The 119,860-nt window shown below is 37.5% G+C and overlaps 9 protein-coding genes and 5 long non-coding RNA genes across 16 annotated transcripts; 9 read left to right on the forward strand and 5 right to left on the reverse strand.

Annotated features, from left to right (window-relative positions):
• Positions 1-299: 299 nt before the first annotated feature.
• LOC123867397 lies at positions 300-30,336 on the forward strand. The gene is made up of 41 exons (XM_045909400.1): positions 300-481; positions 588-843; positions 1,502-1,621; positions 2,104-2,219; positions 2,818-2,972; positions 3,552-3,726; positions 4,026-4,190; positions 4,804-4,950; positions 5,573-5,800; positions 5,890-5,948; positions 6,039-6,171; positions 7,015-7,152; positions 7,475-7,604; positions 8,181-8,326; positions 9,088-9,224; positions 9,889-10,019; positions 10,212-10,347; positions 11,190-11,307; positions 16,200-16,316; positions 17,172-17,303; positions 17,763-17,841; positions 18,242-18,372; positions 18,788-18,945; positions 19,652-19,834; positions 20,297-20,454; positions 20,742-20,865; positions 21,223-21,389; positions 21,587-21,733; positions 21,960-22,101; positions 22,323-22,458; positions 22,732-22,928; positions 23,165-23,330; positions 23,620-23,948; positions 24,030-24,156; positions 24,732-24,912; positions 25,503-25,612; positions 26,155-26,286; positions 28,107-28,280; positions 28,858-28,936; positions 29,060-29,187; positions 29,284-30,336. The coding sequence occupies exons 1-41, from the start codon at positions 368-370 to the stop codon at positions 30,334-30,336; spliced, it is 6,954 nt and encodes a 2,317-aa protein (XP_045765356.1). The 5' UTR covers positions 300-367.
• A 624-nt stretch (positions 30,337-30,960) lies between these two features.
• On the reverse strand, positions 30,961-37,326 carry LOC123865039. 2 transcript variants are annotated; one of them, XR_006795883.1, is made up of 2 exons: positions 36,857-37,326; positions 30,961-31,430 (listed from the first exon to the last, which is right to left on the reverse strand). It is a non-coding gene; the product is annotated as an uncharacterized LOC123865039 (long non-coding RNA). The 2 variants fall into 2 exon arrangements; XR_006795882.1 differs by having other exon boundaries at positions 36,848-37,326.
• Positions 37,327-39,107: 1,781 nt separating this feature from the next.
• LOC123865093 lies at positions 39,108-53,431 on the reverse strand. Its single transcript, XR_006795895.1, has 3 exons — positions 53,348-53,431; positions 50,933-50,938; positions 39,108-39,118 (listed from the first exon to the last, which is right to left on the reverse strand). It is a non-coding gene; the product is annotated as an uncharacterized LOC123865093 (long non-coding RNA).
• LOC123865033 (succinate--hydroxymethylglutarate CoA-transferase-like) lies at positions 44,872-52,430 on the forward strand. Its single transcript, XM_045905854.1, has 7 exons — positions 44,872-45,158; positions 45,238-45,624; positions 45,975-46,152; positions 46,642-47,413; positions 49,472-49,589; positions 50,698-50,844; positions 51,328-52,430. Exons 1-7 carry the CDS (start codon positions 45,074-45,076, stop codon positions 51,453-51,455), a joined length of 1,815 nt encoding a protein of 604 aa, XP_045761810.1. The 5' UTR covers positions 44,872-45,073; the 3' UTR covers positions 51,456-52,430.
• A 422-nt stretch (positions 53,432-53,853) lies between the features above and the next one.
• On the forward strand, positions 53,854-55,427 carry LOC123865134. Its single transcript, XR_006795918.1, has 3 exons — positions 53,854-53,926; positions 54,939-54,948; positions 55,417-55,427. It is a non-coding gene; the product is annotated as an uncharacterized LOC123865134 (long non-coding RNA).
• A 3,619-nt stretch (positions 55,428-59,046) lies between these two features.
• Positions 59,047-72,735, reverse strand: LOC123864624 (homeobox protein 2-like). 2 transcript variants are annotated; one of them, XM_045905216.1, is made up of 12 exons: positions 72,448-72,735; positions 66,272-66,569; positions 65,119-65,196; positions 64,467-64,571; positions 64,019-64,073; positions 63,290-63,346; positions 63,126-63,186; positions 62,783-62,875; positions 62,096-62,268; positions 61,211-61,591; positions 60,512-61,072; positions 59,047-59,131 (listed from the first exon to the last, which is right to left on the reverse strand). In XM_045905216.1, exons 1-12 carry the CDS (start codon positions 72,592-72,594, stop codon positions 59,116-59,118), a joined length of 2,025 nt encoding a protein of 674 aa, XP_045761172.1. In that variant the 5' UTR covers positions 72,595-72,735; the 3' UTR covers positions 59,047-59,115. The 2 variants fall into 2 exon arrangements, with proteins under 2 accessions (XP_045761172.1, XP_045761176.1); XM_045905220.1 differs by lacking the exons at positions 62,783-62,875; positions 63,290-63,346 and having other exon boundaries at positions 62,096-62,262.
• Positions 59,094-69,186, forward strand: LOC123865128. Its single transcript, XR_006795913.1, has 3 exons — positions 59,094-59,230; positions 64,112-64,114; positions 69,175-69,186. It is a non-coding gene; the product is annotated as an uncharacterized LOC123865128 (long non-coding RNA).
• A 460-nt stretch (positions 72,736-73,195) lies between the features above and the next one.
• LOC123864916 (probable H/ACA ribonucleoprotein complex subunit 1) lies at positions 73,196-74,596 on the forward strand. The gene has a single exon (XM_045905667.1). It carries the CDS (start codon positions 73,307-73,309, stop codon positions 74,018-74,020), a length of 714 nt encoding a protein of 237 aa, XP_045761623.1. The 5' UTR covers positions 73,196-73,306; the 3' UTR covers positions 74,021-74,596.
• A 251-nt stretch (positions 74,597-74,847) lies between these two features.
• Positions 74,848-76,296, reverse strand: LOC123865008 (ER membrane protein complex subunit 5). The gene is made up of 3 exons (XM_045905820.1): positions 76,095-76,296; positions 75,922-75,974; positions 74,848-75,142 (listed from the first exon to the last, which is right to left on the reverse strand). Exons 1-3 carry the CDS (start codon positions 76,171-76,173, stop codon positions 74,921-74,923), a joined length of 354 nt encoding a protein of 117 aa, XP_045761776.1. The 5' UTR covers positions 76,174-76,296; the 3' UTR covers positions 74,848-74,920.
• A 144-nt stretch (positions 76,297-76,440) lies between these two features.
• Positions 76,441-87,021, forward strand: LOC123865068. The gene is made up of 3 exons (XR_006795890.1): positions 76,441-76,454; positions 85,364-85,368; positions 85,753-87,021. It is a non-coding gene; the product is annotated as an uncharacterized LOC123865068 (long non-coding RNA).
• LOC123864808 (sodium/potassium-transporting ATPase subunit beta-2-like) lies at positions 76,936-84,769 on the forward strand. Its single transcript, XM_045905509.1, has 6 exons — positions 76,936-77,189; positions 80,770-81,027; positions 81,778-81,958; positions 82,706-82,811; positions 83,476-83,644; positions 83,965-84,769. The coding sequence occupies exons 1-6, from the start codon at positions 77,057-77,059 to the stop codon at positions 84,066-84,068; spliced, it is 951 nt and encodes a 316-aa protein (XP_045761465.1). The 5' UTR covers positions 76,936-77,056; the 3' UTR covers positions 84,069-84,769.
• A 609-nt stretch (positions 87,022-87,630) lies between the features above and the next one.
• Positions 87,631-100,013, forward strand: LOC123864833 (sodium/potassium-transporting ATPase subunit beta-1-like). The gene is made up of 7 exons (XM_045905542.1): positions 87,631-87,926; positions 95,836-95,964; positions 97,123-97,224; positions 97,681-97,781; positions 98,113-98,211; positions 98,996-99,146; positions 99,754-100,013. Exons 1-7 carry the CDS (start codon positions 87,782-87,784, stop codon positions 99,897-99,899), a joined length of 873 nt encoding a protein of 290 aa, XP_045761498.1. The 5' UTR covers positions 87,631-87,781; the 3' UTR covers positions 99,900-100,013.
• Positions 100,014-104,466: 4,453 nt separating this feature from the next.
• On the forward strand, positions 104,467-112,998 carry LOC123864804 (sodium/potassium-transporting ATPase subunit beta-2-like). The gene is made up of 7 exons (XM_045905496.1): positions 104,467-104,633; positions 109,134-109,262; positions 109,880-110,002; positions 110,938-111,116; positions 111,390-111,494; positions 111,896-112,064; positions 112,281-112,998. Exons 1-7 carry the CDS (start codon positions 104,498-104,500, stop codon positions 112,388-112,390), a joined length of 951 nt encoding a protein of 316 aa, XP_045761452.1. The 5' UTR covers positions 104,467-104,497; the 3' UTR covers positions 112,391-112,998.
• Positions 112,999-113,624: 626 nt separating this feature from the next.
• LOC123864769 (sodium/potassium-transporting ATPase subunit beta-2-like) lies at positions 113,625-119,646 on the reverse strand. Its single transcript, XM_045905437.1, has 6 exons — positions 119,537-119,646; positions 118,645-118,838; positions 116,609-116,863; positions 115,467-115,759; positions 114,366-114,534; positions 113,625-113,810 (listed from the first exon to the last, which is right to left on the reverse strand). Exons 2-6 carry the CDS (start codon positions 118,802-118,804, stop codon positions 113,707-113,709), a joined length of 981 nt encoding a protein of 326 aa, XP_045761393.1. The 5' UTR covers positions 118,805-118,838; positions 119,537-119,646; the 3' UTR covers positions 113,625-113,706.
• Positions 119,647-119,860: the final 214 nt, after the last annotated feature.

A 119,860-nucleotide genomic window follows, 5' to 3' on the forward strand; every position in this document is an offset into this window, starting at 1 on the left:
ATTTTTTTGGATTATAGCTAAGAACAGTCTCGATCAAGCCACCTTTCAAACAAAAAAAACTAAATTAAAATCGGTTCATTCGTTTAGGCGCTACGATGCCACAGACAGATACACAGATACACAGATACACAGACACACAGATACACACGTCAAACTTATAACACCCCTCTTTTTGGGTCGGGGGTTAAAAAGAGCCACCCCTAATAACCATAGTCTACCATAGTTCTACTTTGATACTTCTGGTAAATCGATGGTCATGCCAGTTCGTGACAGCTGTAATAAAAATCATTTTATTAAACGCATAGAGATATTTTGTCTTAGATTAAACGAGTTTTCTTGGCAAAGACGTTAGGATTATTCCAATAAAATGTCCGGATTTAGGAATTTCTTGACTAATGTGAGGAACAGCATTGCAAAAAACAAACGCGCCCGCTTGGCGCCCAGGGATGTTGAGTTGCAACCTTTGAACCAGCCCCTTGAGGTACATGTCTTTTTTTCTTCATTGAAAAGCAACACGGATGTTTTTTTCATATTCCATACCCGCACCCGTTCAGTGTATCCATAGTCCATACCCGTCATTTTCGCAGGAGAGATACAGTTCACGTTGGAGTGTGTGCCATTTCCACGATTGCATACTGGCTTTACCAGACAACCTAATCTGGAACTCTTGCATTTGCGCATCTGTGCTCATCGGCATCATCGTGGTGGCTCTGGACCTGGACGCTCACGAACTGCTGGACATCTTCGACAGCACGTATAATATATTATACGGTTTCCATGTGGTAGCCCTGGCATATTGCTTCATGTCAGATCCTATGGCGAGTTTGGACCTGTGGACATCATGTTAGTATAAACTTTTTCTTTCTGCCTCGTTGCTCTATTGGCTATGGACCATGACGTCTTGGATAGTGGCGTGTAGATCATAGATGCATAAAAACACTACTTAGCCAGATTAAATTGCTCATGCTCATTTTTGAGTCCAAAGGAAAAAAGGAACCTTTAAAACATCACTTCGTTGTCTGTCTGTCAAGACAGTCAAGGGAATCAAAAAACCAAATTATTATGCAAGAAAAAACCTGCCAAGTGCGAGTCAGACTCGCGCAACAAGGGTTCCGTACTCGGTACGGTATTTTTCCGACATTTTGCACGATAAATCAAAAAGTATTATGGATAAAAATAAATAAAAATTTGCTTTAGAATATACAGGCGAAGTTCTTTCATATGATACCCCACTTAGTGTAGTTATCTTACTACTAGAAAAGTGATCCTATAAGGGTTCCGTTTTTCCTTTTAAGGCACGGAACCCTAAAAAGAATCAATAAAAATTCAAAATTCAAAATATTTTTATTCAATTAAACTTTTACAAGTGCTTTTGAATCGTCAAAATAATCTACCACTGGTTCGGAATGCCGTTCCTACCGAGAAGAACCAGCAAGAAACTCGGCGGTTGCTCTTTTCAAGTATTCTATTTACTTTGTTTATAATATTTATTTTGTTTTAGTGGGCTTCCTTATCGACGTATTAACGTTTACGCACTACATCGTGGACACTAGCTACACGGCGAACCTCTACAAGCTCTTGTGTTACTATTTACGGCTGCACAGAGCGTTTAGGTATTTCTGTGAGTACTCAATCTCTCTGGGTGTCAAGTATCTATCGAAAATTGCTGAGGGTACTGAGTCATGATATCCTTCCATTAATCCTGTAATGGTAGAGGGCTTTAGTCTAATAATGTGGTGGCCTCCCAGATTTTACCATTCATCATCATCATATTCAACCCATTGCCAGCTCACTACAGAGCACGGATCTCAAATCAGAATGAGAAGGGGTTTGGCCATGTGGCCATAGTGGACCAAGAGCGGATTGGCAGACTTGAGAACGATATGGCGAACTCTGAGGTGTGCAGGACCTCCGATCAGGAGGCAGACGTCTTAACCACTAGCCTATGACAGCTTATTAAGATTTTACCATTAAGACTTGGTAAATCTTAGGTTTTACTGGATAATCTTAAAATTTACCTTAGTTCGGGCTATCACAGTAGCTTAAAGATGAAATGAAAATCAGGATAGATGGTACTAAAGTGTTCTAAATGTTGTTAATCAGGGATGTTAAACAACTATACTCTGAAGGGAAGCGTGTTGGGCACAACCCTGAAGTATTGCTACTTGTTCCTCGTGCTGCGAGTCACTTTCGTGCTGTGCTGGCTTTACATAGATGAGGTACTTCATTCTTCTTCCTTCTAGAATATTTGACGACCTCTCTAGCAAAGTGATGAGCGCTGGGTCTTTGTGAGGTCCAGGGTTCAATTTCCTGGCAGAAAAAATTTGGAAATTTATAATTTCTAAATATGACGTGCTGGGCCTATCTGGTGGGAGACTTCGGCTGTGGCAAGTTCCACCGTACCGGTATAGACATGCCACCAAGTGATGTAGCGTTCCGGTATTATACCACGTAGAAACTAATTAGATGTTAAATTTGATTTATTTATTTTATACTCGTAGAAACATACAGTATAATACTTGATTTTGTGGGTTTATCAAAAATTGCCACGACAAATTAGTCTGCATCCAACTTAGATCATCAAAATGGACCAAATCTTACCACCTAAAGGTGATCAAAACTTATTTTTGTGTCTAAAAATAAATAAGCAAAAAATAATAGTCTGAGTATTAAGCCAGAATCAGCTAAATTCATTTTATCGAGCTGAGCTACCTGGTTTGTATGAAAACGTATAAATGATTTCCTATATGATTTCGCGTCGCGTCCTTTGGTCTTTAGCTCATTTTGGGTGCCTTAATATATCGCATATATCACCAGTTACAAACCCAACACACTGAAGTCTCCTCGGACGCGGCGTCTGAAGTGAAGCAGAAGCGTCCTGAGGATTCGGCAGCCATGAGATCCCAGGATCAGGTCCCCTATGATTTCCTCTACGCACTTTACATCGTCAACAAGATATTTATTCCAATTGGGTAACGCCGATTTTATTATACTCGAGGCATAGGTAACATTGATCTTCCTTTATTCTTAGCAGACATATTCTGCATCTCATGCTATGAGGATATGCTTGGTTGTAAGTACGGCGCAAAGTATCTCAACTCCTAATAGAGCTGGAAAGTTCTAGGGTGGAGAAGACGAACAAGTAAACGGAGTGTGGGCCATCTTTTAGCGAGGAGAACCGACTATAGGTGGCTAGAAGTAGGCTGGATGAGAAAGGCTATTTGGGAAAGTTCAGCAAAGGACATCAACATGATGAAATGATGTTAAACTTTGGTGCCCTACTGATATAACGTCAATAGAACTTTTCCGCAACGGATACAATACTTAACGCAATAAATAATATGTATTGGGCATTTGGCTTAGTTTAGGGTTTTGGATTTTTCTCCCGATGTTTTCCTTGATGAGCCGGATGCTAAATAATTACTAAATATCCATTTTAGACATATTAAATGGATCTTATTATAATAGTAACTGATCAGGCTTGGTTACCTCTTAGACCGTCGTAGGTAAACGGCAAGTCGATACATTAGATAGCTACTAATGGGATACAGACCTTCAATGCCACCTACAAACGACTCCGAGCGCATCGCATTCCTCGTGGTGATGATAACCGGATGCCTGGTGGTGACGGGCGCCGCGGTGGCGTCCCTGTCGCTGGTCATCAGCGTCTACCTGCGGCCCGAGGAGACCTTCCGCACCAGATACAGGCTCATTATGAAGAAGATGGTAAAGTTCTCACTAAAATATATATTGGCGATTGGCCAGTAGGTACTTACTAAGAATAATATTGTGCAAAAGTTATAATTGTGGTAGAGTACTCTTTTCAATCGCCTTATCTTAAACAGAGACATGCTCTTGATATCAGTAGGCTACAGATATTGTCAGTTGATTTAAAAAGCATCTCATTTTAAGGAATTTGAACAAAAAAGACTGCCATTTCTTGGTGGAGGAGGTCTCTTCGAATTGTTGTGCTGACTATTAAGTATTTTGAGTAGGTTGAGCTTGTGAAAATTTTTCTTGAATAGGAATCGTCGAACGTGCCTCCAAGCTTGCGTGCTAAAGTGGAGACGTTCTACAAGATGTACTGGCACAAGCAGCGTGCTGTGTCCGCTACGCAGTTGCTCCCAATCTTCCCGCATTCACTCTCGTCCACCATTTACACTGATATCTACTTCAAGGCCACGCAGAGGGTAAATTAACAACGATTTTTTAAATATCATTATTCAAATCATTGCCAGCCCTCTACTTTCAAAATAAGAAGGGTTTAGAGCCACAGACAACCACGCTGTGACTGAGTGCGGATTGGCAGACTTCAAATAACTTTGAGAACGATATGTAGAACTCGCAGATATGGTGGTTTCCTCCCGATGTTAAGTTTGAGTTACTTCTCGATAGCAAGTTGTAGTTAGTTTAAAGTTAAAACACACATAATTCCCAAAGTTAGAGGTGCATGCTTGGGATCGAACCTGGGATCCCCCGAATATAAAGCTGACTTCTAAATCTATGTTACAAGTTTTTTCAATGTGGATCTACAGATTTTGGGATAGGTCGGTCGTCGCTGTCATCGTCAACCGCTAAACAGCCACTGCTGGACATAGGTCTCTTGCAGGGTCTCAGCCTAGTGGCGTTTGTATGATGATTGTTTGATGTCATCTGTCCACCTAATACAGGGCTTGCCAACGTTATGCATTCCGGTGTAAGGTCGCCATTTCAGCACATAGAGACGCCAGCGTCTGTCAGTTCTTTGAACTACTTAGATTAGTTACTTAGTGTTGAAAAATTTGAACAGCCATATTTTTATAGAGTCTAATGCTACGAGATCTCTCCTACGAATTTCTATCCGAGCTGGCTAAGAAGATGGAAACAATTCATTATATTCCCGGAGATGCCATTATAAAGCGGAATGACAAGAAATCTTCTATTATTTACATCACGTCTGGTGATATTGAAGTGAGTATAGTAAGCAAATAAGATTCTTATGGCTTCCAAAATCATCAAACGATGGACGTCCACACCTGGATACCTATTGGCCTCTTGTAAGTCTCTCGTAGCTTTAGTTTTAAGGTACGTAATTAATTATCACAACTATATCGTACAAATATAACAATTTCGACCATCAAAAGGAGTACAATAGTAGGTACCTATTTTGAATAAATGATTTTGACTTTTGACTAAGGACTTCCACACGCCATGCTCTTGCGTCGCCTGAATCCAGCGGTCCTCTGTGACTCGTTTGATGTCGTCTGTCCACCTAGTCACCTAGTGGGGACTCTTCCAACGCTGCACTTTTCGGTCACATTCTAGCACCTTGAGACGCCAACATCTATCTGGTTTTTCAAACTATGCGTCTTGCCCATTGCCACGTTGAGGTATATCGATTATTCTGGTTCTTCTACGGATCTCTTAATTTCTGATTTGATCACGTAAAGAAATCCTAGGCATTGCTATCTCCATCACCCACTGATTGAGTCGAGAGTTAAGTTTCGGATCCATTATGTCTTCAATGGCAACACGCATTTTTGGAAAAATTCATAAATCTTTTTAAATTTTCCTTCTGTCTATCATCCGGTAGATGTTAACAGCAGAAGATGACAGCACAGCAATGCTGCGTATGATCCGTGGAACCGTTCTATCTCCTTGTGGTGGAAGTCCTATAGCAGGGTGTAGCAGAGCCTACGTGGAGATCAGAGCCGCCACCTTCTGCACAGCTCATGTATTACGTTGTTCAGATTTGTGGAAGACTGTCAATAAGTACGGTAAAGAAAACGGACAGGGCGCTACTGTTTTGGGATATTTCTATGTAAGATATCGACATTGAAGTGCTGCATTGTAATATGCTTTGCTAGTTTTTGTCAGGATTGTTTTAATGTAATTTTTTTCACCATTTAGGAACATTTTGAAAAAATCAAGAGACATTACTTCAGAAGACGCTTCCCTGAAGAGGCAAAGTAAATATACATTCCAGTAGACAAAAAATTAAAATTCGATTATAATAAATATTTACAACATAAATAACGTCGCTGTATATTTGGTTTTAGGTATAAGAGTAGTATTCTGCATTTCAAGCGGAATTTAATGAACATCAAGGAGTCGAAGGACGCTGCAGGGAATCAGCAGCTGGCTGAAACTGACGTCATGATAGAAATAGCTGGTTGCTACATTATGCGGAACGTTAGTAAAAAAAAATGGGTTCGGTTAAATAATTTGTACTCTACCAAGTCAATGTGGTAATTTTTTTCAAATTTATTCTGTACTAACAAATATGAAAACGAAGATGATAGATGAACAAGGAAATACTTAATTTCTATAGGAGACGTCTACAGGTGATTTTTTTCCGAGGGAGAAGTTATAAGAGAAGAAGATTTTACCAATACAGTTAAAAAGTGGGGTTTAAGAAAATGTTTCGTTAACGTACGTAAATATGTATCTAGTAACAGCTAACAAAGCAGACATATTCGTACTAATATTATAAGTTCCAAAGTATTTCTGTCCGTCTGTTAGATGTCTTTGTTGCTGCTGTACCGATCATGACTGAAAGTGCAGAGATAGTTTGCTTGCACCCTGAATTGATGGTAGACGATATTTTTTATAATGAAAAAATTGGTTGTCTGTAAAGTCGGTTTACTGACGATAGTTGAACGTGACAACAAAGGCCGATCGCGGCGTTACCTCGCGTTACGTCGCCCGCGGCGAGGTAACGTCGCATCGAGGTAACGCCGCATGAGTCATGTTTTTTCGTGCGTGCAGCCGGCTGTATCGAATTTTAAGACGTTGTCACGTCAAAACCTACTCGACGCGGGTTTTCAGGTATACTCAAGGCATAATAGCAGACAGTGTCTCTGTACAGTTTACTAAGCACGTAACACAGAGAACATTTCTCGTTGATGAATGAAGCGGATGCAATCTGGTTGCGCCATATGTTCTCCCGCATCTTGTAGCCCAAGTCGTCGCTGCTAATTGCCTTGAACACCTTTCTTTCTCATTCTCATTAATGGTACTTACACTATGACATAGAGAGCAGACTCCTCGTTGACTGATGAAGCGGACGCCATCTGCCTGCGCCCCACGCTCCCCTGCATCTTGCAGCCCAACTCCTCGCTGCAAGTTGTCTGGAATACCTTTGTCACTTGCCTCATCCTTACTGTTTGTATCGTAAGTGTAAACCTTTGCATTGGCATTTTTCTTTGGCACTTTAGTACTAAAACTAATTTTTATATTTGAGCATGGGACATTACTGTCATCAGAAGAGGGATAAGCAGGGGATGATTTAAGACTCATTTAATCATCAGAAGAGAGAAAAGTAAGGGTATAGTTTAAGATTCATTAAATCGTTTAAGGACTATATTAAGAAGGGCTATTAAGATCTGGATTATGAGATGATGGAGTTAACAAAAAACATATTATGATATAATAATTATTTGAGGGCTTTATATTATATTTTTGAGTATTTCTCGTTCGAAATACAATATTTCAGACTCATCCGTATTACTTGGTTTACAAGAAACACGTTCCAGTGGAGTTCAGATTCTACGATTACGTCGTAACAGTCATTTATATCCTGGACCTGATAGTGCATCTGTCCACTGGCGCCAACGTGGAAGATGGTAAACAGTCCAAAAATAACCACTTTTAACCTGTTGATGTAAGTTAAGATTTTCGATTGAACACAGGGTGATAAATATTCTGCAGTGAATTTATATTTTATAGTCGTAATTGTATGGAAGCTGTTGGTTTGAATAAAAAAAATTGTATAGAAGCACAGGCGTTACTTTGTGGAAGTCCATGATATACAAAGAATCAAAGCTTAATTTGTTATAATCCGCAAAAACGGCAAATCTGTATGGTACAACATGCAGCATGCGACATACACCATCCGCCCTCCCACTGCTAAGTATGCAGGAAAAGCCAGCCACCAAGCAAGCCCCAAGTACCACGCAACACCACACAGATCCACCAAAACACACTCTTTGCACGTTTCGCTCCGACACCGGAGCATCCTCAGGAGATGTAGACTTTACAATGCACAATTGCAAAGTGAATTAACAATTGTGAACCAGAACGGACTGAAGACAATGTAAAAATTATAGATTCCCAAATTGCCGTAGCTGGAAATCGAACCCAACTTATAAGACCTCACCACTATGCCAGGGAGCTCCTCAAAGTTCTTGTTTGTTCTACAGGAGTGCCCATAACGCTGGCTCAGACGTCATCTCAACAAGCTCGCAGCAAATGGTTCGTACTGGACGTGCTGGGCACGCTGCCCATCTTTGAGTTCATTCACGACGGACACTTCGCTGGCCTCAATAAACTGTTGAGACTGCCAAAGGTAAGAAATCACTTAGGTTTACTTCGTTTAAGATGTATGAACATCCAAGACGTATAAAAACTAAACCTCCGACATAAGTATATATGTATTTACGGAGCTTTAGTTTGCTTTGAAACTAATATAAATTTTTTCACGTTTTTTATTTTAAACTAGCCGATGCTCGCGGCTTCGCCCGCGTGGATTTAAGTTTTTCGAAATCCCGTGGGAACTCTTTGATTTTCCGGGATAAAAAGTAGCCTATCTCAATAAATAGTTTATTTGGATAAGGATTAGTATTTGACGATAATATGATCAATAAACATAGGCTAATAATTTTAATTACTTTTATTCTATGGAAAAGTGGTTATAATGGCTAAAATATAAATGTTTGGTTTATACTATCGCGGACTTTTTTGTAGGCATTATTGAGTTCTACAACTTTTCTATAGAAGTCAACCATACATCTCTAACCATTTAGGCAGCGTTCGCGAGAATCGTTAACGTACGGCAGTTTTTTCGACGCCTTACTCCACAATTTTCACTACCACGAAAAATCCTATCTATTTTCCGGGATAAAATATAGCCTATACGGATTCGGAAGAATCCCTCTAAGTAATAGTAAAAGAAATTTTGAATTCGGTCCAGTAGTTTTTGAGCCTATTCAATACAAACATACAAAAATACAAAAATACAAAGGTTTCCTCTTTATAATATTAGTATAGATGAAGACAATATAGGTAACTACTAAAAATTATTTGGGTTTGTGATCTAATTACTTTTAGGTGTTTCGTATGCTTAAAATGGTAGAAGACGATTGCGTGTACTACAGCAACGTTCTGCGATTCTTCTCTTATTCTCTGCTTTTTCTGATGTCTTGCTATCTTTTGGCTGCAGTGCAACAGGGCTTCATGTGTTTTCAGTGAGTCCTACTTATTTTTAATATTTTTTTGTATTAAAAATAATTAATACTTAATTCGAGAAGTAATAATATCTAGGTTGGAGAGCGCTTGTCTAAAGATATAATATCATCATCAGCCTGTGGACATCCATTGCTGGACATAGACCTTCCCTAAAGAGCGCCACCACACCCGGTCCTCATGCCTTTCTCATCCAGTCACTTCCCGCCAGCCTCTTTATATCATCAGTCCATCGTGCTGGAGGGCATACCACACTACGCACATACAATAAAATATAGATATTTACGATACAATTTTTTTATTTTGCGGAAACATACTTTAATTTAGTCTATTACAAGATGCCTATTCATTTTTGCCTTGAAGGCTTTATAGGTTATGTACCTACTCGAAATATTATGCCGGTAGAGCATTCCAAATCTTATCAGAAGCGTTGAGAAAAACCGTTTCGTTCGAGTGTATTGGATGTCAACCAATTCTGTCATAGAATGGTGAAATATCATTAAACTGTGCTAATAAAATGACTATTTTGCCATTGATTTGCCATTGTACCTAGTCAGAAAAATAGTACATACATGTTGCAGTGTAATAATGTACTTATTATATACAAGATGGTGGTCATCATAAAATAAAGCCAGTTGTGGTTTCATTACACATATTTAATTTCAGATTTGGCTACTGCCTTGTTTCAAATTTTACTCATTCGCCGTTTTGGGAGAAGGAGGGATTAGACGAGGAGACTATCGAGAGTAGAGTTACTTTTGGGCTGTATTGGGCGCTATCCATGCTCACTTTTACATGTAAGTCAGGTGACAATAATTTTGTTAGTAGCAGGCGACCATTTTCCGCATTGGCTGAATTTATGGTATTCTTGTTGCAACAATGCATTGTAGATTGCAGCCAATAGTAATCGAGCGCCAACCAATCAGAGGTGGTTGCGATCGTGAGCTGTCGTTCTACCGCTGAATTGAGCAACAGTTTCAATATTTCAGCACACATAGAAACGTGGGCCGCTAGAGACTGGAACTACGTCCTGTACACGATATTCGTTCTGGAGATATGCACTGTGTTGTACATTTTCATTCAGGCCGTCTACTCCGCAACCATTATGGTGACAACTGCTCTCAGGTGATTCTTTTTTTTCTTTTCTTTAAATCTGGCTTTACTCTGATTAGCCAATGTCAAGTTTGTGATATTTTCAAGTTATTGAATTTATACAAGTATGGACTCCGTCTGCGCCGGCGCCCGCCGACATACGCTCGGCGCTCCTTTAGAGCGCTTCCCAGTCAGTTCCACCACCAAAAAACACCAACTAACACAAAAACCAGCCACTCTTAACAAAAAAAAACACTCCAAACAAGCACAGCACGCGCGCCAGCAAACGCCATCACAGACGAAGTCAGGTGATTCTTTACATATTATTTTAGGGTTCCGTACCTCAAAAGAAAAAAAAAGCAATCCTTATAGGATCACTTCGTTGTCTGTCTGCCCCTCTGTCTGTCTGTCGTGTCTGTTAAGAAAACCTATAGGGTACTTCCCGTTGACCAATCATGAAATTTGGCAGGTAGGTAGCTCGTAGCACAAGTAAAGAGAATAATCCGAAAACCATGAATTTATGGTTACTTCACAAGAAAAACCAGTCAAGTGCGAGTCGGACTTGCATACGAATGGTTCCGTACCATCATACAAGAAATTTTAACATTTTTATAATAAGTTAATATATAGTTGCACATAAAAATGTTAAAAAAACAGCGCTATCTATAAAGTGATTTAGTAAATTAATTTTTTCGTGAACACATTTTAATTTTTTTTTCATTCACATTAATTTCATTTTTCAGACCACAAAATTCAAGTCACTAGTATAAATGACTTGAATTTTGTGGTTTTGGTTTACTCTACTTTATTTTTACATGATTTGATTTTTTCTGAAATATTCCTTGATGATTTTATATATTTTTCTTTGGATTCAGAGAGGATTTCGATTCTTGCATGGACAATGTGACCAAGTTTCTGGTCAGAAACGACGTGGACCCAGTACTGAGGGACCGATTCAAAGAATATTTGCAACTCTGCTGGTATACTGACAAGGTTCTTCATAACTTTTTCTGTAGCTAAGGAAAAATATTTTGATCACTATTATTAGTTGTACATTATTTTCTTATTTGGCTTAGCAGGACTGTGTATTATGGACATGTAAGTTTTAACTGAAAGGTAATTATCAAGACACGCGACAGCGTGTCTCGCCAAGTTCGATTCTAATAAGAACGGCGGCACGCTGACAAGTGTATATTACACGAACCATTTCGAGCTACTTTTGACCCCCCCATAACTCAAAAACTATTAAACCTACACATTTACAATTTTGCATATCTATTAAGGTCTATTTGATCGCTTAGAAACCCAAATTTCATGAAAAAATCTTTTGCAGTTCTCAAGTTATTAACGTCTGAAAAGTGCCATTTTTAACACTCACTCACTCACTCACTCATCAAAAACCTAACCTACTTCCAGGTGAGTTAGAGACTTGAAATTTGGTATAGTGATAGGTAATTAGGTGTATACAAAGGAAAAAATCAGAAAATAGCAAATTATGTTTTAATATGTCATATATTATAGGACAAAGTTATTGGGGCGCCTTGTAGAGAACAGCAAGTATGGATCGAGGCACACATTTTAAGTTTGTAACACTGTGTAATTACCTACCTACTTTCACAATTAATAATAGTGCATTTGTTTATATACTCATCTTTAGGGATCCTTGACCTGTGATCAAAGCCATAAATAAGTGGTCGCCGGTTCGAATTCAGAAATTATGAACGAATAGGTATGAAGGCAAAGTTATTTCATATTATACCTACCTACTTGAAAACAAACAATAATGAACCCTATTACAGGTATGTGTTGTCTAATATACTAGTTGATGCCCGCGAATTCGTCCACGTGGACCTTGTCCTTCGTTTCAAAAACTGTGATTTTTTAAAAATAGCTTATGTCACTCTCTAGGTACAAGTATACTCACGGAAAAAATTACGTTGATCCGTTGCTCCAATGCGACGTGATTGAAGGACAAATCAACAAAGAAATTTCGCTTTTTAATATGGATTGTGATGGGTCATTAACTTCCAAAGCAAGTAACATAACATTATAACTACATATTAATGTATGCTAGTGACCTGCCTCGGTTTTGCTCGGCTTTGCACGGGCATGTAGTATGATATTAGGTCCTTACATATGAAATTGGCGTTTTGTAAGGGAAGAACAAAAAGTCGATTTTTTTAAATATAATATATTTATTTAATCAAAGTATATACCATTGCTGTCTATGCACTTTTGCCATGTCATAAAACCATTCGGAAGGGAATCAATAAAATCTCTGAAGGCGCTTTGGACTGCCCCATCGGAGTTGAATTTTTTCCATATATAAGAAGTTATCAAACGTTCTAAAAAAAATGGTAATCTATTGGAGCAAGGTCCGGGGAGTAGGTACGGTGGATATCTTAGACATTCCATTTGAAGCTCCTCTAATTGGGTAGCCGTCTGTTGTGTGGTCTAGCGTTGTCTTGAAGCAGCAGTGGCCTAGAGCGATTGACCAGCCTCAGTTGTGTGGCAGCTAGCTTTTCCATCATGGTTTGCAGTTGCTGACAATAGTCCTCCACCGTAATCGTCTGGCCAGTTTAAGAAAGCTGTAGTAAACGACACCGGTACTAGTCCACCAAACCCTTCAATTCTTCATTATCAACTTTGGTCTCCGGTCGTCACCGGGGCTTATTCTGCAGGTCAAAATTTCCAGATCAAAAACGTTGGAATCAAAAACGCACTATGTTTTTCTTTGCGAAACCACCGCCATACACATCATTAATCCTTCGAGCCGTTTCAGCAGCACTGGTGCCACGAAGCAACTCGTACTCGTAAATAACGTGATATTTCAAGTTTTCCACTTGTTGTTAGTGACCTTTTTATAAATCACATGGTTTGTTGATGGACAGCGAAACGTTAAAAATTAAAAACAGGTATAGTCGTACCGGCCGGTTAAGAGCTATTTTTTTTTTCTTCTCTCGTCTGGCTTTGCACTGATTAGCCAATGTCAAGTGTGTAGTTATTTAAACAAGTTAGGAAAACTATATGTATAAGTATGGACTTCGTCTGTGCTGGCGCCCGCCGACATACACGCGGCGCCCCTTTAGAGCGCTTCCCAGTCAGTTCCTCGGTCAGTTCCACCACCAATAAACACCAGCGGGACACAAAAACCGGCCACTTCTAACAAAAAAAACACTCCAAAAAGTCATAACACGCGCGCCAACAAACGCCATCACAGACAAAGTCCGGTTAAGAGCTAATAGCAATAAAACTTTTTAACAATAGTGTTTTATATTATGAACGGTCATAAGCCCTAATGCGGTCGAGTAAAACTCAACCTAACGACTACTTGTTAAAGCTAAAAATTTATTACCTTTCCCGCAAACAAAGAAATTCTACGACTGCATAGGGTTGTCAAATAGATGTATTTTTCAAATTGCCACTATCATAACTGCACATAAGGCACATTACTTATAATAATAATGAAACAGATAACAAGATAAACATAATAATTTTTAATTGAAGTTTAGGTAGGAGTAAAAAGGTGGTTATTTTATCACTTCTAAAGAAGGACTGATCGGGATTTCCGGACTTTGGAGTTCCGTCTCTTGTTGCAACCCTGTTGTAAAATATTAAGTAAATCTGTTGTAATTATTCATGACGGCATTTGACTTTAAACCTTAGCGTAAACAGTTAAGTCAGCGTTTGGAATGGGTATATACCGACTTATGATCTTTTGGAATATTTTACCTAATTAGTTAACTTTTATGGCTTTTAACTCCGAACCGGCCGGTACTACTATACCATACCTAGTTTTGAAACAATATCGCACCACTTCTCGTTCAGAAATTACAAATTAGGCACCATTATTCTGTATCGAAAACAAAGATCTTCAATGGGGCAAAACGATGAAAAAAAGCAGGTAGCTTAGAAACAATAGTGCACATGGGCCACCCTCTTGCAGCATGGTGGTATGTCAGCTGACTCGACACCAAAATATTTGCAATATTATGTTGTTTTAATAATAAAAATTGTATCCCATGACCTTCAAAAACATTTACTGATTAGTACTTAGGTAGGTACTGTACACATTATTGTTTTAATTTTAATAAATAAATATTAACTAACTTTACAAAGTGGTAGTAGTGGTTGAGATGTCGGCCTGCTCTTTAGGTCTGGGGTCCAGGGTTTGTTTCCGGACACGCACCTCTAACTTTCCGAAGTTATGCGTATTTTAAGCAATTAAATATCGCTCTCTTTAACGGTGAAGAGAATCAACTTCTAATGTATAACTAGTAAGTGGACACATGTGTTGAAAAACAGTTTATGTAAACTACTTTCATGTATTTTACATTCTAAGTGGTCAAAAAGTTTTACCTGATATGCAAAGTTGTACGTGTTTAGGTTTAAGTATTTCTGTGTTATCAGGGGGTTGAACATAGCTTTAAATGATTCGTATAGTGATATATTAAGTATACACATTACGCATTACCATGCCAATACATCGCCTTATTAGAATTTGGCTGAATAGTGAATACTAATATGTATTACTCGGATAGTAGATACTAACCGGTTTTATTATTCTAACTAGCTGATGCCCGCAGCTTCGCCCGCGTGGATTGGTCAGATCCCCTGCAGCATCAGGATTGAAGAGTTGGACTCCAAATTTTTTATGAAACAATGTCGCAAAGTTCCTCTATCGATTAAAAAAGAAATGACGCAAATCGGTTCAGAAATCTCGGAGATTTCGGTGTACATAGGTAGAAAAACACAACTCCCTTTTTGAAAGTCGGTTAAAAAAGTAGCCTATTTTACGCCCTGGTCAATCCTCTACTTGCCTGTGAAAGTCCCGTCAAAATCGGTTCAGCCGTTCCAAAGATTAGCCTTTTCAAACAGACAGACAGACAGACAGACAGACAGACAGACAAAAATTTTAAAAACGTGTGATTCAGTTATGGTATCGTTCAAATAACCATATGAGCTTAATATGAGGTAGTTATTTCGAAATTACAGACAGACACTCCAATTTTATTTATTAGTATAGATAAGAAAACTAGAAAAGAGTCGCTAATCTTCAAACGGCTGAACACATTTTCTTAGATTATAGCTATGAACACTCTTGATAATTGACTAAGCGAAGTTGCATAGCTGCAAGCTTTTTCAATCACGCAAAAATTTACAGGTATAGGATAATCCTAATAAATGAAGAGAAATTAACTTAACAAAAATTGATGATATCCCATCAAAAACATAAATGTGAAAAAGTGCCAAGTTCGATAGAGAAAATGAGAGATTGTAAGCTTTGCCGATAAAAGGTAAGCTTCGCCGACAAAAGCATTGATATCTAAATAGGTGCCAAGTTCTTATAGGTCTTTATATCATTCCTACAAGAATGTACAAGAAACTTTGATCGTTTTAAAATATTATTTTATTATTGAGTACATATAACTTGGCAAGTTTTAATAGTCGGTTAATTACATTTAATGTTTAATATAAAATAAAGTACACTTAGCAAGTTTTGATATTTGCCAATACATTCCTAAACTTAAACTAAATTTTATGTTAAACGTAAAATGTGATTTACTGACTTTTAAAACTTGCCAAGTTATATGTACTCAATAACAAAATAATATTTTAAAACGATCAAAGTTTCTTGTACATTCTTGTAGGAATGATATAAAGACCTATAAGAACTTGGCACCTATTTAGATATCAATGCTTTTGTCGGCGAAGCTTACCTTTTATCGGCAAAGCTTACAATCTCTCATTTTCTCTATCGAACTTGGCACTTTTTCACATTTATGTTTTTGATGGGTTTACTTTATGGAATCCAATGCCCTCGGGGGACAAAATATGACTTTGTTCTCTTGTAACGCAAATTACTATTGTCGTTTTGTCTACAGGGCTATTCGATGACAAACAAACGCAGATCGATATTCTATGATCTTCCACCTCACGTGTATCAAGATATTGTTGCGAGAAAGAGAAGCAAATTCATACTGTGTGTGCCTTTTATGAAGGTAATTTTTGTTTAGTTAAATTGAAATTCCCCTAGATCTCCTACAACTGAGTGTTGTGAAGTAGAGCGACAGAGATGCTGTTTTAACTTACGCTCTTTCGAATTTCAGTCTACCTCCTAAAATATACATCTATAACCTTCCATTTTGTTAATGATGCACTCTGGACATTGTACTTAGTTCAGTTATAGGTAAACTATGTATCTCTAAAGAAAAATGGCAGGTCTCGTTGTATTGCTATTCCTTTAACAATGCCCCCTACGTAATATTGACATAGCACTATTGTTCATAGCCATATAGTTTAAAGCCATAGCTGAGCCATAGCAATATGGTTTAGAAAATCTAATTGCTTCTGGATTATACCTACCTATCCTAACGTATCTTCCGTGCCAGGTGTGGCAAAATTCAAAATTCAAAATTCAAAATATTTTTATTCAATTAGACTTTTACAAGTTCTTTTGAATCGTCAAAAGCATTTACCACTGGTTCGGAATGCCTTTCCTACCGAGAAGAACCAGCAAGAAACTCGGCGGTTGCTCTTTTCAAAGATTTGATATACAATATTATGCCAAGTATAAAAGCAATTGAAGTCCTGCGCTTTGCTGGAGCGAATTGTAGGTCAAATCCACGCTTTTTTATCATTTACATAATCTTCGATAGTATAATATGCTTTTCTCAGGAGCATATTTTTAATAGATTTTTTGAACCTGTGTAAAGGCAAGTCCAAGAAGGCAGTGGTCTAAGTTACATTTTTAATGTCATGTTCTGGTTCTATCAAGCATCTTAAGATCTTTTCTCTTCAACCTGATTGTCAGGTCACAAACGTTACTGTAACATTGGTTATATTTTCTGTTTCAGTTGCTTCATAAAGAAGACTTAAAAAATATATCGTCAAAGGCAATACTGTTCTGTACGTCACCAAATGAAATTCTGTTGAATACAGGCGACATGTGCAACGAGATTTACATCATCAAACGTGGAATATGTGAGGTTAGATGCATCGCTTGCATCCACCTATGTGTCCTATACTTACTATCTACTTTCACTTCCACTTCCAACGTCTACCGTGTTTTTGAGTTGTTCATCCTGCCCAATTGCCACTTTAGCTTCCCAACCCGTTTAAACGGGTTGGGAAGCTAAAGTGGCAATTGGGCAGGATGAATAGCTGTCGGTCACTCCTGTGGTGTGTGGTGTGGTGGATCTCCTACGGATCTCCTCATTTCTTACTTCATCACGCAAAAAAACTCTGAGCACCGCCCGCTGAGTGAATGTGAGCTTTCTTGTGAGGCTCATAGTAATAATGATACAGTAAAGTGATAAAATAAAACTGTGGTATCGAGAGTCTAACAACCAAAAAAGGAGCCATTTCCAGAAAAAAATTAGTTCAAATTCTGCTGGTCTGGTAAATTTGATAATATGTTTAAAAAAAAGTTATTTTTTATGTTCCAGATTTTAAGTCCAGAGACAAGAGATGTGGTCGATGAATTGAGTGTAAGGAGCCATTTTGGAGTTCTCGAATGTCTCTTGCGTAAGTATAAGGTTTCACTCTCTTTTTAACCGACTTCCAAAAAAGGAGGAGGTTCTCAATTCGTCGGGATCTTTTTTCTTTTTATTATTATTTTTTATGGATGTTCCCCGATTACTCAAAGACCCCTGGACCGTTTTGGAATTTTTTATTTTATTTGAAAGGGTATTCTCCTCCTCCATACAATAGTGTATTGTGATACACGCGATGCGCGCATGCAACAATATGTGCGATGGGCGCACAAAATGATGCCCGCGACTTAGTCCGGTGAATTTGAGGTTTTAAAAGTTCTGTAGGAATTCTTTGATGATCCGGGACTAAAAGTAGCCTCTGTCCTTACCCCGGGTCTAAAGTCATAAACCAAAATCAGAAGAAAAAAAATTCTCTTCCCATTTTATTATAGGAATACCGACATATTACACGGTGCGAGCCGTGACTCATGTAGAGATATTTACTATTTCGAGAAAACACCTGGTGAATCTTATCAATATTCCACAAATCAAGGAGGCCCTTGACTACTGTAAAGAACAACCGGTGAGTTCCTTGTTTCAGATAATTTGAATAATTTTGATGTTGAGATGATGGGTATGCTTTAAATATGTAGCTAAAGTAAACTTAGAGTCCTTAGTCGAGAGTATGACCTAACTCATGTTATTTTAATACCACAGTCACTCCTTACTCTGTATCCTAATGTTCTAGGGACGACACAAATTATTTGATGGATCATTTAGCAGTTTTAAAATGATATATTGTACAACTTCATGCTCGCATTTATTTGTGTGTAGAGTCTTCTAGTCTATTAATTCAATATCTAAGTAAAATAATGTGACCGAATTAGTTACGATAGTCAGAAAAATGTGTTCCGAAAAATTTTGATTACTTAGTATTTAGGATTTTTTTCCGTGTAGCTAAAGATTTTCATAAAAGTAAAAGCTGTTTTCCTTTGAAGCAATACGCGCGTTTTCAAATACGTCGGGAGCCATTCGTTGCGTACCACCCCGTTAAGCCCGCGCCCAATATGGAGAAGTTCCACTATCCACGGAAATATGAACAGGACAACGCTTTCTTACAGCCGTTTTATAGGCTGGGCATTTTTTCCGTGCTAAGGTATCAATCCATTTATTAAAGTATGCTTCTACAGCTGGAAAAAAAGCCTTTTCGAAAACGCGCCTTCACACATTCTTCCGACTTTCTCATCTACCCGCTTTTCGAACGCTACCATCTTGAAATCGTAGGTCTATCGGTCCTGCACTTCATCATCTCAACAAATTGCTCTCTATTGAGCACGGATCTCCTCTCAGTATAACAAGTGTAAATTAAAAATTTATAAAACCCCCGACAAGTGAAGGTTACAGTAACTAGAAAAAAGCTGATAACTTTCAAACAGCTGAACCGATTTTCTTGGATGATAGCTAAGAATACTCTCGATCAAGCCACCTTTCAAACAAAAAAAACTAAATTAAAATCGGTTCATTCGTATAGGCGCTACGATGCCACAGACAGATACACAAATGCACAGATACACACGTCAAACTTATAACACCCCTCTTTTTGGGTCGGGGGTTAAAAAGGGTTTAGGTCGTAGTCCAGCATCCATGCCAAGTGCAGATTGATAGACTACACACACCTTTGAGAGCATTATGGGAACAGGCATGTAGGTTTCTTCTCGATGTTTTTCTTCACCGTTAAAGCATAACTGAAAAGTTAGAGGTGCGTGTCTTAGATCGAACCCTGGATGTCCCAAATAGAAGGCTGCAGTCTTAACCTATCACGGCTGATATATATTTTTATTTTTACTTGATGATTTTTCTAGATACATCTTCCCCCGTTTCACCATACGGCCCGACGGTCAGTACTTGGTCCGCATGGAGTGGTTCCGAGCAAGCTGTGCCTTTATGTCCGCTATGGTGTATCCCGGGTACACTTACCTGGTGCTCCAGTGGCCTTTGCTATACTTTTTCACGTGCCTTCTGGATTTAACTGCGTACTTCGATATGTAAGTCCTGACTCCTCAGTGATTAATTCAGTTTCTTCAATTTCGATTTTATTATCTGCTTCTGGAGGGTAGGCTTTAAATGACATATTAAACTGAGAGGCATCATCGTCATTATTTGACCCTTTGGAGTTCGGACTTCACTACTGAACCTTTATTAATGAGGCCTTTCTAGTGAGCAACACGACATGACCACACTACTCCTGGTTGTCATCCATTCTCATCTAGCCATTTCTCACCACCACCCTCTTTGGATGCATTATGCTGAAAACCCACACTACGCTAACTTGTATGCGGTCTTCACTCTGGTACTTTCCAGCTTAAACGGTCTTTGTTCCTAAGACAAGCAAGCTCTGCATACTAAAACCACTATATTTAAATGGCACAGCTTACTAAAATAATGACAAACCTGTAATTATAAATGTTACCATTTTTGGGACACTAAATTAGCTAGCTTATGTACAGATTACAGCGAATGCTAGTGGGCTACTACGATGAGCAAAGTATCCTGGTGTACCATCCTGCAAGCACGGCTGCGCATTATCTGAGAGGAGCCTTTTTAGTGGACCTGTTCGGTTGTTTGCCTTTAGAGAAACTTGAATCATCTTGGAAGGAGACATATCGTAATTATACATAGTACTTATTACTTCATCGTCAGATATTTCAAACAAAATAAAGGCAGAATCTGATGAAAACTGGTGATGCTAAAGTAATGAATCGGGGAGATGAGTAAGTTATAAACAATTACAAAGTCTTCGTTCATAATCTGAGAATCCTCACTTACGGATTAGGTAGTTTCCCCACACACGCAAGGATCCTCAATTTTCTGATATCGATTTCAGAAATTTTCGAGGATCATGCTCCAGCCTTTTACAATTTTGGTATCTTTAAACAAAATTACAAATTTCAGATGGAGCATATCGAGAGGCTCCAACAAAACAATTTTTAATGCTAAATCGTCTCATACAACTGTACCGGATGCCGAGCGCCCTACTTGGTCTGAACGGACTAGTGCGCCGGGACATTTTGCTCGTGTAAGATGAGTATGAGTATACTATAGGTACCAGATCATCTTAAGTTTATGGGATCAAGCATCCCACCTGCTTTTAATTGTAATGATACTCGATTATCAAAAATATGTAAAATATGCAGGGTTTCTCATTTCGACAGTCCACAACTATTGAAGTTACCTTCGATTCATGAAAAATGTAGTGTCGTCTAACAGCTGGTAACAGTTCTCAGTGTACTTATTATTTCAATCCATTAGCTTGGGTGGATCACAGCTGGACACAGATCTTTTCAAGAGTGCGCCACTAAACTTGATTCTCTACCTTCTTTTTCATCCACGATATTACTGCTTGTTTCAAAGTTGGGAACAATTTTTTTTCTAGTATACGAGCTTGCCCGATATTCCTGGCCCTGCTGAACGTCCTTACCTGCTTCGTGGTGTATTCTTCCGTACAAATATTCTTCACGACTAACGGTGAAAATGGCTCATGGTTCATTGTGCCTACTGACGACAAGGGAGGCTCTTGGATAAAACACTTCCACAAAGCTTGTGAGTTAATTTCCTCATTTCATCTGACTTAAAAAAATTAACTTGGCTGAAAGTTTTTGGGGGCTATGGTATACGCAGACCACTCATAAGACTACTAAGCTGTGCTGGTAGAAGTTATTATAGACTCATTCATGTTATTTTTAGATTATCCAGCAATTTCTTTTGTAAGCAACTCGATTGTCGCGATTCGATTTCAGATCGTTTCAATATAACAGAAACCCCATGGAACCTCCATTTGGGGTCATTGTTCTGGGTAGTGTATGAAACCACCACGACTGGGTATAACACCTTCAAGCCAACTAACTTCAACCTAATGCGCGTGCTCATTATTGGGATGATTATTGGTACGTTTAAAATCCATATTAATAGTACTTTGTGCGAATTCTATTATAGCAATTAGCCTTGCTTTGAGGAATTTGGACCCATAGAAAGAACAGCATACTTATTTTTGCTACAAGCTATCTCAAAAGTTTAAATACGTTTGGTTACCATTGGCATATATGTATAGGAAGTAAGCAGGGTGCATCATATTGATTGAAGCTTGCTTTATTATTACCTGATAATTTCCAGGAGCAATCATCACCACATATTTTTCGGTAAGAATCATCAGCACCCGATCCAATGTGAACCAAGTTCTTGCTTCATTCCAAGATAACTTGAAGGATATATCAGTGTTCATGAAGAGGGAAAACCTTGATACACAATTGCAAAAGTAACAAATATTTTAATAAGTTTCCCGCGTACAAATTTGAAACAAAGGACTCGTTGAGCAAATCACGTCGTTCTATTGGCAAAACAAAATCATATTCTCAAGTACCATATAACTGGAATCTCAAAGAATATATTTTGCACAAATATTTTTATTAATTAATTAAATGTTTTTATTAATATGTATTATGAAGTTGGTTAAATTACAGTTTCTGTTTTATACAGGCAAGTGAATGAATATTACGAATTTAACTGGGACAGAATGGGTGGCATAGATTTCAGAAATGTTTTTAAAATGTGCTCACAGATCACATTGCGAACTGATGCAATCCTTCATATTTATGGGCCTACTTTTACGAAGGTAATTCAATTATTGAGATGGATTTCTTTATGATTTTTATGTGCTCTACGTTTATCCCCATGCGACAATTTTTTTGTTGCTAGGAGTTATCTCCCTTACCAATAGTAATAAAAGGCCTTTTAATAGTATAAAAAGTGCTGAGATAAAGTGTGCCTTTGAGTAAAAATACAAACAAAATCTGACAGGAACAGCGATATAAATATAAATCCATCTCTTTGGACAGAAAAGTCTCACTTCGGCTTTATTATAGAGGTCTAATATTTTGGTGTCTAGTGTCCAATCCTCAATCAGAGTGACGTATCACTTCTGCGTATAATCGGTCGAGCAGTCGAAAGCTTCTACTTCCTCAAAGATACTACAATCATAGAACAGGATGATGTTGTTGCGGATATCTATTTCGTTGCCCGAGGCACTGTTGAAATAAAGCAGAATGAGGATGAAGACGGCCGTGTTACACTCATCAAGGGCAGGTGTGCGAAACTATGTTGTAAATTATTAAACCAAAAGTTCAAAGAGAAGAAAAATAGAATATGGTAGACAATTTTCTTTCCCTCCAAAGTTTTGACAAATGATGAAATTTCAACAATTTGAAGTTCATCGGCATTTCTGAACTATATATAATTTTTAAGAAACCATTGTGTCTAAATTCTCTTAAAAAGAAACTAAGAGTATGGAGAAAATCTTCTTGACAGAGTCGTTTTTTCAGCATATTTGGAAATTTGGAGGAATCATCGACTATCCGGAGTCCTATGTCCATAAAAACCACCAGTCAAGCACATTTGCTGCAGATAAATTCACGGGATTTCTTCAGTATCATCAGCGAATTTCCCTCTGTGCTGAAGCTCTTGCATTCTTATCGGCCATCTAAGGAGGTGCATAAGTGAAACATTTTTTTGTTTTAAGCATAGATGATAGAACATCGTTTGTTGTCGATCTAAGTTTCTCTACTGTAGAGTATTTTATATTTTGCTATTAGATCCAGTTTATCATATTTCCTTTTTGTTCTGCTGTAAGGCCATGCGTCACAGTCAAAACTCAATGTTTGACTTCCTATCGACAAAAACTCTCACACAAACACTAACTGTTCCGATTATATTTCTTTACAGTTTGAAGCTTGACTTTTAACTCTGTTAAAATAACAATTTTTAATTTATTGTCTAGAAATATATACAAGGCATAGCGTCTTTTGTGCCACTGAGCATCAAAGAGCGTTCCACTACATCTCCATTGTTATTTCGCTCTAAAAGAGTCATGAACTCCGTAAATGTCAAGCAATGGCTCATCAGAATCTACTTGATCATTATAAGTCTATCAGTCATCTATGCGGACGTCTTTAACGCCGGTTTTCAAGATAATAGACCTATGTTCATCATGTACTTGTACTTCTTGGATTTCTGCTTCCTGTGGAAATTCTTCTTTCAGTACAAGACGCCACCCATTGTTGGATTTGACGAAGATGTTTATAAGACTTTGATAAAGAATCGAAAAAGGTAGTACAAATTCAATTTTTTTTTTTTTTTATAAAACAAAAGCCTTAGTAGATTTTGTTTTTGGTATTTTTAATGTTACAGTTACATGAAAGGAGAATTCAAATATGACCTAATTTCTTGTTTACCCATCGAAGTTCTTTGTTTCATTGGTAAAAGTAATCAAGGAATGGCATTCTCTTGGCTTCGATTGAATAGAATGTTTAGAATCGTAAGTATTTTGAATATACATGATTGGAAACATTGTCCTTTCAATATCATTCCAAAAAAAAATTCAGTGGGGCAGCACAGTTGTGTTTTTAGGGTTCCGTACCTCAAAAGGAAAAACGGAACCCTTATAGGATCACTTTGTTGTCTGTCTGTCTGTCTGTCAAGAAACCTATAGGGTACTTCCCGTTGACCTAGAATCATGAAATTTGGTGGGTAGATAGGTCTTATAGCACAAGTACAGGAATAAATCTGAAATCCGCGAATTTGTGGTTACATCATTTAAAAAAATAATTAAAATGTGTTTCAATTTTCAAAATAAGATAACTATACCAAGTGGGATATCATATGAAAGGGCTTTTCCTGTACATCCTAAAACAGATTTTTATTTATTTTTATGTAAGTATAATAGTTTTTGATTTATCGTGCTAAATGTTGGAAAAAATACCCGAGTACGGAACCCTCAGTGCGCGAGTCTGACTCGCACTTGGCTGGTTTTTTAATTATTAAATTATTTTAGTGTTAAGTGTAGATAAATTTATCAACGGCCAAAATTAAAGCAAAGGTATTGCTTGATAGGTGACGATATATAAGTGCATACAACAACAAACCAAGAGTATCTCAATCAATCTGACTGTCACTACCATTGTGACGGTCCTCATCTGGTTTTCTCTCTTCGTGCACGTCTGCGCCTGCCTCTGGTACTTCATCGCCATTTGCGAGGATGCAAGCCAGCCCAGGACTTCCTGGATTTATAACAGTAACTTCACAAAAAAACTCTCATTTTTTTGCAATACTAATTACAATCATATTATTAAAAAAAAATGAATACAAAAATAAAGTAACAGAAACATTTCTGAAATTCCACGGTTCTCTATTCCTTTTTTTAACGCTGGGGAATGCATTTACACATCTACCTTAAATTCCTCTACCTACCTACTTTCTTTATAATATTGTCATTTATTGTTTTGTTATAATCACACTAATATTATAAAGGAGAAAGTTTGTGTGTGTGTGTGTGTGTGTGTGTGTGTGTGTGTGTGTGTGTGTGTGTGTGTGTGTGTGTGTGTGTGTGTGTGTGTGTGTGTGTGTATGTTTGTTACTCCTTCACGCAAAAAGTACTGGACGGATTGGGCTGAAATTTAGAATGGAGATAGATTATACCCTGGATTAGCACATAGGCTACTTTTTATTCCGGAAAATCAAAGAGTTCCCACGGGAATTTTAAAAAAACCTACATCCACGCGAACGAAGTCGCGGGCATCAGCTAGTCATCATTATTTACTTCACCATCTTCAAGATTCTTACTTTATTTCTTTCTTTGAATACACTTATCAGAGTTATTTATAGATGCTGGTCAACCTTGGTGTGAGAGCTGCTATGTTTCGTCGATGTATTTTGTCCTGACCACATTCACTCAGGATGGAGTTGGAGATATTATGCCAAAAAAGCAAGCTGAGGTAATCCATTTAGTACATACAACATTACATTATCCAAGAGTATGATCAATAAATTTTCCAAACATAACCTTACTAGTACTACTGTTAAGCCTACAGTTAATAATTTAAGCCTTAGCCTTAGCTTTAGCTTAGCTCATTTATTCAAAGTAGGTACAATTGTACTCCTTTTGATGGTTGAAATTGTTAAACTTGTACGATATAGTGGTGATAATTAATTACGTTACTTAAAACTACAGCTACGAGGGTTCCAACCAATTCTTAATAGCAACTCGAAATTAGGAAGTTGGTGGAGTTGGCGGCGTAGTTGGACCGTCTTAAGCTGTTGGTCCTACGCCTGATAACTCTCCAGTTGTGTCAGATGGCCGTGCCGCCGACTAGAAGAGGAAAGGAATAGAGAATACACATATTTTGTTTGCATATACACTTATATTTTTTCTTCTTCAGTTGAACTGTAAGTAGGATTTTTATTGGTGCGTGAGCCGTAAGAGTACCTAATTAAAAATGATAAAGGCTATAAAACATCCAAATGTTATATGTTTCAGGTAGCATTCGTGTCAGTTCTTCAATTAGTCTCTGTCATGATGTATATGATATACGTGGGGGAACTTTCCAATATCATACAGTATAAATCCTTTCGTGCCTTCAAATTCTACTCTAAACATCTGGAATTACAGGTACAATCCATTTTATGATAGTTTTTTCGTAACTGTTAAAAGGTAAAGAAATGGTAGAAATCTTGGAGTAACAACAATAAGAATAGGTATATAATATGTAAATTAGTTTTTTTCAAATATATACATGTACTTTCGAATCGTCAAGTGAATTTACCAATAGTCCAAAATGCATACACTGCATAACTTATTCTATAAAAATGAGAATCGCTTTGACTGTTATTGGTATTGGCCTTAGAAGGCCTACTAAATTTTAACATGCCCCCTCAGGTACACTCTTATATTATCTGTCCAATATTCATTAAGTACAGCTGCCAACTAGAACCAAGAACAATCACGGGCCTACTTGGCAACGGCTAGCTTTAGAACTCATAGTAAGTGCTCGTTCATAGAGTTACGAGATGAAACAAAAGTAATTAAACCGCTTCCTGCACTTCACTTTCATTGATATAAATAACTTCTGATGGGCTTCTCTTCGCATTATACAATAAAAAGAAAACTCCTGACTCACCAATGCCTTGCCTTTGGATCTAGAGAGCTGTATACAGTTTTCCTTTATACTTAAATGTAGACAAGGAATAAGGTCGGATTTTTTGAAATACCCAAGGGAGCGTAACCGTGGGTTGGGGCAGTCACTAGTTCTTCAATAAATATCCCATAAAATGGTCGCAGTAATTATCACAATTATGTAACTTGTAGTAAGTGCCTATAAGGCAATAAATAATTTTAACGTGGCTCATGTCTTGGTTATTAATTATATTTTTTAGGGTTGGCTTGACGGGCGGGAATTTTTCGGGACCTACTTACCGTTGAATAGTGAATAGAAATTTTCTAGTCAGGCGCAACAGTTTTTTTTTTTACTTCAAAATTGAAGCCTAAGTTAACAGTAAATAAAGTCAGCGAAGTAACTTGATTCATACAATAGTTAGATACAGGCGAGTGGAGACTCTAGAACCAAGTTTTCGGACAAACACGTCACATTAGAGATGCTGATGAGATTATCCAAAAAATATAAACCTGAAAAACAATATGACAAACCATGTGACGGGCATAACGTAATTTGGCTTATGAAATCAAAAGTAATAGATTTGTTAAACATAATAAATGTTTATCACATTAGCCATTTGTCAAAACTAAAATACCGAGCCCGGACGTAGCCGGTGTCCAAATCAAACACATCAATCATGAGCGACGGGCTAATGAACAAACGGATTATTTGGATTGCTATTAAATCAGTCGGATCCAATCTGCTCTACACCAATACAGAAGTTCTATTTATACTCTGCTGCTTTCATAACTCGGTTATCTTTATGATATTCAATATTGAGCTTGGTATTTGTTAAAATTCCATTAGGTACAAAAATAAAAGAGCGCTTCGGCTTTTAATAAGTTCCACGGAATTCATGGCAGTACATTATTTTCTGTAGTTACTTTAGCGACTTTAGCATCATTTGATTTGAATTTTTAAAAACGGAACAGTGTAAACTGGGATTTAATGTAATCTAATTATTTTGACGAGCAAGGTACCAAAGACAGATTAATGTATTTTGATGATAATATGTACCTTCGGAATGCTTAACTGATCGGCAATGTAACAAAAAATACTAGCAACTTATTCCTGTAGCTATATACAAAACTAAATTGATACGACAAACTGACTGTTGTGCTTGCTTGCAGAAGATGACGTACCTAAGTGAGGAAGATAGGTACACATGTACTTAGTTTCTATTTTTACTCCTTTTATATGCCTGCAAAATCTGCAGTAATCTAACAAATCTCAACATAAGATTTATATTGTCAATAGAATGAGATAAAATTTACAGGAATTTCTGAAAAACAACCGCGTGTCAAAGAACTTAGTCGCAGTGGTGAACAAATATTCTCTGCACCTTTGGCGGAATTCTCGAGGGTTGCAGCTCCCTCACTTCCTAGTCACAGCTCCTAACTGCCTCAAACTGAAGATCATGTCTGCAGCTTATCAGCATCACCTCACTAATGTAAGGGCTTTGCGAATTCAAATTATTTCACGTAGTCCAACATGTGGCTCTAATGATTAATCAAGACTGAACCATCGGTTCAGAAAGCAAATATTACTAAATAGAGCCGGCAAAATACTCAGTAGTTATCTGTTTACTCTTTTCAAAACGCAAAATATTACCATATGTAGATTTATCAATGAAAGAAGTTATTACCGATTTTACTGATTGCTTCCTCTAGAATTAGTCTTTCAACTGTTGTTAAAGCTTCTTGGAAAGAGGGAAGTCTTTCAAGTCTAACCGATTTACAAAGGAAAGCAAATGGAGTGTCAGAATAATTGCAAACATAATATTAATTGAGCGGTCTTTAGATAGTTAAAGACTACTTAGTTAATATTATGTCAAGGAGCTAAACCACTTAAGCGTTTGTCCGAGTATCTTTTTCGGAAAGGGAAAACCTGACAAGCTGCAAAAGTCATTCAGTTACGATAGGTTCGGAACTTCTGAAGAATAATTTTCTTTTCTGACACATTTCACCTTAGAAGCATTTTTAATTCAGAACATTTTCTTATGTTATTTAATTCCTACATTGTTTCAGAATATCTTATTCAAAGACTGCGAGCCTGCATTTCTTCGTCAGCTAGTTGGATTCATGAAGCTTTACACCTATACTGAACGTAAGTGATGAATTAAATAAAGTCTAAACGTTGATTTGTGAACGCCCACAATTTGTTCAGAACCTTATCTACTTAATCATTTGATTATTCTGATTATTATTAATAACAGTCAAATATTTTTAGACATGTTCGTGGTTAAGGAAAGGGAAATTACTGACTCTATGTACATAATACATACAGGACGAGTAAGAGAAATATGTAAAAACTGTAATAAATCAAGGTCCTACCATGGTGGAGAAATTTTTGGACAAGTAACTACCTACCCTTAAAGAACATTGACATTCTAATTTATAGCACCTGTTAAAATCATGTTTGTTCAGTTAAGAATTATTGTTTCTTTTTTTCAGTTACAAGGCCTCTTACACGACTTACCGTACACGCATTCTTATGTAACCACCACAAAGTCACAAGTACTTACTCTAAACTTGAAGGATTGGGCAGATCTATTGAAACATTTTCCAATAAGCAGAAATGCTATTTACAAACATATAGAATCTTATGGGGATGAGGATTTTTATGGAGACGATAAAAAAGGCCCTAAAGGCTATCCGTTCAGGAGCGATGATCAGCCATCCTCAAGTCCTACGACAGAACCGTCGCCTAGTCGTTCGTCTCCTAGTCCTTCAGTTCAGATGGACAGTGTACGAAAAGAGAGGTCTGGGGTATTTTTACCACCTCCAGGAACAAGTCAGACATTCATAAGATCACAGTCAATTGATAAATCATACTTGTGGCCAACTCATACAAGGCACTCGAATATCAATTTGAATAGTGCAAGTATAACCAGTGAACCCTTACGAAAAAATAATATTGAAACTTCAAAGGATGAGAACGAAATGACTCAAAAGTTAACTGATACAAAATATACTCAATCTATAATCTCTGCAAAAAGAAAATTATCATCTGAAAGTGTGGCACCTAGTACATCAAAAAAAGCAACGGTAACCGAAAATGTTAGTGAACATATAATATCGGACGAATCGTTCACATTAGAGAAACAAGATAAGAAACACGAAGAAGAACAACAAAGGCAGAAATCACCAAGTGAATTAAAAAGTGTTGAAGATTATATTGAAGAGCAGAAGCGTAGAGGAGCTCAAAGTTGGCTAGATAATAAAATCTCATCTAAAAGTTCAACTCAACGATTTAAGGGAATCACACCCTCTATAACTTTCAAAAAACGTAAGGCCCACGTGCGATATGACGAACCTAAACCTGTAACACCCCCAGTAGAAACCCATGAATTGAAACCAATAAGGGATTTGACTGCAGAAGAAAGAAATCTTAGATCACTTGACAGTGATATGCCACCGAGTCCAAAACCTGAAGAAAAGGTCACAAAAATACCATCAACAGAATCATCAAGTGAAAGTGATTCGTCTGTTAAACGAGATAAATAAAGATTTTTACTGTTCGAAATTCCACTGTTATTTTTTATCAATAATAGTACTTAGCAGTGACCTTATTTGATTTTCCGCTTTAATTGTCTAGTGTAGTAGCACACTTACAGCGAAATATGAAGAGACGTGCTATTCCAAACTAAATTTAAAATTAAAAAATTATAAAATTTTGGTGCGTCTCCTACTTAGATTGTATCGAACAGGATTTACTTAGTTATAATTACGGGATCTATAAACATCGAAATCTATGTCCTTTATTTGCAATCAATATGTCATCGAAATTTAATGGATGTTCATTCACCGTTGCGTTGAAATGAACCGGGTTTATGAATTACTGAATGTTTATTTGGACAGAAGCCAACACAGAGCTCTATTTCGGCGTAGCGTTAACATTCATTTGGCCATCCACCGGAGTCCAGTTTTATAGGGAACTATTCTAGTTTTCCACAATAATTTCAATCACATGAGCTTCACATTTTTCACAATGATACATTTTAAATGCTGTTTTTATGTATAGCGGGAATCGTTAAAACATTCTTTGATTATCGTCTAATTTAGAGCTATTTGTTTTCTTTCTCGGTGATTTAAACGTAATAAAAATGCAAGAAACAAAAATCGAAAAGGTTTTCTTAAAAAATTTATTACAAAATTTACTTAGTTCTTAACAACAATAAGTAATAACATTCTAAAATAGTCGAACTGCACCGAATAACAAAAAATGTTACCATTTAACATAATTTCACTGGATGTTAATTTGACGATTTAAATAGTTGTCTTTCACGTTTTATGTAAATACATTTTTAGTTTTTAATTAACTTGGAATGCCCAGCACTGTACAGTGTTCCTTTGGTGTTCTGCTTGCTTATAATTACAATCCCGTTTCTTGTACTCTTTATGTTTGAGTAACATTGAGCTTCGTTCAGCTGATGATCCGAGTTCGTGTCATATAAATGCTTGGGTGTATACAACATTATTCTTAAAGTAGAGTTAACTTAACACTAAAATTACGGTTTCTTAAAATTAAATTGGTTTTACAGCGATCGTCTATCCGCCATCTTATATTGGTCTCTAATTTTGTCTTGTCCCGACCACATCTGAAACAAAGATAATGTTATTTTAATATTTGTGCTTTACTACCCAATTCTACTGTTTATTTATGGTTAGACACCAGATTGATCTTCGACCACGTCATTTTTTTTTCTGTGAGGAATAATAACATACATACATCATAATCATTCTGATTATACAAGTATATCATGATCATCATGATCAACCCATCGCCGGCTCACTACTAAGAACAGGTTTCCTCTCGGAATGAGAAAGGTTTTGGCCACAGTCCATCACGCTGGCCAAGTATGGATTGGCAAACTTCACACACAGATCTTTGAGAAGATTATGGAGAATTCTCAAGCATGTAGGTTTTCTGACGATGTTTTACTTAGCACACATAACTCCGAAAAGTTAGAGGTGCTTGCCTGGAATTGAACCCTGGCCCCCCGACTGGAAAGCCGATGTTTTTAAGCACTAGGCTATCATCGCTTATAATATTACCACATAGAACTAATATTTTATCAATATTTAAAATACCAAAGCACATATGTTTATAAATACCAATCAATTTGTGTTACAAAAATACGGAGAGAAGAATTTTATTGGCGGTATGAATGTCGCTATAACATGTTATTTATGAATAGAATGGCCAGAACTATTTGCGTTGCCAGCGAACTCGTGACGAAGATTGGATATGACGCGAGCACAAATATTTGGAAGCTCTGTTTCCGATTGCTAGGTTACAATGTACAAGAATAATAGCTTCTTTCTAGTTATCTCCCTATCGGCAAAGCCATAGCAGTGCTGCCAAGCGATTAAGCGTTTCGGTACGATATCGTGTAGAAGAAACCAATAAAAGGTAGTGAGTTAAGTAGAACTGCCATACGCCTTCCAAGTTAGTCCGCTTTCATCTTAGACTGCATCATCTTTTACTACCAGGTCAGACTGTAGTAATGGGTTAACTTATTTTTTAATCATAGTTTCAGCATCAATGTTCTATCAGCTTATAAGTTGTTAGTATTTGCACGGTGTTAATCACTTAGTTAAAGCTGATTTTTGTACGTTTTATTGCTAGTACAGACACTTGGTATTCTGTAAATTCCTTAGCAATTTTCGATTTTGCGAATCATAATTCATGGCCCATTTGGCTTTCAAAAAGGAACATATCTTGTTCATGCATAATAATTATGTCAACAGGTAGAATAATTGATCATCATTTATACTTTATAGTACTTTCGCTTCCACATTCATGTAGAATTATACTGGTAGGTCTCTTGCAGGGCACTCCTCTGTACCCTTATTTTTACCCAGAATATAAAAATAAACCTCGGAAAATAACAATTTATTTTTCTATTTCGACATAAATCCAGTTAAGTAACTCTTATATTTTTTTTTCACGGTCAGTTTGGTGTTATTTAAGGGCGAGGACGTTATCTTCAAATCCAATTAAAATAGAACGCTATTTTAATTTTGGTTCAGCATCATTTAAAAAAATTGACAATCTGTCGAAATAGAAAGCATGATTAATTGCAAAAAGTGCCGTCAAACACTTGCACATTTTTTAGTTTTTTACAGAAGTAGACGGGTGTAATTGATGTGTTCTGCCATTTGAGTATTTTCTGAGAGTTTTTAAAGATTTTAAGATTATTCAAAGAGATTAGCGACGTTCTTTGATCATTTTTTACTGTCTGTTTTTTTTTAATCAGATTCTGGCTAGAGGTCAAATGATTCTGGGCCAAACATCATTAGAATAAGAACCACGAGTCTGGTTTTCTTTTTAGAATAATGTGGCTTGTAAACATATTTTTAAAACCAAATAAGTTATTCAAATTCGGTTTCATTGTCGATATACCTTTTGGTTGTCAAATTGAGGAATTATAAGATTAAAATGTGTTGGTGATAATCAAATAATTATTACGAGAACTAATTAAGTTAAAACTAAAGCTACTACGCTAAATTCTTGTGAGTACTGCTTGTATTAACTTCAAAGAACTTAAGTACGTAACTTTAAACGTAATCTTGAATTATCTGAATTAATAAACTTGTTAACTTTAAAAAAAAATGAATTAAAAAAATGTTCTTGCTTCTCTACACTATTATGGTCATCGAGGGTATATAAAACTATAAACTTTATAAATCTCTTATTTAAACGTTGTCTTTGTCTTTTATACATTACAATAAGTACAATAAACAATTTTCCAATTAGTACTGAAATTTGGAGTTTTTAATAAATAGTCCATTTGTTTTCATATTCAATCTTTCTTTCCTTCTTGTTATGGATATTTCTTCAGATTTAATCACGAAATTCTTACTGAGATCTTCTGCGCTCATATCTCTAAAGATAGAAATTAACCATGGCTATATTGCTTCTAAGATCTACAACCACGGCATTCTTGGAATGCCTGATGACTGCCAGACATGCCGTATCAATAATTAAGAAAGTTTCAATCGTTTAATGGATAATATATAACGCTTTAGTGATCTTAGACATAGTATTCAAGATTAACAGAGACAAATTAGTACTAGACAACACAACAGATTTATTATTCACTCATTTGTCTCCGTTTAATTATCAGTCGCTTGACGTGCCACGCGTCCATTAATCTTAAATCTTAGATCGTTTAAAGGGTTTTTGGCTACCTAGTATCTAGCTTACGTATAACAAAGCTTAAAATTTGTCGTGTAGAATGTAACATGGGAAAATTTTATTAATTAAGAAAAAACAAAATTTTATTGATCACAAATTACAAAGTACTTATACCTATAATAAAATTGGCGTTGTAATACTTCCTGGCCTATCAAAATTCAAAATACAATTTTTTAGATTGCGACTGAAATTCACGAAGAAGATGATCTGCTTTTTGTTTTTCCATTATAAGTTAGCCCTTTCCTATGATTTTACTTAGTGGTAAGTGATGATATAGTCTAAGATAGAACTGGATTAACTTGAAAAGAGGTATGATACTCGAAAAGTCTAATGTATGCATGTATTTATGTGTTTAGGGAAATTATTTATTTTTATTCATATCTAAAAATTGTGAGCAAACGAGCAGGCAGGTTAACCTGATGTTAAGTGATTACCGCCACAGTTAGCAGGTGCATGGAAAAAGATCTGGTAGGTAAAACGGGCGCTCGAAGTGCAATTCAAAGAAAATGGTTTACAGATTTGTCAGGGTCAGAATGGTGGAAGAGAAACTCTGCACTTTCATTTACTTAGTACGAAGTAAATTTTATTTCTCTTATTTCTTTAAACGAAAACACGTCTTAAGTTTTGAAGGAGAGAATTTTTTATTTCGTAGACTTTTACTCTCAGAGATTAGGCATTTCGCTTGATCCGGTGAGAGCAAAATCGTATTATTTCTGGCGATAGCATGTTTACAACAGTCTTGAAGCGTAATGTTTTGATACGAGTACTATTAGAGTTTTGGCAGATGTACAATCGGCAGAAAAACTATGTTTTATTGCGAGTGTGGATGCTGTAGGTACTGGACACGCACCGTTCGCAGTTTCGGCGGAATTATGTAGAATGTAGATAATTTTAGACAGGGGAATGTTATGTTTTCTCGAGAAGACGCAGGCAACGAACATTTATAGCCGATGTAATAGTGGGTACCGAGTCTGACTAAGGTTTCTGTGTCATCTGGTGGAATGAAATCATCTACGTTATGTAGAATTAAATTGTGCGTTCTATTCTGAAAATTGCGAGAAAGCTCTTCACGTTTCCTTAACACTACGTATTTAAGACTAGCTCATTCGACTTCATTCGCGTGGGCTACACGTATTTCAAATCCCTATTTTACCCCCTTAGGGGTAAATTTCAATAATTCATCCTAAGCTGATGGCTGCGTCATAATAGCTATCTGCATGACGAATTTCAGCGTGACCCGTCAAATCAGTCATTCAATCAGTCTGTCACCTTTTCCTTTTGTATATTTAGACTAGCTTATGCCTGTAACTTTGTCCGCCGAACCCCTATTTTACCCCCTTACTTAGTGGTTGAATTTTCTGTATACCTTTCAACCAGATCCGTCTAGAAATTTGAGCTGTGCGTTGATAGATCAGTTAGCCAGTCACCTTTTCCTTTTGTATATATTTAGACGGAGTATCATGATCATTAAAAAGTTTATTACTTTCTTAAATTAAGAGAGAAACGTAGCTAAATGTTAAGAAACATGAAAATTCTATTTTTCAAGTTTACATCAAAATCTCGAAAGTTGTTTAATTTTAACGGTTTTGATGGTTGGCTGTGGATGTTCAGTATTTTTGTTTTATTTTGATTTATTGTTTCTTTAAATGATTTAAGTATACCGCTTTAATTGATTTCTTCTTTCCTACTTACACCTCAACCTTTGCACCTCACTCATTATTGTCACAAACTAGGTAGGTATGGTAGTTTTTATAAACGAACATTTTTATAGAGATGTGAATCGAACACTTTGAAATTACAATTTTACTGTAGAATAAACGAAACGATTTATTATATATATAGTATTCTTAGTAAATTCATCTTCAATTTTATTGTAAGTGTAAAATGATGACGGCTCCAAATTGCTATTTTAAATGTGGTTTATATTTTATTAATATTACATTAGATTGTTGCCAAGAATCGAGTGTTTTATGATTAAAGGAACTGGTCGCATGTTTTATTACTGATCGACTACGGGATGTGATAAAAGCTAAAACTTTAGAATATTGATCTTCATAAGATGCAATAACTATTTTACGATTCAATTAATTGGTTGGAAATACTGATTACCTAATGTACCTACTTAGTTTTAGTATCATGGTGTATTATTGATTTAGATAGCACTACTACGGTAAGTATTAGTAAATTAAAACGAAATACATAGTAATAAGTTATTTATTAGGTTATTATTTAATTGGCTAATCAACGCTCTGAATACGAATTTATGCGAAAGATGATTAGAAAATGCTATAGATTTTAGAGTGAAGTAAAATATGAACTTACTTATAATGAACTAGGTATCACGATCATTTTAAGGTAGCTAACGAATCGCAAAAAAGGGAAGAAACATTTCTAAAGATTGTATGTCTACAGTTATATTGATATTAAATAACTAGGTAATTGCACCACAAATCTGTGCTTCTAGATCCGTCCTAGATCTTGTCATAAGATTATTTTAGCGAAAAATAAAGTTAAAGGTAACCGATCAAAATTCTAATTAAGTAGATAATAATGGCACCGATGTACATAAATGCACCGAATATCCACACAGATCTTGGCTGAGGGTCTCTGACCATCACATCGGAAGAAATAACAAAATAAATGCATTCACAACATCTTAAGATCACAGGTGTCAAGAAAATACAAAGAACCTTAACCTTATGTTAAATTCCTCACTTTTGTTACGCTTTTAAAGAAAAAAAAAAAACTGTAATCCAAAATCCAACTAAGTAGACTCCACCCTCACTTTTGTCGCTCTTAAACAAAAAAAATCACCTTGTGCACCTCAGAACATTCCAGAGTAGAGTAGCCAGAGGCTGGCGAGGAGCAGCACCAGGATGAGGTAGGTGGCGATGAGGCTCGTGGTCTCGTGCTGCGGCATGGTGGACGCGTGGACTGGACAAACGGCTCCAGAAAACTGGCTCGTGACACGAAATTGTCTCCACTCCGGGGCGCCTACGCGCCACGCCCAATCTCCAGATTTATAAATATGAGTGTAATTATAGATCTGTCGTTGACAGCAGCCTGTCGTGGATATCGACCGGTGATAAGTGATAACAATGAAAACAAACAATGCTAACTATAGAACCTATAAATTCTCTATTGGGGCTATTCCTGTGATAACCTTTTTTCGGGAGGTCGAGGTTTCTTTTCGGAGTTATTTGCGTTTTAATGAGCAACTAAATATCACTTGCTTTAACGGTGAAGGAAAACTCCGCGAAGAAACCTGCATGCCTGTGTGAGTTCTTCGTAATGTTTTCTTTGTGTGAAGTCTGCCAACCCACACTGGACCAGCGTGGCAGACTATGGCCTAAACCTTTCTCATTCTGAGAGGAGACACTATCACTAGGGAGGCGGTGATGGGTTGATCATGATGATGGGGCCATTCCGATTACCAATACTTTTTCTGCTTAGCTGCTCCTAAAATAATTATCGCTATGATTACAAAACAATCTGAGATAGAAAGGAACTCTCCGATTTTGAAAAAAAAACGGTTGAGTGACAAAATGAACACATCAATTTGAAACAAATAGGCTTAATTTGGTATGTGAAAATATACCTAAATCCAAATGCTGAAAAAAATTTTAACCTAATGAAACAACTACAAGTCATTTCTCACGAAAAACAACATTTTTGTGAAGCGTTATAATACCAAACCTATATTACGAAAAAACTTGAATAACTGAATTCTGAAAACAAAACAAATCAAATAAACAGAAAAAGCTAAATCAAATCAGAAATCCTTAAATGGCATTTAATCATTAGGTACAAATACACAAACGAAATTATTTAAACAACGTGAGAAAAAACCTAAACATTTCAATATTGATCCTAAAATGATGCACCCAATGTTTCTAGTAGGTAGTAAATTAGTCCGCTGGTATTAAAAATTGTAATAAAAACTAACCAACAGACAGACAAGGAAACAAGATAATGTTAAGTTGTTATCCACATCCAACTACGAGTAGATATGTTTAAAAGCTCATCGGGAATTAGATTTAAAATCGATTGCGAAATTTGTGCCGACAAACAGACAAACAAGCAAACCGACAAGAAAGCGAGTAGAAAAGGAAGAAACTAATACGAAAAAAATAGGCGCAATATCTGTAATACCTGAAAAAATACCCGATTACGAGTAAGTCATATTCAAATTCTATATCACAATCACATATCACTTAGAAAGACAGCATAGCTATTAGGAAAGAAAAACCACATCTAAAATGCGTCTCAATTAGCTCAACGGTTGAAAAGCGGACCGAAAGGTCGGTGGTTCAAATCCCACCCATTGCACTATTGTCGTCCTACTCCTAGCACAAGCTTTTTGCTCAATTGGAAGGGTAAGGGGAATATTGCTCATGAATAGCATGACAATATTCTTTAAAAAAACCCAAAGACCTGAATCCAATAAAAAGTGAGCTAGATCTTTCAAAATCCATATAAACGATGTCACAATCACTCATCACTCGTCACTTTAGTCATTCGTCTTTACATTGTTGTGCGCTAGAAGACCGCGGACCACAGCCAGAAAAGCGATTGATCCTCGTGAATCAGGATTCACGAGGATCAAGTAGGTGGATGGTGGCGAGTTTCATCGTCTCGGCGTTGATTGGCATGCATGCGATGTGGAAAAAATGAAGAAAATAGACGCTAATACTAGACTAGAGTAGACAGAACCCTTTATAAAAATCCAAGCCCTGCAAAATTATGATAAAACCACAAGGCACCTTCGTTTCATAAAATAAAGAAAAAAACAGAACAGCATCGATAGTTAAAGAAAAACTCCAGCTATTACGCGATAAACATGAATTCTGAACATAAATTAAATGTAATCTAGATATTTATCCAGCTTCCTATTTCTCCAAATGCTGCAATCCTGGAATTATGACACAATCACAAGTTTTGTTTCATGAAACGTAAAAAAATGAAGATACTTCTTATTACAAAAAAGAACCACGCTATCTATTATGAACATATCATGAAAGAAAAACCGAAAAACTTAAAAATCCATTTAAAATACCTGAAGACCCAAATCCAATAAACTGAAATCTAAGTCCTGCAAAACATCACTCATCACTTAGGTCACTCTCCCTTACATTGATGTGCACTAGAAGACCGCGGAGTAGAGCAGCCACAGGAAGAACAGCAGGATCACGAGGATCATGTAGGTGGCGGCGAGGTTCACCGTCTCGGCGTTGATCGCCATGCTTGCGATGTGGAGCAGAACTGATCCATGCTGATCCTCGGCCTGGCGGCATGCGTCGGCGGCCAGGGACGGACTTGTGCTTAAGGACGTTTTATTATATTTGGGATGAATTCCCTTCATCATTATAGGAATTACCCACAATCTAGTAAAATGGCTTGCTTTTTTATTCATTATAGGCAAACGCTTCATCGCAATCATGTCCGATGGAAAGTGATGAAGTGACCTACGATGGGACGCTTTTACCCAGAAGATACCTATTCACTCTTGTTTTAACCCCCGAATTGTAGTTGATAGGAAACACAGATCCCTGAAAAGTATTCCAAAGCTTAGCCAAGCGTATAAGGAATAACTTACGCTTGCCTGTTAGGGTCAAGAGCTGGAAATAGAAGGCATTGCTTTACAGACTACTTCCATTAGGTGAGGTTCCTCACTCTTGATTCTTAACCACCAGCAGCCAGGGTCTTACCTTGCTGTTAAAAGATGTAGCATTGATGTGATTTTCTAAGTATTTTTTAAATATTCTGTAAAAAAAAAAAATTGAGACGACGACGTGAAGAGCGATACGAATATGTTGATGAGTGTAGCAATGTGTTAAAAAATGCTTGAAAATAAAATCGGATTTGCATCAAAAATAAAATAAAGTATAGCTGTTTATTCTCGGTTCTCCTCTCCGATAACTCTTAGATTTATTAATAATAATTTTATTTTAAACTCAACGAAACTAAAGACATCTTTAACTTTACTACCATTTGGTTAAACTATTTTTATGACAATATTTTCGGTATGGTAACGTTTACATGATTAAACTAATTTGCAATTGTTGCATAACAATATCCTGACTCTTCCACAGCATCACAAAAACTCATTACGTAATAATGACCACTTATTTTTCCAAACATAACAGTCATATTTCTTCGACATTTTAAAAGTTTCATTTATATTCCATTTCATAAAACAAAATAGCGATTACGTTAAGATTAATTTCATGACTCTCCGTCACAGACTTTGTATAACACCTCTTGATTTGCTACATTACAGAAAAAAATCATTGGAGGTTTATTTTTGAACAAAATTTACTCACAATTTAGATTTAAAATGCCGAGTAGAGAAGCCATAGGGAGATCAGCAGCATCAGTAGGATGCAGTATGTAGCAACCAGGTTGAGGCCTTCGGATCCCGGTTTCATTTTGAACCTATTAATTAGACACTAGTTGCTCGAGCAAGAGAATAGTCTCTATACTAAAGGACAGCGCACGACTAACGAACTTCGGGAAAACAAAGAATGTTTTTAACTAGTTATTTAGAAATAAATATAAAATCTACATTTTCGCTTTTGGCACACAGAGATTAATTATTTGTCACAGCGGTATTTTCTTGCGGGAGTGACCCAATATATTTGTTGTGTTTATATTTAACTTTGTTTTCGTCGTTTTTTCGCCGAATCAGTCGGCGCCAAGTCATTGCCTTCTGGTGTTTTTCACATTTCAAGAGTCTACCTTTTATCATTCACAGGAATATCTTTGTGACAAAATGTTAACTTCCGTAATATTAATCGGAAGTGATAATGGCGATAGATGGAACCCGTTAACCTGTTTATAGACACAGTGTGGTAGGATATTGCAAATTACCATTTGACTTAACCAAGACCAAGGATCTTGGCTTTCCGATCACCGATAATCCAACATATTTATTGCAAAATGTTATATCTAGATCAGACCTGTAGAACAAACTGATAAAGAATGCTATAAGTTTAAGTTATCACGAAATTATGTTCCAATGATTAGTTTTAACTTCTGGTATTTTTTTTCGCTTTCGTAAAAAAATTATACAAAATAATTCGTCGATTTCTCCAGTAAATTCGACAGATCTGAGTCCGGCCCTGTGCGCGATTCAATTCTGGAGAATGATAAGATTGTTTATATTCGCGCTGGAGCGTAGGCCGCTGAATTTTTACTCCATGCCTACCACCTCTACAGTGCGCAATCTACCTATCTCCCATATAAAAAAAGTACAATGATTTTTTTACTAATTTTTTTTTAATAGCTACCTACTTATATATGTTATAATACCTACAAACTCAAACCACAGCTCAAACTATGAATTGTGGTCAAACCCAAAACTAAAACCATTTGAGAGAATAACATCATATCGCTTTTTCAAGCGATCTCTATTCGAAATGCATAGCAACTTATACCTATAGTAGCTTATGCTCGCGACTTCGTCCGAGTGGACCATACTTTCAAACCCCTATTGGTTTTGGTATCGACACCTCAGACATTATCTATATAACCCAGATACAATTCGTAGGTTTACCTACCTCACTGATCCGATGTGTTCGAAACTAGTCGGACTTACATCGACTAAATACCTGAGTATAGCCGTAACTTATTTATTTATTTAACTACCTATACTTATATCATCACACGAATATTATAAAGGCGAAAGTTTGTATGTGTGTGTGTGTGTGTATGTTTGTTACTCCTTCACGCAAAAACTACTGGATGAATTTGGCTGAAATTTGGAATGGAGATAGATACTATCCTGGATTAGCACATAGGCTACTTTTTATCTCGGATAGTTAAAGAGTTCCCACGGGATTTTTAAAAACCTGATTCCACGCGGACGAAGTCGCAGGCATCGGCTAGTGTATAATAAATCAGTCACCATAAAAGAGTCCTAGTAAATCAAGATTTAAATATTTTTTCAGTTTTTGTGAATAATACGTAAGCAAGTAAGTATTTTTGGGAGCAGCGAGGTGCCGGGACGGTCATACAGGTCGACTACCTTCAGATCGTCAACCTTTCAAAACTAATTATTTTGGTACTTTTCTTCATTCGCATAAATAAAATAAACTGTTTCGATTCGCAAAAATAAATGAAATTGATTATTCTACCTGTATAGGTATGTAAGTCGTCAATATTATAGTCGGTTCAATATAACTGAGCACGGGCCTCCTTTCAAGTAAAAATCTTTACTTGATCTTTCAAGTATCTATCAATTAATTCTAGTATCGACTATTCTCACAAATTAGTCAATACTAGAATTAATTTCGTAAACTGGACCCTTTCAAGTAAAGATTTTTAAGTAAACCTGTGAGAATACCATAAGCCTACGTTGTCGTATTAGTTACAAATTGCGAAAAACCAAATTAAATTTGAATTTCGCGGGCAGGCCCGCAGATGTACTATCTCTATGGAGATAACATGATTACTTATTATTCGAAAATTGAAACTATAGACCGTTCATTTTAGAATGAACAGTCTGTAAGACATTACCATGAATTTCTTAGTTTCAAATATTTTAAAGCACTATTAGCGTCAATGAGTTGATACCCATAAATCCCGTGTAACGGCCGAGTGGTTATCATCAAATAACGTGAAAAACAGCTGAGCTTCTAACAGGCAACCATAAATATTATCTCTTGAAGAGTATTATGAAAAATTATTTCGGTGTATCCGCGATCGTCAACGGCAGGCAGAAGCCATTAATCGAAGTAACTCGGACCATTGCGCTCAATCAAAGATACCCGTCCTTGTGGGGAGGAGACAGCAACATTCATATCTGCCAAAGCTTCAGACCAATCAGTGGTAACAGCTATGGTGCACGGTGTGTCGCGTGCATGTAAGTCCAGCACTTAGGGCGCAACTCTCGACGCCTCCAAAGGATACCTGCCGCTCGCGGCCACCGAAATCCTTGCCTTATTATTAGGAGTTCTGTGCTCGCGGCGCTCTCTCTTATATTTTGAATAAACGACAAAATTGTGCTTCTTTCCTTCCTAAAAATTATATTTTACTCGTCTATGTCATATCCTTACTCTGTGCCTGAAGTTCTCTACTCATTCGCTTAGTAGACGCAATAGACTCTCAGAATGAGGATGTACGCTTGGAAAGTTTGTGTATTGCGGGAACAAAGAGGCGACCGATCAACCAATCGCGAAGTACCATACAGTAGAACTCCTCTTGTGCTCACTTCGATGCGCCATATTTTTGCCTAGTCCTACACTCTGTCTATCTCTGTCAATCGTTGTCTATCTGAAAACATGCAAAAGTGTGCAGAGTGATAGCGCACACGGTTCTATAAGCACATAATTTAAATGTATCGGAAACCCTTGCACTTTGGCATAAATTATAAATTGAATATTTATTTGAAAAGAATAACCGCAGAGTTTCTTGCTGCTTTTTCTCGGCAGGAAGAACATCCTGAACTAGCGGTAGATTCACTTGAAGATTCAAAAGCGCTTTTAAAAGTTTATTTGAATAAAAAAAATCTATTCTTATTTCTATTTAGTCTATGAAACTGCCCGTGTTGCTCAATGACACTCAGTACCTAATATTCTATGTTATTTTTAAATTCTAAGTAGATTTTGTGAGGAAATGCGCGGCTGGAATTATTCCAATACATTTTTGTGGGCTTGGGACGCTTTTGTATAGTTTACGAGGGAATGAGGGAATGTTGCTTTGCGGATGTGGGGACTATAACGAACTATGGAGCTCTCTCTCTAAATAAATCGATGTAAAGCGTAATTTTTATAGGTATAATATTTATTACTAGGCGATTCTGAGAGGAGACCCGTGTGGGTCCAAGGGCCGGGTGGGTTGGGTTGGTCATGATCATTGACGTGTAAATTGAATTGCTAATTTTAATTGACGCAGAAGGAAATCCCGCGGAAATGGGAATCAGAATCAGATTATTTCTGATTCACGCTTTCACTTTGTAATTTGTATTATAGTGACTAATCCCAGAAGAATTTTTTGGAAAGCACCCAAGAATATTATTATTATGACGACGAAAACAATAAAATATGCTTTTTATGTGGTCCTACGATAATTTTTAAATCGACTAGGTAGATAGATACCATTACCAAGATGCAGATAAACTTCTAATAAGTTTTAAGACGTAATACGAAATCGTGATAATAAAAAGTACAGAAACCCAGAAAAGTACAGAAAGTTTTGGGCTTCTTTTCAGACCAGGACACGTTTTGAACCATTATTGTTTTAGTTTTACGTTACTAAAGTAATTATTCAATTATGGACATCCCAAGGGCATCTAAGAAAGCTTAGTCTAAGCGGGGAAAGCCAAAAAAAAATTGCTGATGGTTTTTACATCTGCATGTTGCAACGCAGTTGAACTGGTGGGAACGAGCACATTTTTTGACTCATGGTTGACTCATACGTTGTTCTAAAGTTACCCGCATCAAAATGAGTGTCAATGTAGATAAAAACTGTCAATGCCAATGTCATTCATTGCCTTTAACATGACATTACTAATGGGACTTCGTCTGTGGTGGCGTTTGCTGGCGCGCGTGCGGTGCTTATTTGGAGTGTTTTTTTGTGAGAAGTGGCCGGTTTTTGTGTTCTGCTGGTGTTTATTGGTAGTGGAACTGGCTGGGAAGCGCTCTAAATGGCGTCGCGAGTATGTTAGCGGGCGCCGGCACCGACGGAGTCCATACTTATACATATAGTTTCCATAACTTGTGAATAACTACAAACTTGACATCGGCTAATCAGTGTAAAGCCAGACGAGAGAAAAAAAAACATTACTAATGTCATATTGACGTTCATAATTAATGACAACTGACAAGTGACAAGTGAAATCTGCGATTCTCGAAGGAATTTGTGTTTGTGATTTTTTGTTGTTTGCTAATTTAAAAAAGGCTGTTGATAACAGATAAGTAGCTGAATAATCGACGTCACTATTTATATAAGCTATTTAACTTACATGAGCGTATAATTTTTTTTTTATATGTGTGAATTATAATGTGAATACGAGAGATCCAATTTATTTGGTGTGATTTAATGGGCGATCGGCAGCGTTTACGCACTGAAGAGATGGCTACGACGAGCACAGCGGTGACTGTTCCACCTCAAATACAAGAGGCAAGTAGCGAGGTAACTTATCAAACCGGGTATTTAATAATGTATACGCATAGAAACACTATTTCGTCACGATAACCTAACAGTCGAATTGCCTCTTTCACTGTCGCATATCGTAAAATTCGTCATGGGGATCGTCGATCGTGTTACAATACGTCTTCTAAAGGCTCCAATAAACGTGTTTTTATCACCGAAATCCGTTTTAAGCGTTCAAAGTTCGCGATATTCGACAAAAAGTGATGGTTTGCTTAGCGATATAAATGTGTTGGATATTACGCGGGTGATTGCTGGTCCCGTGTGTACTATGACCTTGGGGGATTTAGGGGCGAATGTCATAAAAGTTGAGAGCCACGGTGGGGATGATACAAGGAGGTGGGGGCCTCCGTTCTTCAAGGACTCCAAAGAGGCTTATTATAATTTATGTGTGAACAGGAGTAAAAAGAGTATCTGTATTGATTTTAAAAGTATAGAAGGTAAGCATTTATTTAAGCGTTTTTTTACTAGTTTTGTATCAATTTCTGTAATAATCATCATGAAAATTTGTTGAGAGATGTGGCTAACAGTATCATCTATCTTATGTAAGGAGTCTATCTTATCTCTACACTTTCAGAGCTTATCCTATTCTAAAATAAATGAACAGAATTCTGTTGTTACCAAATATTAGTCAGTTCATTTTGTGTAATTATCAATTTTATTACTGACTCTACTTGAGTCTCTTACTTTTTCCCAGGCCTTAAAAGGGTCAGATGGTAGCTTTGTTGGTAACCAGACGGAGTGGCAGAAACCAGCAGATTTTGAAAATGTTGTACTTTAAATATTTCAGGGAAGAATATAATTTATGACTTGGCAAGGAAGTGTGATGTGGTAGTGGAGAACTATTTGCCGGGGAAGTTGGATCAGCTGGACGTGGGCTACAACAAGCTGAAGCAGATCAACAAAAGAATCATATACTGTGCCATCACTGGTTTTGGACCCATAGGGCCTTATCGCAAAAAACCAGGGTAAGAAAAACTAAATGAAGTAGTTTCTAGGGTTCAGTACCCAAAAGGAGCCAACAGGAACCTTTTACCATCGCTGTCCATCTCTCTGTATGTCCGTCTGTCTGTCTGTCAGCAGTATTTTATGTCTCAAGTCTTTATCTCATGAATTTAAAGTGTAAATGCATGCGTCTGTGTAAGTACTGAAATGTATATTATAGTAATCTTAATGTAAGTGAACAGTATGTTCTTTTTGAGAATAAATTCTTTAAACCGAACCGATATGTTGGCAGTGAGTCGCAATTTTCACTGATTGTGTATTTCTATTGCTGCTGTAACAAGTAACAAGAAATAATAAAAGTTTCAAAATGGCTGTCATGCAAATGCAAAAAAAAACAACGAAAAAGTATGTTATATCTAATCTAAGTAGTGTTATATCTTGTATGATGGTATGGAATCCTTTGTGTCTGTTCGACTTGCACTCGTTATTTATTTAAATATGTTACTTTTTAGATATGATGTCATCGCTGCAGCTATGGGTGGCTTGCTAAATTCAACTGGCGAGAGAAATGGAGACCCAGTTAAACCTGCAGTAGCTGTCACTGATATCACTACCGGCCTACATGCCTTCGGCGCAATTATGACCGCATTGTACTACAGAACTAAAACTGGAAAAGGACAAAAAATAGACTGTAACCTGCTCTCCACCCAAATATCCAGTATGACCAATATTGCAAATAATTACTTAAACTGTGGCATTGAAGGAGAGAAATGGGGCATGGCACACTCTAACATAGTCCCATACCAAGGGTTTAAAACTAAAGATGGACACATAGTACTCGGAACAGGCTCTGAAGCACAGTTTGCTGATTTCTGCAAACTTATAAACAAAGAGGAACTAATAACAGACGAAAGGTTCAAAGATAACGAAGCCAGAATTAAAAACCGTGAAGAAATCACTAGAATTTTAAGTGAAGTTATTATAACGAAGACAAGGAAAGAATGGATGGAAATATTCAAAGATGCAACCTTTCCTAACGGGCCTGTTAATAGTATGAAAGAGGTTTTCGAGGATGAACATGTTAAGGAGATAGGTTTGGTTAAGGAGTTACCACATCCTCTTATAGGTACAGTGAAGGTTGTTGCTCCTCCTACGGTGTACTCTGAGGGAGGGAACAAGGCAAGAATGGCTCCACCTTTATTGGGGCAGCATACGAAGGACATTTTGTCCAATTTCTTAGGTTACCATGATGCTAAAATTGACGGCCTTTTTAAAAATAAGGTGGTAAAATAAACTTTTATTTCTAATCATTTCCTTATATAGTCTGCACAAAATGACTTCTCGCGCGCCATTTTGATTCGATGGGTCAAATGTCATGTCAAAAATACGCTTCACCTTTAAAATAAGGACTAAAATGTACTTTTGACATGATATTTGACACATAAAGTTAAAATGGCGCGTGAATTTCTAACGCATTATACTGTAAAACATTTTTTAATTTTTTTTTATTAATATAATGTACAAATTGCTTCAATCTTTCTATCCATCACTATATCTTGATAGATTCAGCTCCTATGCTCTGTTAAAGTTAATAATATTTAGGTATTCATTAACTCATATTTTTCTGTAAAAAGCTATTCGACTATTCTCTTCTTATCTTTATTTAGCTCACTAGTTTCTGTATTAGCTCGAGTTTCTTTTCAGAAAGTCACACAAACCTTGTAATTTCTAAAAAGTAGTTGTATGTATTATTGGCGTCACTCAGAAAAGCAGGTATTATTTAAATATTTTTATCGAATTATTGGAATGTCCTCTCCATAACCAACACAAAAAAAACACAAGTTTAATGTGTAAGGTTATCCGAGAGTTTTAATCTAAACAAACTAATGCCAAAATAAATAATTTAATTAGAGCGTGATTGCTATCACAACATCTAATTATTCAGTTCACAATCGAAATACCGAAAATATGCGATATCGCTCCGAATCTCGGAAGGAGACTGAACTAAAACCTTCGAAACACCCGTATTTATGCAAGTTCGATCTTGTTGGCCTCCTAGCAACAGATTGTATGACATCGAATGAGCCAAATATCGATTTTATCAAACTACCTGCATTAGGTAAATTAATAATTTTATATTATTTTTGACAACTCAAATCAATTTTTAAAAATAACCTTACAGTTTAATGTGGGTAATATAAGACTGTTGTAAAGATTTTTTGATATGCATTTATTTCTGTAAATTGCATAAACAAGCAATGCCTTATCAAATGATCATTATCAAATATGTACCTAGGTATTTAAAATCTATGCTTACATAAAGTCAAGTAAACAATATACCTACCGTAATCAGGTCTAGTTTTTTTAACTTTATATTTATAAATCTGAAGCCTTAGGACGATTATGCACTGCATCATCCGATCTGAATCCGTGAAAATACGTGAAGTAGTCATAGAACTATATGGTAGCTTACGCACTAGCTCCGACTTCCGTCATTCGAGTTCTCTCTGTCATCTGTGAGAATATCTCAGATGTGCCTCAGATTTAAATCGGACGTAAGTCTAGGATATTTCAAAGATGTCCACTGAATAGCTTGGATTTGGATCAGAGATCGAATAAGTGCGTAAGCAATATCCGAATTAGGTCCGTATTTTGTATACCCATATTTTCACGGATTCGGATGAGTGCGTATCGCTTTTAGTACAATATATTAACATTACCAATGTTGATAGAATTCAAGTTACTCTAATTCAAGTACCTGCTGAATTATTGGCTTTATATCAAGGAGCTTTGGATTCATTTTTCTTTCATTTGACATTGTTTTGACGCTCAAATCGTATATACATTGATGAGATGTAAAATCTCATACTAACCACACTGATATGGTATATGTGATAGTAAAAGTTTCATTGTTAATCACAAGATATAAATAAAGTAAATAAATGATAAGAAACATAATGTTGGTGTTTTCTTTTTATGAATGACTAGCTGATACCCGCGACTTCGTTCGCGTGGATGTAGATTTTTAAAATTCCCGTGGGAACTCTTTGATTTTCCGGGATAAAAAGTAGCTTATGTGCTAATCCAGGGTATAATCTATTGCAATTCTAAATTTCAGCCCAATCCATCCAGTAGTTTTTGCGTGAAGGAGTAACAAACATTCACACACACACACACATACAAACTTTCTCCTTTATAATATTAGTGTGATAGTGTGATTAGAGTACCTGATAAAATAAACGGTTAATACCGAAAATTGAGGTTGGTTCCAACTCACAGGAACTGGGTTTAAAGGGCGAGCCATAAATCCTAATAATAAACAGCCGTGTATTGGGTCAGGAGTCGGTGGAGCGAGTGGCTGTGATAACGCTGCGGCCGACGCGCGCGTCGTCGCGCAAGAAGGTGGTGTGGACCGAGGACACCGTCGACAACGAGAACATGAACAAGAAGAAGTCCAAGTGTTAGTACCATTCCATTCAACAGCGGTCAGTTCTGCGACAGACCGGATTTTGCTCACAGACTATAGACAACCCTTTAAGGGTTCCGTACCTCAAAAGGAAAAACAGAACCCTTATAGGATCACTTTGTTGTCTGTCCGTCCGTCCGTCGTGTCTGTCGACAAACTTATAGGGTACTTCACGTAGAATCACGAAATTTGGCGGGTAGGTAGGTCTTATGGCACAAGTACAGGAATAAATCTGAAAACCGCGAATTTGTGGTTATATCATTTAAAAAAATTATGTTTCAATTTTCAAAGTAATATAACTATACCAAGTGGGGTATCATGTGAAAGGGCTTTACTTGTACATTCTAAAACAGATTTTTATGTATAGTTTTTGATTTATCGTACAAAATGTTGGAAAAAAGACCCCATTACGGAACCCTCAGTGCGCGAGTCTGACTCGCACTTGGCTGGTTTTTGAGCCATGACTTCGGCCTCGTGGAACTCAGGTCCAATTGTAGTTCAAGATTAGCGAAGCAATTAGGATTGGAATCATAGTAGTCTTGTTTTCGAACTGAAAAGTTTCTTCTCAATTTGACGGCCTCCCTGGCGCAGTGATCTTATTAGGGGGAGGTACCGGGTTCGATTCTCGGCAGGAGTTTGGAATTTTATAATGTCAAAATTTCTGGTCTGGTCTGGTGGGAGGCTTCGGCCGTGGCTAGTTACCACCCTACCGGCAAAGCCGTGCCGCCAAGCAATTTAGCGTTTTGGTACGTTTCTGTGTAGAAACCAAAAGAGTATGGGTTTAATGAAAACTCCCATACCTTTTCCAAGTTAGCCCGCTTCCATCTTAGACTGCATCATCACTTACCACCAGGTGATATTGCAGTCAGGGCTTACTAGTATCTGAATAACAAAAGAAAATCATTAGCTTTTGATATTTTGAGTGATATCTTGCACAACAGCAGTCAGGTAAACTCCAGATAAGGTATACTTTAGTATTTTAAAAAATGAAGACCAATTTTCACGCTTGTGTTCTTGAAAACATGGCGGCCCACAGAAACATGGCTGCGGAAACAGTCTATAGAAGTTATTGCTTGAAACACAATTTCATGTTGTTTTCCAGGTTGTTGTATATATGAGAAGCCTCGTCGCTTCGACGAATCCGATTCGGAGACGAGCGACGACGAATGTGAGCACTGCTTTGGCCACGTGGAGCATCGACGCAAGAAGCAACAGACACAAACCACCATCACCACCACTGAAACGCAGGTCTGTACGATCTTTGCCTTTAAATTAACATCAATAAAAAAGTTTTCTTTCTTTCTTTCAATATATCTATGATAATATATCAAAACAACTATTTGCTTTATAATTGTAGTTTTAGTGATTTAGTATTTTTTAAAGACCCAATATATAGCGTGCAAAACTCGGGGTTAATGTCCCGCCTATGACGCGACATTGACCCCCGGCACATATCTACGCAATGCCCGTTCTATTTTCAGTCAAATGTTTTATTTTCAAGTGCACATTGACCTAGAATCATGAAATTTGGCACGTAGGTTCTTATAGCACAAGTAAAGGAAAAAATCCGAAAACCATGAATTGTGGTTACAGCACAAAAAAAAATTTAAATGTGTTCCAAAAAAAAAATGGTTATTGGTTTCGGATTGTGTTTAGTTGGTATAACAATAGAGCTAAGGTTTTGCTATCGTTCTACACCCTGTATAAATACGTTTACCATTTGGGTGTCCACAGGCGGCGGAGCAGACCGCATCGATAACGCTGCAGCCGGCCGAGCCCGCGCCCAGCCCGCCCGACAAGTCGCCCGCCGAGCCCGCGCCCAGCCCGCCCGACAAGCCGCCCGCCGACACCGACAGCTAAACACGCATACTGTATTCTATATAGATGCAGGCGTTACTTTACGGAAGTCCATGATATACAAAGGATCAAAAGCTTTATTTACTACCAGAGGATGCCCGCCACTTCGTCCGCGTGTATTTTGGCTTTAAAAATCCCGTGGAAACTCTTTGATTTTCCGGAATGAATAGTAGCCTATGTCCGTCCCCGGGATATACGCTAACTCTGTACCAAATTTCGTCAGAATCTGTTATTGTTGGGTCAATTTGTCGAAAAGATAGCAGACAGACAGACACACTTTCGCATTTATAATATAGGTATGGATAATCCGCTAAAAAGGCAAATGCACAACATGCAGCATGCGATATGCACCACCCGCCTTCCCAGGAGTTTGCAATTGAAAGGACTACATCTCCTGAGGATGCTCCGTGTTCTGGTGGATTTGTGTGGTGTTGCGTGGTGGCTTTGGGCTTGCTTGTTTGCTGGCTTTTCCTGCATGCTTAGCAGTGGGAGGGCGGGTGGTGCATGTCGCGTGCTGACTGTTGTACCGTACAGATTTTCCTTTTTCTGCGGATTATAGCAAATTAAGCTTTTGATTCTTTGTATAAACGCGCATAATACATTTACCTACAACTTATTACTTAATGTAAAGTACAATAATCTTACCACTGACCAAACTTTGCATCCATTCTGAACTCTGCCACTCAAACATAAAATAATTATCACGTTATCCATCCAAATCTATCCTAGATAAAAGCTGACTGACTGACTGACTGATCTATCAACGCATAGCTCAAGCTCACCTACTGGACGGATCGGGCTGAGTCATGCATAAGAACGTAGACATCAGCTAAGAATAGAATAGAATAAGATTTATTTGCTGATCCAACACATATTACAATAAACATTTACTAAAATTTTCCCGAATTCAGCTAAATGGTGTGGATACCCAATGTAACCACACTGAAAGGATTTTTAAAAATTCAACCCCTAAGGAGACAAAAATATAGGGGTTTGAAAGTGTAGTCCACGCGGACAAAGTCGCCGGCATAGTTCATCAATAATAAATCTGCTTGGCCATCTCCGCTTCTGTGGACGGGCACCCTTATTATCCTGAATTAATTAGACTGGTAGTAAAGTTTGGTACAACATACACTTTCCTAATTAATTGTATTCCATTAATATGAATAATTTTAATACCTACTAATTGAAGTGTAAAAGACCCTATATGCCACAAGTATGATTTGTAAGCGGGTGGTGGTGAGCTCTAACGCTGCGCCATATATGAGCCATTAAGGTCATAGCACACATATCAACGCGGAGGTGGATCAAATTCAAATTCAAATTCAAAATGTTTTTATTCAATTAGACTTTTACAAGTTCTTTCGAATCGTCAAAAGCATCTACCACTGGTTCGGAATGCCTTTCCTACCGAGAAGAACCAGCAAGAAACTCGGCGGTTGCTCTTTTCAAAGATTTGATATACAATATTATGCCATGTATAAAAGCAATTGAAGTCCTGCGCATTGCTGGAGCGAATCGAAGTTCAAATCCACGCTTTTTTATCATTTCATCATCGTATCAACTCGGGCCATCACGTATTCTTGTTGTTTTTTTTTTTAAAGAATATTAGCCATGCTAATCATGACTAATACTCCCCTTTCCCCTCCAATTAAGCGTAAAGCTTGTGCCAGGAGTGGGTACGATAATAGTGCAACGGGTCGGCTTTGAACCGCCGACCTTTCGAAATTCAGTCCGCTCCTCAACCGTTGGGCTATCGAGACTAACATTTACATTAGGTTCTTTTTTACATTAGGTTGACGTATGGTTGACGGCGAGGCGATACAATGAGGATGTCTTTCTGAGTTGAGTGTGCTGTCACCTTTAAACAAGTCTGTGTATAGCCCGCACTAAACTCTGTAAATAATGTATGAATGCGTATATCCGCTCATTTAATTAGGGTCCCATATTCATACAGTATTATTAGGTACAATCTATTTAACATCAGCCGACTTAAGTGTCGTAAACTGAGGTAAACGTACAAGCGACGCGCTACGGTGCATAGGACGTTTTTGACGTGACAACGTCTTATAATTCGATAGAGCCGGCTGCACGCACGAAAAACATGACTCATGCGGCGTTACCTCGCTCTGAGGCGTTCCATGTAAGGCTTGAAGTGCAAGCGAGAGCGCGGAACGAACGACAAAGAAGCACAATCGGCCTTTGTTGTCACGTTCAACTATCGTCAGTAAACGGACTTTACTGACAACCAATTTTTTTTTACCCCGAACAAAAAGCTGTTTAGTGATGAAACAACAATAGGTATGCAACAATGCGACATGTTACAAATGGAAACAATAATTTTGCGGTTTGGTTACACTTCTAACTATCAAGTGAGTTATAAAAATTGTGTGCCTACGTAACAGCATAGAATTTTGTTAAGTTGAATGTAATTGGATGGTGCTCCCCACTCGGCATTTATATTGTTAAATAACGTTCTATTCAATATGTTTTATTATATAACTAAAAATACATTATTGCAAAATGTTGTCCTTGAGGGAACAAGTATGATATTTCAAACATGAAACACTGTAATATTTGGCAAAGAATGTTATATGTAATAATATATATGTACATGTAAAAGCCATAACATAATTAGTTACTAAGCCAACCTAACTATAATAAAATTGAAAAAAATATTTTACTGTCTAATTTTAATGGTTCATATTTAATTGTTCGAAAAAACTTAATTATTTGTTAAGTCAAAATATTTAATAAAGCATAAAATGTTAACTTTCTTTTATTTTGTTACTCCTGTAAGTACAGTCGACTATACAGGTGTTTGGTACAAGGTTTGGCCCATATATGTTTATGGATTTTGATTGAAGCCAGGTGAAAAGTTCTCGAAGACATTGGAGGGCGTCTCCTCAAGTCTTGTACACTTCTGCGCCAGAAGCGATAGACCAAGTCGATCTCCCTGGCACAGTAGGTAACCAACGCTATGGTGTCTACGCTATAGTGAAAGGTCTCAGGTTCGATTTTGAGAATTTTCTAATTTTAAATTGTCGCTGGTCTGGTCTGATGGGAGGCTACGGCCTTAGCTAGTTGCCATCCTTCGGCAAAGCCTGTGCTGCCAAGCGATTTAGCGTTCCGGTGAACCTACAAAAAACCTTGAACCCACGCGAATAGTCTTAAATAAATAAAATCCTCTATATATTCAATTCTGTTATAGTTATATTAGTTCATACATTTTAAGAACATATTCGCTCTCTTTAGCCAATATGACGACTGCGTTCTCGAAATGTATGCATTACAGTTCGATTAATCTAACAATCGGGAAAAAAGTCCGTTATGTTCGACTGCTCGGTCTAACTGATCAGAATTAGTCTAGTTATTGAGTTATAGGCTGTTAAAGGACAGAAATACAAACACATTTTGTAATTAATAAATAACTATAATTGGTAAGATAAAATATATATAAACAATACTAATAATACATTATGAGAGGTATTTTAATGTAGATGTAGATTCTAGTATAATAATTGTATTAACCTAACTGCTACTAAGGCAACTAACAAAATCAATATTATTATAAATAATTAATAACTCAAAATTAACACAGGCTACGCCAAACTTATCGTTTTTGATCACATAATTGAAAATACATAGTTAAAAAAATCTAAATATATAAAAGGAAAAGCTGAGGATCACAGTGTTTCGACAATCCAATTCTATCAATTTTAATGAGATGTAACATAGCATACTGATAGCATTTTTATCATAATTCATTCAGACCAGATAAAGTTTGGCGCAACCTTTACAAGGCGTTAAATTTTTTTAAATCATTCAGTCTTAAATCCAGTCAATGTTCCTGTTTTATTACAACTCGGGTTGTTCTGAAATATGTTAGCTGCAGAATAAATAGCTCTTTTTTCTAGAAACTATTTTGAATTGGCTCTAAATGCAGTTGGTATGGGGACCTAAGTTACTAAAGGTGAAACGTCACAAACGTGGTGATGAAACGCACCTTATTGGTTGGACATCCATATGATTGTCTCACTCTTGTATTCAAGAGTGAGAAAATGCAAGACGCAGCGCATTTTACATACAAAGCTTGTTTTCATGTAAGTTTTGTCATAGGTCTACCTGCCAACCAGGTGGGGAATGGCAGACTTCACATACCTTTAAGAACATTATGGAAAGAACTCTTAGGGCCGGCGCACATATGGCGGAGCGCAGCGCAGAGCATTCAAATTTCACAGTCAAAATATTATTGACATTGTTCTCATTGAAATAATATCTAAATCAATTGTGCATCCGTGCGGATACTCGCGCATCCGTGCGGATACTCGCGCATCCGTGCGGATACTCGCGCAGTCCCGCGCGTGCTCGCGCATTCTCTGGTACAAATTCACGCGATTAGAAAACTTCGCGGGCATGCTCTGCACTGCGCTCCGCCATATATGCGCCGGCCCTTAGGCATGCATGGTTTCCTAACGATGTTTTTCTTCATCGTTAAAGCAAGTGATATTTAATGAATAAATAAATAGTTTACTTTTGAATATACTAATACTTTTGAGTTTTGAATAGATATCGATAATTCAAATTGAAATTAATTAAATAATCCTAAGGCACTAGGTTAAATAAAATAGGCATTAGTTTAAATATTTTTACACCTATTAAGCGTTGTTAAATGCCATCTTCAATCTTCATATTTAGAACAATATTTAGTATTTACACATAATAAATAATACTAAATCAAGCCTAGCGTTCATATGCTGAAGAAGCTGGCGACCAAAATGCTGTGACAGTACTACCACTTTTATAAGTCGCATCAGAAAAGTTCGATTGCGCAGAAAAGCGCAACCTAACGCCGCACGGTGGGGCAGTTCCGGGAATTAGCTGGCCATAAATCGATTTCTCAAAAATGGCCATTGACAAACAAAACTTACTACCTGAGGTAATTAAGTAGACACCAAACATAATGCCACCTCTCCATTCCTCTAATTAGGGGTGTTCACCATTTTGTGTCAGTCTAAACCTGAGCGTCACTCTAAGTGTTCATATTGCGTTAACTGATTCAATTAAAACGACTTTTTAAAAAGGGATTTTTATATGTTAGTGAGTTATTTTTGAAAAAAATCTTAATGGATTCTATTATAACAGGTAAGCGCCCATATATTACATTTATAAAAAAGTTTGAATAACGATAAAATAGATATTTTATGGCACTTGCAAAATAATGCTTCTGTAGCGGTCGAAAAATCATCTTTTAGATACTCAAAAAGGTTTTACTTTAACTTCCCACCAAGGCCCATCGGTTTTATTCATTGTAAATAAGAGCTGACAATTATCCCTAATTGAATACATCGAGATTAGCTGCGGTCTCCCGCGGAATCCATATTTTGAAGGCTATGAAGTACATAGCGGAAAATCGCCGTATTTCACAAATTTCTTTTTTTCGGTTTAAACCGGTTTTTATTTGCTTCCAGAATAGGAAGGCACTTTAGGGACTCGCACCGTAACACGTGGATTTCTTTTTACTAAAATGCAATAACAAGACTTGCCCGATTTTGATGCAAAATTGATTTATCTTGAGAGATATATTCTATCACAAGATGAATATTGTGATGAACAAAAGAAGGAAATTAAAGATAATTTCTCATGTCTAAAGTCACAATTTAAAAAAAAATGGATCGAGTCACATAAAAAGGCCCATACTTTCATTCAAAAGAATGATGAATGGTTAAAAGGAACATACGAAATACCGAGACCTAAAAAGCCTTCTTCTGGTAGACGATCAAAGTCGTTTGAAGATTCAAGTGAGAGAAGTAAACGCAGAAAAACACTCAAAATGCGTAGCACTATAGAAACAGACCACAAAACTTTATATTGAGTTGTATCCCTGGCACCCTATGTCTCCAACAATGCATAAAATATACATGATGCAACTGTAATGGATCATGCACTTCTGCCTATTGGATTACTACCTGAAGAAGCAGCAGAGGCACGAAACAAACATTTTCGCCAGTATCGGTAAAATTTCGCAAGGAAATGCTCAAGGGAGCAATGCAATTATGACTGCCTTAATAGGTTGTTGCTAAGTTCGGATCCATTAATATCGAGCATAAAGCCAAAACGTAAAAGAAAAAATGTGCCTCATAGCAAAGAAGCGTTGGAAATGCTTATTTCCGCTGAACTCAACACAGCAGAATGTCCTCATGAGGAATCTGAACCGGACCAATTTGACAAGGATGAATTGAGCTCTAGCTGTGGTGAAGACACTTGGGATTGATCTGAATCACACTATGTTTATTTTTGTATTTTTTTATTTACCATTGCATCTTTATTTTCTTAGTTTTGTTTTTATATTTTCTTAATTTATCATAATCACGATTTTAATTTACTATTATAGTTTTAGTGTTTTTAGTTTTTTACTATGTTTTATATAGAAATAAAATCTGTTTTGGCACTTTATGGAATTATTTGTTTTTCGCGTCAAAAAACGTTTGTTTCTCCTTCGCGGTAAAACTACTGAACCGATTTGGCTGATATTTCGAATGAATATAGATTATGCCCTGGGTTAGCACATAGGTTACTTCTTATCTCAGAAAATCCATGGTTTCCACATGATTTAAATCAGAATTTCGACAAACTGGATTTAAAACCAAAATATACGCAAGCGGGGCCGCGGGCATCAGTTAGTTTTAAAAAATAAGTTCCCAAAATACTAAAAAATATAATTTAACCTATTTACAACACATATATGGGAGAAAATAATATTGGCCGCCTAATTCCTGGATCTGCCCCACTGTGCGCCGACTAAAAGCGAATGCACACCAATGAAATAAAGGCCTTATTCCTTGACGTTAAGATTCTAAACACCAAAAAAAAAGACACGTGCTAACTGCTATCTCGCTCATAATTCGTGCGTACAAAACACGTCGCATAGGCAACAATCAAGCGACGGGCGCGCGCTATGATTGGCTGAGATATTTTCGCGCCATTTCAAAATAAGATTTCTGCGCAACGGCATATAACTTATAAAAATGGTAATAATGTTACATTTCAAGATACTTTTTTAGAGTTCCGTATCCAAAGTCTCCGCTGTCCGTCCGTCCATCCGTCTGTCTGTCAGTGGGCTGTATCTTGTGAATCGTAATAGGTAGAGAATTCAAATTTTCATGAAATGTGTAATTCTATTGCCGCTATAACAACAAACAATAAACATACGTTGTATGATGGTACGGAACCCTTCGTGTGCGAGTCCGAGTCGCACTTGACCGATTTTTTTCTTAATCCGGAAATTTTTGGCCCACTGAAGACAAATCTGATTACTTACATCAAATTGTCCAAACTAGGAAAATCAATTAATGGCTTTTTAACCGACTTCGAAAAAAGGAGGAGGTTCTCAATTCGTCGGAATCTTTTTTTGTACGTAAAAAGTAAAGCAAAACTTAAACTTGTTAGATAATAATAATAGTTTCTTATTGCAATTCACGATTACATGTTGTAAATTAAATCGCCTTCGCTTTGAGTCCACTTTAATCCCAAGTGAGGCAATCTTACAATTACCCTAACAGGGAATCGAAGCAGAGACTTTAAGGCTTCGGGGCAGTTTATAATAATATCATTTATTTTCTATCATTATTATAAAATTCCATTTATTACACTACAGGCTCCATCATCTTCTTAGTTTCCTGGAATCAAAACTAAAGTTACATTTTTTGAAAGCATGCAGTTTATTAATCACAGGTATGATCATGATTACTGTCATCAAAAGTGGTGGACAATCATGAGTCATGACTAATGCGATCAAAAGTGATTAACTATTTGTTAACATCAATGACTGATCACTATGATTAAAATTATTATTGACGGCTCATGATTACTTCGAATCATTACAGCGATCAAAAATGGTGACTGATCATAATTATTGTTACAAAAATGGTCCCTGATCCTAATTACTGCAATCAAAAGTGGTGGACAATCATGAGTCATGAATAATGCGATCAAAAGTAATCATTTGTTAACCTTGATCATAATCACTATGATTAAACTTATTGACGGATCATGATTACTTCGAATCATTACAGCGATCAAAAATGGTGACTGATCATAATGATTGGGACAAAAATGGTCCCTGATCATAATTACTGCAATCAAAAGTGGTGGACAATCATGAGTCATGACTAATGCGATCAAAAGTAATCATTTGTTAACCTTGATCATAATCACTATGATTAAAATTATTGACAGATCATGATTACTTCAAATCATTACAGCGATCAAAAATGGTGACTGATCATAATTATTGGGACAAAAATGGTCTCTGATCATAATTACTGCAATCAAAAGTGGTAGACAATCATGAGTCATGACTAATGCGATCAAAAGTAATCATTTGTTAACCTTGATCATAATCACTATGATTAAAATTATTGATGGATCATGATTACTTCAAATCATTACAGCAATCAAAAATGGTGACTGATCATAATTATTAGGACAAAAATGGTCCCTGATCATGATTACTGTAATCGGAAATGGTCATCGATTAAGAATGTTGTTGAATGATGTTGCAAATTAAGCATTATGATTTTAATAACATCTTCAACAACATCTTTCGACGACATTCCTCTAGAAAAAAAAGTGAATGGATGATCATTTCTGTAATTTTGTTCGTGTCGTGTGCATATGGAATGAAAACAAAATGAACCAATCACTCTAGTGAACATTCACCCCAATGAACAAAGTTCAGAGTAACGCACAACAGACGGAAACGTTTAAGTGCGGAAACCAGCCCAGAGAGAAGAAGAAAGTTCAGAGTAATAATAAAGTTTGTAAGGGATAGCAATTCTTTGCGGAATCACAGCCCATATTATAGTGTGAAAGTGTGTCTGTCTGTTGGTTTATCGGTCTGTCTTTCAATCACTTAACGGAGCAATGGATTGACGAGATTTTTTGCATGGGGTTTTAAAGACCTGGAGAGTAGCATAGGCTATTTTTTATACCGGAAAATCAGAGTTCCCAGGGGATTTTTGAAAACCTAAACGTAATTCGTAAGGAAACACTTATACCTGTTAAGTGGTTTTTCTTTATACACGACAGCCTTCCTCGGCCTCCGCGTGCGTCCTTCGCTGACCGCGTCACTGTTGCTGCTGTCACTCCCGTTGCCATTGTGACTGTTAAGGCGACTCCTGAGCGAACTACTATTGCGATTGTCGCTAACGTAGCTACACGTGTCATGATTTGTACTGGTCATGTTGGCCGTGCGATTGTTGTGGTCATAGCTGCTGTGAATGCCGTTACTGTGATTATTTTGACTGGTGTGATTGTCGTGATTGTTGGCTCGGTTATGATTGCTGTGATTGTCACGGGTGCTGGCGGGATGATTCTCGTGATTATTTTTGCTATGATCACCAGTGTGATTCGGTTGATTATTTCGGGTTTTGGCTAGGCGATTGTCATGGCTGGTGGGATTGTGATTGCTGTTGGTGGGATGATTGTCATGACTACTGTTGCTGTGATTGCCGTGGTTACTGTGATTCTGTTGATTCTCTCTGCTGTTGGTTCGGCTGAGCGTCCGCTCTCGCGATACGCCTGAACAACATGGTTCGAGTTGGTCATTACTGGTTTCTCTGGAAAATAATGTTTTTTTAAATCTATGCTTTTTTACAAGTGCTTTTGAATCGTCAAAATAATTTGAATAGGGTTAATATCTTTATACCTATCTAGATCTAGTTAAGTCCAAGAAAAATTCAAAAAATAATACTTACAATACTATTACACAAGCGTCCGTGGAACCATTAGGGCTTGGCGCATCGAATCGCATCAACCTTTGCGACGGAGTCAAATCCCTTAAATGCACTTGGCATATCGGCGACCCGTCCGATGAGTGTCGCTTTGTAGAGCTTTCCCGTCGTATCGGACTCTCTGGGGATCTTCTTTGTAATATTTTCTGCGGTTTCGGCTGCATTTCGCCGAATTTTGGCCTTTTCGGTGGTATCTCGGTTTTGTTCGGCTTTTGTTCGTTGCGATTAGGTCTTTTTGTAGTGATTTGGTCGAGATTCGGACTTTTTGGCGGAGAAGAGTCGGAGTCTTCGTCATCGGAGAGGCGCATCTTGGCCACCATCACTTTGAGGATGGGAGCGTTGGTACTGGAAATATGGCATACACAATTAGAAAAAATAAATCATGCGGACCACTTTGGATTCTCTTGATGACCTATCCAGTCCAGAAAGCAGATTCTATGATTGATATGATTGCCGTGACTGTTGGCTCGGTTATTGTGATGGTTGATGGTCGTGATTACTTTTGCTATGATAGTCAGTGTGATACGGACAATTCCTCTCAGTTTGTGGCTCGGCGATTGCCATGTGATTGTGATTGCTGTTGGCGGGATGATTGTGATTACTGTTGCTATGATTACCATGGTTACTGTTAGTGTGAATCCTACCAAAGAAATGTCTTGTTCACTAAACGCCGTATAAAGTGTCTGAGATCTACAGAGCGCACTTTGACTTTGCTCACACTTAAGACACTGTTAAAACGGGACAGCGTTATACCGCTGGCATAAATCTGCCTCGTTTGAACTGAAAATAAAATCTAAGCAAAGTCAAAGTGCGACCTATAGATTTGAACCTCAGTGCAGATGGGACTACCTGTTCCGCCTCGCGGGTCGCGGGGAGAAGTGCGGCGAGAGCGAGACGCGCGGTGAGGCAACAAGCGGCGTGATGACGCGCGGCCCGGCGGCGCGCCGCGGCGACGCGCGTCTGCGGCGCCGCACCGTGGGCGTGAACTCGCACGCTACCGTCACCGACACCGGCCCCTCCACCTAATGAACATTGTAAGTTTGCGCTCACTGCACTTTGATTCGTTTTTAGGGTTCTGTACTTCAAAAGGAAAAATGGAACCCTTATATGATCACTTTGGTGTCTGTCTGTCTGTCCAGCTATTATGTTTGTCAAGAAAATCGAAAGGATACTTCCTGTTGGCCTAGAATCATGAAATTTGGCAGGTAGGTAGGTCTTTTAGTACAAGTAAAGGAATAAATCTCAAAACCATGAATCTTCTTCATCTTCCATCATCCATATCATCTTAGGCTGCATCATCATTTTCCAGCAAGTCTGATTGCAGCCAAGCGCTAGTCTATGAATTTTAAAAGAAACTTTGCTAAATGTTTTATTATTTTTGCTATATCCATGCTAAAAATTATGTTAATCCGTTGTTCATTGAGGCGTGAACGATAGCTCAGCGTGATTTTTGCATGGTTCGTTGAGGCGTGATGGAAGAGCAAAATTACTGTGAGAAATCTTGGGCATGATAATATTATAGTTCAGTATAAATACCTCAAGATGGTTTCGACTGGGCCCAGGGCTAGCATTTGCGTGCAACTGGGTGGTAGAATCAGGCTCCGATGTCGTTTGATTTTTAGATTTTCTCTGTAAAATCATTTTTTAGAATGAATTATAAAAATACAAGTTTAGACTTCATCATCCGATAGACGCCCACAGCTGGACATCGTCTCTTGTAGGGGCTTCCACACGCCACGGTTTTGCACCGCCTGAATCAAGCGGCTCTCTGCGACTCGTTTGATGTGGTAACAAAACACCCTTAAACCCGTGTGAAGCCAGGATGAATCATTAGTTTGGTTTAATTGAAAATTTGACTAATATAGTAAATTCAAGTAACCTTATTGTTGTGTGCAGGTACATCCAAGAGCCAGCTTGGTCCTTCCAGAGGGTCTATAGGTCTGTCCAAACAAGAAAGCGTTCATTCATACAATTCTGTTAGCTACCTTTATTTAAATATTATATCTACTGAATTAATAATCATATCTATTAATTAATATTAACCTTTGTGCAGTCTCATCTTCGAATTCCATTTCTTCTACCACAGTCTCTAGCCTTTGTCTGTAACAATTGTATTATCCATATGCATACTAATATTGTAAATGCAATAGTGTGTCTGTCTGTCTGTTACCTTTCCACGGCCCATCTGCCGTTGTTTAGGGTTCCGTACCACAAAAAGAAAAAGGAACCCTAATAGGATCACTTCGCTGTCTGTCACGAAATCCTATAGGGTACTTCTCATTGAGCTAGAATCATAAAATTTGGCAGATAGGCAGGTCTTATAGAACACATAACGGGAAAAATCCAAAAACTGTGAATTTGTGATTACATCACAAAAAAAAATATAAATGTGGTTATGGACAAATAATTTGGTATTTTCAACTTTCAAAGTAAGATTACTATACCAAGTGTAGATTGACAGACTTTACACACGTTTGAGAACATTAAGAACTCTCAGGCATGCAGGTTCCCATACGATTTTATCTTTTATTATTAAAGCAAGATATTTTTAAAGTACACATTTTAAAAATAATATTTCAGATAAGTTTTTGTTCTAAAATAGTTTAAGAACTTTGATATTAAATAAATGATAATCTGAGAAGTTCTAGATGTGTGTCTAGATTGAACCCTAGACTCCCCAAATAGCAGGCTGAAGTCTTAACCTAGCTTGTTACTGCTTTGATGAAATTAAGTAATAGGATTGGATAGATATGTATTGCTTGTATAACTTACGACTCTTCAAAATCATCCCGACCTGACACCGGCTCATCCATTCTTTCACTGCTGTCTGTAACAATCACACTAATATTATTATAATGATGAAAGATTGTGTGTGTTTATTTATGTGTGTGTGTGTTTGGGTGTGTGTATGTGTGTGTATGTACCACTGCAAGGATTTCGCTGAAATTTTGAATGGAGATAGCTTAGACACTCTGGCTTAACACATAGGTTGATTTTTAATCCAGAAATCAAAAAATTCCTGCAGGATTTAAAAACCAATAACCACGCGGACGAAGTCATCTGTGTTACTTATAATTTTTTTAGCATATATGGTTAGCAAACTTATAATTTATAATAATTACTAAAAAACATTTTATTTTTGAAGTTGGCACCATCCCCATTGACTACATAATATTATTTAAAAGCATAATTCTTAAACATGCAGTCAGAAATACCTTACCATCAGATGCCAGGTCGTTGGTGCTATCGTTAGCTTCCTCCGGGTTTACGTCCCCATTGCTGATGGGAATCTCTGCATCAATGCGAGTCAATGGGATGAACACATCTGTAAAACATTTAAATTCAGTATTTGACAACTAGTCATATCAGTATCTCTTAATCAAACGTCAAAACACGCGCTTAGTATGCGAGCTTCTATGAAATATTGGCGTGTGAGGCCACAATGATTGGACTTGCTTTTTGATTTAATTGATAATAATTTACAATGGTTGTTACACATAAAACTAACAAAGGACGTGGATTTTACGTATTTTGGAAGACCCTCTATTTAATCATAACCAAGATTTTTTTTTTTGAAACACCCAACAGCCAATGGTGTCTTGCAGCGCTGTCAGACATTATAACCCTGGAATTCATAGTCAAGATATGGGTTTCTTTAGGGGATCATTCGGATAACTTGTGTCATATTAAACCTTTATGCAATGCATTAGAGTTGAATATGACACAAATAGGAAGTTTATTTCTGAGTGACTAGTTAGGATCCTTTAATAATTCACTTTCCTAAATCTTATATGATTCTTAAAATAATAGTGTATGCCTAGGTTATACAGATCTGTAAACGAAATTAACAGTTCTAAACATGGTCATCTTACCTTGCAACATATGCATGGGCACAGCTCGGGCAGACACACTCCTGTTGATCTGATTAGGACTTCTGTTAGACATGATACCTGGAATTGATATAACTGAAATAACATTTGCCACAAACACATTACAGTTTATATACATGTAAAATATGATTGATATATTTTTGGTGAACACAATTTTTAACCCCCGACCCAAAAAGAGGGGTGTTATAAGTTTGACGTATGTATCTGTGTATCTGTGTATCTGTCTGTGGCATCGTAGCGCCTAAACGAATGAACCGATTTTAATTTAGTTTTTTTTGTTTGAAAGGTGGCTTGATCGAGAGTGTTCTTAGCTATAATCTAAAAAAATTGGTTCAGCCGTTTAAGAGTTATCAGCTCTTTTCTAGTTTTCTTGTAGAAAAGAAGGTTAGATAACCGTTAGGTTCATAATATTCATCGATGTTAATATTATGTCAATGGACAAATGTCAAGCTGTCAAGATGGACGTTGCCTAAATACATAATTATTTATTTGAAAATGATGTTTTGGAAAACTCAAATACTTTGGATTGTTGGGGATGTTATAAATTTTTAATTTACACTTGTACAAGTGGATTTTACAATTTTACATACAGCAATGCAAAAGCCTGTAAATAAAAGATTTTGAAAAATGTTGTAGGTTGTAACAGACATAATGTAATTATTATTTGCTACTTATGACCATATCAAAATTTAAAAAAGATTTTTGGTAAAATTTGACTTGTAAAGGACTCAAACATTTTTTAAGGCACATTGCAACATATAAATAAGACAGTTATAAAGGCTTTCAACCCTCCATAAAAGTATAGTAAAGTATCCTAAATTTTCATTACTTTTATCACTTATTACGTAGAGTTTTTCTACAACTCTTTTTTTTATAGGAGATATGGAAATTTCAAATCAACAGTATGATAGAAAAAAAATCCAATGATGTATAAAGTGTACTTACAACAATATGTTCCTTAAAACATTTTAAATTTCCACTGTCATTACATATTTTTTCACGAGCATTAATTAACCTCTTTTTAGTTTATGTAAACCATCAATCTATATCTTCTATCTATCTACCTGTCTATAAAAAGACTACTAGAGAGAGATATATATTGACTTGATTGCAGATATAATAAGAACAAACTTACGAGAATTAGTGGGCTGCAGTGTCCTACTGAGGGAAACCACCGGCTGAATATGCCTTCCACCGATCAGCAGTGGGGGCACTCTGTTAACTTTCTCTTTAGTCGGGGTATTGCTCAAACTGCTCCACCGAGGCAATGCAGACTCAAGTTCCCGTTTCCCTTGAATATACGACTTGACAAGTTCCAACATTCTTGCAACTGCACTCGAGGCGTTAACGAGGTGCGACAGGGCTTCTTCACTTGCCGATTGCAGTTCTGCATTAAGTTTTCTAGTGTGTGTTGATTCTGCATTTCGGAGTCTCTAAAAAATGAGAAAACTCATATCGTCATATTAGTCTGTGGTGTTTACGTTCCAGGGTGGAAAAAGGACTCCGTCATCATTGGTATATCTATGCAGAAGGATATTTAAGTATCTGGGAGTCCACCATATTAAATTACATGACATCATAAAATTACATTATTAAATAACTTGACCGTAACTGGAAGCTTTATATAGAGAGTAGCATTTCCGTTTCCGTCGATTTCATGCCAGTTTTCGTACTTTTATTGATGTCATATCCGGTTTTGTGGCGCCACCTGGCGGGGTCGCGCTCAAAGTTTTCGTAAATTGCTCAGCGCGGCCATGGCTTCATTGGCGTTTTGTTTGCCGTCGAAGCAACTTGCAATCAGTCAACACGAAACGTTGCAAGATATTTTATTTTATTGTGTGGTACTTTATAAAGTGAATTTGGTGAATAATTCGCAGTAAGTACTTATTTTTAATTTATATTACATTATGTAAAATGTAAAATATAATAATATGTACGTGATCAATATTTTTAACGGTTTGTCCGTTCGGATCACAGTACTTTATATTTATTTGCCAGAAGGTAGTTATTAAAAACTTTTCGTACTTGAGACGATGTAACAATTAGAAACCGATTATTAGAAATGAATTTCAAATATTTGAAATTAATATTATTTAGCTAAAATTTACCTTTTAAGTCTGTTACAATATGCTCATTTTATTTAGAGGGTACATGACGATAGTTATGACCCCGATTGCATTTTGAAATGAATCCTCTCGGATTTATACGAGAAATTCTTTTAAGATTATGATATGTCTTTTCTAGTTATTGTTATTGTTAATTCAAATTGTTACATCGAATAGTAATGAAATTACAGGAAACTTTTATAAAAATAAAAATATCACACCTGACGATCATCAGGATGAAATCGAATAACAAAGTTCGTGTTTAGATTTTACTTTCAACAGGTTCTAACCTTTAATTAACCAGGTTCCAGGTTTTTCAGGTTTAGCTAGCGCATCTTGGTTTTTACGTGTACCTACACAGTACATTAAAAAGTCTTTGATAAAACTCAAGGTTCATAGACCTAGAAACAAACAAAGAGGTAAAAAAGTATGATACCTTGCAATTTCTAGCAGATAAAGCTTATGCAGCTATCACATACTGCATAAACAAAAATAAGCCTGGGTTTTCCTAAAAATTGTGCTTTCTTGACTTTATTTTAATTCGTATATAAATTAACTGAAAATCAATATTAACTTAAATAATAATATTAAATTAACTAAAATATTGACTGAAATCAATAGTCAGACTTCGTCGGGTCTTTCCACAATTAGTGGGTAGCTACAGCATAGAAGGTATTGCGATGCGCTGCGAAATTATCACGAGCCAGGTGGGTCTTTTGGTTACATCCATATGGGAAAAATCGAGTGGAGTTTGTTAATATTTTTTGGGTCGTGGTTTTTACTATGGTAAATTATTTTGACGATTCAAAAGCAATTGCAAAAGTGTATTTGAATAAAGATAAGATAAATTTATTTGACCCAGCAATAAATAGAAAACACATTGAACGCGTTCGCCGCTTCACAAGCACAGAAAATTATAATTGTTGCCGTTCCATCGCGTGGAACTACTCGACATGCACATTGCTTTTCTGAAAAATGGTCACCCGCCCCTCGTAGGGGCCATGCATTTCAAATGTTACCATTTCAATACATAGAGCTGCCATGACTACCTTTGCCGTGCATTGAGGCTATTCAATGATCAATATTATCCACTCTCGTGGGTTGGATACCAGTATGATCAATATCATTCAACCTTCGCAGGGTTGATCCTAACATGAGCAATATTATAACACCCTCGCGGGGTGGATACCAGTATGCTCAATATCATCCACCCTCGCGGGGTGGATGCTAGTTTGAGCAATCTCATACACCCTCACGGTGTGAATACCAGTATGATCAATATCATCCACCCTCGCGGGGTGGATGCCAACATGATCTATATCATACACCCTCGCGGGGTGGAAACGAACATACCGGTAATATCTACAAAGGTCATCTAAAAAGTTCTTATCGTTCCTCAATCAGGACTGGAGGTCCAAAAAGGTAAGTAAGCCACAGCATGATTATTTGCACCCGAATTCTCCAAGACAAATCAGAGAAACTAAACCGACCTCGTTCCGAGCAGGTTATTTAGTGCACTGTCTTTCGCAAGGAAAGAAAATAGAGGCACCAGAGGTTATACAAAGGTTATTTCAATGGTATCGCATACCAACATTTAAAAAGCCACCTATTGTTTTTCCCAAGGAACTGTACGCAATAGTGCGTAAAATGAATCATGAAGCTTGCACCGCACGCCAAGCTTCCTTTTCACCTTGTTTCTGGTACCGAACTCCGAAGTGTCATCCCGACCAAGATCACATCTTAGAGTACGAAACAACTATGTATGTTATGGCAGAACATTTCATTTTGATAAACATGCAAAGTCTGTTTTCATGTAGTGAAACAGTCTTGTGTCAGTGCTTCTTATTGAGGCCATACGGGAAAGTTAGATAGATTAGATGATAACCTACCTGCCGTTCGGACTAACCACGGTGTCTATGGGTGATATTAAGAGAATGGTGAAATATGAGTCCTATTTTACTTATCAACTTGTCATAGCAAGTTAAGGCAAGTAACTACATGCTAAATGTACAAGAGACTTAATACATGTACATTTTTTACATGCATTAAGTTAATATCTACTACAGTCGAACTGTTTTTGGTATATAAAATTTGAGAATTGGTTCTTGACCACGAAAGAGTGAGTCTAACTATTTAGAAATACTATGGAGACCCTAGAAAATGCCTCCAAAGAGGGCTGATGGATGTAAGAACAGTTAGAAACGCTAGTTAACAAACCAACGACCGCTGGATAATCCAAGATCTATCCAATACTGGTAGATCACTATTATCATTCGTTAGACGTCCACGCTGGACATAGGTCTCATAAAGAGACTACCACATGCCACGTAATTACACTGCATGGATCCCTGCGACTCGTTAAATGTCGTCTATCCATCAAGCGATCTCCACGCTGCACTCCAAGCTGGCAGATGCGATAAATAAATTATAAGGGCTAAAGGAGAAATATTAGCTATCTCCACTAGTTCATGTTCTAGTAACGGATGCTTTGGATCAGGCTTGGGATCATTAATAAACAATCTTCATCTATCATGCTCTTTGACATGAAAGGAACAAATGCTTTACTCTTATCAAAATGATAGTCTAATTTACCCTTCAGAAGCTTCAAGAAGGCTCACTTCTTACGCCTTAGTTCAAGTCTCATTCAAAGTAACAACGAGACGTTACTCTCTCATTTACTAAGAAAAAGAGGAATGATGTTCATTCTTTCATTCATTCATTTGTTAATAAAGCATATTTACAAGGTTTAAGGATGTTGTTATCCTTATTGAATAAAACATTCCAGATACTGGAATTATGGCTTGACAAATACGCCATAGCTTACAATATTATATCCGGTATGTATAGTAATCATGTAAATAATTTGTATCTAATGTCATAGCCAACCTCCCAGAGTGGCAATACGAGCTTGCGTGGAAATAATATTTGCAAAGTGGGTAATCCTGGAGGTCGATCTATTCACCTCGGAGAAAGCATTCGAAGTACACAACTATGCACTCTTAGATTTGATGGACCATCAAGTCCTGTTTCACGATGCTGTATCTCATGAAAGTTTCCATTGGCATAGTTGGTTTACGCCATTATTTTCAATTCTTCGTCTTGACTCTTGACCCATCTCAATTGGTCAAAAGGAATATTTTTTGAATAGTTGATTTAGTTTATATAATTTACTCCGATCGAAAGTGTTTGGCGGGCCTCGACCGTTTATATAAAACACAGCCTCATTGACTCGCAATGGGTCTGTCATTGTCTTAAGAAGTCTAGAAATAATGAGTGGTCCTATACATTAGACACATAAAACCTAAGCAGTAAATCACTGCTTAATTTCAAGCGGAAATCTATCTTGAAACTATTGAATAAGCTTGAAAACGTTGATCATCATGGTCTTTAAAGAAAAATATTGATACGAACCTAAAGTATCACAATTAGCACCAATTTTGGCACATAATATAAATGACATAATTTAGAATTTTCATTCCTCTTACACGAATCTGTAATTGGATCTGTTATTGGATGTATGAAATAAAAGTCAAGTAATGTTTGTTAATGCGCGTGTTTTATATGTGCTATATTAATGAATAAAAGCAAATTCACTCAATTATGTATTCATGTCCAAGCATGTTTTAAAATCGATTTCTTCAGAGAGATTTGAAATCCACCCGTTTGGGGTGCTAATAATAACTTATTACTTAACTAATCATTTGTAATATCTGCGTTTTTATTACTGCTTACTATTCAGATAACTTCATATTGCATCAAAATCGTACCTTAGAACGAATGATGTGTAATAAATTTTGATGTTTAATAAAATTTGATGATTATAAAATTAAAATCTGATATTTGCCCTAAATTCGGCTCAAAATCTGAAATAGACAACCAATCAGAAATTGCTTGTAATAGGAATAGTCATAACGGGTATCTTTACCCTCTTTTTGGATTTATATGTGTAATTGGTAATTAATTATTGAACGACAGAGTATGATATGCTACAAAATATAATGCTCTATATTTTATAATGGTTAACGGATTAAACGTGCCTCTCGTACAGTAGGTATAGCAGACTGGGTAAAAACCTTTTTGAAAGAAGCAAGCATATCTGCTACTTCTCGTAGCATACACTCAACTCAGGGAAAATCATTCTTATGATGAGATGGCCCATGAAAATTAGCAATCAGCTAATACAATTCAAAATTTTTCTAAATGCAAAGTGATTGAAGGCAATGTACTTAGTCCAGGTGGTATCGCTCAACTAACTATTCTTCAGTTCTATGACTGATAGTTAAAATTCTTTTCTTTATTGATTTTGTATTCAAATAAACAAAATTTTGTTTATGAAAAAGAACATAATATCATATAAGTACTCATTATGGTACAAATGTTATCACATTGGCGTAGAATTCTAATACCTATTATGTGGCGTCACCAGGCGAAAACAAACAGGGTCTCAATATAAAGCTTCCAGTTACGGTCAAGTTATTTAATAGTAGCGTTTTACCTGAAAATAAAACGCATATTAAAATACTTACCTCACTGGAAGCTTTCAGTAATTCCTGCCTGGTGATATTGAGCCAATGAAGCCATGGCCGCGCTGAGCAATTTACGAAAACTTTGAGCGCGACCCCGCCAGGTGGCGCCACAAAACCGGATATGACATCAATAAAAGTACGAAAACTGGCATGAAATCGACGGAAACGGAAATGCTACTCTCTATATAAAGCTTCCAGTGAGGTAAGTATTTTAATATGCGTTTTATTTTCAGGTAAAACGCTACTATTATTAAATTACATCATACAATAAATTTATTTTTTTGTGCTAATATGATTAATCTTAATTAAGTGGGTATTATTGTAAAGTCTTGTAGCCAAGGGAGACGAATTGGGTGACTGTAATGTCTCCCCGGGTGTGTTTTTGATCAATAAAAATTAAAGGATAATATTATCCCAAGAAAATGCATGTAAAAAAGAAATTTGTATCTGCAATTAGAATTATTGTAAAATAGATAAAAACAGCAATCTGCTACGTTTGTTAATTTGACTATCGGTATTTTAATACGGTTTAAACAACGATGGGTTTACACCATTATTTAGGATGTTTCATAAAAAGATTTTATGTATCAGATACATAATACATACACATTCCACGTGGATGAAATCATGGGCAACTGCTAGTCATGCAATAAGAACATTGGAGGTTGTTGCACACTTACAGAAAGCTTGAGCCTCAACTCATTGACCTCCTTCATAAGTTCCAGTTTTTCATTTTCTCTTAGAGCGGCCGTCATTTTCCAATGCTGCATTGCTTTAACCATCTCATTATTTCTATCCCGAGGATCATGATTCTCTGAATTCTCCATTATAACTCAAATAAACTACAAAGAATGTACTTAGATAAAACAATTAAATTATAATAAAATGCAAAATTTCACATCCTAAGCAATTCCGTTTTTCAAAACAATTTTAACAATATGATCATAAGCATAACAGCCAGCGATGAATCCTACTCTATGGCTGCAGCTCCAATATGACTGTATGCTTGCTAATGCTGTATGTCTATGTATAGACAAAAACCGGCCAAGTGCGAGTCAGACGCGCGCACTGAGGTTCCGTACTCGGGTAATTTTCCGACATTTTGCACAATAAATCAAAAACTATCATGCATAAAAATAAATAAAAATCTGTTTAGAATATACAGCTAAAAGCCCTTTCATATGATACTCCACTTGGTTTAGTTAACTATGTATCTTACTTTGAAAATTTAAACACAATTTAATTTTTTATGACGTATTAAAAAAAAACTACCTACTCTAGATCTCGTTCAAACCAATTTTCGGTGGAAGTTTGCATGGTAATGTACATGATCTTTTTTTAGTTATCGCAATCAAATCGGGTGCAATGCACAATCACTCTAGCCCTTTTAATAGTCTATGGAAAAACGTCAGTTCAATGTCAATGTCAACAGTCAAACTACTTGTCAGTTGTCAATTATTGTCAAACACGCGTGTTGTCGAAAACATTGTTTTTGAGGTTATAATCTTATAAATTTATTCATAAGTTGTGGTATTAATAATGTCGTTTCGTGGAAGAGGAGGCGGTGGTGGTCGCGGAGGATTCGGAGGTCGAGGAGGTGGCGGCGGAGGGAGAGGCTTCGGCGGCGGTCGAGGGCGAGGTGGCGGCGGACGAGGCGGTGGCGGCGGCGGCTTCAACAGATACCAAGACCAAGGCCCTCCGGAGTCAGTCATCCCTCTCGGCCACTACGGCTGGACCGTGCAGGACGACCTTGTGTGCAAAGTTGACATTGAAGACGTTCCCTACTTCAACGCACCTATATTCCTAGAAAACAAGGAACAGATTGGTAAAATCGACGAGATATTCGGCAATTTACGCGACTATTACGTGTCGGTGAAACTTGGCGAGAATATTAAGGCGAAGAGTTTTAAGGATGGGCAACAGTTTTTCATTGATCCCGCAAAGTTATTACCTTTGAAGAGGTTTTTGCCGCAGCCTCCAGGGGCTAAGCGTGGCGGAGGAAGAGGCGGCGGTCGTGGAGGTCGAGGTGGTGGGGGTGGGTTTAACAGAGGCGGACGTGGCGGAGGTGGTTTCGGCCGAGGTGGTGGTGGTGGTGGTGGCTTTGGCCGTGGTGGTGGCGGTGGTGGCTTCGGGCGAGGTGGAGGTGGCGGCTTCGGTCGAGGCGGCGGCGGAGGTGGATTCGGTAGAGGCGGTGGTGGTGGCTTCGGTCGCGGCGGCGGCGGACGAGGCGGTGGCTTTAGAGGCGGCCGATGATAGTAGTAATATAATGTGGATTGTCAATGTTCCATGCGTTATAGTGACTTTGAGGAGACGAGAGATTATTGTCACATGTTTTTTATGAAGTGTATAAATGTGGATGAAGTGAAAAATTAATAATATGTTTATATTAACAATGGATGTTGGAAATTCTATGGTACATAATTAAACTGTTCAGTTTACAATGTTCAAGTTTTGTTTTAAACATCCTAACATCAGTATAATGTTTATTTTTAATAATTCCATCATCTTGCTGGGGATGTATATTATTTCTTTTATATTTTTTGAGTTTATGATTCAATAGCACTTGTATGAGTAAAAAAATGTTTTTATTTCCATGAAGATGATTGTGACAATATATGTATAATTGCTCTTACATAAAATTGCTCTTAGGTTGATATCTAGCATACTTTGATTTAGCTCAGACCTGAGTTGACACAAAGTTAAAACAAGACTTTATGTTCACATATAAATATGTCTCATTTTAAGTTTTTGTTTTAAGTCTAAACAAACTCAAAGATGCTACGTAGTTCTCAGCCTAAGGCAATTGGCACTCTTAATATTTTTATGATAATGTGACTTTCCCAGTAGTAAAAAACCAGCTAAGTGCGAGTCAGACTTGCACTTGGGTATTTTTTCCGACATTTTGCTCGATAAATCAAAAACTATTATGCTACAAAAAATGATTCATGCAAGGCATGGACAATCTGGATTCAAAAAAGCGCCCTCGCCGTAAAAATATTATTTAGCTCCCTTATTATACAATCTACTATTTCATGATGGTTTTTTTACTTAGGTAGGGTGTGGAAGAGCTTTAAAAAACCTTAAATGTTCAAATAATTTATATTCATAACTTATATCCATCATAATATACACAAATACTTAAATATTAGCGCATTATTCTAAATTCTCCAACTCTCCTTTATTGGGTGTAGGTGTGAAGTCGAAAGCTAAGGCTCTCCCTCTATGGTTGAATGTGTAGAATGAAGGTAGATTGCGTTGAGTCTCCCATTTTATATTATTCAGCTCGTTTGCTGCCGGGATCTCTCGGAGCTTTCCAGAAACATTTATGACTCCCCAAATAACTGCAAATAAGCTTACTACAGCTTGAATGATGATCTGTAACAGATGTTTACCATTATCATTACATTCAATTGCTCAGTATGTTCTGCAATCAGTTTTGAGGACAGCAAGGTCATTAGTTGAAGGTGTCATCATTCATCATGATCAACCCATTGCCGGCTCACTACCGAGCATGGGTCTCCTCTCAGAATGAGAATGATATGGCCATAGTCTGCTATTCCAATCTGCACATTGCCAGGTTTCACATACCTTTGAGTACATTTTGGAGTACTCAGATATACAGGTTTGCTCACAATGTTTTCCTTCACGGGCTAAAGCAAAATTATATTTAATTTCTTAATAGGGACATAACTTTGAAACTTAGAGGTGCACCCAGGATCAAACCCCCAACCTCCTGCATATCCGGAGTCGGATGTCTTAACCAATAGGTGACTAAAGTAAAGTGAGTGAGTAAAATGGCTAAAAGTGCACTGCCACAACATGGCTAAAGGTGGTCCACAAACAGCCAGACCTGTGTTAAATTTTAGTGTATGATCTGTGCAATCCACAATGTTGCAACTTCAGATTGGAGTACTTGTTTTGTACACACTATACAATGTTGTGTGGGCTATATAGCTGTGTAGAAACCAGCACTCGTATTGAACTGTCTATCAGGTAGAGGTTAAGGATGTTTCTATTTATTATTATAATGATATTGAAAACAAAAAGATCTAGACTCTTATACAATTGAGGTTTTTCAAATCATGATCTGACTTGCTCCAGAAACTGGCTTTATGGCTTCAGGGGGTGAAACATGTTAACAAAACTCTACTTACATCTAGAGGTAACGCTGTAAATTCTTGCGATGTTATTCGAAGGTATGAACGGTCTGGAACAGATTTCAAATTTTTGGTTTAACGACGTCGTTTAGTAGGTGGTTTAATTACATTGGATTATTATTTGTATTCTGTGTTTTGCACTATTTAATTAAATTTAATTAAATACATACGTTGTGCAGCAGAAAATGCTGAGTGGAACAATGATATGAACCCTACAATTATAATAATTCTGTTAATTGAGGATGCCATTATTTTGTAAGTGTGTAGAAATTCTGTAAATTTGAACAGAATTTTATAATTTATAAAAAATGAAAATACAATTTAATAAAATAATTCCTTTGCCGTTTTTTTATTTTTGACACTGACGTTGACAGTCGAGACCACAAGATACAGACCAATACAGACTATAGGTACATAGTACAGCTAATAAACTCAAGTCTACCATGTCTATGCTAATAATCATCACTTTACACAACTGCTAGTGCTGTACATTAGTTTGCACATACATATATGCTACATAATATAATATAGTCATTCCATGCATTTCAGTATTTTTTAGTTTTAGTTACATACTTCAAAAGGAAAAAAATAACCCTTATAGGATCATTTCGTTGTGTGCCTGTCTGCCGCGTCTGTTTAGAAACTATTGTAGGGTAGCTACTTCCCATTTACGTAGAATCATTAAAATTTGACAGGTAGGTAGGTAGATCTTATAGCACTCGCAAGGGAAAAACGAAAACCGTGATTTTGTGGTTACGTCATCACAAAAAAATTAAAATAATTACTTTACTAGGTACTTTCAAATACCCAAGTGGGGTATCATATTATGAAAGGGTTTCTGTATCTGTGGATTCTCAACGGATCTCTGTTTATTTATACGCTTAATGTCGAAAATATACGATTATAGTACGGAGCCCTAGGTGTGCCACTCTGACTTACTTGGCCGGTTTATTTGGTTTGGAAGCAGTTGGCAGCACTGACTGGTCATTTTAATGTCAAAATTCAAATGTCAATTCAAATGAATAAATGTATGTTTGGCTTGGAGGCGGTTGCTTGTCGATTTTAACTTTACTCTAACGAATTAGATTTGTGTTTTAGTGAATTAAAAGTTAATAATTTATTGATAACTAAGATGCCAAGTCATAGGATGGAAGAGTTTGAAATCGACAGGAAGCCTACCAGGAAGCCTGCGAAACAGAAGTTCTACGACTTTCTTTATAATGATGAAACGGGAGCTATATTGGGAAGAACGCCCGAAAGTTGGGGTATGTATTCCTAATTCTTTCTTTCTTGTGGAATATTCTTAAAAACTCAACTATTTATCCGAATATCAATAATAACACCGACAGTGGAACTAAAGATAGAAGAAGGAAAGTTGTGTTTTGTAGAGGGCGTGGCTTTGTCCTAAACTTTTAAACAAGCTTAAACCTATTAGCTTTTACGAGATTAACCTTTATTAATTGGGAGAAATAATCCATATCCATACTAATATTATAAACACGAAAGTGTGTCAGTCTGTTTGCTACTTTTCGACCTATCTGATAAACCGATTTTGACGCAATTCGGAACAAACACGCTTGCGTCTTGGAGATGGCCATATTATTATATTATAATTCCAGGCTTTTAAAATAGGGTTCTGGAAGCATTTTTAGATTTGCCATTTGTACATGTTAACAATGGGTATAAAAAGGCACACCTAATAAGTGGTAGCTAGTATACAATTCGATGAATCACTTAAATACAATAAATATTGCTGTGATAATTTAAAAAATGTTGTTTTTTCTAGTCAATGTTTAAACTGTGATAATTTTACTTGCACTGATCACTTATTTTTAATAGACAGTTATTATGATAAAATTGTAAATATTTTAAGAAGAGCTGCTATCTTAAGTTTCGATTCGCACTCCGATGCTAATAGGAAACGGAAACATGTGGTGGGTTGGAACTACCACGTTAGTCAAAGTCACAAAATAGCTCGACTATATTACTCATGTTGGTTGGAAAATGGCAGGCCGACAACCGGTCCAGTCTACAATGATATGGTAACTAGTCGTAGGAAATTCAAGAGTAAACTTAAATGGTGTCAGAACAATGAAGACCAGATTAGAATGAACATTTTAGCTGCACATAGGAATGATAAAAACTTTCCAAAGTTCTGGCAAGCAACAAAGAGACTACAAAGTAAACCCCGGTTGCCACATAGTGTTGAAAATATAGTCGAACAGAGGGGAATTTCCGAATTATTTGCTAGTCATTTTAAGGTGCAACCACTTTATGTCGAAGGAGTGGAGCATAGCACGGATGACATTTCCCCGTCGGACCCGCTGACTGAGACCCTACAATTCTCACCTAAGGATATTGTTGACGTGATAAGAAAAATGACACGTGGGAAGTCTCCAGGTCACGATGGATTAAGTATTGAACATATGCTCTATGCTAGTGAGGATATTAGTCGAGTTCTGTGTACGCTGTTCAATTTATGTATCAAGTTTAATTACTTACCCAAGAATCTTATGAAGACCGTGGTGGTTCCAATCCCCAAAAACAAAACTGGAGATTTGTCGAAATTGAACAATTATAGGCCCATATCACTGGGTACTATAATTGGTAAAATATTTGAAAGACTTTTACATCCGTTTCTTAAAAATGTTAGTATCAACGATGCGCAATTTGGTTTTCGTGCCGGTGTCTCAACTGATTCTGCTATTTTCAGTCTGAAAAACACTATCAAATACTATACTAACAGAGACACTAGTGTATATGCCTGTTTTTTGGACCTAAGCCGAGCTTTTGACCTAGTAAACTATAATTTGCTATGGTCGAAACTCAATAAGCATAAAGTACCATCTAATGTTATAAATCTTTTGAGATATTGGTACGAAAATCAAAGCAACAAGGTAAAATGGGGCGATACACTTTCTAACGATTATAGGTTAGAATGCGGCGTACGCCAGGGTGGATTGACATCGCCGGACCTTTTCAACATTTATGTGAACGATCTGATAGAGGAGCTGAGAAGCACCAAAATCGGTTGTCATGTCGGCGGAGTTTGTATTAACAATTTAAGTTACGCTGATGATATGGTGCTACTCAGTCCCTCTATCAAGGGGCTACGGAAGCTGTTAGATATTTGTGAAAAATACGCTTTAAGTCATGGACTTAAATATAACGTTTCCAAAACGGAGATGATGGTATTTAGGTGTGGAAAGGGTCCGGACATTGTCCCTCCAGTGTATATGAATGGTGTGGAAATTCGGAGGGTGGCGACATTCAAGTATCTCGGTCACATCCTGACGGAGAACCTCAGTGACAATAAAGATATCGAGCGTGAGAGGAGGGCGCTTGCCGTAAGATGCAACATGATCGCGCGTAGATTTTTCCGCTGCAATGAACAAGTAAAGAACACTCTTTTCAGAGCATTTTGTCAAAACCTTTACACTTGCCAGCTATGGTTTAACTACACAAGACGCTCGTATAGTGCCATCAGGGTGCAGTACAATGATGCCTACCGCATCCTGATGAAACTACCGCGATTTTGTAGTGCATCGAACATGTTCGCATCGGCAAGAATGCCAGACTTCTTCGCGATTATACGTTCCCGAATAGCTTCCTTTTTGGAGCGATTAAGTCACTCAAATAATGAGATTCTACGGACGATGTATGAGCACTTGGATGTCGCCATTTTCCGATATTGGTTGACGCAGCATCGCAGTGCGAATCGAAAATAAAGATATAAATATAAGACGGTAATACATTATTGTACCTACTTATTTTTGTCTTTATTTTATTTAGATCTAAGCTTTTATATATTTTATATTCGACTTTTATAACTTTGTAATAATATGGGTACATTTTTACCTGAAATAAAGAATTATTATTATTATTATTATTAAAACAAAGTTGTATGGAAGCAACCAGCTGAGTTTTCAGTTGCCCAGAGCTAGTGCAGCAAATTATTACACTGATAATTTTGTAACTTTTTATGATTAGAAAAGGGTTTGTTGCTGAGTTTCTTGTCTTGAGACTCTTCTCAGTAGAATTTTCTTTCTGGACCGGTGGTAGCAGGTGGTAAGAGACACTAGGTTGTCCTACATGTCCTAAATAAATTAATTTTGAATTTGAAATCTGTATAGTAACAGTATGTGACCTCTAATCCATTAAGAGGAAGCCTCATCAGTAATTTTAATTCAAGCGTGTCAGTGTTAGATATAAAATTGCCTTCCGTAATCTGGAAACCACACAAGTTGTATAACAGCTTACCGTGGAATGTAGTTCGGCTTTAATTAAGCTGTGGGTGAAAGGTGTTAGTAAAACAATTATGTTAAACTGTGATAATGAATGTGACCTGCGTTGGTGTACTTATCTTAACCTGTACTTTATTTTGGAGATTCCTACCTGATTAGTAAATCCATATTTACTAATATTCATCATCATCATCCTGCGGTACCTAGATGATGTCAGGGCCCACAGAGGGTGGTGCCCTTTGTGGGTATGTTGTGGGCTCTTGGACTCTCAGACCTGGGCATGTTCGGAACCCTTGTAGCTTTAGTTTTAAGTTTATATAATTAATTATCACCATTACATAATAATCTTACAAACTCCACAATGACAATCAAAAAGTGTAAAATGGTGCCCCATTTAAATGAATGATTTGATTTGATTTAGTCCTGCGATCTTCCACAGCCTCCTTCCAATTGCAATCTTATAGACACTCTCTTCAATTGCAATCTAAAAGATTGCAAAGAGTCTGTTCAAAAGTCTGCTCTAGTATGTTTATTTACCCAGACTCTTATAGATTTTCTTCTATGCTGTTTATTCTTTTCTTATACTCTTGTTTTTCTCTAGGTAAAATCCTGATATTCTACGCAATATTCTATGCGGTCCTGATCTCTCTATTCGCAATCTGCATGGCGACGTTCCTGCAGCACTTCATCAACCCGCGCGTGCCGCGGCTGCAGCAGGACGGCGGGCTGATCGGTGCCAGCCCGGGGCTCGGCTTCCGTCCCCTGCCGGCCGATGTGCGCAGCACGCTCATATGGTACAAGGGCACGGGCTACGACAGCTACAAGTACTGGGAGGACCAGCTCATAGAATTCCTCTCTGGTAATCTATGTATATATAACAAAAAGGAAAAGCTGACTGACTGACTGATCGATCAATGCACATCTCAAACTACTGGACACAGCTGAAATTTGGCATACAGATAGCTATTAACATCCACTAAGAAAGGATTTTCGAAAATTCAATCCCAAAAGGGGTAAAACAGGGGTTCGAAATTTGTGTAGTCCATGCAGATGAATTCTCAGGAATAAACTACTAAATACATATAAATACATATAATATATGTAAAAACATATACAAATGATCTAATATGCAGCCTAAACCACTGGGTTAGAAACTTGAAATTGTGACTTCGCTCAGTAGGTCGATTCTGGTAAAGCTGTATAAATCATTATACAATCACAATAGTTGTGATTCTTGTTGCAATGCATATAAGACAAGAAGGAGCCAATTTAATAAGTTGTCTAAAAAGAATATTGAAAATGTGAAAAAAAAACCATGAAAAAATATAGAAAATTAATATATCCATTATCCATACTAATATTATAAATGTGAAAGTGTCTCTGTCTGTCTGTCTGTCTGCTACCTTTTCACGGCCCAACAATGTAACCAATTCTGACAAAATTTGGTACAGGGTTAGCTTATATCCCGGGACAGACTTAGGCTACTTTTTATCCCGGAAAATCAAACAGTTTCCACTGGATCTTTAAAAACCTAAATCCACGCAGACGAAGTCGCGGGCATCCTCTAGTCAAAATATAAATATTTACTCAAAACTGCGTTTTCTTCTAGAGTACAAGAAGAAAGGTCAAACAGCTGGCGCAGGTCAGAATATTCACAACTGCAATTTTGGCAGCCTGCCACCGCCCGGCAAAATCTGTGATGTTGACATCCAAGGCTGGAAGCCCTGTATAGAGGAGGACCACTTCTCCTTCCACAAGTCCTCACCTTGCATCTTCCTCAAGCTGAACAGGTAGTAATACAAAACCCATGATCTCTTTTCAAATCTCCAGGTTTAACAACCCAGTTAAGCAACGTTTTGTATGTCAGTCAGTCATTTATAGTGCAGTTTTACATGTGTTAAAGTATAAAGCTGAAATGCCAGCGTATTGTGATTGGTCTAGACTCTAGATAGTCCTTAGGAATGCCTAGAGCGCTGAGTTTGTACATAGGGAGTAATTTTCAGAACTAATGATTTGATTCAGCTACATACATAGCTACATATACTTTATTTATTTATTTAAACATCTTTATTGCTTAACTAGATGATGCCCGCAGCTTCACCCATACATAGGTAGTAAAACACAACTCCATTTTTCAAAGTCGGTTAAAAAAGTAGCCTTTGTTACTCCTTGGTTAATCCTCTACTTGTCTGTGAAAGTCCCGTCAAAATAGGTTCAGCTATTCCGAAGATTAGCCCGTTTAAACAAACAGACACATCAATTTTATTTATTAGAATAGATACTATGACAAAGAATAAATTTCAGGATAGACTTAAAAACAAATGGCGACCTTATCACTACAGTGATCTCTTCCAGGCAAAGAACTTATAGAACTGTAAGATAGCGAATTGCAATGCAACTGTACAATACAATTCCTAAAATATGTACAGTTCCAGTGTATCACGCAGGCAAAGTCGCGGGCAAAAGCTAGTAACACGCTAAACTTGCTAAAGGATGGCTGGATGATATCTGTTTTGAAACTGCAACTTTGATTCCAGGATCTATGGTTGGCGACCTCAGTTTTACGAGGGAGGTCTGCCACAGGACATGCCCAAGGACCTGCAGGCCCACATCCAGAACCTCAGAACAACCAATTCTTCATATGTAAGTGCCTGTTCAAAAACTTTTTGACTGAATTAAAAAAAGAGGTTATGCAATCGACCTGTACGTGTGTAATACTAGATGATGCTCGCGACTTCGTCTGCGTGAATTTAGATTTTTAAAGATTCCGTGGGAACTCCTTGATTTTTCGGGATGATAAGTTGCCTGTGTCAATGACAGGGATGCGAGCTACCTCTGTACCAACTTTCATATAAACCGGTTAAAGAAAGAAAATTTAAAAAGTTTATCCTGGAAAATTAAAGAGTTCCTACTGGTTCTTTTTCTTACTTTTTCTTACTGGTCTTAAAAACCCATCAGGGCCTTTAAAACCAGTAAGAAAAAGTTAAGAAAATTTATTTATTAAATTAGTTAAAATTAGATACATCAATCAGTTACCTTTTCTTTTTACAGTATAGGTATTTAGATTATCGAGCATAGACTCCAGTTCTTGCTACATTGGTGAGATGTAATCTCATATAGAAGGAATCAAAAGCTTCATTTGCTACAATCCGCTAAAAAAAAAAAAAGTGAATTATAGCAAATGAACTTTTTGATTCTTTGTATATGATAGACTTCCGCAAAGTAACGCCTGCTTCTATACAATACGTAATCTCATATTACCTACTGTATCCTTCAATATTAACGTGTGGTCTATAATGTCGATTAGGCCAACATGGTGTGGGTGTCCTGCCAAGGCGAGACCCCCGCGGACAAGGAGAACATCGGGCCCATCCAGTACATCCCCCACCAGGGCTTCCCGGGGTACTACTACCCCTACAACAACGCCGAGGGTTACCTGAGCCCCCTGGTGGCGGTGCATTTGGTGAGGCCGAGAAGTGAGTACTGTTCTCTCTCTCTCTCTCTCTCTCTCTCTCTCTCTCTCTCTCTCTCTGTATCAAAATTACGTCCAATCCATTTTACAATCCAAGATGGCTGATGCGTTTTTGAGGAAATTGGTATTAGTGTCGTTTTCGGGCTTCTGATGACAAAAATTATGTCCATTTCGAAATTCAAAATAGTCGTCATATTTTTAGAAGAAATCGTGATTGTTATAATTCCCGAGGTTTCTCGAGGTGCGATTACGGAAATGACGTCCATTTTTGAATACAAGTAGGCTGGTTTCTTTAATATCTAAGTAATTTCTGTATATTTTCAGCCGGTATCATCATCAACATAGAGTGCCGCGCGTGGGCGAGTAACATCGCGTACAGTAGAAAAGATCGAGTAGGAGTGGTGCATTTTGAGCTTATGATAGAGTAGACCAGACCAGCCCGAAGTAGACCACAGAAGAAGACTGGAATAGACCAGACAATCGTTATCAATAAGGTACGCGTGGGTCAAAAATGACCCGAAAATAACTATAGCTTTAGCTGCCGACAACGTAATTTATAGTGGGATGTTCTTAGACCTCGAAAATGACCTTGTTAGAATAAAATGATATTTTATTTAATTATTTCTGACAAATAATATTTAACTCAGAAAAAACTGACGTTTAGACAGTTTTTCCAGTAGTAGTAGTACTTGTAGTAGTAGTATAAAACTATTTTATTGAAACAGAGAACATAATCATAGTGCATACAAACAAGATGAAAGACATTTTAATGTTTAAACTATCGTGAATTATTTCGATTTTAAGTATACAATGTACCAGCTACACTCACGTATTTAGCGAACCGAGTCCCTACGAAAAAGGACACCGGATGGGTTCGAAACTAGTCAGGGCTTACATCGACTAAATACCTGAGTATAGCTGGTACATCGTATACTTAAGAAGAAAGACAATCATTATTGTACTATGGAGTACTGGAAATTCTGTCAAAATAACAAAATTCGTCAGCAAAAGTCTATTAGCAACATTATTTGTTTTATTTATTTGGCAATCTTTATGGCACACACATAAAACAATGCAAGTAACGGAAGAAACTATATTAAAGGGTGCAAAAGCGGCCATTAAATATAATAGAAAAAAAAAAACCATTCCTTACATTAATAAATATTAATTAAACGGTATTCATTTAAAACAAATAACTCTTATTAAGAATTTGTTTTTAATTTAAAATATAACAATTACCGCCAAAATCATGTGTAGTCAATGCAAAAACAGAAGAATATAATAATAATATTATTGTGGTTATATTTTTAAATATGTTGTTTTAGAGTTTTGAAAGTAACTTCATCCGGGTCACTTTTGACCCACATGTACCAGTTAAAGGTTAACACCTGATAGTTACTTTGGTCTATCCAAAGACCAAAGTTTTTTTAATGACTCTTAATGATATAAGTACCTATTTTAATTTGTATAGTTATTATTTTAATGGAGTAGGTAAGCAATCTCAATAGACCCCAGTGAGATCGGAAAGTTCTAGATTCATAGGTTAATTTTTTTGGGTTCCGTACTCGAAGGCTGCCAACGAATTCTATTACTAAGCCTCCGCTGCCCGTCCGTCCATCCGTCCGTCCGCCCGTCCGTCCGTCCGTCCGCCTGTCCGCCCGTCCGTCCGTTTGTTGGCTGTATCTTGGGAACCGTAATAGGTAGACAGTTGAAATTTTCACAGAATATGTATTTCTATTGCCGCTATAACATCAAATAAAATAAACATTTCAAAATGGCGCCATGAAAATTAAAAAAAAAACCGACTCGCACTTAACCGTTTTTTTAAGTAAATTGGTAAGACTATAAGACAAAATTATTGATTTGTATACATCTTGTCTTTTCAGACAAGGCGAAATATTTTTAAGGTATATTTTTATTTTATAACATACGAGTAGAATCTCATGCAACCTCTAGGTATATTATAATGAATTTTGTGCCTCTATTATACAGAAAAGAACCTGAAGAAAATTATATTTTGTTCATATTTATACATTTTTAACACCTTAATCCTTTTATTGGGTTTGAGTTGTACAGGCAGTTTCTGCTTTTATTGATATAGCTATAACATAGTATGTATGTATGTATTTTATTTAGAATAAGTATGAATAAAAGACTTAATTGTACTATTATTCCGTCCAGTCCAAGAGCTGTATCCATTGCCTTCCCTAAGAGGTAAGATATCTTGCAAAATTCTGTCGAAATCGTTTGAGCGGTTTTGGTAACAAACAGACAGAGTTACTTTCAATTGCATTCAAGTTATCATGCAACTGGATTTCAGCCTTTAGTAGGCAGGTTTAGTTTAAACTTAATATAACTATTTTTATATAATATTGTACCTAATAGAAATTTTTGTAACCCACCTCGGAATAACATTAGCGACAAGGTTGCCAAATTATATAATTTGTTATGTTTACGTGTTTGCGTTCGGCGTACTGATTTGTGTACATATATTTTTTAAATAACGAGCAAACGAGCAGGCGTGTCACATGATGTTAAATGATTACTGCCGTCCATGAACATTTGTAGCACTAGAGGAACCGCCGATGCGTTGCCGGCCAATATTTCAATAAAGGTCGTAGCTCACTTACACGATACAGCTCCCGCACGATAAAAGAATAAACATTCAAATATGGGCTTAAAGTCGTACTCTGTACAGTGAAAACATAGAGTTGCAAATAACGTGCAGCACGCGAGCTTGCCGTAATCTAGCCATTCGATGGTTGACGTTTCGCTTACCGTGCGCTTCAAGCGAGTGCCGCACGCTGTAGCCGCGTGCGGGCCACTCGAGCAAGTTGTAACGTGCGCAGTAAGGAGACACCGTACTACTAGCTGTCATCGCGTGGACAGCAAGCTTTCTGCTAGCTGTCGGCGCGTGGACAACTAGCGTTACCTTCGATTTGAGGCGGAGCCGTGCGTGTGGTGTGTGGGAGCGGTGTCGTGTAAATGAGCTACCGCCTTTATTTATTCATTTACACGAATGACAGCTGATTTCTGTAAGTTTTATAGCTAGTAGACAATAGACACTTAGCATTATACATAAAATGCCTTTGCATATATTATATCCCAGTTCTCATATAGGTACTTAGATTTTTTGGTTACTATTACCAACCATAGGGACGCAAGCTTTGTGCATTTATTTGTATAAAAATAAGAGTATAATAATTTAATATATTGTGTATTTTAATGAATCTCTAGTGACATAGTGTAATGAATTTTAATATTTGTATGACAATGATTATTTATCCGTCCATTTTACATTGAATACTTATTGTATGTTTATTACCGACCATTCCGACGTGTGCCTCGAATACTTAGCAATAAAGTGTGGATTTTTTATGACGCTTTGATTTTTATTATATGGAATATTACCTATACCTTTTTCTTTCGGATTAACCTCGTAGGTAGGTATATCAAAACGATCTAATCAGGGCGGCGTTGATCAACTTTCTGACCCGTCTATCCAATAGTCCCTGGCGCTAGGACTTCGAGGTCGCGAGTGGTTGGAGTGTGGCTCTAGCCGGCGACCCTGATAGGTCGGCAGCTTGCTGTGGCACAAGCTACATACATGCAGGTGCACGAGGGCAGGGTGACCCTCCAGGAGATGACCAATGGTTCGAAAGTGCCTTTCTTACCGCGAAGGTCCAGCAAGAAACTCAGCGGTTGCTCTTTTCAAAGATTTGATATACTATTTATACAGATATCATTACGAAACAAATTTCAAAAAATATATGTAAAGCTAACATAACTGTAAAATAAGTACCGTCACAAACGATTTGATAAAATAAGCAGGTAGGTAAACTAATATGCTTGACAGCATTGATTAATACTTTACGCTTATTCGTTAATACATCGGCATGGACAAAACTACAAAACCTCAGTTTGTGTATAATAATTATTATTATGAAATCGGATCGCTCACTGCACACATGTTATTCAACATCTTGCACGTGTGTACTGTGTACCATGCGCACGCGCATGCCGCCGCAGTCGGATCCACAACGTCTCGCGTGACGGTTGATCGCGCTCTGGCGTAATAAACTAAACTTACACTATTTAAATAATCGGACTTATTCCATTTTTGAATTTTTGATTTTTAATAATGGCCAGTAAAGCGAAATCGAACGGCTTGGAGTCGTCTTGGGCCCGCGCGCCGCCGCCCAGCAGACCCTTTTGTGAAAGGGCGTTAAGAGCTATCTACGATCCGGAAGACAAAACATTTTTGGGGAGGACGCCAAAGCGATGGGGTGAGTTTTGTTTTTTGTAAGAGCACAGCGAATTAGGTCAAAGGTTAACGTTCATATTTTAGATTACTCATACTTGCCTAGATGAAAATAATCGCCGTTTGTAGGTATTTATGATAATTTACACCATTGAAAAACTGAATGATGAAAAAAGGCAGAGCGCGAATTGTCGAATTTTATTTTAACCTTTTCACAGTTTTTCAGTTATTTTATCTGGTGTTTCGTTTACAATTTTGAAAAATAATTAAGGGTGCGTTTGCAATGTTTCCAAATATTATGTTACAAATATCAGAGTTTTTCGGTATCTTCTGTGGCTAAAATATACTAAATAAAACGTGTAGGTACATATCGTAAATGTCAACCTTTTTACGATAATATGTATAAACGTATACATTTCGTATAACAGTATCGTCAGAGTGAACTAATCGCTTTCCATCGCGCGTTAATTACAACAGTGTGTCTGCACCTTAACACTAGGTACTCGGTAGCAACGTGTTTATTGTTTACATAATTGCCCTATTAATATTTGATTATTTATATTTTATACCTACCCGTTGAAATGCCACAGCGACTGGTCGGAAGGTTATGGTAATATATGTTTGCCTTCATTTGTACCTACCCAACTGTAGGTAAACATAGGCAATGTACCTAACGATGTTTGGCACGAGCATTGCTTGAAACGTCCAACGAAGATTATTTTGCTGTCGGTCGTTGATAGGTAGGACTTAGGTATCTACTTATTTCATGACTAGATGATGTCCGCGTGGAATTAGGTTTTAATAATCCTGCAGAAACTTTGATTTCCGAGGTAAAAAGCGGCTTATGTCAATTTCCGGGACGCAAGCTACCTCTGTACCAAATTTCATATAAATCGGTTCCATCAGTTAAACAGATTGGCCTTTAAGAATCCCGTGGGAACTCTTTGATTTTCCGGGATAAAAAGTAGCTTATGTCCTTCCCCGGGATGTAAGCTAAAACTGTACCTTTCAACGAAATCAGTTAAACTGTTGGGCCGTGATAATTATCAGACAGACAGACAGACACACTTTTGCATTTATAATAAGTATGGATATGGATTTTGCGAAAAATTCCCATACAGTAATCAGTTCCCATATGAAAATAATAGCTGTAGCATTGACCTAACTAGGTACTAGGTATAGCTATTCAGTATCAAGTATTCAGTAGGAGTGGATCAGAATACAATGATAAAGATCGATGAATGGCCACCGATCGAGCCTTGGACGCAAATCAACATGCAATCGATACAAATTGACTACACGAACACAATACCAAACTACTGTTGCCACCGCAGAATTCAGAATAGGTATCTATAGAAGTACCTAGTAGAAGTTGTCGCCGCAAAGATGATTAGTAAAGGATCTGTGCGATAGACGATAGACAAAACTACTATCTTATTTACCTACCCAGCGCTAGTCACTGTCGGTTTTACCTATATATTGCAAGGCAAGGTGTGCAGTGCACATGGGTGCAAGGTCTTTAGGGGCCGAGTGCCGCCCGCAATACCCTTGGAAGAGTTTGCGTTGGCAATGCCCTCGGAAGAGCATGCGGTCGCTCTTTAACTTAAATATTTTTGAATTAACGACAAAGTTGAGCTTTTTAGGGTTCCGTACCTCAAAAGGAAAAACGGAACCGTTATAGGATCACTTTGTTGTCTGTCTGTCTGTCCGTCGTGTCTGTCAAAAAAACCTATAGGGTTTCCCGTTGACCTCGAATCATGAAATTTGGCAGGTAGGTAGATCTTTTAGCCCAAGAGGAATCATTCTGAAAACTGTGAATTTGTGGTTACATAATAAATAAAAAAATTCAAATGTGTTTAAATTTTCAAAGTAACACAACTATACCAAATGGGGTATCATATGAAAGGGCTTTACTTGTACATTCTAAAACAGATCTTTATTTATTTTTATGCATAATAGTTTTTGATTTATCGTACAAATGTGACAAAAAAATTCCCGAGTACGGAACCCTCGGTGCGCGAGTCCGACTCGCTCTTGGCCGGTTTTCTTTTTTTATAATAAGTGCGAGGTAGAGACAGCGTGGCATGTTTCGGCATCTATCAAAGACAGCGATAGTTGTTAGGTATTCTTCCATTTCTATTATTCATAAATCTGTGGTCGCAATAAAGAACCGCATACTCGTGGTTAGAAACTTCTACTGTGATACTGATTCCTACGTAGGTAGTTATTACAAATTCAGCTTAGGTATTTCATAAATAATTAAAAGATCAATGTAGTTATCGGGAATTGAACCCGGTCTACTGTCGCCAATGCGCCAAAGATTTCATTTTTCCTTTTGAGGTACGGAACTTTAAAAAAATTTCAAAAAATAAACAAAACCGACTTCAAAAACCACATCTTTCACAATTTTTAGTGGTCTCACTGTACTATAAATATGCTATGCCCAGTTAAAACCCTACTGTTTACTAAGCTACTACACTGATCGCGAGCAATTTTCTCTTATCCATTCAGGAGTTCTGTTCTCCATCTCCGAAGATATTCATCAGATCTTCACCAAATTTATATGGGACCACCTGCACAGTATACCCTTTCAAACAAAAAAGGGGTCTTTGAGTAATCGAAGATTCCGACGAATTGAGAACCTCCTCCTTTTTTTGAAGTCGGTTAAAAAGTATCGCCAGTCCTATTTACTGGCGTGCGAAGTCACAGGAAAAAGCTAGTGTTTGTAGGAAAATAATTATGACCGTGCATAATGCTATATTTATGTAGGTAGGAGATGCAATGTAATAAGCGCGTTAATCTTGAATAGATTTACTTTTATTAGTTTAGCATATCTACTCGGTTTAGCCTCTGTTTAGTTGTTTTAGAATCAATTGAAACAGTACGTTCTTTAGGTATACAGTACAGTGACTTGAAAAGTTTAGATGTTGCTTGTTAGGTAAAATAATATGTCCGATATTCCGTGACCGTGATAGCCTAGTGGTTAAGCCGTCCGTTTCCTAATTGGGCTAGGTCATAGGTTCAATCCCGGGCACGCACTTCTGTTTTATTTTATTATTTATTTGGGACAGTAAACAATTACATATTATATATATTCTAACGTTCTTTGTGCGTTTAAGTAATTAAATAAGTAGATATTTATAAGTTATCAGAGGCAACCTGCATGCCTGAGAGTTTTCCCTTATGTTCCCAAAGGTGTGTGAAGTCTGCCAATCTATACAGGGCCAGTATGGCAGACTATGGCCTAATCCCTTCTTAGAGGAGACCCGTTCTTAGTAGTGTGATGGCGATGGGTTGATCATGATGATGATACCCGCTCTTCACTGGCTAGTCGCGGAAAGTCCGTCAACTGTAAGCATCTCATGAACGGAATATGAATTCACCATCCACACTGTTGTTTAAGAGTGCTCTCCATAAGGGTTAGATTCTTCCCATATCAGTGTTTCCAAGCAATACAATTATTTTTAGGAGTTTATTTCCGCGATCAGCTGTTTGCAGCGTTGTTACATTGGAGTTTTAAACAAATTCTTTAAGTCCTCATAATTTTTTTGGTAAGTAGGTACATCTAGGAATACATCGGTGATAATCTTAACTCCTAACCTCAACTTGCCAGGTAAATGGTCAATTGGTCAATCTATGCTTTAACCATTTTGTCTTCAATTAAACTCAAGCAGAACCCTATGAGTTAGACAAGGTCTTGGACCGCAATATCGGAGGGCCCTTAAGACTTATACTAATAAGAAAACTAGAAAAGAGCTGATAACTCAGCCGGGTGAACCGATTTTCTTGGATTATAGCTAAGAACACTCTCGATCAAGCCACCTTTCAACCAAAAAAAACTAAACTTGATGTTACGGATATTTTTTAACACCTTGTAGGTAATCTGTTTTCCTAAGTCGAACATAATATTTTTATTATCTGATGCAAGTTAGCAGGTACACTTTAATAAGTATGTGTTTGAACAATAGTGGTGATGTCACTTTAGTTTAGCTTTAGACACCAAGAACATGTTACTAAGAACTTACGTTAAACACTAGATACCTACCTACCTCTTAATGGATTGACCGAGAAGGAATAAGATAGACCCCAACTACCTACAGTGGATTTTAATTAAGAAGGTTTCCAAGTTACAACTTCCCAACTTTACTAAGCCCGGTTGTCGGCATTATCCTCTGATAGCAATCTGGTGACGTCAAAGTCAAAGTCAAAATCATTTATTCAAAGTAGGTACAATTGTACTCCTTTTGATGGTCGAAATTGTTAAACTTGTACGATAAAGTGGTGATAATTAATTACGTTACTTAAAACTAAAGCTACGAGGGTTCCAAACGCGCCCAAGTCTGAGAAGAGCCCACAACAAACTCAGCCGGGTATTCTTTTTTTTTATTATCACCACTTTACAAAATCACATAAACTTATTAGAACTATCAAAGCTGACTGGCAACTCAATCCCAAGCTTTCGTATCATTTAAATAATCCTTTACATTATAATAGGATTTTCCAATCAGTTTACGTTTTACGAAAACTTTGAACTTATTGAATGTTTTAAAAAAGTCCTTAGGGGTCAAATAAACAAACAAAGATTAAAAAAAATATTAACATAAAAAATCCATTCAAAATTATAAAAGTTCACTAAATTATGAGTTTTTTAATTGAATTTATAGACTAGCGCTTGGCTGCAATCAGACTTGCTGGCAAGTGATGATGCATCCTAAGATAGAGCGCGCTTGCCTAGAAGATGCCTATTCACTCTTGACTTGAAGGTACCCAGATTAAAATTAAAGAGGAAACCTCTGGTGGAAGGGTGTTATCCTAGCAGTTCGAATTAGAAATGATGAGGTTTTCTTCGTCGAGTCCGTGGAATTTGAAAAGCATGATAAAAGGTCACTGACTTGATTTAAATGAAATCAAACGAAAACAAAATAACACGGTGGGAAACAAGTACCTACTTAGGTAGGTGTAAAAAGTACTTACTGAAATTAACAGGGCTCTCTCCGTCACATACTCCATACAATCGTAGTTCCAATTTCATTTGAATAATAAACAACCAAAGTCCATGAAATTTTGCAGACATATTAAACCGATTATTTTAACAGAAATCTGGAAAACCACAGGCATAGATATTAGTTTCTAGATTTGTCTGCAAAATTTCATGTTTGGATGCTTAATATTCAAATGAAATTGGAACTACGTTTGTATGGAGCGGGTGACGGAGAGACCCCTCTTAAGATAATTATTTGACGAAAGTCTCCAATAAAAATATTTATCGGAATGCACTCTTGACTTACTTATCTCGGCCACAATTTGTTTTTGCCTCAAAAATCTAACTACTTAACTTATCTATATTCTATACCTACTTATAATAAAAGTGTAACTGGACGATTTCTGTAAGTACATTCAATATGTTTTGAAAATTTTAATCGGAGGAAACATTATTAAGTATCGATATAACTAGACCCTAAAACAATTTTTTTTTGGATTTTTGTCTGTCTCTCTGTACGCGCATCACACGAAAACTACTGATCGGATTTGAATGTTTGGTACAGTGGTAGCCGATACTCCAGGTTAGCATAAATAGGGTAGTTTTTATCCCGAAAAAAAATAGGGGTTCTGCAGGATACAGTATCAAATTTTTTCTCGATTTTACTCCATATATTCCAAACGGAAAAAAACTCCTTAAAATGAACTCCGTAAAAAATTCCAAGTGCTACCTATCAGAAAATATTATTATTATTTAAGTCTACGTGTTTTCTGCAGTTGCCAGGCCAGAATCCAGATTTGCATTGTGGCTGGTCGGATTTGTATAGCTTCTGAATGGTTTCAATTTGAATGGCGCTGTCAGCCCCTCCTTTGACCTTGCCTTTGTTGCTTCCCAGCTCCTTCCTACAGTATTGGCGAACCCGTTTAGTAAAATTTAAGTATGTAGTCCATTATAATACCTTGTATTATAATAGCTTTTATGTATTGTAATAGTTTGTATTGGGACCATTGGACCGTAATATTCTATACAAGTGTAAATTAAAAATTTATAAAACCCCCAACAAGTGAAGGTTACAGTAACTAGAAAAGAGCTGATAACTTTCTAACGGCTGAACCGATTTTCTTGGATTATAGCTAAGAACACTCTCGATCAAGCCACCTTTCAAACAAAAAATAACTAAATTAAAATCGGTCCATTAGTTTAGGAGCTACGATGCCACAGACAGATACACAGTTACACACGTTAAACTTATAACACCCCTCTTTTTGGGTCGGGGGTTAAAAATACTAGCTTGTGCCCGCGATTTCGAAGAACAAAAACCAATTTATGATCTGAAAAAAAAAACAGAATTAACTTTCACATAATATTGAAAGTTGAAACATGATAGCAGCTAGGCATGTTCTAAACATTTCCTCAAAGGGCTTGGGAGATGCGTGCGTCATCACTATCAGTAATCACTCATCGAACAGGAAACTACTACCTATAACCTACCTACTAGGTACTTTACTGTTACCTACCTACTATATCTTCGCATGCAAAATCCGCTACGTATTTTTTTAGTTTTTTTTAGGGTTCCGTATCTCAAGGAAAAACGGAACCCTTATGGGATCACTTCGTTGTCTGTCTGTCTGTCCGTCCGTCGTGTCTGTCAAGAAAACCTATAGGGCACTTCCCGTTGACCTAGAATCATGAAAGGCAGATAGGTAGGTCTTATAGCACAAGTAAAGGAATAAATCAGAAAACCGTTTTGTGGTTACATAATATTTAAAAAAAAAATTAATATGTGTTTAAATTTTCAAAGTAAGATAACTATATCAAGTGGGGTATCATTTGAATGGATACGGACGGACGGACAGACAGACAGACACACAGACAGACAACAAAGTGATCCTGTTCCGTAAGGGTTCCGTTTTTCCTTTTAAGGTACGGAACCCTAAAAACGATCATAAAACAGACCAATTCAGTAGCAGATGGTATGAGATGAGTAATGGTAAAGCATATAATCTGTATTACGAAAGAGACAAACTATAACTAACGCTCGGTTCAGACGTCAGCGCGTCTAAAACTGTAGGGACGGAAATAGCCGACGGACGCATTCTACGTCCTTAGTAAATACGTCGGGCCCACAGAGACTGACCTTTTGTTTGGGACACTGAATATGAGTAATGGTCGAAACATTGACAAAAATTGTCAAGTCTAGTCTAGACACAAAACTAGGCAGGGCTGGAGGCTAATGCAGAAGTTGTGAAGGTGGTAATGCAATGATTGCATTGAATTTATAGTACATATTCCTGTAACAAACCGAGCTATTAGTGGTTTGTGTATTCCTGCAATAATTACTATGCATTTAATAAGACATTGCATTTTTTCGGTTATGTACGTTTTAAGCAATTAAATATCACTTGCTTTAACGGTGAAGGAAAACATCGTGAGGAAACCTGCATGCCTGAGAGTTCTCCATGTTCTCACAGGTGTGTGAAGCCTGCCAATCCGCATTGGGCCAGCGTGGCAGACTATGGCCTAAACCCTTTTCATTCTGAGAGGAGACCCGTACTCAGTAGTGGGGCGGAAATGGGTTAATCATGATTTAATGAGACAATCAGTCTCCTATTCCAAGATACGGGGCTCGCAGGCACGCACCTCTATGTTTTCAGAGTTATGCGCGGTGAGGAAATCTGCATGCCTGAGAGTTCTCCATGATTTTCACAAAGGTGTGAGAACTCTGCCAACCCGCACTCAGCCAGTAGGCGTTGGGGATTATGTTCTCATTCTGAGAGTATATTACAATATGTCATTGTACTTAAAAGTATCTACTTACAAAGCTAAAGTAACAAAAGTAACTATAGGTACTTGCTTCGTGACCATACGATACCCAACCTAAATTTTCCAGCCATTTTCCAGCATGTTAATATATTTGAACCAGTATAATACTCTACCATGTGCATTGTTCCAGGCATAGTGTTCGCGTTCTACGCGGTGTTCTACGCGGTGCTGGCGCTGATGTTCGCGCTGTGCATGGCGGGGCTGTTCTCCGTCATCGATGACAAAAAACCCACCTTCATCCTGGAGAGCTCTTTGATCGGTAACTGTGTTTGTAACCTGGGAAAACAGTAATTCCTCTTTCGCCAAAATTGACGACGGGCTCTCTGTTTTTAACCCCCGACCCAAAAAGAGGGGTGTTATAAGTGTGTATCTGTGTATCTGTGTATCTATCTGTCCGTGGCATCGTAGCTCCTAAGCGAATGAACCGATTTTAATTTAGTTTTTTTTTTTTGTTTTAAAGGTGGCTTGATCGACAGTGTTCTTAGCAATAATTGAAGAAAATCGTTTCAGCCGTTTGAAAGTTATCAGCTCTTTTCTAGTTTTTTATAGTGGTTTTTGTTTCGGGGGTTTTTTAAATTTTGAGTTATAGAAGCTTGACAATTTTATCAGAGCCACCTTTGAACGATTCATATTTTGGTTTCTAATTAAATGAGGTAAATTGGGTTTATTGGTTTATTTTCTCGCTATTACGCTCTTCTCTTCTACAAAACTATACTCACATTTCTTTTCACTCACAGTATTTTCTCACAAACGCAGTCATTTTCAGTCGAATGGGCTTCATGCATTTGTTCGGCGTGTCGTGTACTGTCTCCACTATCGAAAAAAAAATTGACAGGCCCCCAAGTAGTACTAGCCAGAGCCCCACAAGGTTCGACCCTATCTGCATGAAGTATAGACCCTTAGATCGCATTCAGCCGAAACTTGCCATCGATCACCTATATAGTTATGCGTGAGTAAAAAAAAATTGAATTGTAGTTAATGAATGTGTACCCGCAATACGTCATGGTCATGGGAAACTGGTAATTATAAGCGGTAGTTATAATTACCGCGACCGAACAAACATTCCAGGTGTTTTAATTAATTATTCCGATATTAAACGGTGTGCAATGCGTTTAGCTTTAAACTGGGTCAAAGGTCAAATTTTGATGAACTGGACTACTAGGTGCCTATTTATGGCAAATAGAGTAAAAACATATATTTTCTTTTTTAATTCAGGTACAGGTTTACCTACCTTAGACTGCAATGTCACCTGGTGGTGAGTGATGATGCAGTCTAAGATGGAAGCGGGCCAAACTGGAAGGGGTATGGCAGTTTTTTATTAAACCCATACCCCTTTGGTTTCTACACGGTATAGTACCGGAACCGTGATGGAATGGACCTACAGACAGGGCTAGTAATCATGACTACTTTATTGCAGGTGCAAACCCAGGAGTGGCATCTAGACCTCGGGCTATACTGCTGAATACACAAAACTCATCATTTCAAAGTTACATTGATGAGCTAGAAGAATTTTTGAAACGTAAGTATCTACACATCCCTACCCCTATATTCTTAGATAGATAGACAGATTATTGAACACAAAACATGAAGTAATCAACACAAAAGGAACAAACAGAAAAAACTAGAAACAAATATATAATTGTTCTACAGTTGTTCTTTGCATACGCAAAGGCGGCCTTATTGCTCAGAGCAATCTCCACCAGGCAACCTTTGGTGAAAGGAGAAACTAAAATATATATCTTAATCCTTACAACACTGAAATACCCACTTAGCTTACTACCTACAAGCATAACGCATAACCACAGTTTTACCATCTAACTCTCTAATCTAAGTTAGAGGTGCGTGCCCGGGATCGAACCCCCGACCTCCGGATAGGAGGCGGACATCTTTACTACTAAGCCTCTAGTTACTACGGCTAACTGCAGCTACTAAACTTTATTTACCGTAAATAATTTGAATTCTTCCTTCATTGCAGCTTTCGAAAATGAAACATGGGTCTCGTCTAAGGAGAAGTGCACAAAAGAAGATAACTATGGATTCCCAGAATCTCCATGTATTTTTGTCAAATTAAATAAGGTAAGTACATTTAATTTATACAGTTTTTTTTTTTAATAAAATAGCAAGCAAACGAGCAGGCGGGTCACCCGATATTAAGTGATTACCGCCGCTCATGAACATCTGCTAATTGAAACATAGCTTTTTCTAATTGAATTTCGAATGTATTTTGAAAACATGTTTGTGATTGGTTGGTGACTCAAAATAGTTAACGCCCAATGAGATTTTTGCCTCTATCATTTGTATGGGAGCGCTTTACTAACTTCTTCCGCGGACAGGTTATAGGAGATTTCACATAGCTTTGACTCCAGGTCTACCTATTTATTAATTTTTCCTATCTGCTGTCTTCCAGATCTACGGCTGGAAGCCTGATTTTTTCTCTGCATCTGAACTACCGGCAGATATGACTGAAGATTTAAAGGAGTACATCAATGATCTAGCTGAAATCGAGGTATGCCCAATGGTTCAATTCAACAGAATAAGTTTATAAAAGTTGGATATTAAGCAAAATGCTAAGCGGAATGCGTTGCCGCCAGGTAATCCAATATCATAACATCTTTTTTTGGGTTGATCAGTGGTCAAATACATACACACCCTCCCCACACACAGACACCCTTCCCCCACGCACAGACACCCTTTCCCCACGCACAGACCCCCTCCCCCCACGCACAGACACTCCCCCTCCCATAAACACACACACACAATCATTGAATATTCTAGCAGTGCGGACCTTAGAACGGAGGCACAAGTGGCTTAGGAATCGATGGTGTTCACGCTCCAAATTCTTATAAAACGGATACTATCGAGCAAAGAGCGTTTCAACGGCATAGCCAAATGACTAAAGCTAAAGAGATGAGAAAAGAAGGGAAAAGAGGAAAAGAAGAAGACAGAGAAAGAACTAGAGGATCAGCACGAAGTAATGCTATGCAGTTTCACCTAACCTGGAAAATACAGGGTAGGTTTTTTAGTGCGTAAAGTCGCACACACACACTATTCCAGCAGGAGATTATTCACACAATAATTGGTTCAATAAGCCGCTGGACCAATTTACCTAACTAAGAATCAATAATTTCTAAATTAGCTCACATCGGTCGGTTAAAGACAGTACGGTTTCAACCAAAAAAACCAGGTGTGAGGGCAGCTACTTGCCCCAAGCCTTGCCCCCCCCCCTCTCACCTATACCCCCGGGATTTAAGTGTTTTGCCTTCCTACTCTACGCATTTTTTTTATTCCAGCGTCAACAAGTCTGGATATCCTGTTGGGACGAGCGCAACAATACTCAGATCGAGTACCCCTGGGGGCGCGGCTTGCCGGGCAGGTTCTACCCTTTCCTGAACCAAGAGGACTACATCAGCCCTCTCCTGCCTATCAAAGTTACACCACCAAGTAAGGACTTGCCTGCTTGTTCAACACCCTGAGACTACATTGAATATAAAAAAATGTTCATTAATTTTCTCTACAAAAGAGTATTTCGGTCCACTAAAGCTAGTCACCCATCCAGTTATAAACTTGTATCAACGTTGCTTAACTTTGGATTAGATATTAGCTTGGATTTGCACCAGAGATCGGATTAGGGGGTAAGCAATATCCGAGTTCGGTCCGAGTTTTTTATATCCGTATTTTGACGGACTCGGATCGGATGAGTGTGTAATCGCTTTCAGTAGGAAGCAATAAGTTGATCTCCGCCTGATCATTATCTTTTATTTAACCCCCAAGCCAACTAGACTTAGAGGGGTGTTATAAGTTTGAAGTGTGTATATCTGTCTGTGGCATCGTAGCACCTAAACTAATGAACTGATTTTAATTTAGTTTTTTTTTGTTTGAAAGGTGGCTTGATCGAGAGTGTTCTTAGCTATAATCCAAGAAAATCGGTTCAGTCGTTTGAAAGTTATCAGCTCTTTTGTAGTAGTCACTGTAACCTTCACTTGTCGGGGGTGTTATACATTTTTAATTTGCACTTGTTTCTTTATGATCACTATGATTGTTTTCGCAGCGAACACAATAGTCGCGGTTCGATGCCGGGCGTGGGCGAGGAACATAGTGTACAACAAAAGCCTCAAGGAACCGTCCGGATACGTCCGTATCCTCATGCAGATCACAGACACCACCGCCGCTAACTCCACGGACACTGTTGAATGACAGGGCTCTCTCTCTCTTGTCTGGCTTTACAAAGATTAGCCAATGTCAAGTTTGTAGTTATTTGTAACAAATTAGTTAAACTATACAAGTATGGACCCCGTCTGTGCCGGCGCTCACCGACACACGCACGGCACCCCCTTAGAGCGCTTTCCAGTCAGTTTTAACAAAAAAACACTCCAAAAAGGCAGAGCACGCCCGCCAGCTAACACCAACACAGACGAAGTCCAATGACAGGGCTTGACAGCAGATTAATAAATAAATCCCTACATTAGGCCCTAGATAATAATATTATGTTTCTAGAATCCCGCCGAGAAGAATCACTTAAAAGTTTCTAATTTAAAATTATACACTTGAAGTCACTAGGATTTTTTCGGACGGAACTAACGTTCGCGTAGCTACCATTCGTATTCGAAATGGCCGCCAAACAGAACAGCCGTTTTGAGGCTGCCATCTTTTATCAAAGTGTTGTAAAGTGTCTAGGTAAGTAGTCAGTGCCATAGATTAAAAGCTTTACGATTTATTTATTACCTACATGATATTCATGATAAAAACCTTTTACAGACTCTTTTTAACCCCCGACCCAAAAAGAGGGGTGTTATAAGTTTGACGTGTGTATCTGTGTATCTGTGTGTCTGTGTATCTGTGTATCTGTGTATCTGTGTATCTGTGTATCTGTCTGTGGCATCGTAGCGCCTAAACGAATGAACCGATTTTAATTTAGTTTTTTTTGTTTGAAAGGTGGCTTGATCGAGAGTGTTCTTAGCTATAATCCAAAAAAATTGGTTCAGCCGTTTAAGAGTTATGAGCTCTTTTCTAGTTTTCTTGTAGAAAAGAAGGTTACATAACCGCTAGGTTTATAATATTATGTCAATTGACAAATGTCAAGCTGTCAAGATGGACGTTGCCTAAATACATAATTATTTATTTGAAAATGATGTTTTGGAAAACTCAGATACTTTAGATCGTAGGCGCGGAATAGTCCAAGAAAATCAGTTCAGCCGCCGTTTGAAAGTTATCAGGTATTATCGGTTTTTTCTAGTTACTGTAACCTTCACTTGTCGGGGGTGTTATAAATTTTTAATTTACCTACACTTGTTCAAAATGGAATCTCGCGCGCGTTTAATTGTTATACAGTATACTTAGTTCAACTGCGGGGGAAGGTTCAAAATATGCAAATTAATGATTTATATTTGTATTTTTATGCACACATAGAATGGTGTGAAGTGTGAGCCAAAGGTTTTTAATATAAGAATATATGATAATTTCCTTGTAACTTTTCCTTGATTGTACAGGTATTTCCCAGAATTACTATTAAGTATTACTATACTACTTAGTAATAATGAATATATTTATTTTCCTAGTTTAACTAGGTAATTATTACTGACTACTGCATAGTTATTTAAAATATTTGTATTAGTAGTATGTTGTATTGTACGTAGTGTGTTGTTTGTAGTAAAACTGCTACAGAATTTGTTATGATATCAGAAAAACCTTTAAATCTCTTAGCTTATATAGATATAAGTAGTAGTATTATGTAGATATATCGCGTATGTGTAGTAACTAGTACCTTAGATCTACCAGGTCTACAGGACATTCTAAACTAACTTTTCTCCGTGGATAGGTTACTTACCTATAATCGCAGTAGTAAGTAATTCTGGGAAATGCGCGCCTGTACCGACCCACACTACTTACGTCTATTCATTCCTATATTATCCACAATTGGAATATTTATTATTAATTAAATAATTACACGAGTAGATAGAGATTAAGGGACCTTATTTAAGCCGGAATAACACTTAGTCGTTTGCGATTGCATATGATATCAAAATGCGGGTAAACGATGAAATGTAATTTCGCGATTAGGTTACTTTAAGAATTTTAATTTATTGACCTGGGCAGCAAGGTAGTAATATATTAAACAAATAAATAAAAAAACGTTAAAAAATAGAATGAACTTAAAAATAAAATAAAAAGCTTGTACTTATAATATAAATTATAATGTTCACAAAATACTAAGTATGTAGAAATAAACTATTCAAAGTTCGAAAAGCTGAAATTGTTTAATATAAAATTGTTAGCTTGGTAATTTGTTTTCTTGTAAAATATCTTCGTTTAGTTTTTAGGGTTTAAAAAACTTAATTTTTCATGTTTTAGATTTTAATAGACGAATTTTTATTATAATAATTTATTTATTACCTATCCAGTGTATAACAAGGGGAAAAGTATTAAAATTAAAAACACGTCTACAGTATCCTGCCAGAAAAAAAATTACATTTGAAAATGGCGCCATATAACCGCCATATTGATTTTTTTGAAGTTACTGTCCTCGGGATAATATTGCAAGGATTCACGATTAGAAGATAAGATGGAATTAAGGAACTAATATACAAACATAGGTACATGAATCCTAAAAACTCCTTTTTTTGGGCATTCGTGTAAAATTCATGGTAGTTTCGTAAAATTAAGTATTGTAGATAATATACTTAGTTGTAAAATAAAGCGTTAACCTGTAACCAGTGCAAAAATTTGTATTGTGTCGTAATTTGAATTTATTTAACAGAAATAATTTACCTAATGTAATTTAAACGTTTTATATTAGTTATCTATATTGCACATAATATCAATAACTAATATAAATATTTATGTGTTATTTATAACTACCTACTACACGAGTTTTAAAATTGAATAAAATCTTTTTTATCAAATTACATCTATTGATTTTATTTTATTTAATGATCCTTAAGGTTTGGACAAATAGCTGCGCATTGGTCGAAGGTAACGTATTCTATACAATACCTACTTCAAAGGGTACAAAGGTTATCAAAGGTCAAATTTTAAACCTAGATAATATTAAATCCAATAAATCCCATAGATAAAACCCGGAAGATTTATCTATGGGATTGCCATCTCCATCTGTCGCATACTATGGATTTGACACTAGGTAGCATGGTAGCCAATGAATCGCCTATATTTTTCAGTTTTTTTTTTATTTCACGTCACCCATAGCCTAAAATTTGATATATCATCGATTCAGGGTCAAACCGAGAGTTCTTCCCTCACTCTACTTCACTCTATGAACTTTTACTTAGACTAATCACTTGATAGTTTGGGCTGGGTAACATAAACAAAGGTTGTTATGACAGGTTTGATATCGACTATACTTGATGGTAAGTGATGATGTAACGGGAACCAGCTTATCCGGAAAAAAAGTGGTGATAACCTATTGCTTAAGACGTCGGCCTCTAACGCGGAAGGTCGGGGGTTCGATTCCGGGGACGCACCTCTAACTTTTCGGAGCTATGTACGTTTTAAGCAATTTAAATATAACTTGCTTTAACGGTCAAAAAAAACATCGTGAGGAAACCTGCGTGCGCGAGAGACGAGAGTTCTCCATAACGTTCTCCAAGGTGAGTCAAGTCTGACTTGAGGAGCGTGTTGGACTATGGTTAAACCATTCTTAGCTGGTTCCTGCAACTGTGAACTTAGGTGTTTAAAAATCCTGCGAGCCTCTGCCTATCTCCTCTATCTGCTACTCTTCAACTATATCCATGCAAAAAATCACAATAACAATTGAAAGACAAGTCTACAAACAAACACACAGTCGCATTTTCATATATTTATTTCATTGTATATATTTTGATTTGTTTTATTAACCCCCGACCCAAAAAGAGATAACTTTGACGTGTGTATCTGTGTGTCTGTACATCTGTCTGTGGCATCGTATCTCATAAACTAATGAGCTGATTTTAATTTTTTTTTTGTTTGAAAGGTGGCTTGATCGAGGGTGTTCTTAGCTATAATCTATATAGCTTTAATAAAATTTCTAAGCACGATAGAAATTCTTTTCTTTGATTTATAGGATGGGGTATGAAATAAATCTGTTCCCGAAATAAATTTCACTAGGCTTCAGTCAACTAATCATCCCTAGGACAAGGTGAGAAGTTAATTTGTAGGGCGGGCGGCGACTACGCCAGTTCGGGGCAGATTTGGGCGGATCTGCGGCGGATGGCAAAGATTATTCCATCAGACGGTGCTATTTCTGAACTCGAGAATTGTGCCTAATGTTGAAACTACATTCTCTTTGTCTAGATTGTGAGTTGGATGTTTTAAAGCGCAAGTTTTCAATCACAGGTGTAAAAAGTTCGTAGAAGAATTCTAAGACGAAAAATTAAAACTGTAGTATTCGATTCGATTCATTTAGAGTTGTTTCAGTAAGAAATACGCGCTTACAAGCTCGTATGACGTGCGAGCCGTTTTTTCTTGTTAGCCGTAAATAGGTAGTATGGGCGCGCACGCATGTTCAATTTATTGAAGTGTGAAATGTAACGCGCGTGTAAGCGTGTATATCATAAGTCATACTCATAACAAGCTTAAAGAGTGCATAAAAATGCTATTTTGAAAAAGAAAGTGTATCTTCATTAAACAATATACCTACTTGTTACTAAAAAATATCTTGTGATCTATCTTTAAACTTTGTCTTCTCAGAGACACAAAACCTTTAGGCATAAATAACCAACAAAATAACAACTTTGTAGCATCTACTATATTCGTCACTGTCGGTTCTTCGGGCGTTCAGTTCATTTAGTGGTGAGTCCAGAATGGGAGCGGACAAGCCCAATGGAGTGGTGAACTACTGCCGGAGACCTCCTCAGCGGCCCTTCCTCCAGAGGATCCAATACGCGATCTGGAACCCTGAGGAGAGGACCTTTCTCGGACGGACTGGGAAGAGATGGGGTAAGACTACTTTTTTATATTTGAAAGTTAAGTAGGTACTTACTAACTTTCATAAGTTAAACACTTTGAACTCATAGGTGTACTGAATTAAATTAACTATCTATTTTTTCATTAGGAAAAACAAAATATTTTTCTTCCATACCCCGTCCTATATTTTTTAGTTGGGTAAGTAATAATATTTAAAAGTATTTTCGGAGTTATTTGCGTTTTTAGAAATTAAATATCACATGCTTTCATGGTAAAGGACACCATGTACTGCTGTGCATGGTGGCTGAGAGAGCTCCATAATGTCCGCCAATTCGCACTTGGCCAGTGTGGTGGAGGGGGTTTTAAAAATAAAATTAAAGTTAGGAGTTTTTAAAACATTTTCGTTCAAATCACCATTTCAAATGCATTAAAGCTTGCTAGATTTTATATCCAGATCTAAAAATATCTGTTGCAAAAAAATTATGATCTTGAAATTACAAACAAATATATTGGTACAAAAAATGATCTTTCGCAAAGTTGATAGGTATATGTACTTGCCACGTAAACGACACGATATTATTAATGGTTTCAATGCAAACTATTTCGAACTAAGTATCAGTTACGGGTTTGAAAGTGGTTACAATTGCTAAGTTGCCTTGCTCTTCTTCTAGTGCTATCTCCTATCAGAGATTGGCAATCATATGGATTTTAGACACAGCTGTCCTTAACAGTAACCTTGTACTTATGTTTAACCACTGGAATTTTTTAAGCCTGGATGTTCATCTACGGCCATGTCTACGTTTGCCTTTTATCTTTTACTAGCCGATGCCCGCGACTTCGCCCGCGTGGATTATGTTTTTCAAAATCCCGTGGGAACTCTTTGATTTTCCGAGATAAAAAGTAGCCTACGTGCTAATCCAGGATATTATCTATCTCCATTCTGAATTTCAGCCAAATCCGTCCAGTGGTTTTTGCGTGAAGGAGTGACAAACACACACACACACACACACACACACACAAACACACACGAACACACACACACACACACGCACACACACACACACACGCGCACACACACATACAAACTTTCGCCTTTATAATATTAGTGTGATCTAGAAACTGCAGCTGGTTATATCTTGAGTTGCGCATTATATTCGATCCTAGATATTCGAATTTTCTCTTTCTGCCATAGTCCGAAATTTTTATTACCTATTTGTTTTTATAGCGCCAATAGAAATTTTAATTCTGTGAAAATTTCAACTCTCTACCTATTGTGGTTCACGAGATAGAGCCGCTGACAGAGACGGATGAACGGAATGACGGATGGACGGACAGCGGAGGTATACTGTGATGGCACTTGGCACACTTCGGGTACAAATCCCTAAAAAACCATTGAGAAAGTTCGTTGGGAGTTACTATGCCACATATAGATAGACTGATAGTCATCACAGAAATACTTGAAAGACCATTTGCGTCAAGGGGTTAAAATCTAAATTCGCTAGAAGCTATAAAATATGATGGATAAATGTAAACGCACTGCATATTTCATGGTCTTGTTTAATAAAATATTTTGATGATCCTTCGTACTTACGTCATGTTAAATAAAAAGATCTGAGAATAACTGCTCACTATAACTGCTGTTGATTTGCTGCATTTCTCCTTCTTAGACCAGACCCGTTCTCAGTAGTGAGCTGGCAATGTGATGACGATGATGACAATGTTGATAGGTATAGTCAGGAAGTTCTGCGTTGGCACAGATAAACACACAGAAACACACACCCCTTTTCTACGGGGCGCGAAGGTTACTTATTTCCCCGACGGAAAGTAAGTACAGAGAAACTTTCCATTCGTATATTAGTTTTCTTTAATTAATTGGCAACATAGAGCCTCTCCCATCGAGACGCGTCAGACTAAGGTGGGGCGGACACTCACCCCTGGCTTCAGTATTGTAGATATAGTACGCGCTAGGCTGAGATGGCAATGGTCCCGCACACCCGCACGTCACCCGCGCTATCCCGCACCGGGTTACCGCAGTGGCTTTGCGGGGGTTTTCCCCACCCTGATTGCCATCTCAACCTGTCGCGTACTACGGGTACCCCGTACCGACTACGTTAAGGGTATGCTCTCGAATTTACGCTAAGCAAGTTTAGGTATCCAACGTCAGGTAGGCGGCGCCCAGATGCACCAACGACCCCTTGGATATAGCGCGACTAGGTGTATGAATATAGTTTTGATACTTGTCTCTCTTGTCTCTCTCTGTTGTATCTCTTGTGACTCCATAATCGACGACTTCTTTGTCGCGGTGCTGACTGATGAATGATGATACTTATAAGACCACGGCGTTGCCATGCCAGTTACGGATTCTATGCCTGAACAGATTTGGATGTATGGGTTATCGTTATGTATGGGTAATCCTTACATCATTCCAAGTGACACTGGCTTATACTTCAATTATTACTTGATTCTTTGTCTTTTGGTCGGCAGGTAGGAAAATATGACAACGGTTTACCTTGATGATGCCTCCTTGAAAGTGACAACAGATATCTTAACCACTGAACTAGAATACTAGAAACTCAATCGCCAAACGCATAGGTACTACAAAATACAAACCGTGTTTCGGTTTTCTAATATTCTAACTATAAAAAAACTCTCGCGCACCGAGGGTTTTTTCAAAATTTTTTACTGTTATGCATAAGAATAAATAGAAATCTGTTTTAGGATGTACCTACAGATAAAGCCCTTTCGTATGATACCTACCCCATTTATTAATTGGAAATACTAATTACATTTTTAGAGCACATCAAAATAAAAGCTAAGCTTTGTGAAAACTAAGGCTAAGCTAAGTTTATATGGAAAGCGCTGGGGAGCGCACAAGGGAAATTCTCATAATGTTCTCTACTAGAATGTTATCTGTCCTTTATTGTACCAAACACTTTGACTGTGAACAATAAAAAGTGGAGGTAAAGTGTTTGCTCGGTACACACTTGACCCGCTCGCTTTAATCCACACAAATTGACACATTTGACACATACCTAGAACCCATACTATTTATTTATTTAGTGACTGTGAACAATAAAAAGTGGAGGTAAAGAGTTTAAGCTAAGGTTTAAAGTTTAAATCCACTCCAAACTGTTAAACTATTGCGGCGGCATCACATTTTTATCGATTATTTTCTTCAACATATCTCCCTAAAAACATTTATGTGCTCTAAACAGGATTTATATTTAAAAAACAGCACTAAAAACCTAATCCATCAGAGCACTCTACTCACTGGCATAGTTTATTCGCGTTGCCATCGCCTGCGGTTACTAGGTTGTAACTTTGTAATGCGTATGGCTCACATGATCAAGCCTCGAGGCGGTGGCGTCACGGTGGCGGTTATTCAAGACTAGCCGATGCCCGTGACTTCGTCTGCCTGGATTAAGGTTTTTCAAATCCCGTGGGAAATCTTTGATTTTCTAGGATTAAAAGTAGCCTATGTCGCTCTCCAAGTCCTGAACTATAATATCCATGCAAAAATCACGCCGATGCGTTGCTCCGTTGTGGCGATATTGATGAAATAAATCAACAAATACACGGCGAAGCGAAGGAAAAAAATCGGTAAGTGTGAGTCGAACTCGCATACGAAGGGTTCCGTACCATCGCATGAGAAATACCACTTATTTCATGTCAACCATTTTGTAATTTTTAATTATTGGTTGTTATAGCGGCACATTCTATGAAAATCTACTCTATCTATTCTTGTTCAGAGATACAGTCCGCTTACAGACAGACGAGCAGACGGTCCCGTCAGCACCTTTCGGGAACGGAAACCTAAAACGGTAGTCGCCTCGGCTCCGTCTTGATTTTGCAGTGAGCGATGAGCCTAACTCGGTCCTCTGAAACCGTGCGAAATGTATGTCGTACCTACCTACTTCTAGTATTAAAGTGCCTAACAGTCGTATCGAATCGATCCCTAACTGAAATAGCTCTACGAAAACCGGTCACGGACTGTTTACTCTTCGCCACATTTTATGCACTAGCGGAAATATGTTTAGTGTAACGTATACGAAGATTTGTGCGAAATCTCGATATTATTTATGCGAAAATATTTAGAACGAACTTTGCTTTGATTTTTTTTCGCAACTGAACAGATCGTACGAATGTGTAGGTATAGAATGGAGGGTATGCTAAAGTTTCAAAAACAACATACTCACATAGTTGTAATTAATACCTACGCAAAAAGGTGTAATTTAAAAAAATGCCCCCGACATTAGTGTACTTGTTGTGCAAAGGGGTTTCCAAAATCTGACACCTCTGGGGTTTCAAAAATTTGACACCTCAACATTTTGATTTTTATCTGAGGTTCATCTGTTTGAGTGCTACGGTGCCACAGACAGACCTACATACATACAAAGCGAAATACCTTTTACCTAATGACTCTGCGTTAGGGGGCAAACGAGCAGTGGTGGACCTATAATATTATGTTTCACAACAGCTATCTGTTCCCATCTATTTGAGCAGTTCCTCAAAGATAATCTTGATTTTTTCCAGGCGTGATAGGTCTGATCTACCTGGTGATGTACATCTGCATCATCATCTTCTTCTCGCTCTGCATGTGCGGCTTGCTCTCCGCCATGGACGAGAGGATACCCTACTTCACGCTGGCTGACTCTATTATTGGTAGGTTCTCTTGTTTCCAGCTGAGATAGGCCTGATCTATCTGATATGATGATGCAGATGTTCATCTGCATCATCATCTTCTTCTCGCTCTGCATGCATCTCTGCTCTACTTCACGCTGGCTGATTCTATTATTGGCAACTATAAATATTTCAGGGTGTCTTCAAAAGACACAGGATTGCTCTCCCTGGCAAGTTTTAACTTAATAACCAAGTTGATAAAGAAGAAGATTAAAGATTCATATTTTCTTCGTCGGCCAAATGTGTCGATCTTATCAAAGGATCAGAAGGAGCTTATCATTCGCCACAAGCTTTAACTCGGTATCTATCAGAGATGAACACAGATATGCAGATGTGTTTCTCAGACCAATCAGACTATTGATAGATGATGTGAAAGAATTATCACGTCATCTACTAATAATTGTAATTATCTGATTGGTCGGATGATTATCTCCACTTCAAGCTATGGTCGATACCGGGTATAATCGAAGCAAGCGCTCTTTTCAACGAAATAGGTTTTAAGGTATTTATATGCCAGTTCTAGTTATCAAGTCAATCCAAAATTAGAGTGGAATCTTGATGGAAAATGATGCTGTAATCCAAAATCCTACCTGTTTCAGGTGACAATCCAGGCATGGGACACAGACCGATACTATACGAGCAGGGCGCTTTGATATGGTACAAAGCTGACAACGACACTCAGATCAAGAAATACGTGGATAACATCAATGAGTTTCTTGCACGTATGTATGCGTATATTCTACATTTCTGTTTCCTTTTCCGCACTCAGATATTGTCCGTTCGTTGAACGTGAGATCGCTGGTAGAGTTCCCCGTTAGATCACTGCAGTCAGTCAAGCTTACTCCATATCCAGGAATACCCAAACAGGCAATTCAGATCAGCAAAGCGTTGACCGAATACACCGTTGCATTTGAGTAGAACGTTTTCCATTCTTCCTCCTACATCAATGAATCATGCATATTATGTGTTACACCTATACTGCTCTTTTCTAAATATAGCAACCCTTATAGATTCTCGCTCAAAGGGATTCTTGCGAAACTGAAAATGTTTTATTTTCATCTATATCTATCTATACATATAATAAAATTGTAGAAAAGTGGTGTCTGTATAATGGAAATATATAAAAAAAAAGTAGCAGGGGTTGTTATTATATCGATGCCGAACCCGAAATTGTAATTAAATTTTTTTTTGTCTGTTTGTCTGTGTGTTTGTGCACGCTAATATCAGAAACGGCTAATTCGATTTAGATACGGTTTTCACTAATATATTGTAGTAAGCTTCACTTAACATTTAGTGTTTATTTCATGTCAATCGGTTCATAAATAAAAAAGTTATGTCAATTTAAAGAATCACGGCGAACATTCTTAACGTACAGAGTATATGCTGCCCGAAACGTCACTAATCCACGCGAACGAATTCGCGGGCACAGCTAGTTTATAAAAAAATGGGAACAGAGGAGGTTAAAAGTGATGTCTCGGAAAAGTAAATTCATTCTTCTTGCATCTTAAGCATAGACGAGGCTCGACCGCGCCGCGTTGCAAGCATGTTCCCTTTGACAAGGACCCCGGATGGGTTCGAAACTAGTCTTCTTACTTCGTCTAACCACGTGAGCACAGCCGGGATCAGCTATATTCATGATAGGTGCTATACTTTTCAGCCTATGAGAACAAAACCTTGCTCATAAACCAGGGAGTGAACCAGCGTGACTGCGGCGACTCCAAACCTCCTCGCAACGAGGTCTGCTCCTTCAATATCAGCCAGTTCGGTGACTGCAACAAGGAAAACCATTTTGGTTTCAAGAACAAGACACCATGTATTATCATTAAACTCAATAGGGTAAGGTATTTCTCTGTTATTTTTTCACATACTTGAGGCATGTTTAAGGAGATTTCATCTTAAACTTCTAAAGAGACGTTTCACGTTATCAAATTATTATAATATGAATAATAACTTAGCTGGTGTAGGTATTTCTAAATATTGAGGTTAAGGATCCTAGACAGAGTGCGCAGCCACCTTGGTTACTGACAAAGGTGGATTAAAAGTCAACTTTCATTCAAGTTTTTTAATAAAATAATTTCTATACAAACTTATATTCAGTTTTTTTTTCAGCTTTTTGATTGGAACCCCAACTTCTACGACGATCCTCAAGCTCTTCCTCCTGGAATGCCTCCTGATATAACAAACTATATAAACTCAACTACAACACTACAAGAAGTAAGTTGCAATGCGACTGGAAGGCTGGCAGCTACCATAGTCAATTTACCTTTTATCCTGGCTATTAAGAGTTAGCGGTGATAAAAGCTGGGGAGTGGGGATCCAGCTATACGCCAACGGTTTTAGAATTACCAACTACAACCCGATATTTACATCACCATAATATTATAAGTATCATTCGCGACAGCCTAAACGTTCAGATGGGTACATCATGTGTTTGACATAACCGTTGAATAAGTTAACACTTTCGCATTTAGAATCAGGGTAGACGTCATTACAGATAGTGATAACTTTGATCGTCTTTTATTAGAAGCAGCTTCTGCCCAGCTCGAAAACCTAAAAAGTCTTTGCCAAGATATCAAATCAGGACTTTGCCACTTGAGTCTGCTTCTTTTTTCTAGCGCCGTAAAATTTGGCTATCGTGCATGGGTGAACGACCAGCGGACGTGGACGCGCTGGGCCCCCTGAAGTACTGGCCGTTCCCCGGCCTGCCCGAGACGTTCTTCCCCTACGACAACACGCCGGGCTACCTCAGCCCTCTCGTCGCTGTGCAGCTGCTGCAGCCGAAATGTGAGTCATTTATCAGGATTCAGGGTCATCGAATATTAGTTTTGTCATAAAAAATAATACGTACTTTCGAGAGCTTCGTTTGGCTTAAAGTCTGAAAAACCACTCAAGTGTGAGAGACTCCAGCACCGAGGGTTCCGTACTCGGGTATTTTTTCCGACATATTGCACTGAAAACGCATCGTGCGGCCTCAGTCTAAAGATACATTTATTTTCGCAGTACACCAGATCATCAACATTCGCTGCAGGGCGTGGGCCAAGAACATCAGATACACAGACAGCCTCAAGGACCGTTTTGGATCCACGCATCTCGAGATTATGATCGACTGAACATAGTTAATATCCTTCTAGGCATCCATTAGACAATTATTTAGGTTATGCATTAGTCAATGCTTTTAATTATATCGTCGTGTAAAAAAATGGGGTTTATTATGTCCGTTCTTTACTTATGCGTTCGCTTATCATTCATCCGATTGGGTTGAAAATTACAATTGTTATTGAAACTTGCGTAAAGGTTTCTGACACAGTATCATCCACGTACAACAACAGCAAGTTGCACTACGACTCAAATCTATCAAATATGCAAACTTAAACTAACCCTCCAAAGCACCACGACAGACTTGCTTGGTTGAAGTCTTCATTACACGAGTAAAACGTTTTAACCCCGATTGCCTTTTATGTTCTATCACGATTCACGACTCATCACAACCCAGCAATGTGTTTGCGGCTTTACTTAATTAAAAGGGATCAATGCTTGACGAATATAATTGTTATATGTGGGATCAGTGTATACCTAACCTGGGTATAAAATAGGTACTTAAGTATGGGTTCGTATTGGCCCAGTGCATTTAGTTAATTGTTTAAATATTAGAATAATATTATGATTTTTGCTATTGATGATGTAGGTATTTTTTTGTATAATTTTCTTATTTACTTTAATCGAATGTGTTCAAACTAGTTCCAAATATACCGTAAATATTGTATTAATTGAGGTACTCAACAAAAATGTATTAAATGTAAAAAAATCAACGATTGTTTTATTCCTTATCTCTGGTCATCTTTCAACGATACCTTACGGCCTTTTCACAATAATTGCGGTGCAACGTCGTACCTCAGATTCCCTGTAAAATCCCACGATGCGTTGTGGGTTGTCGTAGAATTTTCCGATGCGACGTCGCACCGCAAGCGCCTATTGTGGTAAGGCCCTAATGATGGCACCCGTTGGCTACAGCTGTCTTCTGCGGGAACGAGAGTCCGCTTCATCGAAGCGATAACTCGTTGGCGAGTGGAACTTAAATAGTGATGTTTGTACTGACGACAGAAGCTACGTAGCTCTAAGCTCACCACGAGAGAAGCCAGGTGAACGAATTTTGCTTGAGGTTCAAGATTTTGTAGTCAAAATCGGTAAAGTGATAACTAATTGCTAATCGACGTTTGGAATTACGCTTATTTGTAAATAAAGCGGTTTACAAGTACCTAAGCAGGTATGTACTACAGCTGTAGGCATTTGGCTAGCTACCTATTTACGCAAAATCTTTGGGATTTAGGAGAGACGAAAACTATATAAAGAAAAACATTTTATTAGTTAAAATTAAATTAAAATTTACTAAAACACAGTGTGATGACTTCAAGAGCTGATTGTATAGTTATTCCACCATGATCTCGATATGAACGGAGCCGATGCCCTCGTGTCGGTCGTACTTGATGTTGTGCGCCCACGCACGGCACTCTATGTTGATCAGCATGCCCGCTGCAACAATTAAAAAAAATTCAAAATAGATAAATAAAACCGACTTCAATAACTAAAAACACTAAAAAGTAAAAAAATAATTTTTGTTTCTACACGTGTTATATATGTATGAAGTCGACGGTGAAATAGGTCCTACCCACGGCCGAAGCAGACATGCGGAGTGATTTGCTAACTCAGTGTTCAACGATTAATGATAGTCACCGAGCTCATAATTACTTTTACGTTTATTTTTAATCCATTGAAGGTTTTGTACGAAAAATCATTTTAATATTACTCAGTGAAGCAGCAATGTCCAACCAATGCATGTCAAACAAGCTCAGTGCATAATGAATTAGCGAATCATCATTCAGACCAGACCTAAGCCAATTTAGCAACTATTATATTACAGTCAAAACAAGAGTGAATAGGCACCTTCTAAGTAAACGCGTCCCATCTTAGACCACATCATCACTTTCCATCAGGTGTGATTGTGGTCAAGCGCTTGCCTATAGTGAATAAAAAAAAAAAGTCACCTTGAAGCTAGAATCTAGATAGAGATAAAAAGAATAGACTTACTCTTAGGTCTTTGCAAGTGCACAGCGACTAGTGGACTGAGGTATCCCTCCTGGTTGGTGTAGGGGAAGTAGTACCCCGGGAAGCCCCGGTAGGGCAGGTACTGGATGGGACCGATGTTCTCGCGGTCCGCGGGGTTCTCGCCTTGGCAGGACACCCACACCATGTTCAACTAAAATGGAGAAGATGATGAATGATGGAATGGGATATATCTATGTGTCTTGCTAGTACATTGCAAAGAAGTAAGCTTTTATATAAGATAAATAATATTTCCCTAAAAACTATGGTGAGGCATAGCTAAAAGAAAGTAGAGAAATAACGGAAAAATGGGAGTAGCTGTGAGCTTCTGCAGTAGACAGTAGGAATATCAAGCGAAAGTTTGTTGTATATTTCTCCAACAAAGGTGAAGAAAAACTCTACGTTACAACTGGCGGGTACCCTTTCATCGTCACCATCATCATCATCATTATCAATTGATAGACGTCCACTGCTGAACATAAGTCTCTTGTAGGGATTTCATTCGCCACGCTCTTGCGCCTCCTGAATCCAGTGACTCCCGTAGCTTTGTTTGATGTCTCTGTCCGCTTATTGGAGGGTCCTACAACCCTGCCCTGCCTCTTGAAATGAAATGATTCTTTATTTTGCGAAATGTGAGTAACAATGATGGTAAGTATATTGACAGGTCCTTGGTCCTTCACATTTTGCCATTTGTGTATGGCGTGCAAAATATATAGTTAGACTATTAATTACAATAAATAACCAATAAAAAATAAGAATATTAATTGAGATTGAAATGACCACGCGAACCATGACAGTGAGATATTACAGTTGGTTAGGTACACCAGTTCATTATTTTAAGAATTACAATATCAAAGTGTCCTAGTCATTAATATAAATCTATGTCAAATAAGTAAGTGTTTAAAGTTATAATAAGTGAAAAAATTATACTGAGAACGTTTATTGTGTTTGTCATCGCTTATCTTGCCCTCCAGCTTCGCAACCCGATAAGCTAAGTAGGTTACTCTATAATAGTTCTCTATACATATTCTGTCGCCAAGTAAAAGAACATAGTGAAAGTAAAAACTAAACGATAGGTTAACTTACATAATTCTTATCATAAGCAGTCATATTATTGATGTGCTCCTTCAAGTCATCTGGCATAGCTGTAGGCAGGTGATCGGAACTGTTGTAGAAGCCAGGTTTCCAGCCGTAGATCTTGTTGAGCTTGAGGAAGACGCAGGGCGTGGACTTGTGGTAGGCAAAGCCGTTCTCCTCCACGCAGGGTCCCCAGGCGTTGACGTCCACGTCGCAGACCTTGCCCGCTGGTGGCGGCAGCTTGAAGTCGCAGTTGTGAATGTTCTGGCCGGCGCCGGATTTGTTGGCATCACGTTTGTAAGCTGTAACATGAAGTCTTAGTGCAAAAAAAAATTACGAGACATTTCACCGATCGGGTGACAGAACTCAGAAGGGCTAGCTTATTTTTTGCGCAACGGATCAGCCTGTCTGTCCAGCGCGGAAATGCAGCCAGTATTCTTGGCACCTTTCCACGCGCGCATTATTTGTATAGTAATAATACTAGAGGATGCCCCCGACTTCGTCCGCGTGGATTTAGGTTTTTAAAGGTCCCGTGGAAACTGTTTGATTTTCCGGGATAAAATGCCTATGTCAATTACAGGGACGCAAGCTACCTTGGTACCAAACATACAAATCGGTTAAGCGGATGGGTTTTAGAAATCCCGTGGGAACTCTTTGATTTTTCGGAATAAAAAGTAGGCTATGTCCGTCCCCAGGATATTTAAAGCTAACCTTGTACCTTTCGTCAGAATCGGTTAATTTGTTGGGCCGTGAAAAGGTAGCAGACAGATAGATAGACAGACAGATAGACAGACAGACAGACAGACACATTTTCGCATTTATAATATAAAGTATGGAAGTATGGATGGATAGTATGGATAAGGCTCTATTTGATATATTTTCAATTTAAAAAAGGTTATAGAAGATACCTACCTACGTAAGGGTTGGTAATTCCAGCGCTTCTTCAATTTGAGCATCAAAGCCAAAATGCTTCAAACAGCAGAAGTGCCTACCTACTCATGTGGTAGAAACGCCGTAATAAACTGTGTCATGTGTGGCACAACCCGAGAAAAGGTTCCAGCTCAGCACAATGCTAATCGTGCTATTATGCATCATACATACACAAATACATCATGACAGTGATGCTATTAAAAAGCGATACTTAAACTTACATTTCAAAAACGTGGACAGCTCGTTAATCCAATACTGGTAGCTGCTGGGCTCGTTCCCTCTGTACCAGATGACGCTGCTGGCTACTTCCGGCGGCGTGGGTCTGAAGCCCAGGCCGGGGTTGGTGCCGATGATGGAGCTCTCCAGCTGCCACTTGGGCTGCCTCGCGTCCAGCAGCTGGAGGAACGTCCACATGCATATGGCGACCAGGACAGCTAGCGCGACGTAGAAGGTGGAGTAGAATAGCGAGATCTTGTCTGCAACATGATAAAAATAATAATAGATACAAGTGGACTACACAAATTTCAAACCCGTTGGAGGTTGAATTTTCAAAAATCCTGTCTAAGCGGAATTTTTCGTCATAATAGGTAGTTGCATGCCTTTCAGCCCAATCCGTCCAGTAGTTTGAACTGTGCGTTGTTATATCAGTCAATCAGTCACCTTTTTCTTTTATTACGCTAGTATACATAATATTATTAGCGACCCGGCGTCATCTTGAACCATGATTATTCTCATTTTTTTGTCATATTGCAACAAATAATATTAAACTATACCTACCTATAAATATTCCTCTTGAATCACTCTATCAATTGATGAAAACCGCATTAAAAGTCGTTGTGTAGTTTAAAAGATCCAAGTGTACAAATGGACAGAAAGCGGGAAGTAACTTTTTAGCTGTCCAGTTTTTAATGGGCAAAGACACTGGACATAACTCAGTGTACCCAGAGTTACGTAACAAAGCATGATTCCCATCCAAGGTGATCACAAGACGCGGCCGTGGCGGAAGCGGCGGAATTGAGCCATTGCCTCAATGAGCTCATTGCGACATCCGGCCGTCTCCCGGCTCCGAGCGGGTTCCAGCCGGAACGCGGACCGGCCCTCACCAATAAAGACTACCTACATACATTTATTTCATTGCTCCTCCCGACTACGGCAAAGCCAAGAGGATGAGTTATGATTTTAGCAGTCTATGAATGTTTGCCGTGATAGCCTAGTGGTTAAGACATTGACTTCCCATTAGAGGGGTCGAGGATCGAGGAAAAGTTAGGGGTTCTCATGTGGAAGGATCACGAAACACACCGTATTATTTTCCTACACTATAAAACCTCGTCTATTCTATTTGAACGATTATAATCGTTATTATTATTGAATTATTATTATTGAAAGATTTCGTCATCCTCCAATAATAATATAATCGTTCAAAAAAATAAAATAATCGTTCGAAAGAAAAATTTGTATTCTAGAAAGTGGTTTTGTGAAAAATTCTCTTTCCTATTCTAAGGAAATCAACATTTTTTTCTAGTAGTTTTAAGATTGTTGTGAAATTTATTCTAGGTAATATATTTACATAACGTCTTGCAACTATTACTTTTAAATCTATCCTGTATTTTCTTCTTTATCATAGTATTTTAAGCAATAAAATTACTTAGTTACTGAACTAAGCTAAATGACGATCCCATAACTTTTACTTCTATATCTCAAGTATTCTCTGGAAGAATTTGCTGCTCGCTGAAAATTTGCTTTATTTGAGATTTTTCAAAGATTTGTAAGTTAGCAGTACCTGGGAAGTAAGAGACCACGAGAAAGATGTCCTATCCAGTGGTAAGACCAGCTAAAGGAAACTGATGAGCTCAACATTTACGAAACTGCACATAATATAAGGCTATAAAATAAACAGCACCTATCATTTTCCTCTAGATAATAATTCACCAGGACGGTGATCACGACATTCAGTCATATCTCATGAGGGACACACCTGAGAGAGAAAGCAAGGAGCCAAAGATCTGGTTGTCAAAGACAGGTTCGAACCGAAATTGCGGACTGACTATGAGTTACAACACTTGCATCGCACGGCTTTTTAAGATTTTGTGTGTTTGTCTTTGTGTTTATATCGTCTTATCATCAACCCATAGCCAGCTCACTACTGGTCTCCTGTCCGAATGAGAAGGGTTTCGCCATACTCTACCACACTGGCTAAGTGCGGATTGGTGGTGATAGTATAAATATTATCTAAATAATCATACAAAACATAACTTACACCAACTAGAAGCAGTTCTGCCACAGAACTGCTTCGTCTTCGGGTTCCATATGAATCTCCTGAACTTCTGACCCGCAGTGAGTGGTGGCTCCTTCTCCCTATAGTACAGGTTGAACCGCTCCAAGCTGGTCAGGTCTGAGGGCCTTTTCTTTACTGTCATTTTGGTTGAGTCTGTGCTTTGCGATTTGAAAAACCTGAAGCAATGGAACATGGTGTTAATTTCAGTAGCAGGGCAGGAGCCAGGACAGTTGAGCAAACTTATAGTATGGGACACATTCAGCCTATACCTACCTTTATTACTATCCTGCATCTACTTCTATATTAATTAGGTATATCATAAATGCAAAAGAATTCAGGTTTTTCCAATAAGTGCTTCAGAGTTATTTTCTGCATATTGTGGTCTTACACAATCAGAATTCAATGCTTGTGGAACAAATGCCATAAACTCCCGGTATATAAGAAAATAGCTCCGAGGCAATAGCGATGGTCGGGTATATTTTGCGAAAAGAGGAAGGTAACGCTGCGGTGGCGTTTCAATGGCAGCTTGCCAGTTGAAGGAAACCTGTTCGATCAACCAACACCTGGAGGCGGTCCATTGAAGCAGACCTTAAAAGAGAGGGACCACTCGTGGAGCCATGTCGAAGCAGCAGCCAAAGATAGGAAGATATGGAAAACAACTGCTGCAGCCTTAAGTTCCACGAGGGAATAAAAGGACTCTATCAAAAGTTTGCTTGTGTCTGCCTGATACCTTTTGACGGTTTAACCGTTGAATCTTTCTTATGGCACTATTGCTGTATCCTATTACCTAGACAGGTAGGAACTCCTAGCATAAACTTTAAGCAGGGGTAAGGGAAAGTCATAAGATTAATACAAAATAATGCTAGTATCTCACCGAGCGGGATGGGTCACAAGGAGCGGCGGAGTGCAGCGCCGACTGCGCTCGCGCAACTGCCGGGCCTGCCAGGATGCTGGGACGACGCTCCGCCGCACTGAGTCATGCAACCAACTAAATAATAGTTTGTTGGAATCATGTTACATCATTTCCGATAGGTTCCTTAATTTTTAACTTCCCTAAAACTAGAATTTAAAATATTAACAAGTGAATCCTGTTCCTTAGAGCGAAAGATTCCTGACACTTGGCTACAATCTAAACTACGCGATGGTTTAATTTTCGCAAAAAGAAAAAATTGCTGCAAAGTTTGTACATTTTGGCGAA

The sequence above is a fragment of the Maniola jurtina genome, chromosome 1 (assembly GCF_905333055.1).
Source record: "Maniola jurtina chromosome 1, ilManJurt1.1, whole genome shotgun sequence".
In the NCBI taxonomy this organism is placed as follows: domain Eukaryota; kingdom Metazoa; phylum Arthropoda; class Insecta; order Lepidoptera; family Nymphalidae; genus Maniola; species Maniola jurtina.

What these genes read in the sequence shown, in the direction of transcription:
- LOC123865008 (XM_045905820.1), bottom strand. Translation starts at nt 76,173, where the DNA reads ATGGCATCCTCAATTAACAGAATTATTATAATTGTAGGGTTCATATCA. An exon ending in AGCATTTTCTGCTGCACAAC is followed by an intron (nt 75,975 to 76,094) that starts GTATGTATTTAA and finishes AATCTGTTCCAG; the next exon opens with ACCGTTCATACCTTCGAATA. An exon ending in TTACAGCGTTACCTCTAGAT is followed by an intron (nt 75,143 to 75,921) that starts GTAAGTAGAGTT and finishes CATCTGTTACAG; the next exon opens with ATCATCATTCAAGCTGTAGT.
- LOC123864769 (XM_045905437.1), bottom strand. Translation starts at nt 118,804, where the DNA reads ATGACAGTAAAGAAAAGGCCCTCAGACCTGACCAGCTTGGAGCGGTTC. An exon ending in CAGAACTGCTTCTAGTTGGT is followed by an intron (nt 116,864 to 118,644) that starts GTAAGTTATGTT and finishes ATCATGTTGCAG; the next exon opens with ACAAGATCTCGCTATTCTAC. An exon ending in GCTGTCCACGTTTTTGAAAT is followed by an intron (nt 115,760 to 116,608) that starts GTAAGTTTAAGT and finishes TTCATGTTACAG; the next exon opens with CTTACAAACGTGATGCCAAC.
- LOC123864624 (XM_045905216.1), bottom strand. Translation starts at nt 72,594, where the DNA reads ATGGAGAATTCAGAGAATCATGATCCTCGGGATAGAAATAATGAGATG. An exon ending in CGGGATGATTTTGAAGAGTC is followed by an intron (nt 63,347 to 64,018) that starts GTAAGTTATACA and finishes CAATTGTTACAG; the next exon opens with ACAAAGGCTAGAGACTGTGG. An exon ending in TACCTGCACACAACAATAAG is followed by an intron (nt 62,876 to 63,125) that starts GTTACTTGAATT and finishes ATGATTTTACAG; the next exon opens with AGAAAATCTAAAAATCAAAC.
- LOC123864916 (XM_045905667.1), top strand. Translation starts at nt 73,307, where the DNA reads ATGTCGTTTCGTGGAAGAGGAGGCGGTGGTGGTCGCGGAGGATTCGGA.
- LOC123867397 (XM_045909400.1), top strand. Translation starts at nt 368, where the DNA reads ATGTCCGGATTTAGGAATTTCTTGACTAATGTGAGGAACAGCATTGCA. An exon ending in ATGGGCCTACTTTTACGAAG is followed by an intron (nt 22,459 to 22,731) that starts GTAATTCAATTA and finishes TTTGGTGTCTAG; the next exon opens with TGTCCAATCCTCAATCAGAG. An exon ending in TGCCAAAAAAGCAAGCTGAG is followed by an intron (nt 25,613 to 26,154) that starts GTAATCCATTTA and finishes TATATGTTTCAG; the next exon opens with GTAGCATTCGTGTCAGTTCT.
- LOC123864804 (XM_045905496.1), top strand. Translation starts at nt 104,498, where the DNA reads ATGGGAGCGGACAAGCCCAATGGAGTGGTGAACTACTGCCGGAGACCT. An exon ending in CATCAATGAGTTTCTTGCAC is followed by an intron (nt 110,003 to 110,937) that starts GTATGTATGCGT and finishes TATACTTTTCAG; the next exon opens with CCTATGAGAACAAAACCTTG. An exon ending in CAACTACAACACTACAAGAA is followed by an intron (nt 111,495 to 111,895) that starts GTAAGTTGCAAT and finishes TCTTTTTTCTAG; the next exon opens with CGCCGTAAAATTTGGCTATC.
- LOC123864833 (XM_045905542.1), top strand. Translation starts at nt 87,782, where the DNA reads ATGGCCAGTAAAGCGAAATCGAACGGCTTGGAGTCGTCTTGGGCCCGC. An exon ending in GAGGACGCCAAAGCGATGGG is followed by an intron (nt 87,927 to 95,835) that starts GTGAGTTTTGTT and finishes GCATTGTTCCAG; the next exon opens with GCATAGTGTTCGCGTTCTAC. An exon ending in TATCAAAGTTACACCACCAA is followed by an intron (nt 99,147 to 99,753) that starts GTAAGGACTTGC and finishes TTGTTTTCGCAG; the next exon opens with CGAACACAATAGTCGCGGTT.
- LOC123865033 (XM_045905854.1), top strand. Translation starts at nt 45,074, where the DNA reads ATGGGCGATCGGCAGCGTTTACGCACTGAAGAGATGGCTACGACGAGC. An exon ending in GAACAAGAAGAAGTCCAAGT is followed by an intron (nt 49,590 to 50,697) that starts GTTAGTACCATT and finishes GTTGTTTTCCAG; the next exon opens with GTTGTTGTATATATGAGAAG. An exon ending in CACCACCACTGAAACGCAGG is followed by an intron (nt 50,845 to 51,327) that starts TCTGTACGATCT and finishes TTGGGTGTCCAC; the next exon opens with AGGCGGCGGAGCAGACCGCA.
- LOC123864808 (XM_045905509.1), top strand. Translation starts at nt 77,057, where the DNA reads ATGCCAAGTCATAGGATGGAAGAGTTTGAAATCGACAGGAAGCCTACC. An exon ending in GCTCATAGAATTCCTCTCTG is followed by an intron (nt 81,028 to 81,777) that starts GTAATCTATGTA and finishes GTTTTCTTCTAG; the next exon opens with AGTACAAGAAGAAAGGTCAA. An exon ending in ATCTTCCTCAAGCTGAACAG is followed by an intron (nt 81,959 to 82,705) that starts GTAGTAATACAA and finishes CTTTGATTCCAG; the next exon opens with GATCTATGGTTGGCGACCTC.